This window comes from Falco peregrinus, chromosome 3, assembly GCF_023634155.1.
Source record: "Falco peregrinus isolate bFalPer1 chromosome 3, bFalPer1.pri, whole genome shotgun sequence".
NCBI classification, from domain to species: Eukaryota; Metazoa; Chordata; class Aves; order Falconiformes; family Falconidae; genus Falco; species Falco peregrinus.
Genome location: NC_073723.1, coordinates 74,510,372 through 74,654,550, shown reverse-complemented (window position 1 = coordinate 74,654,550; position 144,179 = coordinate 74,510,372).

Genomic DNA, 144,179 nt, shown 5'->3' with positions numbered 1-144,179 from the left:
AGTTAATACAGTTTGTTGTTGCACTACTCAGATTACATATGAATAGAAAACCACAGGACTTGAAGATAACTCCATTTTAAGGCTGTGTTCTAAGTTTTCTATATCAAATCAAGATGAGCTAATGGCCTGTTTGAGAAAATTCACCTTCACTACTGCTGGATATGGCGCTATCCTTGTTCGTGATCTGTGCTGTTCAACCAGACCCCAACACACTGAAAGAGAAAATCCTTTTCCACATGTCTGGGATGTGTTTCAGATGTTGCAGGTTTTTCACACCAGGGCACTGGGAAAAACAATGCCAAGGTAACATCCTTAACAAATGCTTCTAATATGTAAGTTTAGATTGTAGTATTTATGTCAAGATATAAGTAGTTCTAGATCATTCTATGCAAATAATAGTTATAAAAAAATCTTTTAAATTAAGCAGTATCTGAAAGAAGTGAATACATTTAGGTCAAGAGGTGGTATTTGTATATTGTTTTTCAAAATTGCATTTGTTTATTAATGTTACTTGTATTATATAATCTTTGACTGGAAAGACAAGATTGCATTGTGAAATACTTGCTTCTGAAAAGAGTATCAATATTCATAATGTTAAATGCCTTTACTACGTGCATGAGCAGCATTGCTTTATTATGTCTCAGCAGCTACTTAAACAAAATTAGTGCTTGCTACCTCTAAAGCAGGTATAGGTATGCTCTCCTCATTGCCCTGCATCTTTCAGTTCTCTCTTAACTTATTTTAATCCACCTGAATGTGTTTTTTAAATAATGATGAAGAGCAACAGCTACAATTTCAGCGTTTGCTCAGACATGGACCTTAAACAGGTTTTCAGGCGTTAGATTCTATGGGATGTTTAATAATTTTCTCTAGCTAATGTAAATATTTTCCTGTAATTTTAAACAGTTCAGTCTATCTTAGTAGGCTTTGTAAATGGAATATTTGTTTTCCTCCTTAGGTTAAGTTAGCTGGCTGCTTTCTGCTTAGTTTTGAACGCAATAGTACTAACTCATAAAATTAATTCCCATTTTGTGGGATTGTCAGAAATGAGGATTGCTCTGACCCCTGTTTGAACTCATCAGCTGAAATGAACTTGTTCAGTGAGCTGGAGAAGACAAAGCTGAGTTCCAAGAAATTAATCAACTCCATCAGCCTCCGCGATAGGCCTGAAAATGGCACACATCAGACTGACCCTGAGCAGCTCTGGATTCCCTCTGTAAATGAAAGTCATCATTCCTGGCAAGGAAGATACTAAATTATAGGCTTTTAAATTTAATTTTCAGTTTACTTGTGTTTTCGATTAGTGTGCCATGTTTCATAAAGATGGTAGTACCTTTAAGTAGTAAATGCCCTTCATCTACCAGCTCAATCCCTGTTGTAATAAAAAGGTAAATTTGAAGCAAAAACTGTTAGTAAATGAAATATGTGGTTGGTTTTTGTGTTTGTTTTTTTTTTTTCTTCTTTTTTTCCTTTCTCAGTGACACCTTAAGCAACAATACCAAATTATTTTCTTCATACCAAAATCAATAACAGGCTTGGAAATAAAAAGTAGCCCAGCAGCCTGAGGCCACAGATTTTCATGACAGGCTACTAAAACTATCTTTCAGTAGCCTGAAGGTCTGCCAGCTAATCATTCACTTTCCTTTCACTATTTAGTTGTCGGATATCTCTCCGGGCTAGTAAAACTTAAAGGCTATGTGACAAATTGTCTGTAAAGAAACATTGTCCATTTTTATCTTTGTGGAACTTCAGTCTTTAGCACGTAGGCTGAAAAGTTCACATTGCTTTGGAAGAAAGACAAAAATTGAAATTCTAACAAATCTTAATTCTTTAAATGCTTTCTTATTTTATTAAATGAAAAGCATTGAAGCCATTGTGTACCTTTCCAAATCAGTAATAAAAATCCCATTTTTTTTCAGAGGGGCAAAGGTGGATACAGAAGGGAAAACAAGTTTTGGATTCTTCAGTTAAGCTCTTAAAGATGAGGAAGCATGACAATTAAGGTTGAATGCCTTAGGTTTCCCCTGCCTTGTATGCATGTATGACAATATAACCTATAATTAGGTAACAATAGCAATTCCCAGCAACCATCACAAGTGACATATATCCTATGACAATACTGGGTGGAAATTGGAAGGGAATGAATGCTGTCAGCTCTCCTCAAAGTTATCTTTTCTATATGTTTTTGTTTAAATAAACTTGGTCAAAATGTACATATTTATCCCAGAAATTAAAATTTTATTTCTACCTTTTTAAAGAGTCAAACTACTCTAATGGTTCCCAAATAAATCTAGCAACTGCCTAATAATCTTAGCAGTAATTTCCCATGAACACACTTGGGAGATATTTAATAGACTAGGTTGACTAGCATCTTCTTAGTATTCCAGGCTAATCATGAGCTTCTAGACCTGTACTTGTATATTCTTTCAAGTGCATGGCTTGAGGCAAAATACACATCTTTGCTTCTTAACTATTCTTTGACATTCCTGATGTTCCCTTCATCCCTCTTTACTTCTATTTGCTCCAAACCGTGTCTCAGAAGGGTTTTCATAGATAAACCAAACAAAAGCTTTCAGATACATAAGTATCATAATCTATGATAAACCTTTACATAATCTTAAACAGATTACATCTATATAAGTCTTCAGATCATCTTAAGTACTTCAGACCTATTAATTTGTACTCTAATAGGTGCTTAATTACACAGGTGCACAGATAAGGGGTGACTAACATGGGGGCAAGTCAGTTAACCCTAGTTTGAAGTCCCTAAAGTGCTTTGCCACAGTGGCTGTGTGTTAAGTTTTAGTGATTAACCTTCTGTGCCCCCCAAATATCCTGTTATAGTGGATAGTATGCAACAGTTTAGCTTAGTTAAAAAGACAACAAGCCTCTTCAACCTTAGTTATTACTTATTAGCTTTTATATCCAAGAAACAATCTTTGAGGTGTTTCATTTCTCTGTCACTGTAACCGAGAAATGGCTGGAGTCAATTCTTTATAAAGTTTTTCAAAGCAGTGAACAGGCAAGTGCACTCATATATGTCATATGTGTGTATTGTACACACAAATAAACACTAACAGAGAAGAGGTGACTTGCACTGTTTCTCCATGTTCTTTTAACTCAAGCACAGCCAGAAGAATCAAACTCTCAGTCTCAGTTCCTTTCCATTTTTACACTACCATTCTCCTTAAAAAATGGTCTTGCTGCTGGTGAAAATTATCAGACTAATGGTGTGATGATTGGTTTGTTACAGAACCAGGAAAGAAGATTGTAGGTGGTCTGCACATCTAAGGGTAGCAAATAGGACCAAAACTTATAATGTCCCTTTAAAGGGCCTTTTTGCAGGCTTCAACCCTTATGAACTGAACAGAAAATAGCACAGGCATACATGTCAGGTGATAAGATCTAAACAGTATGGTAGTAATAGGCATGAAGTTCTTGGAAGAGCTAAAGAAACCCCTAAGTTTTCTTGTCACCAGGCAGCTTCATGCTTTTACTCACAAGCTGTGCCAGTTGGAAGGCTGATTGACAACTTGGATGTAAATATCCATGCTTGCCTAGCAGTCACTGTGGTGCTCAGACTGCTCCTGGGGCAGCCAGTCCATAAAGCTGCCTCAGCTTGGACTACAGCAACAACCCAAAAATGCACGTGTATGTATATGAGCACAAGTATTGCTTTCACAGGCAACTCAATCTGACTTTATCTATAAAACCCATCTAATCTTTTAATAGTGGCAGTACATACTCTCTAAAGACTAGATCATATGCCTGATAACCAGCCCTGATCATATGCCCAAAGATGAGCCCTGTGGGTAGCCAAAGGCATCTGGCCTTGCTTACTGCACCTTAGGCGGCGCATAAAGGACAGTCCTCGTGTAACTATTTCACCTTCACTGATTCTCTGTGGTGTTACAGTTTCTGGGGTATTTCTTATGCTTTTATATGGTAAAGTAGTCTCAGTGCTCTGCAGTTCTTCCCCAGGGACAAAGATAAAGGTTATTTCAGAGCATGGAGGACACTCAGAAGGTGCTGCAGCCCTCAGTGCTCAACTGTGTCAGCGGGCACCCTCCCTGCAAAGTAGATGAGCTTAAAATCCCAAAGTCAATTCAAATAAAGGTGGCTGGTGTAGACTGAATGAATCAGTAATGTCTAAGTAAAAGCATTTTGAGTGTTTGGGGGAAAGTAGCCCTGTAACAGTAGTTAAATAAACACTTAATAAACTTCTTACTTCAGCAGTTTTGGGACATAATTAATAAGACATGATGGAGAAAATTATTGCTGTTTGATCTTGCCATGTTTCTGATATTAAAGTTTACCTGGCAATAAATATAGCTGGGATACCTAAAAAATTACTGTCAGTTAGCTTCCCATCCTGTCCCTCTTCTAGAGTTTACTGCTGAAGAAAGAATGAATTAGTGGTAAAAAACGTTGAACTTTATACAGTTTTATAAAGAGCAGAGTATTTAGACAAACAGCTGGAGATTTCAGTTTATGTTAACACTTGCATGTTAACTCTTACAAACCTACTCAGAGATAAATTAAAAATGGAGGTGTAAGCAGGCAGATGTTTTACATGAACTGTGGATTAACCACAAAAGTGTCTGCATTGCATATATCCATCCACAGTTCCACAGTAAGGCCACAATACAAGTGCTCTAAAAAGCATCTTGATTTCTTTCCCTGGAGTATAGTCTGCAACACCTTGAAAATGAAGATATATCAGACACACATGTATGCAAATGTTCAGCTCCAGTCTCTCCTTTGTTTTGATAAATTACCTTTGTATGTTGTGCCCATCTCTCCCTATGAAAGCATCATTTGTTTTCTTCCCCTTGCTTGTGCTGGGCCTCAGTATAGGCATCCACAATGACACATGCTGGTGCAATCAAGGTGAGAATGCTAGTGCAGACTTCTTCTGCTGTATGTCAGTTATGTCGTTATTGGCACTTGATCTAGTGGTATGCATTTGTTTAATGAAGCATGGTTGCTTTAACCTTCTAGACTATGCCTCCCTGAGAAGCATCAGCTCTCTCCTAGAAATTGAGTCATGACACAGTAACATGCCAGTTATTGTTGTAATAATAACTGTCCCCCCACAGCAAAGAGTAATTTGATAATCTTCTATAACTAACTGTACATCTTAGTTACTCTTCACATGAAGTGTTAACCCATTAGTACAATACACTAAACATTAGTTTTTTGGAAAATGCTGAAGAAATCCAGTCCTGGACTTCTAAATTTTTTTCTTGCATTTATCCATTACATAACTGGATTCACTAGAGAAATGGAGTATCAAAGTCTAGTAATTATGTTAGTAATTTTCTTAATAAAGTGTGAACCTATAATAATAATATGAACAAGCTTCCTGGCTTGATGTTACTTTGCAAACACTAGCCTTAACAAATATGTGATTTACACTAGCTAGTCTGAAAAATTACATATATAACTAGAAGTTGGGACCTCAGTAGCTTGGCATTAAGTATGTATAGAGGAACAGCCCTATACAGTTAACTGCTACTGTGAAGGTAGCTTTATTTCTATGTTAATATCAGAGGCTTACTGCAAACATTAAAATCAATAAGGGATTTAATTTAACTGAAACACAGATGTGTTTGAGGTAAAGTATTATTATCTTTCAGGAGGTTTTTTTCCTTCCCTTTCTGGAAATTTTGCTAGTCAGAAGGTGGCTACCAATTTTATAGTTAAATTTTATTCTCAGTTCTTGATTTGAAATCAGCTGTTTGTCCCCCTGAAAGAGGAATTCAGCTAAGCTTTATTTAATACTTTTTTTTTGTATACTCTGGCAAATCACAAATATTCTACTTTGGCTATTGACATAAAAAAAGCTCGTGAAAACAATAGATTATCTAGGAATTGCTAGTGCTATAGGGAATACGGGCTTGGAAGTAATGCAAATGTTCAGATATTTGCCTACCTTTCATTGTAATCCAGATATCAAGGACAGAAAGATTACAAAATGTAAAAATGTAAAAAAATGGTTGTCTACTTCTTTGCCCACCTTTTTGAGTTGGATGCATTTTCTAATCAGGTTTTTAAACAAAGGCTTTGTGATACATGAATTCTACTGCTTGTGGTTGTGATGAAAGCTCAGAGTTACAAAAACTTCAAAGGCAATGATTCAGTTTGAATTCCTCAGATTTGAACATTGGTGATAACCTTTGTCTAAAACAGCAGACTGGAACACTTGTATTGTTAAACACTTGTGCTGCACTGACCTTTCTCAGGATTGTTTGCAGTTGGATATTTCAACACCATACCTGCAACTGTATTGACTAGAATATTTTGCCTGTCAGGATTAAGTTAATGTTGTTATCTTTGGCTGTAATGGGTTTTGAGCCTGCTGATGCCTGCCTGCAAATGCAACTGTAAATTACTTTACAGTAAGACATGATGATTTGCTAAGTCTCTTGATAGGTTCTTTAGTCAGATTTAGTGTAAAATATAAGGTGAAAAAGTTTTTGTGCACTGACATTCTGCATTGCAGTTGATGTTTTTAGAACCTTACCCCTAATATATATGAGAAATTGCACTAACTTCCTGGAAATTTTAGTACTCTTCAGAGGATGAATGAAGTAGGAAAAAAGTAAAGAAGAAATAAATGGTTATGTGACTTCAGTGTTTCCATCCTATTTTTCAAATTCTAGGAACTTCTAGTTTCATCTAAAAATATTTCTATTCTTGTAATTTACCCCAGTTACACAGATAATTGGAACTTTCTCATCAAGCACTTACTGCAATACCTACCTGTGATCTCACGCTTCCTCATGGTTCCTTTTCCAAATCATGGGCAAGACAAGAAAGCAGGTTGTTACAGGGAAGCTTACACCTTGGCTGTCCTAAGGATGATCTGTATGTACCAGATGTACTAACCGCCTTCTGGCCAACCATGAATGCAAACCTCTTGTACAAATTCCTGTAATTTGCATCTCACTTAGTGTAATACTCTTTTTCTGCTTTTGACAAATGCAGTCCTACCTTGTTTATGTTTGTTCAGGGTAATTCTGTAAAAATTACTTTATTAGGCAGATATTAACTTACAATTCTGGTGCCTTTCAGCAGTCACCCTTTGCTGGCCACACCAAGCATCAAGCTCCTTCCTAGTTTCCAACTGAGCAGCTATTGGAACTTATCTACATCTTATTATCATGCCAGTGGTAATGGGAGTTGAACCAAAATGGGCACTGGATACAGTGACCAGCAGCTTCCTAGAGGTCTGGGAGGACAGATTTGTCCTCAGCAGGGTGACACATTGGGAAACACTGGGAGAGGAAAAAGGAGCAATACTCTGTAACCTCCCTCCGAAAAATCACACCCTTGAACATCAGAATATATTCAAGCTGAAAGGCAAATTTGACCTTGTTGGGAAAAAAAATAATGCATTAAAATAAATGTCTAAGAAATAAAAAAAAATCTTAGCTTAGCATGAAAAGCTAAAACTTAGACATTTCATGAAATAAAAGTGCAAATTAATTCAAGATTACAGAAAAATTTCATTTCTACTTCTTTTGTTTAGACTTAAAACTTCAGTATGTTATCTCATATGTACAATTACATACTATACACAATTACACTGCAGTTTATATTAAGCTATTAATGCCAAGTTTCCTGAATGAAAACATTATTCTAAAGAAATTTTGGATTTTGTTTGGGGAAAATATAGTTGCTATCTTTTATGTAAAATTGTTAGTTTATGATCAATCTTTTTTACATGGAAGGCATTACACTAGAATGCTTTGGACTGGGTTCACAATTTCTTTGCCAATGATAACCATTTTAATCTTGGGCATAGGACAGGAAAGTGTGTTCCCATCAAAGCAGCTGTGGTACCAATCAGCTGAACAGAATTCAGTTTTTGTTCTGCTTCCAGTTCTATGGACCACAGCTATTGGATTCAGCTCATCTGCATCTCAACACCTGCATTATAGATATTAAATCTGGCTAGTTTTCCAGGCTTTCTGTATAACAGGTACCATTCAAGATGATTGGTGTTCTCTACTGAATGTGACTGGAGTCTAATAATTAGGAGTGATGTAGAAGTCTAAGGTGAAGGCTGCATGGTATAAGCAAATCATGTACCAATGACATTACCTTTTCTTTGATTCTGAAAATCATTGGTTCCAAAAGGCAGTAGAAGTTTAGGAGATTTCTACGTTTTGTAAAACCAAAGAAATACACTTTCATGGTAACAGACGACTATGGTGGAATCTGAATCAGAAATGGACATGGGCTTCAGGACAAATTCAGGGACTTCAACCCACAGCCTAGAGAATTTGCTATCTCTTTTCATATCCTGCCACAGCTAGGGAAGTATGAAGAGTGAAAACCACCAAAGATCTCATTTCTATCCAATGTGTAACTCACAAACGTATTCACAGATATTTTATTTTGTTTTAAGAAACAAGAAATTATATCTTCAGATGGTTTACAACAACAACAACAACAAAAAAAAACCCATGAAAAATACACCAGTACTTCTATATGCAAAAGTATTGTATAAAAAGCTGATACTGTATATATCTGTATAATAATTATCCTCCCAAGCTTTACACTCTATTTGGAAAAAAAAAGGATGAAAAACACAGAGAGGAAGAAGAAAGAACTGAAGCTCTAAATTCAGAAAGAAAGAAACAATAAGGCAACAGAAGAACTGTGTTTCAGCTGAGTGCACATTAGTTGTGACTTATAACACTTTGTCTTGTCAGGGTTTCATAAGCATCACGGAGGAGGTAAGGTAATTCACATATTGCCAGAAAAGGAGCAGCACATTCTTGAGTTTTAGGGTCATCTATTGAAGCCTAAATAGTCATAACTAGGTGTTTAAGGAAAGGTGCCTTGATCCATTCTTATAATCTACAAATATTGAAGTGCCTGAGCTGGAATACCATGGGACAGAGTTTGCATGTAATGAAAGCTGCGGCTGCTATTTCCCTAGTTCCACCTGATACTTACAAGAGAGTCCATCAGGTTTCAGTCGATGAAGCCTTTACAGTAGCTTTGCTTGGTGGAAGACTGCAGGATGTGCTAATAAAGACTTGCATGTTATGACCTACAAATTTCTTTCGCATTGACCAGAAACCCAAAGATTTCCAATGCAAAAAAAATTTAAGGACATTTTTGAAAACACCTTTGTCTGACTATAGTATATAGTAAAATAAATATGCATTAAAAATTAAAGGATTTTTCAGAAAACTTACTAAAGGATTTTGAAGACAGATTTAGCACAGTATTCAGCATACATGCAAGGTACTGTGTGTTACTGAATGAAAAAAACCAAAGCAAATGGAAACTGGGCAGAAAATGTATACAGACCTCCTTGTGATTACGAATTTTCATTCCAGCTGGCTGCACATCTTGCAACAAGAGTTGATTGTATTGTAATATTTTTAGAAACATTACAACCACAGTTCTTCCTCCCTACCTGTAGAGCTGGCTCTTAGTCTCCATCTACTGCTGAACTTGTTTCACTGTTACTCACACCATTGTTAAAGTGCATGCTAAAAATTGTAGATTATTTCTGTTCACTGCACAATACATTGTTTTACCATGGATAATGTTTTATTTATAACCAAAATAAATTGTCAGGGTTAAAAAACACAGTGCATTTTGTTCTAGGCAACACATTGCTTTTATCACACAAATAATTTATTGGTTCTGCTCCCAGACGAGTTCTGTGTGACCTTTCCAGGTATACTGAATATTGGTACATAATTCGTCTTGTTGGAAAAATATATTTATTTTAGCCATTAATATATGCTTTCATAACCTTTGTGTTGAGCAGCAAGTTTGTTGTTTTAATTCTGAGACATACTGTTATAGAGCAATGTATGGAAAACAAAACTTCCTATTTTAATCACTTTGTATTCTGAGGAAGAGAGACGGATTAGAATCTGAACCTATCATATAATCTCTGCTAATGGATTGGAGCCAAAACTAGAACAGCCCTATTTCCTGGTTACAGGGCAAGCACAACCTCATTCCAGTTCAAAAAAAACCTCTAAGAATTGTCAGCCCAAAATGGCAGACACGTCTTCAGAACAGGTCTCTGCATTTTAGTGACACTGAATGTATGTCCAGATAATTTTCAAACATAGCTTCAGAACATTATGGTTTTATGCAACCAGATTAGTCACCACATCAGCCAATCTTTAGGAGAATATTTGCTTTGCAAGTTCTATGAAAGAAGGGTCTGCAGGACTCTATGTAGTAATAAAGCTACACCAAGCTATTTTTATAATTTTAAAATAGAATGTATGTTTTAGCAACATAAAACCACTGGAAGTTCATCCCACAAGTTAAAACTCATGAGTTAGAGGTTACTAAAAAAACCTTTCGTTTAGTCTTAAATGCTAGGGGAAATTGGTCTTGTTTAAAAAAAAAAAAAAAAAAAAGCAGAAGGAATGCCAAAACTACGTTTTCCTTAGTCTCAGTTTACAATGAATGACACACTTTCCAAATTAAAATAGATGACCAAGGACTAAAACCAAGCTAGAGTAGAGAAACCATTTAGATCAATGAAATAGATTTTCACTATAATGCACATAAAGCTTCATGCAGATGTTCGGTTTGAAATGCTGACTTTAGACATTGTTAAATATATGTCAAATAACTCATTTTGAAGTAACGAGTTCAAATTTTGTCTTCAGAATATTCTGAAATTTGCATGATAAAAAGTGATTCATTATAATAACTGCAGAAAGACAGTGTGCCAGCCTGTGGCTTACACTTCTGCAAGAAATGAATCTCTGAAAATAATGTTGCATCTGGGTATTTTTTAACTAAACATCAATCATTTAGTATCTGGTGTTTAATTTTTGTAGTTTTCAAGTACTTCTATAGACTGCTCAAAATCTGTCCATTCAAGCAGTGTTGCTGAACATATTTTTTACTAGTTTGTTGATTTTTTTAAGGAGAGGGAGAAAAATATTCTGAAATCAAAAGAAAAATATTCTGAAAGCAGAAGAATGCTCAGAGTTGGAAGATTAGCAATGGTTTACAAACATTTCCCACTTCAACAGCTGCTCCAGGAGTTTAACATCACTGTGTTTTGGTGATTTCAGTACACCTTTTGTTTAGACAGCTGCCTGAATACATGTTCATATGCATACAGAAGAGAAAACCCTCCCATGAAACGCGGAACCTGTAATAAAACCAAACTATAAGTTGCAATAGGCCTGCCTCTGCAATTCTTACCTGTACTGTAATTGATTTGGATAGTTTCTGGCATTTACTGTGTGAGATTTGAAAAATGAGCAATGTTAACATCTATATGTACTCATGTTCAGTTTTATCAACTTATGATGTAGATAGTAGGAAAAATAATGTCATCAAATTTTTTTATAATTATGATTTTCTTGAAATGAAGAAAAAAATGAGGCATGTCCACCCCAAAAAACAACAAAAGATATGAAAGTATTATGAGAAAGATCTTAGTGCCAGTATTTCTTCTGCTCTCTCTCTGGCCCATTTATTTAATATTTATTATTTAACAGTAATATTAAATTATTTATGTGAAGTGGAATAGCATCAACAAGAGAAGCTGGGGAAAAAAAAAAAGACTGACTTTGTAGAGCCATGGTTATTATACTTACCCATGATGTGGAAGATGGAAGTGTGAGTTTATATTCCAAAACAGGGAAAGCAAGACTTGAAGCTGGTGTATTCCTATCATGTTACTATCAGAAGATTAAGATACTCCATGGCAGACTCTCTCGAATTATTTTCCTTTCTAATTTTTCAGGGGACAGTAGTACAATCCACTGCTGCAATTTTAAAAAATAAAAATATCATGTCAATGTAGATAATTAAGATAATTCCCTTTGGCCTGGAACATCAAATTAGGTGTCTCAATAAGCAGTTGTAGGCATCTCAGTGAGGTGCTACAGGGCGCTTTTGATATATACATTCCCTGTACAATCAATGGAGAATTTTAGCTGCTTTCAAAGGGCTGTAGGGAAAGCCTACGGAATGTACTAGGAGATGACTTGAGTTAATATGCAGAAAACACAGAGATGTCTTTGAATATCTGCTCTTTTGTAGAACAGGTACCTCAGTTCCAGATGGAAATTTCTGTTATTTTCAGCTTGCCAGTGCCTGGACTGTTAGAAAGAAAAATGTTAAAGGGGGGACAAAGCTTGGCACACACCTTCTGTCCAGTTCCTTCTCTGGACTATAAAGGTACAAAATCCATACCACAAACTTTCTGGTAGCATAGTCTGGCCTGGGAAAGTGGGACAAGGAGGGAGAACAAGAAGCTGCCACTCCCAATTAGTGCTGAGATACTCAGAGAAAGAACTCTGAAATCTGAACTCATTTCTAGGAAAGTTTGTGCCTTAGATTAAGGTCATTCAGCTTTGGCAGCTGTAGTGTCTGCAAACACACTGGCCAACCCCATCCCCATTCCCACCATAGGCTCCTTTTCAAGGAAACAACCATTTGCCTTTTCACATCACCAGCAGCAGAAACCTATCCCCTCCTGTACTTGCTGGCATGGATGGCTGGTGTGGAGAAGGGAGGGAGTAGGAGGAGACAGGTGAATAGCTGCATCCGTTCCATGCAGTCCAGCTGCTGGTCTATTTGGGAGGGTGGAACAGGGAAAAGAAGACAAGCAGAACTGGAAGAAACCCAGTGCTGATACTTCAGGATGCAAAGCTCAGTCCAGGCCCTTCTTCCTGCTGGGGTAGTTGCGGGAGGGTTCGAAGAGGGAAGACCAGTCTGCTGAAAGCCTATCAAGCTAAAGAAACTTGTCAGTCATTCTGGAAGTGCTGGCTGCTGGAATAACCATCCCTGTTTCCAGAAATATGCAGCAGAGTGGATAGGAGGTTCTTGTAGGCTAGACTGGGCCTCTGGTGAAGTGTGCTGTGTTAGGCAAGCAGGGACAAGAGCCCAAGCCCTGCCCTCTAGCAGAGGGCTGCGCAGCCTTCGCAATATCCATTCATCTCTAGAAATCAGGACGTTCAGTACTCTTCTGATCTCACATCAGCCTCTTAGTGCTTCATGGTCATGACATACCCTGACCTGAAATTATTCATGCTTTAAGTGTGGATATGCATGTGTGTCTTCAGTATTGTTTGTTCAGCGATAGGTTCTCTTTTTCCATCCAATACACAGTTAAGAAGACCCACTTTTTTCCAGCTGCATCCAACATGCCCTACATTTGTTTGAAAATTAGATTTACCTCATTCCTTTCTTTAATTTATGACTGTCATCCATGATTCTCTGTTCCCCATTGCCCCTTCTGATAACTGGAAAAGTCTTGTGTGTAATTTTTTCCTGAAGACTTTAAAACAAACTTATAAACTTAAATGATGTAAAATTTTTAATATTTCAAAGCTAAAACCTATAGAAATAGCTATCTATTACAAAAGAACTTTGATGATTTGTCTTATTTTATTCTGTGTGGTTAATAATATATATTTTTTCAAAATAAAATGTCACTGTTATTTTCCAATTTTTCTAAGTAGTTTGGATTTAACCTTCACCATGAATAATTCTCAGATTATTATCTCTCAGTGCCCCCCTTCAAAAATCAGTTTTATTGAGTCTTTTTCTTGCTTGGGGTTAGGTGGGCCTTGAAAAGAGTGTATCAAATCAGACCAGTTTTATCATACCATTGCATTTAAGAAATTCAGCGTGGCTGCTTTGAATCACCCCTAGAAGACACTTTCCTCTCTGCACTGACTACAGGTCATGTAGGTCCCTAAATTTCAGAAATCTGAATTGTAACCTTAGTTAAATGTCTAAAGTAAGCTAAAGTTGCTTAGCATACATATGCCTTAATTGACAAATGATTTGAAGTTGGCATTTCACTTGTAGGAACAGGCCCAGTCAAGATGAGGATATATATTTGTTTGAATCTGACCGCAGAATGAGGACATGCTCTAATTATAATGTTCATATAGCTTCTATTCTTCTAAACAATTCCAGGCCCCAATCTTGGAAAAAGATTTATTTGTTGTGAGGTACTCTTGGCCTTGAAGAGTTTTATTGACTTCACTGGGCCTACGAGTATATATTGGTGCCAAGCACTGCAGCTGCAATAATTAAGATTGAGATGTGTAAGAGTGGGGAAAGGTGTAGTCTTTCTAAATCTTTTAATCCAGACCTGCCTTGCTGTCATGTGAAGATCTAAAGCTTTATAATGTATGAACACCACGATCTTAATGACCATCATTTTGATGGTTAGCATATTATGCACCCTATGGTAAGTGTGCCTGAATGACATGATAATTCATTGTCAAAAAAGCTTACAGCTCCATTCCTTATTCCCAGTTTAAGTATGTATACTGTGATGGCTTGGATGTGAACATATGCACCTTGTGCAAAATTCTTTATTATTTCCATAGTCATTATTTGAAGAAGTGGGGATTCTTTTGGATCTCTAACATTCTTGGGCTAGGAAGGTGTTAGGACCTAAAATACTCTTAAGGAGAACCACCTCAAAACCTGTCTCTACCCTCCACTCACTGTTTTTCATTTTTTTTTCCTAAAGCTGTTCTTCTTTTATCTCATTTATTTCAACTTCTTCCATAGTCCATTGTCAACATCCTTTCATACCATTGTCCTACTCTTGGACCAGCAGTGCTGGAAATAGCGACTGTGTAATAAAATTTTGCTCCCCCTTGTGGGAAAAAGGGAATGGGAAGCAGCAACAAGCAGACATGACTGAGAAGCAGGTAGGGAGAAAATAATATTGGGTGTTTGCTGTTAGCAAGATGGAAAATAGCACAGATTTGCAACTGTTTTCCAACACTCTGGAACACATGTGTAGTTAAATTCCATGGCCAAGGAATCACTCAATCTTGCTGATACATCTGCCTTGTTAGTAATAAATCTCCAGGAGTCATTATCTAAATCTTCTCACAGCTACATTCCCTGTGGTTAAAGTTCCTTTACTTCTCACAGGCTTGGCCAGAACAAGCCTGATCAGGACATGGGCAAGAAAATTTTGAGAGAGATTCAGGATACTTAAAGATGTCTCCTCTTGTAAAACAGTACCGAAGCCATGTCAGCTGGAGTGGTAGAAAAGCATATACTGCTGCTGGAGAGGACAGTTTGTCAGGTTGCATGCCAAATTGGTTTGTTATTAAATCTTAGTCTTTATATGCTTGTAGCATGAGGAACATAAAATCTGTGTTCCCATCGTGCTAGGCAAGTGCAGAACAGTTTCACTGCTCTTACCCTGAATGGCTTGCAAACTGAGCTAAAGACAAACAATAACAGATTAATATAGCAACACATACAAGTAAGAGGAATGATAGGACAATAAAAGCAATGGCAATTTCAAAATTATTTCATAATTTCAGTGCATCATCTATTTAATCACCTTTTTTAAAAAAAAAATATTACCTTTTCTTGGCTCCGTTTGACTATGATGGACTGTACAAATGGTATTCAGACAGATTCTTCTGTGTAACATCTAAATCTTTTTGGCATTCCTTCTGAATGAAAGGCATTACAGAAGCACAATATTATTAAGAAGAATTTTTACCTTACTGCATACATTACTCCTATTACAGCATCCGGAAAGAGGAGATCTGCCAGGTAGTTTAACAAGTGTAAATTACAGTTGACAAGGGTAATTGATACTCCTGGGCTGTCTTTTCTCTGTGGTCAGCTGGGAGTTTTGGGGCTACACAAGTTTTTATACATTCTTCAGCTAAACTGAAAATCCAAATGTAGAATGCTGCACTAAGAACAGTCTGTGGTTTTGAGGAAATTCCTGAAAGAAAGAAAATCCCAAAGTCAGGAGATAGGTTATGCTGTCCTATAGCTGTATTGTATCTGTACCTCACGGCGTTTTTGTTTTAAATAAGGTATAATAAGCACTGTGCCTGAGAATTATAAACAGTATTGTATACATAAAGCATAGCAACATTTCAAGGCCCTCTTATCAGAGAAGAGGAAAGCAAGGTGAAATAGCATTTAAGAAGACCTGGTGTACTCTAAATCTTACCTCACTGAAAGAATTTTCCTGGAGTGCTTGTGAATGCATGATGATGTCATACATAGGAACTCCAGTGTTTTGTCTATAACAATGGTCTTGCAGACTTGTGCCTAGGGCTACTTTGCATATTTTATTACATGGTCATGGTAAATATGTTCTGAGGGCAGGACTCAGGCCTCCAGTCGTACATGAAAAAGGAAACTTGCAACCCTGAACAAGGTGCCCAGACTCTGCAAAACCATAGAGGTTAATAGGGACAACTGTGTTAAATGTTGTTTTTAACTAGGTTTTAAGGATCGTTTTTCTCAGGTACCTAACCTCCATTCACTGAGTGGGAAGCTTTGGTACTATGCTAATGGGTTTTGATTCTTATCGCAGAGACCTGTTTATAAATCCTCAGGTCTTTTATACTCTATGCCTGGTGTTCAGAACTCTAATCATTCCTTTTGGTATGTGAAAAATAAGGAAATTTTGAGTTTCTTGTTTATATATATATATATATATATAACTTATAATGTATTTTCTTATGTTTTGAAAGACAATACTGGAAAATAATTTCCTTTATAACTTATGCACCAGGGCATCAATTGAAGAGTTTGCAAGTCTTCTAAAAAGAATCAATGACATCTGCAAGTAAGGCAAAAATTAAGATGATTGCTTGAGTCTTGGGTTTGTGCAACATTTCTAATGCTCACAGAAAATCCTCTTAGCTGACTTTCAAAACTAGTACATTTTTTAAGACTCTTTGCACCTTCTCCTAATAATTTGAGCTAGAAGTATTTTAGCACTTATTTTAAGTTCTTGCTTGGTCATACATGAAGCAGTGATAACATTTCATTGAGAAACAGGTCCACTGAATATAAAGAAAGTTGCAAAATTAAAAAGGCATGTTCTGCTCTTCCTTCTCTTGGGAGAAATCTGCCAAGGCTTTGATCTTAGCCATGTTGCCCTGTTACTTGACATAACATCAGTATTTTCTATTGCATTTCTAAGCATTTATAGAAGAGCATAAATAATGATTTTTTAAGAGCATAAATAATGATTTTTTAAGAGTCTTTGTCAGTTTTAATATACATAGCACATTTAAAAAATCTAATCCAATTAGCTGATCCAGAAATTGCTTCTCTGATATCCAGAGTGTTTCTCTGGCTAAATCTGGATAAATCAACCAAAAAATATTCTCAATACCGTCTTTCAGTTAGTTTATTTTCATCCTATCCTGATGTCAGCTAGAGTACAGGAAATTTGTGAAGTTATATTAAACTTATCGTTGAAAAAATGTAAAATACAAGACACATTTGCTACTTCAGATGTCTTTTTACATTGTGAAATATGGCACAGTGATCTAGTTTCATTGCGGCAAAGACACAAAGCACAGCAGCAAGGTCTTTATTTGAAAGGAACCCCCACAATGTGAGGTTCAGGCAGATATTGGGGAAAAGTCAACATGACTGGTCATTGTTTTCCTGGACACTATTTCATGATCCTCTAGAACATGTGTTTAATGCACCTGAGATGTAGAAGTGTGTATCAGTTGACTTTATGCCTCTACTACACAAAACATTGTCCCTATGACCTTTTCTGAATATGGCAAATTACAAGTCAGAGCTCTTCTGGACCCTTCCTGAGCCAGCCTCTGGAACATCAGAAATACAACCACCTTGAAAACTGTTGACTAAACAATCTTCTCCTCATTTAAATTGCTGACTAAACAAAATCTCTGCTTTTCAAGCAGAGCACATAGAGCCCTGCTTTAATTAATTTCAAATCCCATATTTTGATAAATATCCTGAAACTCTTGGAGTATTTTATTTCAAACTTTTGGCGACCCAGCAGCCTGCTTTTCACATTCTGGAGGAACTGGGAAAATGGTTTCCTTTCTTCTCTGATTATTGCTAAGTCCCAGCTTTGTCTTCTGGGACAGCTTGAGAGGGGTAAAACAGTTCACAGAAAGATTTGCTATCCAGCTGGATGATCCTGGTTTCAGTTGTGTGTATGACACCTACTTGTAACAGCTTTATTAATACTTGATAATGAACCTCTGTGTCAGCCTATCACTACATACAAAGCTAGAGTGGAAGCACATCAGGAATCTGTTGCAGAAACATTTCCATTATTAATTTCTTAAAAGACTTCCCTCTCTTAGGAGTTACACCTGAATAAATCCTAAAAATGACAATGCCATCAATACAATGTCCTAAGCAAATATCTACCTCAAATCCCACCCTGTTCTTCTACAGAAGATTGACACCCACAGAAAGGGGCAAATTTTGGGCCTGAATAGTGAAGACAGAGGGGTGAGGTTGTTTTTGTTTTGATTTTTTTTTTCTTTTTCACTTTTTTAGAAGGCAGGCTAGAGCTATCCAAATCTAGCAAGATGGTCAGGAAACCTCATGAAAACTGCACACCAAGCATATACTTCTTCTTTTCAGCTGTAACACTGCTCCTGAACAGTCAGAGATGCTAGTCCAAATTAGTGTTGACAATTAATTTAGTTCTGGGATGTGATGTTTGGTGTGGTTTTACGTCTCATTGTCTCTTTCCTCTATCATGTGATAAATAATGTCTGTTTTCAGGGAAGGGAGAACCTGTGTGTGACATGAGCAGTGCAGATACAGAAGCTGACTAAAGGGTTGTGAACAATACATCCACTTGTTAAAACTAATTTGAGAATATTTGCCATATCGGGCATAGAAATCTCTTCCTACATTGTGCTTTTTGTATAGATGAAAATTAAAGTGGTAATTTTTTCCAATGAAGAGTAAAAGGAGCAGTGTCCCTGCATATAATGCATTTAAATGCCAATTCTCTGCTGCTTTTCACCAACATAACATTGCTAAGTTGTCTTTTAATCACTCTATTTGATATTTGATAAGTAGCAGTAAAATGTTTATATTGCGAATTGTACAGTAAACCTTCAGTTTAGGAGCAAATTAATAGTCTGGAACCGTGAGAATCTGACTATATCTGAATATTGATGATCTCACTTTCCGAGTCTCTCTGGGATTGAGGGTGCGAGGTGTTGATCATTGCTTCTCACTGATAAGCAAAATATTTCCAGAGCGTGAAGAATTCTGTGGTGTGTGAGAAGGATAAACCATAATCTGCATCAACACACTAACTTCTCCTCTGCCATTTGCATTGAAAATCAGGTAGAAGTTATGCTAAGCTCTCTATTATAGCCTCATGTATGTGAAAGGTCTTCCCCTTCATTTGAATAAGGCCTCTTCTGCATGTGAAAAAAAGCACATTTAAAAGGAATGTTCCTTTAATTAGGGTGGCATTTAGAAGCAGAATCCTTAAATGTTCAGTTTTTGTGATGCTAAATTGTGGAGTATTTTCAAATATGTTGTAGCAGTCATTTTCATTAACCATTTTTATTTTTATTTATTTCTAAAAGGAAATGACATGCTTTAGAATGTGAAGTGGAGTAGATTAATATGACTAGCTAGATTAAGGAAAATTTAAATCAGAGTGTTTGATGAAATGTAGGAAAACGTTTAAATATAGGATTAGACTTACAATATAGAAAGCAGTCAAGGAGATCAAAAGGACTCTGTTCAGAAAGTCCTATTAAAAAGAGAGGAAAAAAATCTATTGAGTGAATTCTTATAGCTAAATGATTAAAGTGTTTTTAATATATTACATTCATTCTGACTTTAAAATAAAAATAAACAGTACAGAGTGTGCATGAAGTAGAGATTGTATTCAGTTTTTTATAAAGATGAAGTGACTATGCCTATATGAAACTGTCATAAAACATATATATGAGACTATGGAATTTAACTTAAAAGGGGTTCCCTGGAGAATAATTTTAAATCTGGCATGCAGCTTTATGGAGACAGAAGTTAACTGATTGGCATCTGTATGAATATGGATTTCTTTAAATGCATATTTGATTTTCTACCCCTTAAAGAAATCAAATGTAACCTAACAGCTACATATTAATCAAACCTTTGGAAGAACATGCTTAATCCTCTAGGGAGTCAATAGAAATGCCTCTAACTTTGGTATCATACAACTAACCAAGATCATTGGAGTGACTTCCATAGCTGTCAGTGTCTTCTGTATCTCAGCAATCTAGGTTTCTGTTGTTTTGTGTTGTTTCTAATTAATGTTAGACTGGGTTCTTGAATCATGGTTAACTCAGTGTCGACAGGACCCTGCCTGCTTTTTATCCCCCATTGGAAAACTTTACAACAAATGCACTGAATCATTTGGATTAGAACATACTCTTCACATCAAATTGAAGGTCTTTCCCTATTTTTTAGCAATCTGAGACTTTAGTAGGTTTTTGTTATATAGAATAGAAAAATAGTGAACACATAAATATTGTACAGCTGAATGTGCAGTGTAAATAACCTGTAAAATACACTTCCCATTCTACTGATCTACTTTGGTTTTTTATGCTTTAAAAAGCAAAAATAAAAAGGCTTTAATGTAGTGTAAGCCCCTCAATGCTCGACTGAACCACAGAATTCTTTCTGAATTGATTTCCCCAGTCCTTCATTTATTCAAATAAATATCATTACAGCAGTGATGAATTTCAATCAACATGCATACAAATTTGTATTTCAAAGTCCTACTTTAATTTGGCATGATTATTTACTAGTAGATGTGGCCTTCTTACTTCTCCTAGTTTCCTCTATCTCCAGGAGTGCTTGCTACAATTAAACAAGAAAAAGGGGTCATTTTATTATGGTCCCCATTCCCATCAGTCCTTCCCAATGACATTGACAGACACCCTTTCCAGATACCATCTACAGCAAAACACAATAAAACTGTTGATAGATTGGATACTGGTGTATTCAATGACCAGCTTTTCCAGTTGCATATTAGAAGTAACTCTGCTGACAGGCCAAAGAGATGATAATTTGTTCCAATTAGTTAGCAGTAAATGGGATATATTAATCCCTTAGTTCAATAACTACAAAATATGGGATAGAATAATTTCCCAAATACATACATATTTTGAAAATATTCTTGATGTAAATGGGTGGTTCCAGGTTTCCATTTTTTTTTTTTTTGTAATTAATTTGAAGCAGGATTAATTTATTGTTTCTTTTTGCTATAGCATCACAAAGGAATGGTCAGTTTATTAGTTCATTAGTGCTACTGACAGTATTTTGGGCTGCATTCAGAATCTGGGATGTCTTATAATCAGAGCTGGAGAGCCTTGTGTCAGTAAAATTTCCAGTTCCTAAACCAGTTTTAGTTCCACAGATAGGAGTGAATGGTGAGAATATCTATATATAGAGCTGTCAGTACTTTAATTTCTGTGCCCTTTGGTACTGCTGTGAGCACAGCTTGGCAATGCAGCTACAATCTAACAGCTGGCAGTTGCTGCTATGCAGCAGAATGGAAGATGTGCTACCTGCAAGGTAAACAGAAGCAGCAGCATAAGAAGGTGGGAAGGAGGGAAAAGTCCTGGAGGCCCAGTGGTTAAAAGGAACATAATGAGGAGTTCAAGACTGGAAGAAATAAAGGTGGAAAAAATCTAGCATCAGCTTCTCAAAAACATAGTTTGAAATAATGGAAGACATTATAAATAATAATAGTGAGTTGGGGAGCAGGGGCAACCCCAGTAGAGAAGACTGTGCACTTAGTACACCTGAAACAATAGGTAGCCACAGAAATCTCTGAAGAAGCCACCAGGCTTTTGGTTTTCAGTAAGCAAACATGATCCATCTCTATCTTACCAGCTATCCCTTTCTGGTAGAAGCCCAAACGCTGGCTCACTATTTACTTCTCATGCTTTACTACTAACTTTGTCACTTTCTTTTGCATGTATACAGAACTTTTGCTTTACTATTTCCATCCTGGCAGTTGGGAATAGACCTATGCTTCAGGGTTTTGTTCATTCCCTCCTGCAATGAGACAAAGTGTAAAAATTAGCATTGATATTTAATGTATTCAGCATCTAATTACAGTCAGACAGATTTGATCTGAACATGGCATACGAACACTCTAATGACCTCAAGTAGTCTTGCTGGAAACTTCCTAGCTTTTCATATTGACAAGCATTCTTAAAAAAGCATGTTTAATCATTCTTTTTTTTTTTTTTCTTTGCTCTGAAACAGCATCGGGGAAAGGTGTTTGTATCATGATGTACAGTAAATATTTTAGTAAAAGTAAAGAAGATAGTAATTAATAAAACTAGAAATGGGAAAGAAGCTACTAGGTACCCAGGTATCAGGCCTGGGACAGAATGCTTTCATACAGGCATTAATAACTTAGCACAACAGATAGGGTACTGATGAAATTACAAGTTAATACAAAGCAAATATCATCTAAGAAGAATCAGATGACCTTAAAGACAGCAAACAGCAGAAATGATGTAACAATTGAAATTTGAACTATTGATTTTTTTCGTACAATTATTCAATATATCAGACAAGTTATTTCTGGACATGATATATGATTCCAATTATCTATTTTGCAGATGAATTCCACCAATGAAATGCAGAGGACTACTACAATAGTCAGGAAAATGGAAAGGACAATAGATAAAGAGTTAAAGGAACAGGGTTGCTTGTCTTAGCAAAATAAAGGTTTAGAGAATATAAAATGGATGGCTGCTGTCCATAGATGCACCAGGAGAAGGATGGAAGAGCAGAGGACAGACTGTAGAAAAGTTCATAGAATTACAGAAGGATGAATTACATAAGCTGAAACACAGTTTTGGTCAAAGAACTTGAGGGCCATGAACAAGATTAGGACATTGACAAGATTAGGAAATAAGAGGAAGTAATTTAATTACTATAGAGTAACCAATGGGAGACAACTGGGCTTGATGACCTAAAAGTCCTTTCATGCCTCCTTCCTTTCCTAAAAGGCGTTATTTTCCAGTGAAAATCAGCATGTGCTGAAGCTACTGTTATTATTGTTAATTAATTAAACATTCTGGCCCTTATCACACAACAGCGGGATTTTGCGAGCTTATGTACATAAACTTAGCAGTAGAATCCACAAGCAAGTACCTGTTGTCAGTATGTGAGATCTGTGTGCCATGAGAGCTCATTTGTACACAGTAAAAAAAGCATGTGCAGCTGAATCACACAATAGATGACTTCCACGTGGATCTTCACAGTCTGCAAGGTAACTTTGTCTACTTTCATCTCACAGTGTGTTAACATTGCTGACATGGCAAACTACTCCTCACTAGAAAAGATGCATTAAATTCACACCTGTTGTACATTACGAAAAAGTTTTCCATGTAAATGTGTCCTGAAGTTATGAGGAATCTCACTATAGACTGTGAAAATGAAGGGAGCTACATCCCAGGAAAGAGCTCTTATCACAAGCAAAAGGTCTCCACTAAGGAAATCATGCTGGCATACCCAGCACATTAAGACCTGACTTCCTAAACATTGCCTTCCCTTTACAGAGAAGTCCTAGGTATGAAACTTCAATGCTCGTGTTCAACAAGTAAAGCTTAAAAATTTATAGCCTGATTCACTTTTCTATTAGATCAGCATGAAACAGGGGTCACAACATGGTATAGCCCTTCTAATTCAAACTGTAGTTATGGTATGCAGTTTATGAGCTTTCAGAAAAATTGGATAAAATCTTACACTGAATCTTAAAACTATGAAGATGATTCATAAAAGTTGATCAAAACCTTTTACATTGTCCCACTGCAAAAGTCGCAGGGTCATTCTACAAAGCTATTGGTGAACAGACATAGAAAGAATGACACACTGAATTTAGCACAGCTCTGACTAAATTCAAGAGCCTTGTTTGAATTACAACACTTCTGAGTTGTAATAATAACACATGGAAAACTCTCTCCCCTATCCACCACACTTAGCCCAGCAGGGTGGAGCATGCAGGTAAGAAAGAAATTCTTCAAAGGAAACATTGGTTCTCAGGAGGTGTATATATTAGCTGAGTTCATGTACAAATCCTGAACTCTACCTGCCTATAAAGTAAACAAAAACATGTTAATTTTAAACAAAACTACATTTATCCATATCCCCCCAAGTGTAAATATGTGTTAAAACACCTCTAAAAATAGAGTTCAAAGACAAAAGCCTTTCCTATGGGAATCAACGAGAGAGAATTTCTTTTCATCTCAGTAAAACCTCAATTCAAAAGGAAGGCTTCAGCCTTTGGGGAAATACCTAAAAACAATGTTAAGATGTTTCAAAAACTATTTTCTACAGTTTCAAAACAAGCTCACCTGAGTCTAAATTTCTGAGGTATGACAGATCTTGTTAAGTAATTTTAAAAACAAAACCAGAAGCAGCAATACATACAACAAAAAATGTCTGGTTCCTTTCTATGCATAAAAGGAAATAGATGCCTTCAGCCTTGTTTCACTCCAAAAAATAAAGTTCTGTTTGAGAAGAAACCACACTTTTCAAGGCACTTCCCAAAGCTGGTATGAAAAGCTTCAGCATACCTCCTGCACTCTTGGAAAAGTTCCTCCATGAAGTCAAATCTCCTTCCCTGCCTCTAGATGAAGAACTGCAAGTAATACAATGAACACAGTCATTGTACTCTGAGATCGCTGACATCCTTGCTGCTAGGAACACTTTAAATTACATGTTTAGCTGGCATTAGAGTTAAATCTTTATGAGGCAGACATGCTCAGAGCTAGTACCAGGCCTATGTGTGTGTCCTATGTACAGACTGGCTGTTCAAGATTCTAGAAAACACATTAACTGAGGAAGAATTGTCATTGATAAGTATGAGCTACAGCAAATGTTGCCTATGTATCCTCTGTTCATTAGCTCCCAAGATCATAACTTCATGAGAGAATTTTTTGTCATAACTAAATAAGTTCGTTTCCATATATGAATACTTTCTAGACAGTCCCAAACAATTCTGCATCGTGCACACCTGTAGGTCACCATTGCAAGGTCCTTAGCACTTTGCCGAAACCTAAGGTTAGGTTCTTCAACCCATTTTATCACTGATTTTTAAAGTAAATAGGATGCTTCCTACTTCTACAGTAGACTTTGTCACCTGTAACTGCAGACTGGTTTTTTGTTTTACCAGGCACTGAGTAAACACGGAACAAATGCATGATCCCTGTTTTGAACAGCATCCAAGCTAAGTATCTATAAGAGCTGTACTTCAGTTTGAACATACAACCTCACAGGAAAAAAAAAAACCAAAAAAGAACCAATGCTATATTTTTGGACTTGCACAAGATCTGTGTCATCATTTTCCAGATCATTTCTGTTTATTTGTTTACCTCTAACAATATTTCTTTATCATCTTCTTTCAGATACTAAGTTTCTGAGAAACCAATTAATAAAGACTTGGGTTAATATGCTACAAGGGTTTATAGCGTGTGGCGCTGGTCCTTATGAGCAACATATTTGACTCATGAGAAATATTGTAATTGCAATTTAGACTCAAAACCTAGCTACTTCTGGCTTGATATTCTCGAGAAGAAGAAGATGAAAGACTTCTCTGTATGTGTGTGGGTTTACGGAAGAACGTCTGGTTTCCAGGTAGCTACTCCTTTTTCAGAGTAAGTGTAATCCATATAAAAAAAGCCTGGATGCCTTTGTCTCATACACAAATTTAATGCTTCTAGCTCTTTTCGATTAGATGGTGCACTTGCTTGCACTCTTGCTTCTAAAATCCATGAGTGAATGTCATAATATTCATATAGGCTTTTACTAAATTACTTTTTAAAGTGAAAAGGGGGGGGGGAGCAAAATTGCACACTGAAATTGTGGAAGGTGAAAAAGGAGAAAATATGTATTCTCCTTAAATGCCTTTGATTAAAATGTAGATTATTTTCTTTTGAAGAAGAGATGAATTTGATTCTGATTTTAAGCCTCCTGAAGTGTCCATATGTGTATCTCAACTGTAAGATATGAAAATGAATTACAGGACAGAAGATCTAAACCAGAAAAGAATCTTAGAGCAAGACAATAATATTTAAAGAAGGTATATATTGCAGTATTCTTAAAGAGAATATTTCATTTTCTATGAAAATAATTCATTGTATTTTTTTAAAACCTCAACCTTTAAAATGGCTGAAGTTTATTTAATAATTTAAACTCTTTGTGTTTGATATAGGTAGAGAGAATTTTTTTCTTGACAGAAATATGCTTAAAGTGTAAAGGAGAAAATTGTCAGGACCTATGAAGCACATAGTAGATTTTAACTATATATGGAAGGAATTAAATGTGTATGTATATGGAAAAGAAGTGGAAAGGAAAATAAATGGTCCTGTAAAGAGGATAACAGATGGTTCCATTTGATCAGAAAGCTGGCTAGGGTTTCTTTGCAATCACTTTTTGATAATTTCTAAGAATTATTTCCTTAGTTTATGTAGCTTGTGGATACTAATTGTCTGATTTTATACATCACTTACTGAACATTTGACTTAATGAAATGGTAAGACAAAACATCTGTTGACTACCTTTGATATTTATAAATAACTAGACATAACATAAATGAAGATGCTAAATTAGAAGAAAAGAAAAATGCAGTAAGAAGGCAATGCCACTTGTTAAATTTACTCTTTTCCACTTCCCTGGGTGATATATCACAGAAAGGTTGTCTGAGCTGTCATTGTGGCATCACTAAGAGGATGTACACAACATCTTCCATTCAAATTACCTTTCAAATCAATCACCCTCATCAGGCTGCTATCTTCATCTGATGGCTGTAGGACAAATGTTTTGGCTTATAGGTAGGAAATGTTAGCATTTGAAAGAGCTCCGAGAAAGAAGGTTCAATGGTTAACTTTGATAAATTGTGTTAAGAAAGACAGCAAATAATATACTTTTTAAAATACTTCATGTAATGGGCTTGCAATTTCTGAAATAAAAAGGCTGCTATACATTCCCCTCTCTGCCTCCATCCCTGCCCCCCGCCCCCCCCCCAAGTGCAGGATGTGTCCCTGAAAAACCTAGGATGAATACTCACTGGGTTTTCCCAAACATGTAATATCAAAAAATGCACTAACATGACACACCCATGTATTGCTAGTAGAACTGTCTTCTGAATCTTAAATTACTTGGTTTATCTGAAAGACTGAATTTTCCCACTAGTGTGTGTGTGTTTGTGTGTATAGAAAAGCATGAAGGAAATAGCTGGGACAGCATGAAGGTTTGTGTTATGTTCCAGCCAGATTAAACTATAAATCAGAAGCCTGGGTATTTTAATAACACATTAAATAGTCCCTATGTCCTTAGTACTGCATAATTGTGAGTTAAAGAACAGATTCAAGTATTTTCTGTGGTATTTTCAGTTTTTATACAGTAGCTTTTTAAATATGATAAATGATACTTAGCTTCAAATGCATTGTAAATACTGCATGCATGTTACCAATACACATTTTAGAATTTTCTAATCTTGCTTTAGCACATATGGTATTGTCAATTACTTACACTATTTTAATAAATGTAACATTTCTTTAAAATGACATACAATTTATACTGGATGCCACTAGCCCCTAGTCTACTTTGGCACATATTTATTTATTTCAGCTACAATTTATCACTTTGTGAAATACACTTTGTGTAATTGAAAATAATGACACAAAAATCATCTACTCTTATAAACTGGTAGTATGATATACTATCCTGATAGCTTAGTGTACTATATGAAGTCAGTCTGCAGAGCCATGCCTTTGAAATATGATTTAAAACAGAATTTATAATGTCACAGAATTACATAAAACTGTGTGAAATTGTGCAGATAATCATTTAAATCTCCCTACATGAAAAGATAATTGCTCCAGAAATTAACTGTACCTGGGGTTCATTCATTTGGTCATGGCTAGTTTCTTATATAGTGATGATTTGATATTACAGCTAATTAAGATCAGGTCAGAGTTGCTGAAGGTCAGACATTAATGCACAGGATCATTGAAATGATAATTATAAACAGATTAGGAAGCTACGGTCTTTTATAAGGGGTTATTAGATAATTACTGTGAGAGTGTACGGCTTACTGTAATAATGGATTATCGACTACTTACAGCGTTTTAAGGGTGAGAGTATATTACTTCCTCAAGGACTAAGAGGAATAATGTTGTTGGAACTCAGGGCTCTGTAAATAAAATAGCACCAATTGCTTTTCAATTTTCTTCTAGAGAATATGTTCCCTTATTGGAATAAACTATATCATTTTATCTCAATGAGACTTTAAATAAGGAAAGAACTTTACAGTTTTTTTCCCCTTTTTGAGAAAAAAGAAGAAAATGTACTTTAAAAATAAAGATTTTATCCTGTTTTAAACACATAAGTAAGGCTGCCAGAAGCTTTAACAAAGCAAAGGAATGGGAACAATAAACATTTTACAATGATTCAGGGAATAGGAAAAGATTAACCTGAAACTTATGAATGTAACAATTGCACACTTCCTTCCCTCATTGCTGTGACTTTTATTCAAACGTGCCCTTTCACAAATAAAAAAAAATTAATTAAATAATAAAATAATTATTGTGTAGCTGTAGCACACCTTGTTCTACTACTGGTTGAACTCCATTTCACTTGGAATTTTGTGCATCAGAGCATGACCTATAAATCAGTAAGGAGGAAGAGGGCTTGAAAGAGCTTCTGGAAAAATGGCATCATTTAAATACTGCAGAAGACACTCACAGATAGGTTCCAAATGTGGCAAGCGTAAAGGAAAAAGAAAGTAATTTGTGCCACCTATGGTGACAGTGACAGTATGATCAAAAAATCAAAACAAGCATGAGGGATACCTGGGTTGTCTTCTTTGAAAATAAGACTGTTTTTATTATGTAGTCCTTCTATGCAGAACAAAAGATAACCTTTGTAGAGAAAGTACTTTATTCTCTTGGGCAAAAATTGTCATATATAATAACAGTGTTGAGTTGTAGATGGAAAAGGATGTATTTAGCCCAATCTTTTCTACAAAGGAAAGAACAAGACACATGAATGTGTGACTTCCAAAATGTGTCCTACACCTGATTGTAGTGAAGACTGGAAAGGCTACAAGGAGGCTGAGTGGCACTGGCAGCAGGGGAAGCAGACCACTTATGCCTGAAGACTCCTGAAAAAATTTTGGCACCTACAGCGGAATAAAACCAGCACAAAACAGGAACAGAAAGGCTGTTTTCCTGGCCCACAACTATGAGGAGATATCTCCACCATCTGATTCTTCCCAGATCTTTTGATGGCAATGGTAATAGGATGACTGTTATTTCCCACTATGCCTTAGGATATGCTGCAATACTGGGCCAGTATTTCAGCATAGGAGACAGGAAAGTCCCCTCTCTGAATATTGGAAAGAAGTAAGCTGGGAGGGGCTTTGAGTCATCACTTTTTCACCTTTCCTAGGAGACAAAGACATTCTAAATCAGTCTTATGGAGACCAGAATCAAACACTCCTGGCTGTTCTAAAACCTTTAAAATATATCAGCCTTTCTTGCATGTGAACTGATCTCTGACATCCACTCCTCTTACAGCCTCAAGTTCAGGCATGAAGCTGAAATAAACCCATCATCTGCCCAGTTTTGCTACTAAGATAATGTAAATTTCATTCAGTACATAAGGGAAAGTGTTAGTACACGTTTAACATTTAGTGTAGCTTTGTTATACAGGCCTGATCTACCCTGCTAACACATACATATATCAAAAATACTCAAGATGCTTCAGTTTTCATTTGCATATGTCTGAGGTCAGCCTGTCCTCTACTTTTTCAATCCATAGATGTAAATCTTGCAGCACTGCCATATAAACCCAAGGGTTAGCCAAATCTATTGGGCCACATCCTCAATCTTCTACTGAGCATCTTGGGGCTGCTTGGAGCAACGGATGAAAGCAAAGTCTCAGGAATGTAATACAGGTATAGCAGCACCTCTCCTGGATCAGGGGGCACACATCACTTTGCCCCCCCCCACCCCCCCCACCCCCCCCACCCCCCCCAATCTCTTAATGTAAGGGAATATCTGGCACACCAGTTAAATTTTAACAGGGTAATTCTGAAAAGTGAAGAAGTTCTGCATTGCCTCTGTGCAGAAGTTTTGCATGTCTACATGTGAGAGAATGTGGCATATTAAGGCCCCAAGAATAACATCCCATGCTCTCTTTTTTGCACAAAAATCTTATGCTTCTGTTACTAGAACAATGAATACTGATGTCCCACTGCCTTTGAATGTTGCTGCACAATGTTTTACAGGTTTTCCTACTACATATTATGTCTGCTTCTCATCTGAAATTTATTTTAAGCTTACACTAAATTTGTTGAATTGTTGAAAGTGGCAACATGCTATTTTTTTTCCCCTAGTTACCACTGCTGAAATACTTTATAACTTACAGACTGTTATTTGCCTACTGCATATCAATTGATTATAGGTGTTGAATTATGATGGATAGCCATGTGATAGCAGCAAAATTCCATGCTATTTTAAATTATTTTTTTGGATGTAATTCTATAGCTAGATTTAAACAGCTCCAATGAAAAATTCTGACTTTTCTTTAAAGGAATGAATCAGAACAAAGGAGATATCTGATCTTTATCATGTTGTTTTTTTCAGGGATTATTCCAAACATGTTTTAAAACAAAAGCACTTTACCTTAAAGGAGGAATCTAATTATAGCAGATATGTTAGATGCAGCTTTCTGTGTGTTTGTGAGTCACAGAGGTTTAATTGAAGACATTTGTTTGTTGCTATTCAATCACTGAGACTACACTTTGTACAATGAAGGTGTTGAAAGAAGATTTACACAATCATAATGTTATACCATCTCTTTGTTCAGCTTTTGTAGAAGAAAATTACACACATCTCAACAGTTCTTGCAAGATTAAATCTACAGTTTAAATTTGCTATTTGAACCTTGTATTCAAAACAGCATTCCACAATTAGTGAGCCATGCTGTGTGGCCTGGGGTTAAACTAAATGAGAGACAGGAAAGACAGGGTGAGGGGTGCCTAGGACCAGTGTTTTCAGGTAGGGTGTGTAAATAATGGCGCTTTGATATCGGAGTTCTCAGCCTACACAGGGTTCATTCACATGTGTCCATTTTTGACAGTAGTGCAGGTCAGAAAAAATTCTTTTCCATGGGTGAAAAGTGGCAGCACTAGGAACAGCATTACTCCTGTCAAAGAAGAGAAAATCCTGGGTGTTTGGATATTTGCTGTATTTCTTGCCTTGCATGAATGATAGAAAGATGGCCATGGAGAGACAAAAAAACTCTCTTTGAAGCTAAAGAAAAAAAAGCTGAATATTCACCACAGCTTGCAGGCCCTGAAATACTATTGACGACACAAAATACATCTAAGCACACAGTCTAAGCATGCTTGAGTTTGTGATTATGTGTATGTGTGTATACACATATGTAAAAAAAAATATCTACATATACAATGTGTGTATATATATTTTTGTGTACATGCGTATGTATAAATACATATACACACATATATAATGTTTTCCTGAGTATTAGGCTCTGCCAGAGCAAGTGATAACAGGCAATTTCTCTATGCCCACAACATCACCAGGAAGTAATTTCAAAGCAATAAGTTTGCCCACTCCCTTTTTTGCTGGTTTAAAGCACAGGTTGAAAAGGTTTGCGTTTTCTCCTTTGGACCCAACAGGATACTTACACCCACTAGCTACAGTACTACAGCAAATACCGTTGACACTTCAAAGCATTCAAAACACATGAGTAAGACCCTCAAGAAATAAGATTTCAAATGAATCTCCTTTTGGAATTTTTCTTTGATTTCTGCTGGGGTTTTTTTGGGTGTTTTTTTGTTGATTTTTTTTTTTTTTTCAGCTACTTGCTTTGTGGCTTTTGCACAAATACTTCCACTGCCATGATGCTGTCAAGATTTTTTTATGTTCTTGAAAATGAAATTCATAATGTACTCTGTTGGAAATTTAAGTATGGATGAATGAGTAGAGACTGAGATCTAGGACAGGAATGGGAGGACAGAAGTAAAAGGGGACAAGAAACAAGATATAGGGAGAGGAAGAAGAGCTGAAATAGGCTGAGAATGTAAGATAGAAGAGAAAAAAAATTTGGAAGTACAGAACAACCTACTAAAGTTAGGCAAACATATAACTAAACTTGTAATTATTCTTTGGGGATCTACACTTTTATACAGTCACTAAGCATCACTGTTAAATCAAGCCAAATGTACCTCTCTACATACCACCACCTACTCATCTGTTCTTTCTCTGGCAAAAGAAGAACCAGCCCACTAGCATACTGTACCTTTGCTCAAGAGATCATTTGGATTTCTAATGACTTTTTAGTTTTTTCCTCCAATGGAAAAATGTTATCTTCTCAAAACTGCCACCATTTATTTGCAAGCATGAATTTAAATGGAATGAATTTTAGAACATATCAAAAATATTCACATTCAAAATGCAAATAAAAAAACAAGGGTTTTTTTCCCAAATTGTTACTGTTAGGAAATCTACATTAATTCACCATTAAAAATCATTAAGGATTTCTAAGTTGATGCAAAAATGAAACATTAAAAATGTTTTAGTTCATGCCATCTCAGTTATTTTTTGGCAGTTAGGGATTTCAGTTTTCACGATACATGTAGGATAGGAAACCTTTGTATCTCAGACATTCTCAGAGGACAGAGAAATTTCTTCTGGTTAACCCTCAAAGTATTAAGTCAGCAAAGTGTCCAGAGAAAAGCAAATCTGTAACCACAGTCCAAAAGGGAAGATATATTTTTGATTAAGTCCTGATTGTACCAGAGTATTATGAGATGAAGATACTAGTAGGACGTCTGTCGAAACTGTAGAGGAGGTAATGTGTGAAAGCTGTGATTCATGAAGATGCATATTCTACTTTAAGGGGAAAAAACACCAATATTCCCCTTCTATTATCCAACCTCTCTTTTCTATGGGAAGAAGGAAATGAAGTTCCTATTAGATTCCCTGCATCTTTATTTTTAGTAAATTAAATAAAAGAACCAAACAATGACCTTCAGATTTTTTACTTTACTATTTTGTCCTTATTAATCTTCTGGCCTATTCTTCAGCAGGAGTGAGAAATGCAAAAACATTGGTAAATTATTGTACGATTAACTCTGTGGCTAAAAAACAGATTTATTTGCATTCTCCACAAACTGTTGTAAGGATTTTCAGACTCCAGTTCATGCTTTGGTATCTCTCTGCTATAAAGCTGAGGCACAGGCAAGAGATTTACAAATATTCAAGCCTCAGTGCTGTTCAAGGTTTACATCTAAGAAGAGTGTACACCATCATTTTCTCCTGTCTCAGGAAACCGAGACATTGTAGAATTACCTTTTTAGAGTGATTTAATTTTCTTTTTTTTCCCTGTGCTGTAACTATTTCTGGCAGTTACTGATTATCATTGTGCTGGGATAGAGTTAATTTTCTTCATAGTAGCTGGTATGGGGCTATGTTTTGGGTTTGGGCTGGAAACAGTGTTGATAACAAAGGGATTTTTTCGTTATTGCTGAGCCATGCTTGCACAGTCAAGGCCTGTTCTGCTCCTTGCCCACCCACCAGCGAGCAGGCTGGGGGGGCACAAGAAGGTGGGAGGGGACACAGCCGAGACAGCTGACCCCAGCTGACCAAAGGGATATTCCATACCACATGGTGTCATGCTCAGCATATAAAGCTGGGGCAAAAAGAAGGAAGATGAGGAGGGACACGTTCAGAGTGATGGCGTTTGTCTTCCCTGTAACTGTTAAGTGTGATGGAGCCCTGCTTTCCTGGAGGTGACTGAACATCTGCCTGCCAGTGGGAAGTAGTGAATGAATTCCTTGTTTTGGTTTTGCTTCTCTTGTGCACGCGGCTTTTTCTTTACTTATTAAACTGTCTTTATCTCAACCCATGAGTTTTCTCACTTTTACTCGTCTAATACTCTCCCCCTTCCCACCAGGGTGGAGTGAGAAAGTGGCTGTGTGGTGATCAGTTGCTGACTGGGTTAAACCATGATAATCGTCCATTTAGGTCTAGCTACCCCTGATAATTCCTGCTTTGTTTTCCACAGCATAATGCACCCAACAGAACAGTAAGAGAAATCCTTTCACAATAAATATGTGCTGAGCAGGCATCTGTGACTGTCAGAAAAGTCTGACGCTGCCATGTGGAAGATTTCTTCCACCTGCTGATCAGCAAACAGGGATAAAATTTATTTTCTGATGGGTCAGAGCAAAAAATACTAGACGTAAAAGGATCTAAAGTGATAGATGCTCTTTCCTCTGTCACCTGAAATGTAATCCAGCTTGGCATCCCTTACAGTGCAGTAGGGTAACCCAGACACATGCACAAGTTGAGTAAAGAATCACCTTATGTTAGGCAGGAAAAGACATTTAGGACAGACGGGCTATGGAAACACTTGAGTTGCTTGACTCAAAAGTATTTATATGTGTGTATAGGAGGCTCTGTTAATATGGGACTGATGGCTTTGTATCCCATTGTGACAGTAGGCTTGTGCAGTGTATCTTTTCTTTAAAAATCAAGTAAGACAGTCTTGTCTTCTGAAAACAATCACAAGCTGGGAAACATAAATTCAGAGAAATCAGGTACAAAATGTTAGTTATTCAGGTGGCAAAAAAGGATAAAACCCATTTGTTTAGTGACTATGGTATGCTCATCAAGTAGATGGGATATGTAATTGAATTTCTGTCCTGAGCTGAGAGATGCTAACCTAGGATCCTAACCTAGGTGCCTAACTACTACAGATTTGTATTTGTAGAATTATTAACTGCTTGTGACTCCTTTGTAACTCCTGCAGAACAAAGGCTTGGTAAGACAGATATATAAGGAACTTCGGTGCTGATTTTTAATTTTATTAGAATCCTAAAAAACATTTATTCTTTCTTATATGCATACTAAGGAATTTTAAGAGTTCTACAGATGATTAGATCTTTTTTTACTTTTCTCCAAACTCCACTGACTTTCATGCAGAGAAAAACTTTATACATTGAATGAACTGTTTGAAGTAAATTTATGGTGAATGAAAAAATGGAGAGAAGCCCAGTTTGTCATTTGGCTATTTTTTTTAGTTATTAGACCTAGAATGACTTCCATAAAGTGGCTTACCTTAGTTTTTCAGATACATGATTTTTTTTTTTTAATAAGAATTTTCCAAAAAAAGAAAGACTATCCTGCTCTCATTTAAAGTAAATGTTCTCTTTGTTTGTTTCTGTCTAACCTCACAGTTCAGTAGCAAACTATAAAAACTGTAAAGTATTGTGATAAATTTCACATTTTTTAATTTTCAAAGGCCACAAAACTGTATTTGGGGACAGTCATCACACACAAATGTTCGGTTTCCCTGAAACAGAATTCATTCTTGGCAAGCTATTCACCAGTGTATATACATTTTTACTCCTTTCTTTAAACTGTTGTAAAAAGGTGTTATATTTCCACCCCTTGATTTTCGTTCATTACCAAACTGAATTCCAAATATGTTTATAAGTAAATTCTACACCTTTCCAGAAATGTGTTGATATTTTGATGGAAATAAGAGACTGATTCCGTCATTGTCTTGACTAAGTTGGTGCTCACTGCTCAGTGTAACAAATCTTAAGGTTAACTTCAACAGAAGTCAATCAATACATCTTTATTATTCTGTGTATGTGTGTAAAACATCAAAGACTAACTGACAAGAGACAGCTAACATTTCATTTCTAGGACAAGAACCTGTGAAACCTTACTGTATGGATAATAGTTGAATTTTAAATAATTTTAATCTCTTTTCATATTTCAGTGTCTGAAGAGTTCAAAAAGTTGAAGTACATATATGAAGCAAAACAGAAAATAGTGTGAATGCAGGAAAATGCACCAAAAATATCCAAGTAAATTTATAGAGCTATTATAACCATCTTTCACTGAGACTATCTTCACTGTATTAGCTGCCTTTTGTGAGCATGTGCTTCTAGGTAATTTTTACATTATTCAGGCTGGTTGTTTTTCTTATTTGATGAAATGTACATTTCAGAAACATGTCTAGTTGGTTCAGAGGAAGAAGTCAGTCTTAAATGCTTTCAATTCCTGTAGTATATTGTAAATATATGTACAGTTGAAAGAACAGCTTTCCAAATGCATGAAATGATGCTGACAAATTTTGGCACTTCAAATGGGAAGTAAATGAAAAATCTCATGTAGTAAAATATGCACCAAATGTCTATTTTAATTTGGTATGTTATTAGCATGATTTCATACGACAGTTACTCTATAAATAAGTTGATTTAATAGGAGCTTTATTACATGATTAAAATGTAAATTTTTTTTTCAATTATATTTAAATATTTACAGGGAATTGTTATCTTGTGTTTTCCTTAATTCTTTTTCAAACTGTACTTAAACATTCAAAATAACATTGTTCAACTGTTTACTATAAAAAACTAAAGTTAATGTGAAAATAATTGATACAAGAAATAAGATGCTCTTAAAGATTGAAGATGTTGCAGACACAGTGTCAGCTTTTTTGGTTACCTGTTTCTACAAAGATTTCTGACATCATTCTTTAATATTTATATTATATAACATCTATAGTCAAATTAATTTGAAACTTTAACAGGACGAAGCAACTGTCCTAGTGCTACATAGAACAGAACTGTTTAACTGAAGACCTCCACCCATTGCATTTGAAATCGGTGGGCACTTCTTCCATTTCAGAGTGACAAAAACTGCAAGGGAATGCATACTTGTATTCTGAGAACTAGAGCTGCTACTTTTTTATAGAATCATAAAGGTGGCAATGGCTATCTAATTTAGATTAAAAGTTACCAACATTTGCTGTGTCACTTAAGTCAGCAAGTCCCAAGATATTTAGCTATGAGATGCCTGAATCTCTTCATTTTAATAACCGGTTATTTAAAAATACTTTATACTCTGAAAAAACCCACCCTTTCAGAACTTGTGTGTAATTATTATCACTTGAAAATCAAAACTGGTTATTAGAAAGATCTTTCACAGAATTTTACCATTTTAGTGTCGCTCTCTGTTTTGTGTTAAAAAGATGCACCCTTCAGAAATCCAGTTGCAGTTATTTGAATGTGTTATTCATGTCTCTTCTCAGCCATCTTTGTAAAGCTTCTGGTCCTTCCCCTGAAGGAGCTTTCTGGTGTTGCACAGCTCCTTAAGAGCAATCTTCAGCTTTCCAGGCAGTTTACCCTTTCACCTGAATGCCACTCTTGTTGTATTCCTTAATTAATTAGTTACTCCCGAGTAGCTTCTCTACCCTTTCGGCACAATTCCTTAATGGCTGTCAGAGGGCCATGTATACAAACCCCACTTCTCTGAACAAATAGAACAGTTGCACTGGTGCTACTCTGCTTTTGCTACTACAGTACTTCTCACAGCTGCTAACTAGATGGAAGTGGCTGCCTAACCCCCAACAGTTTGGAGATCTGGTAGCTAATGTCTCAAACGAGCAACTCATAGCTTGGTGGGTTTGAATCAGCTCCTGCTGCACTGTGCCCATCCACTGAATGCATTGTTAGGAAAGGTCAGAAATTTGTAACGTTACCTGGCCATAGAAAATACCGATTTTTCTGTGGAGCTTTCTAATAGCAAGTCCACTGCAGGACTGAGACTGCAGAAAATATACTCAACAGTGAACAAACACAACATACCAGTAATATGCAGTCAAGTCTAGATCTCCATTTTGGTTTGCTTTGGTGAGCTTCAGTTGATCGGTAGCTTCTAACTAAGGTATAATCCTTCTGTTAGTCATAACGTATGCAAAGTTAGATGCCAAGGCAAAAACCAAACTGTTTTTGAAGGAAATTACAGTTAAACTATCTTGCTTCACTGTATGTAGTACTGCTGCCACCTTCTTTTGTATTCCAGTTGTCAAATATCTTAATTCTTGTGTTCCATCACATTTACATGGACGGTACCACCAGCCTACCAATGCTACACTTCCAAACTCAATACCCCTCAGTTAGGTCTCCTTGCTGTGATGTGTTCTTGTAGCAGATGGATGATGGTGGAAATCTGTTTCTTACAGTTACCTAAAATCTTCAGCCTCACTTTAAATGTATAGTACATAACATTAGAGAAAATTTTCTTCATTATCTTCCTACTAATTTTATACATATATATACCCCCCAATCCAGTGTTTGCACACCTCTCAAATTAGGTGCCATAAAATACATTGTGCTTGTCTTCCAAATGGTGCAAGAGATACACAAATTGATATATTCCAAAAAGTCTCAGACTCATGACTAGCATCTGTTTCAGACAAGGGAGGCTCACTAGCTACCCAGAACTAAGCATGACCCAAACTGCCCATGATCATCATCTCTGTCACTGGTGCTTGTGGAGAGAGGTGGGGGGGGAAGGGAAAAAATCACCAAAGATGAGGAAAGTAGGATTTCTTAAATGAATTTTCAGTCTGTATTTGGAAGCAGTAGCTGCCCATTAATTAAGGAAGCATTTTACTAAGTAGTTTTCTGTCTAAGCTAAGTAAAATCATAAGTTTAAGAGAAATTGTGGTGGATTAACTTTGGCTAATAACCAAATTCCCATCTAGATGCTCTCTCACTCCCACCCCAGTGGGATGGGACAGGGAGAAAATAAAAACATGAGTGAGAAAGCTCATGGGTCAAGGTAAAGATGAGGATATTGTTTATCAGTTACTCTAATGAGCAAACCAGACGTCTCAGGGAAAACGGATGTATTGACAAATAAAATAAATATTTTCTGGCAGTGGTAAACAAAAATACAAACATTAAACCAACATCTTTCCTTCCCCTTTTCTCAGTCTCAACTTCACACCTTTGTCCAGACTCTACCCTCCCCACCCCTGTCCCAAGCTGTGCAAGAGGGATAGAGGGTTGGGGTTATAGTCAGTTCATAATGGTTTCTTTCTCCACTCTTTCTTCATCACACTTTTCCTTGGCTCCAGCATGTGTTGTCCACAGACCACAGCTCCTGTCAAGGATATCCACCTGTTCCAGTGCAGGTCCTCCACAGCCTGAAATGAATAATTTAGTGCCATGGAGCATCTCCTCTTCCTCTTCCTCCTTCTCTGACCTCGATTTTCACTCTGCTGCTTCTCACGCTGTTTGTTCCCCCACCTCTGCCCATCAAGCACTTTTTGTCCTTTCTTAAATACACTTTTCCAGAGGTGTCATCAGTTTGGCGGATGGGCTCAGCTGTGTCCTGTGGTGGGCCTGTTGAAGCCAGCTAGAACTGTCTGGAACCAGCTGTGTCCATCATGGGGCAGCCCTGACCTCTCCTCACAGAAGCTGCCCCTGCAGCCCCCACTGCCAGAGCCTGGGCATTTACACCTGGTACAGAAAGACATTCCTAAAAATGTACACCATATGAGAAATACTGAAGAATGGGCATCTGGTCTGATGTGGAAGAATAGTCTTGCAGTGGTGTAGGTTCCAGAGATTAGATTGCGTTTGTGTAAATATGTCAAAAATAATTAGAAATGAAGCAATTATAGTTTGCCAATCACCAGAAGTCCACCTAGTTTAGTGTGAATCACTTGAAAACTTTACATTGCTCTGACATTGTGACATGACAGAGAAGAATGACCTATGGAAGAAAGGACACTGGGTACCAGCTGGCAAAGGACAGGGCACTGAGTCTGTTCTGTGGTAAACATCACAACCAGAGCAGATTCTCTCAATTGAAAAAAATGTAGTGCCAGCAAGGTATGCCCAGAGAGTAGCATCATTGGCAGTAAGGAATTTTTTTCAGAAGGCCTGCCAGCAGAAAATGAATGCATTAATTTTTGAGTAAATGGATCCTTAAACTCTGATCATTAGACGAGAAGAAGCTTTCACAAAATCTACCAGTGTCAGAGGAATGGAAATAATTGAGAAACAATTTTAAAAGAGCTGCAAAGAGTGTTCTAGGCAACTATAAGTTTAGAAGAAGGAGTAACAAAAGTGGCAAAGTTTCAGAACTTGTGATACTGAATGACAGTGGTAAAATGATGAAATAAATACTGATAAATGATTAGTAAATTACATGAGGAAATATAAGTCTAACTGTACAAGCAGTGAGGGAACTGAAATTATTAGTGCTGAAGAAAGACGTCTTAGAGTTATTGTAAATAGTGCTTAAAAACACCAGCTTAATGTTTGGTTCATCTGACAAATAGATGTGAAGGATTATTAGAAACAGAAGAGAAAACACAGGAAACCACAGTGTAAATCTAGCAATCTCACTTTTTGAAATCTTGCATCCAGATCTATTTCTAGTTCTAGGCACCATATCACACAGCAAAAGGAAACTGTCAATGCTTTATGGCAGGAAGGATGATTCTGTGAATGCTGGATACCACAGCTTTTGAAGGAATTTTGGGTGAGGTACACTGAGTCATCTACAAAAGAGCCTTGTACAATATAAGCTGGATTTTTTGGGGTGTTTTATTTACCTTTTGTTAACAAATCTGCATCTAAGCTTCTAAATAAATCTTGCTTAATGCATGTTTCTCCTCTTTTTCAGCATTAAGCCAATTCATTATTGTGAAAACAAGATTAATTGGGATAATTTGACAAATTGAGGCACATTATGCTTTTAGAGATCTTAAATCAAAATAAAATGGCTTGTGGAATCACTCTTGAAGGACCTCAAGACTTCTGCAACAATGAGAAACACATTAGGAAAAAAGGATGAAAGCCTTTGCTTACACACAGAGTGACAAGAGAAATATGTAGATAACATGGAAATGCTCATTTGCTTATACTAGCAACCAGAAAGCATTCAGAACTGATAGTGAATATTTTGCTGTATTACAGTTGTCAGCAAGTTTTCAACAGTGACTTTGAAGGAACCATGATAGGCAGTTTCCTTCTTCTAATCCTCAGGTAAGACACTGTTCCCACTACTGTAAGGATACAGATCTGAGATATTTCACTGGAAAATCTGAATGGTGTAGAAGGTATCGATAGTTTGGTCTTCAAGCTGGGGCAGAGGAAAATGTCTGTAACTGTGAGCACCTTTGCAGGGAGTAAAATAGGTAGTCTGAATGTAGACAACAAATCTTCACGTAACAACAAGAAAATACTTGTGGAAATTCATGGCAAGATGAGCAGAGAGACCACCATAAAGGCATTCGTACCCAACCAGGAAGATGATCGAAGCTTCAGTGGAGCACTAAACAATATAGAGAAACATGTGACTAATTAGTGCTAATTATTTGTCTAAACCAGCACCTGATCATGATGCTATGCTAGCTGTCCAGTGAAATGGGTACAAAAATATTAAGAATTACCTAGGTGAAGATTAAGTAGCCTTATTTGTGAGATGCTATGGTAATAAACATAACACTAAGTTGCTCACAAATATCTTTAATGAAGATGTTGACACAACTATTGTAAAATTAAGGAATGAAAGCTACAGACCATAAGTTCCCATGTCAAGTATATAACTAACACTGCAGAGCCATTCATTAAAGGAGAAAAGGAGACTTTGGCCTAAATACAGATGCAGAAAAAGCTTACAAGCTTATAGAAAAGGCATGGTCTTAGTTGACATCAACCATACACAGATTGACGTCGTCATTTGGAACCTGCCAACCCATCTCAAAAGCACAGATATTGGATATGCGTGCTGAACACAAACCTTGGGAAGCTGAGATGCTTGTATACATGCTCTCTTGGGCACTTGGTAAGTGAACTTTGGTATGAAGCTTAATCTAGAGCTGCTTTGTGTATGTCAGTCTAATCAATAATAAAAAAACATCATTTACCTATGGATTATGATTGTCAGAACTGCTGAGAATAGGAAGTCATAGAAAATAATTAAAGCTACTGGTACTAAGGTAGCTGAAAGCCATGTTCCTAGCTGCTTCTACTACACTAGCAAGAGGAAGATTTTTACACTAATCTGTATTTAGTGCAAAGAGATTAAGATAGTGATTCCTGTGTTTGGGATGATGTTATAGGTCATTAAAAATTGTTACCTTGTTTAGAAAAAAAAATATGCATGAAGCGCACTTAAAAGTTGGAAAACCTAAAAGGGCCAAATGTGTGTACTCCACATTAGACTCAAATGAGTCTCTGACATCAAAAATGTTAACGTTTTTGACATGTTATGGTAATATGGGTCAAACCTAGCAAAAGAACACCTTTGCTGATGCACAGGAAAATCTGACTCCCTTCAAAAAAGTAGGAAAAAAAGAAGGTCTATGCTCTCTCACTGGGTTATTTTCACTTCTGTAAACTAGTGCCAAGCGAGGTGTGTGCTGTAGTATTGGTGCTGGGCAGTAGAGGGCACTGCTTATTTGTTCTGAAGTGAAGGGGAAAAACAGACACTCCTGAACTCGTGTAGCTTGGTGGTGAGCCCTGCCCCTGGGGCCATGCTGGGCTGTTGCAATCCTTTCTCTGTGCAGTCCTTTAAATTACGAGAAGTTGATGCACACTTCCATTGGGCAGGACAAATTGGTGATAAAAAAGAAATCCTTCTATATCCCACATCACTACGTATTGTTTCTGCAGCTCCAAGGCATGCCTACAATCCCTTATAGTACTTGGATCAGTGTTGGAAAACAACGAACTTGTAATTTGCCACACAGCTTTTTGAGGAATGAGTGTGCTGCTTTTACATTGTCTCGGAGCAGAAACCAGCATGTAACCTCTACTCACTCTTGCAGGTGTTAAATAGTTTCATTCATGTTCATTTTTTCCCCCCTTGTCTAAAGTACTTGCCTTAGCTGAAAGCTTCAAGTTTTGTCAACACAGACCTTGTTCTGAGAAACTGTTGTAAAAAAGCTGATTCTCCCACACAACTTTGGAAGTAAAATGGTCATAGAACATGGCACAAGAGATGTTTAAAAATGCATAGATGTAGTGCTTAGGGATATTGTTTAGTGATGGACTCGGCAGTCCTGGGTTAATGGTTGGACTTGATCTCAAAGGTGTTTTCCAACTTAAATGATTCTATAATTCTATGATATAACATGATTACAGTAACACTATGCATTAGGGATCACTTATTGCTTGAATCAGACCTACTGTAACTGTTGTGACTTGGCTGGAATTAGAAAAGCTTGGGGTTTAGAGCAGTGGCCAAGGAAACTGGCAAGGATTCCTCTTTTGTAAAGCTATAAGGTTGAGAAGCTCTTAACATAAAAACTGTGCTGTAGATGAGAATCTACACAAACCCTGAAAATTATTATGATCCTACCAGAGAAATGCAATCTTTAGGGAAAAGATAGACATTATTTTCTGGCATTACAATAGATCCCAATCTAAAATATGTGATGTTTCCAGGACAGTGGGTTCTATTTTGAACATGAGCAGTCATAAATGCTCTATAAAATGCACTGTTAATGTTTTTGCTACACTGGTGAAAAAAACCCAAAACAGTATCTCCAAATCACACATGTGCTCACCAAATCAGGCTACTGAAGTAATATGTCATAGAGTCACTTTATTTGCTATATCTATCCTGTACAGCCATATCAAATGCATGCCTGCATTTAATTCTGTCTAAAGATTATAGATTTCTGTGTGGTTTTGTGTGAGAACAAAGACCATATAGAATAAGTAGTCTAATAAATGTAAAAAACGCTGTGTATATATATGTTTTGCAACCCGTATTTTTGAAGACTGATGTCCATGATTCTCTGCAGGCAGCCTGGACTCCAGAATTGCTTGGATGAGATTACTGTGCTTGGAAAGGTTGCTGGAGGTCATGAGAAGCATACAGATGCATCAGTTCAACTAAGCTGTAACAACAAAGTTGTCCAAATGCCTCTACAGAGAAACAGGCATACCTTTCTTGAAGGGGAAGGAGGAGCAGAGAACAGTGTTTCAAACAAAAGTGGAACCTGGTCCCAAATGATTTCTTTGCAATTTCATTAATTTAATGAATACTTGTGAGGATTCAAAAACAATTTAATTGTATTTAATGTCCTGACCGGAAATGATACTCCAGTTACACTGATCTGGAACTGCTACAAGCACCTCTTCATCGACCCACATGCCCATCCTGATCTGCTGTCAGCTGGTTCCTAAGAAGGAAAAAAAATATCTTTGAACATAGTCAGCCAAGTTCTTACATTATTTGGTTCTGTGTTAACTATACCTGTGATGACTGGATGCTCAGAGTGACTAGGAATATTTTACCAATCATCATAACCATTCTGAAAGGATCACTATGTTTGTTTTCCAGAGAAAGTATTTTTGAAAAAAAAGTATTGAAAGTAGAATAAGCACAAGAAAGTGCTTATTTGCATTTTGGCTACACAAAAATGGAGATCCTGCTGTGGAAGGCAGATTCAAAACTTCCATAGATAACTTGGTGACAGTGTGGAAAAAACAGCACTCAGAAGGGTGGGGATTTGAATTATCACAGAGCTGCTGATGTTCCTTCTGCTCTCATATGACAAGAGTTATATTCCAACAACAATGTCTATAAGACAGAAGATCAGTTTTGGTGCTTGTTCTTTATTAGGCACTTCACCAGAAGACTGAAATGCAAGGGCAATTATTGCAGTAGTAGAATTTTAAATTTAAAGGTGATCGCCTAACTTGCCTAAATTATCAGAAAACAGGTGAAACCCCGACAGTCATATACTTAAAAGTATTGGACAACTTTGTAGAAGGTTCACTCTTCCATATATCATATGACAGAACAGCTATGAACTAGATATGTGGTGTGATATACTCATTTGCTGTGCTGAAGAGAAGAGAAAATATCATGCAGCCTAAAGAAATCTTAGATCAAAATTCTGACTCAAAGGTAGGCATTGGTTGCCATAATAGAATATTTAGATTCAAGGAACTCTAATCTCTTGTGTTACTTGTAGCCATTTGAGATGCACAATACCATGAAGTGATATAACCTGCTCTTTCCCACATCACATCTCACAACTTGTAGCTGTGAGTAGTGTCAATCCATTTGACAGTGTAGCTAGCACTTGAGTGTCCTGAAGTAACCATTATAATAAATGATTTCAGAAGAGGCCAGAAGTAGCTTTTATATATATCTGTGCTGATTTACAGTTTTCAAAGAGAAGGTACACACCATATTATCTCTATACTATCTTCAAGATAACTGAAAAATGGAATATGTCAGTATACCTTTGAAATAGTTTACAGATGACTCATCTGAAACAAAAACCTTTACTATAGACTTTCCTTCATTTGGCATCTTCTGGGTTACTGTTTTGAGCAAAGATCTAGTAAAACTCTACTAGACCTTTGCTCAAAACAATTCAGAAGATGCCAAATGAATTTCTATATGGGAAGAGATGTGCTAAATGTTGTCAGGCTATGGATGCCTAAGGCTAGAACATGAGTCCAGATGGCTGAAGTTCAACAGATGCCACAGAACTACAGAACTTGCATAAATATGTGATATCAAGTGTGGGAAATCAGAGTGACGTTTGTCCGTGCAAGTATGAAAGCCTGAATATTTTATAAAAAGAGGAGAATCGAAGTTCCTGGACTTTTACAGTTGTGTTAAAACAAACAAACAAACAAAAAAAGGCCCATGTTCTATGTCTCTATCCCATCTGCCAGATAGCTATGGAATGTTTCTTGCAGGCACTTGCAAGATGTTTCAGAATATCTATTGTAAAATATTAAATACAGTCTTCATAATCTCTGATCTAGTGGGTTTCTAAAGATTGATGTCAGAATAAGAAACATACCAAAAAGGCTACATAACCATATTCAGCTCTCAAAATACAATACAGCACTGCTGAAACATACAGTTTCACGGTAATATTTTCTTCAGTAGATAATGAATGAAAATAAGCACTCTTGTACCGTGAGAAAAGCAATGCCAAAGATTTGGGACATCCAGTTCTATCAGGTGGCAGCATGTGAAATAAAAAGCTAAATATTATGTATGCCACTACCTCCCTGAAATAGATGCTGCATATTTGTAATGAGAAACAATGGTCACATGCAATGGTAGTATCCTGAGAGATTGGTCCTGTGGTCATATCAAGTGCTCAATGCACCCAGACACATTTGGCAGGGAAGCAGCCAGCACTTCATCCAAATTCCATGAGGGAAAACTTACAAGAGGCTCTGAGAGCCTGAGGCAGAAAGCCAGAGCAGGTGGAAATAGCTGAGCCATAGGATGCATCACAACCAGAGCTAACGGATGCCTGACAGCAGCAGCACTGGTGTCTGAAGGTGCCTTAGAGTAACTGAGTATCATGGTGTGGGTAATAGTTCGCTCCTTTTTAGCTAAGCAAAACACAATTTCAGATACTTTTAACCAAACAACCACCTCTATTAAAATAATAGTAAAATTATTTAGAAAGTTTATGTTTGAGAGGCTTTAGTGGGATGGCTAGCAGTGTGTAGTCAGATGCTGATTAACTTAAGCATCTGGCCCTGCTGGAAAATTCCTAGGCTCTGATTATTGCACCTTGCTCATCACAAAACTCTAATTTAGGACCATCACTAGAATATTTTTCAATGTACTAGGTCTATACCTTGATTAAAATGAGATCACTGACTCCTTTTTATCTTTGTGATATGCTCTTACTTTCTGTTCCTTGTGAAGTTTGTGGTTTCACATCTCAAAAATCCATCCATTTCCACTTCTGACAATCTTCTACAAGAACGTCTTCAGCTTCTCTAAAACTTCCTCTGACCCTTTGAGACCCTGCTTTTTTCTTCTTTTGTTTTTCAGCCACCAAAAGGAAGAAATTATTTGCCTTTATTGTCTATTGATAATTCTAAACTAAATATTCTAAATATTAAATGCATAATAGATGATGAAAAAATCTTGCTATCAAAGGCAATTTGATCAAAAAAATCTTGCTATACAGGCAGGATATCTGAAATAGAGTTTTCAAAGTCTTTATAAAACAGAGAGAAAATGCACATATATTGATGTAAACTATATTTAATCTTCTCTCTAGAAAACAAGTTTCATCAGTGATGTTGGATTTGTACTTTAGGCAGTAGCCACTACATTTGGAATCAATGACTACATATCCTGACTTTTGCCATTACTTATAATAAAACAAATATGTATGGATTTTTTTTTTTACAGTGAACATTTTACAGGACATGAGTTCAACATATGTGCGGCTCCAGACTGCATGAGTATAATCCAAGCGTAAAACAGCACATTATCTCTGAAGTCTCATGTGTCCTTACTTTAAACTTTCCAGTTGGCTCCTGAAAAGCCTTGCTAAAAAAGAACTTTTGTATACAAATAATTGGAAGAAAAATGAGGATTCTTTGTTCTTACCTTGCCATAATTTTAAAATAATTTAAAAAATACAGGAAATTATGAGGGCAGAACAAAACACAGTAGAAGCTCTGTTTTGATAAAAATGAAGACCCTTTGAAGTTAATAAAAAAAGAATCACAGTTGTGGAGAAGTAGGCCCTCTAGCTGACAAAAAATAATGTCCAACTAGAATTTTTTAGAATTCAATTATTTAAATGAAAAAAAAATGTCAGGCTGTCATTAGAAAGTTAGAAGAGATTATTCCTTCTTCGGTCCCCATCTTTCCCTTTTTTGTGTGTCAACCCCCCCGCCCCATGCCCCGCCCCCCCCCCCCCCCCCCCCCCCAGGTTTTCAGAAATTAGTTGGGTGTAGTAAAGTTATATATTTGTAAGTCATGAATGTTTACATTGTACATGGCTAACTGTTCTGCTTAGGTTCTGTAATGATTTTTTCCAAGGCTGATTCCTCCTCCTTACTTTTCTGCTGTGTTTTAATATTAATTGAAGCAAGTTATGAAAATATCATCTGAATATGTATGGCAAGTCAAAAAACAGCTAAGAGTGGGACAGTCAAGAAAGTTGCATAGAAAAGAGCCAACATCCTTTATTTTTCTTGATGGAACATTTTTGTGATTCTATGATGCTTTCACTACCTCTGAATATCTGAAGAATTTAGAATTTTGTCAGATGTCAAGTCTGCCCACTTCGTACTAAGGAAAGCAGACAACTGCTTGAAAAAAACATAAGCCATGAATAACAAGTGATCTTGTAGAGAATGAAAGTGTAATAATTTCTCCCTAAATGTGATAGTTTAAATAACTTCCATAAAACACTTCTGTGCAACTGTTTCTATCATTAAGCAGACATAAATATGTGTGTACTTAAAACTGAGCTATCTAAAGTGGCAGTTATTAAAAAGACAGAGGCAGACTTTTCTCAGGCATGCAGAGCAAAAGAGGCAACAGTCACAAGCTGAAGCAAGGAAAATACTGGCTACATATGAGGAAAAGAAAATTCACAGTAAAGGTAGTTAGGCAGTGGAAATGGAGATTTTTGAAACCTGACTTAAAAAAGCCAGGAGCAACATGATGTAACTGAAGTTAACCTTCCCAGACGATCTCCTGAGGTCTCTTCCAACCTTTTCTATGACATATATGCATATGCATGCATACATAAATATACATATATATATGTATTCTATAAAATATCTATTACAATATTTTTTCTGCTGAAAATCCCAATAAGGAAAAGAAAAGGTAGCATCATCTGCCCAAAGTCTTTCAAAATGCTAACTTGAGAACAGTCTAAGGAATATAGATATCCAGCCAAGAAATCAAATGCATGAAGAACCTATTGAGACATTTCAGATGCATATCTACATCAAGGAAGAAAAACATCCTTTTTATTGTTTTCTCTCAGTAAATGCTATTTATTAAGGAATCACATGGAAAAAAAATAAAAATCAGATTTTGTATTTATAGAAAAGATAAATGGATTTGGACAAGGTAGGGCCTAGAAAGGCAGTCTGTCTTACCTCGTAGCAAAACTGATATTAAGTGATCTATCTTCTCCTTTTTGATCACAGGCACTAAACCATATTTAGATGAATTATTCTAGAGTGTAAATGCATTTTGTCAATTCAGAAGACTTTTAATCTGCAGTTTATTACTAAAAAATTGATACCCTTTCCTATTTAATCCATCCCTCCCAAATAAAAAAAAAATTATCTTAGAAATATTTTTAGATTTCAACAAGTTAGAATCTTGAACTTTTGTCATAAAACCATCCTTTACAGTTCAGAAGATCAAAGTTCTGTAATTCACGCTGTGAACCTTTTTCTTATTTTTAATTGATCAAAAATTTTTGCATCAGTTTTTTGAGAAGTGCTCTTGCTGAATCTCACGTTTCTGCTACTGGGAGTGTAGCATTACTGCAATAAAGCGTTAAAGAAAGCTTTCTGACTGGATGAAAGAATGTCTTTCATTGAAGTTGCCTTATTGAAACTTACACTCCCACAATCTTACTCCTAGAAGGAATAAATATACCATAATTCAAAAATATAAAAAAGATTAATTTATAAGCACTTAAGACTGACGCTTAGACCAAAGTTCCTATGTAGTCTTACAAACATGCTGATAATATATAATTCTGTACCTCTTAGAAGAGTAATGCCTCATTACCTGAGTCATACCCTGGGTGAAGACCATGAATTATGCTAGATTCAGGCAACACAGAGGTGGAAAGAGGAAAATATTTAGTAATATAAATCACAACTGAGGCCATCTGTCCTGCAATTGTCAAGGCAGTAGACTGCCTCAGGCTCCTCCTGGGCTCTTCATCACTACCAGCTACCTGAATAGTAACAGCTGCTGCACTTTCTTTCATGTGTGGATAGTGAGGAGGCAGTATTCCAGCTTGTCAGATGCTAGTGTGCCCACAGTGAGCCATATATTTTTTATCTTTTGAGTCAGGGTATTACAGTAACACATTTCACACGGGAATACATTCCTATATATAGAAAAATTTCCAATGTTTTAACATTTAAATACAGTAGATGCACTTCAACAAGCCACTTTCTTTCTTTGATTAAATGCTGACTGTTCCTCAGTTATCAAATCAAATTTTGGGTCTTAGTTCTTGGTCTTCAAAGCTCTCAAGAGAGTGGATAAATTTAGCAATATAAATATTATATTCATAATAAAGCTGGAAGGTTACATGAAGAGATCATCTAATCTATCCTTCCTGCCAGAAGGCATAATCAACAAGGCCAGCATCACCTCAAGTATATATTGGTCCAAGCTATTTTTAAATATCTCCAAAGAAAGAGCTTCCCAGACTCCCCAGACAATCTGTTCCAATGCTTTACTAACTTTGATTACTATAAAAAAATTTTGGATTAGTAACCTAAATCTTCCCGTTGCAATTGAAACCCATTATTTCCTGTCCTATCCAACCTGAATGTGGAAAACAGATTTTTCCTTTTCTCCCTGCAGCAGCCTTTTGCATGGTTGGAGACTTTCATGCCTTTCTATCTTAAATCTCTTCTTTAGCTTAAATGACCCTCACTCATCAACTCTTTCCATATAAGCCTTCTCATCAGTTTCAGTGCTGTCTTTCTTTTCAGTTGGTTCGAAACTGAAGACAGTGGTGCAACTAAAGCTTTAGTTTAACTTCTGAATAGAGCAATTAAAAAGGATGAAATAATCAAAACCACAGACAAATGACTATGCGTATGATTTAGCCCTGCTGAGTTTCAGGTGATGTGTAGGTATCCATAGAAAATACTAGAGAGAGAATTGTTACAGAAACTGAGAACTGGGCTAAGAGATCAGAGACTCGATTCTGAAACCTACAAACATGGCCAACTTCATTCACCAAATATTTTTGCACATCCTGTCAATGGAGCTAGACAAAAGAGGCATTTAGCTATATTCCTAAGAACAACATGGCCTAATTCCCATGGAGACCTGTAAGAACTACATGGCTGTCTGTCCAGAGCACTGTGTGGACTCAGTGTTCCCTCCCTCCCTTAAAAATCATCCTGAGAAGTTAATGTTTACTGTGAGCTTCTTCAGGTTTCTGTTTTACTGGAGACCAAAGGTGACGGTGATAATTTAAAATATGGTAGTCTATCTTTCTGTAAGATCTGACAGGTCAGATCTATTTATTATTATTATTTCTTTGAAGGAAGACTAATCAATGACAAAAAAAAAAATCCTCCCCTTTAATAAGCTCTCTTTTTTTATAGAGAAAGCTGAATCTGTTAGCTGTATGTTAAATATACCATCCATTGGCTTTATTCCTCTACATACATCTGGATAATCTAGAAGATTTTCTGTAAGCAAGTAAATAAATCCAAATATGCACTTTAATTGTGAAGGTTATAGAGAAGTCTTCCAGATGTGAATGGAGCTGTAGCTGAAACAGCAGTGACCATTCAGATCTTAAGCCCACTTCTAACAGTGACTCAGGTGTATGAACTTTCTTATCCCCTATTAATAATGACACTTCATTGCCACCATTATCTATTTAATCAATTTACCTAAAAGCAAAGGCAATGGAGAAAACACGAAGAAGCAGGAACTGGGAACTGTTTCAGAGAAGAAGGGAAAGGGAGGAAACAGAGCAAGAGGAAGGTAATATGGAAGAAGAGGAAGTAAGTGGTAGAAATAACAGTTTCTATAAAAAGTCTTTGAAAATTTAATTGTAGTAAGTGTATCAAACACCTGTTTATATAGACTCAAAAATTAGGGACCTAAACCAGAAGGAAATCTGTTTGTATTACAATAAATTACACAGTAGTCACTGACATTTTGAAGAAATCTTGTTTAAAAATGCAGTGTCATATTGTAATGCTGAGCATTTCAGAGAAGCAATATTAAAGAAAAATAATTATTTTCTAGAATAAGCAATCATATGAGGGGTAAATCTAGTTCATTGATTAATTCTTAGAGTTTTGGCAATGTTACTGAAAATGCTTGGGAATGATCTCTGTCTTTTAACAACTTCCCCAATTCTATATCCTCACAAAGATTTCCATCTGAGAAGGTAAGACCAGGCCAAGCAGTGTATTTCTACCTAGACAGCTGTAAATCTTCCAGGATGTTCTCCATTCCTCCACCTCCATTCCTGCATGAAGTTGCATAAACCATCTCCCTGCACGGCCCCCCTCGTGCCCCACCCCTACCCCCCCCCCGGTTTGTGGAATTTGTAGTAGCATAACAGTTGTCCACAGATCAATTGAATAATATATGAAAAAAATAATGTTTATTTTGTTTGACTTGTATTTGTAATTGGTAATCTTATTTGATGCCTCTTCACTTGTCTAAGCAGCAACTTCTTTACCCACCCTCCTTGTTTCTCTCATTATTTCATAGGCCATGATCCTGTACTTCATCAGTTAACTCCGTGGATTCTTTACATGTAATTTCTTCATTTGGATTAAAGAATCCAAATCTTTTGAGTCACTCCTCATATAAAGCTTTCTGTATGTCTTTATTATCCTCCCCTGTAGCTTTGCAATATTACTGCATATTTCTGAGGTGAGTGGGCTAGAAACATAAACTATGTTCAAGTTCTTGAGTAGTCTACATAATAAAAATATTTTCTGTTTTGTCTTCCATTCCTTTCATTATAACTCTTAACATTTTTTTGGTTTTCTATGTACCTCTGTATTGGCCTGAGGTTTTCAGAAAACTACTTACAGGAGGAAATCCAGTATTTTCTGAGTGGTAACATATTGTTTAGATCCCATTGGTGTATATGAATATTTAGTATTATTTTCCCATGTACATGACATTTACCAACATTGATATTGTCTGCTATTTTATCCAAGTCACTCAGTATCGTGACATTGTCCAGCAATGTTGTGACCTAATTATTTTCTTCTTTAGACAATTTATGCATGTTATAAAATGGAGATCCCAGGACATTAGGGGTAACCTTGTCCAGTGCTATTATCCACCACTTTTTAACTCCTTGATTTGTATCTTTTAATTATTAGTCTGTGAGAACATAGTTTCATTATAAATCTTTACTGAGGAATCATGTCAAAAACTTCCTGGCAAGCAATGTCAGATGACTATTTTTACTTGGTTAGTGATTCTTTGTATAAACTCCAAAAATGTATTTACAAGTGGCAAATTATATTTCCACTTCATGTTCACGGCTACTCATAGACTTATCAAGTCCATTTTTTATTATAATTTCTACCATTTTCTCCAGTAAGGAGATATGGCTTTCTAGTCTGAAGTTCCACAGTTCAGTCTATGAACTGAAATGTTATTTGCCACTACCCATGCTACCAAGGACATTTAATGTTTTAACTGAATCACTGCAGTGTATCCTTTTCATATTTTAGTCCCTTTGAAACTCCTAGGTGAGTACCATCTGGTCCCTGCAATTTGCCACAACTCATGTTATTGATTTGTTCTTCATAAAAATGTAAGAATGAGTGCACTGCATCAGACCAAAGGTCTATCTACCTCAGTATCATTCTTGGCCAACACCAGATGTCTAGGGAAGATTATAAGAAGGAAAGATGTTATGATAGTTCCTCTAAATTTTTTCCTGGCCTTCAACTATTTGTGGTTCAGAGACTGCTGTAGATCAAATTTTCTGTTTATTTTGAAACTCAACAAATTTTTCTTCTGCTATATTCTTTTCAGCTATACTAGTTGAAGAGAAGGCTGGACTTACTTTTCACATCTGCAAGACGCCATGGCGAAGAGTACCATGCAATAACAGTATACTGTGCACAAAGAACAAGATACTTTTTTTTTATTATTATTTCATGCTTTTTCTTCTTGCAAGGAAACTTATTTCCTTTTCAGCATCTTCATTAAGTTTATAGTCACTCATTAAGTTCACAGACTTCCATCTTATCCTTCCTTGATTATCACTTTTCCAAGCTGAAGCATTGGTAGCTTTTTAGTTGTTCCTTGCATGGAATTCTTTCCATATACTTATGTACTCTTACTGACTGTCTGTCTCTGAACTTTGTGCTGGGTTGTTTTTGTGGTCTGCAAGCAACCTCCAAACTACTTGTGAGTACTCTACCTTTTCAAATGCTCCTTCTAGTTTTTTTTAATATACTGTCACTTCAGATAATTTCCCAGTTTGAAATTAAGTCCCACCTCCCCTTACCTCTGCTCCCACCTGTGGGTAAATGTGTCATGACAGTCTACCAGCTATAGCAGACTAGTGTTTTGGTAGTAAAAATTTGAATGTTACCCTAGTCACTGCTGGGAGTAAGGCAAGCACAAGCTGTCTTCTCTTGGATTTGCTAACTAGCTGCTCCAAAGAGGTGCTTTCAGTACCTCTGGTTGAGATACTGGAGTATTATCTCTGTCATGTCATAACCTGATATTTAGCCAGACTGTCTATGACTAAAGTCTGCTATCATTCTTGAGTTTTATTTGGCTGCAGCCTTTCTGGTTTACCTTTCTGTGTCCCTAGTCACTGCAACTATCATGATTTGGAGAGGAATGGGGAAATCATTAACATAACCCTAGTATTACCCACTTTCTTTTTATTTAGTCATAGGTCTGAACACTACTGATTGATAGTTACCTTATGCCCTTTCTCATTTGACCCTGCTTATACTACAATGTCTTCAGTATGTCCAAATGCTTGAATAACTTGTACCTTGTAATTATAGCCTTATTACTTATTTTCCTTGCATCATGTTTCTAATGTGGTTCTTAAGGCAATATCTTCATTTAAAAACAGGCATTCTAGTAGAATGGTTTTACTTTTGGGAATCATCTATGCCTTTGGCCCCAGTGAAGTGACTTTGCAAAGCTCTGTTGAACTAGATTGAAAACTAGATTCACTACAGCCTGGGTAAGTATCATATAAGGTGGTATTATGCTTCTGGGAATACATTTTTCATCTGTCCTCCCCTACCTTTTAGATGCTTTTTCTTGCTCTCTTTGATTTGCCGACTGTGAGAGGAGCAAATAACACTGATCAGGAACTGACTCCCTGAGAAATAGATTGTGTTGAATTACTTATTCAGTCAGTGCCTCTTCTACTTTACTTACTGGAATTTCTGGGAAAACACCTCAAATAAGAAAGAAAGCTTTTCTGCTTATATCCAGAAGATACTGAGTTTCTCCAGTTGCTCTCTACATTCAGTCTCTGTGTCCTCTTTTCCTCCAGCAGAGTTCAAGATTTTGTTGACCATTCATTTGGTCAAGCTGAGAAAGAAGGGGAAGAGAAAGTTTAGTCATCAGTCCAAACCAAGGTTGGGGATAGTCCATAGTAATCCATAAGAGCTGTCATGGAAAATTATACAGACTCCAACATAGATAAAAAAAGACTAACTGAATAAGTGAAGTTCTTACTTGATAACTGTATGAAAACAAGACATTCATATTGGATCCCTTCACTTTGAAAGATCAAAAAATGAATGAGAAAAAAATTTTCAGGATAGAGAAACTAACAGGACAGGCAGTGCCTGAAAACTGGTGTGAAAAAGCTAACTTAAATGATTTGGAAAAAGAAAGAATGAAGATGTATACTGACTAGTGAATTTGGTAATGAAGATGGATTGTTTGGTGCTCTTAATTTAGTCTCATAATATGAGAACAAGAAGACACTCAATTACTCTGAGTGTTAGCGAATTTAAAAGTGATAAAGGGAAATAATTCTTTATGCTGTGAATAGTAAGTCTTTGGAACCCAAATGCTCTAACATTCAGTTACCTGAGCAATTTAGATTGATTTGAACTGGGCCTTACTGAATGAGAATAAGCATAGCTTTAGTGGCTGTTTTGAAATTGAGGAGCATAGTGAAATAGCTTCACTATTATCTAGCATGTCTTTTGGAACATTAGACTGCATTTGTAATTTGATTTCAAGATCATGTTATGTCTAGGAAAGCATTCTATAATGGACTGAAGTGTTGGACTTTTACAAAAAGTTCTGACAGCTTTTGGTGTTATATAGTCTCTCAAAGGGCAGCTATGACATGCTGCTTAAGTCCTCACCTACAGTGACATGCTCTTGTGCTAGCCAGAGAACCACTCTTCTTGTGGGGGCTGTAGTAAAATCCCTTGGGCAATTGAATTGATTGCTACACCAAGTCTTAGATAAACACTATCACTTGTTTAAGGCAAAGAGAATTAATCTCTTTTTGTCTTGTTGGCATTATGCTTGATGACGTCACTCCTCATATCGAGGAATTATAACTGAATTCTTGTTCACTGGTTAGTTTATCTGCATGGTGTAAGCATCTATGAGGAGTGTGCTTGGCAGAACAAGGTACAAGCAGATTAATGTGAAGAAACTGAGGTGAATATCTATAGCTGCTGAGGGCAAACTTCAGACATTAAGGCTTTCAGGTAAGTTTACACTGTTGGAGTGAAGATCAGGTATTCTCAGGATTAGCTTCAACAGTCTGTTTTGGCCATTGACATAGTACAACAGACATTACAGTGTTACAGTCCTGCTGTTAATGAGAAATGCCCTTGCTAGGGCAGGCCAGCAGTCCATCTAGCACAGTGTTATGTCAAGGGCAGGTCAGAGGGTGCTATTTAAGCAGAGTGTATAAGCCTGGCCTGCTTGCAAGCCATTGCACACATACTCCCCCAACTTCTACAGCTACAGTATCAGGAACACTCCAAGTTAGATCTTAATGTGTTTTTATTATCCACCTGTAAGCCTGTTCATGAATTTTTCTGGTCCTTTTTTCTTCATGTTTATCTGCTACTACAGTCTCCTGAGGTAGCAAGTTCCAGATATTCTCCAACCACTGGTAAAACATGTGTTTTGTTTTAAATCCATCTTGGACTAGCTTGGTGTCACCTTATTTGCTGCCACAGCATTCCTGTACAGCTGAGTATAGTGAAACAACAGCTCTGCATTTGTGCTTATCTGCTCCTTTGAATTCATAACCCCTGGTCATATCCATTCCCTAGCCTTCTCTCCAGAAAGAACACTAACCTGTATTTATGAAGTAGCTACTCCATCTCCTTGATCATTTTGGTTTTTCTTATCTATATTCACTACAGTCTTCTGAGCTGCAGAGAGAAGGGAGGCACATATAGAGGAATGAAGCTGGGTTAATTATCATTGATAAGATACAGCTGTGCACTGGCTTAAGGGGCAGTGGTTTGGCTGATGTAGATAAGGTGCAGGTGTGGCTGGTTAAGTTAAGACATTGGACAGCCAAGGAAGAGAGAGGAAGAAGCAGAGAGAAGAGAGAGAACGCACGCCTGGAATGAGGAGAAGGCAACAGAGGGACTGTATGAAGAGTATGCTGGTATGAGATGGTAAAAGACCTTGTTGCAGCTTGATAGTTTGGAGAGTGTTGTGACAGGCACAGGCTGCTAACATGTGGCCATTGCCACAGAAATAGACTTAATCCTATGACTTCTGCAGCTGTAACTGCCAGTTTGGAGCACATCCTAGTTCACCACTCACAAGAGGTCAGCAGCCTCAGAGCACAAGCCCATCAATTATCCTCCTACTCAGACTCTAAAATGCCTTACACAGGGCTTGTCCTTTGCTGCCAGTCACACCTCCACTTTAAAGACCCCTGTGACTTTTTTTAGTTTCCACCACTGACCATTTGGTTCTGCTACAATGAAGGTGCATCCAAGTCTTGCTAATATAGCCTCTTTGCTATACATGGAGATTATGCGTCTCTGCCTGCCCTTCACACCACATAGCGTTTCAGAGAATGCTACCATGCAGGTTAGGGACTTTAGTCCTCTTTGTAGTAGTCTGAATTTAGCTTTCAGTTTCCCTCCTACACTGTCCTGCTGTGATTGGACCAACAAGAACCAAACTTCTCCCCTGTGTTCTTAAGCAGCTTAAGTATTTTAATCAATTTAATTTAAAATGTAGTAAAATGGCCTCAGAGTTGGAAGATTTCCTTTGTTTTTGGGAAAGCTGGTGACAGACACTGTTACAGTCATGCACTTCTACATGAATGTGGTGGGAGGGGTTCTGAGGTGGGTGGTAGAGGATTTTGATGTTAAGGAATATGTCGGCTGAGATTGCCTGCAGAATGTGGTTAGCTGAAGGGGAACTATGAATATAAATACTTAATAAACATTTCATATGCACTGTGTTCTTCCTTACTTTCTGAGGAAATATTGTTCAAATGGCCTGCGATATGAATGACAGAAGTGGTGGGAACAGATCTTCAGCTCATCTGTTGAGACGGGCTCAAAGGCCCTGTAGCATTCCCACTGTAGCATAGGATGTTTTAATGTTCATCTCCTTTGCAGTTATGCTTCATAGCATTTATCCAACTCTGATTCCACGGTCACCGTTTCATGGCAGTTGGCTAAGGAATTTCTTTAGCACCTCTCTTACTTGCAGAGTCACAGATCTCTCCATTAGCATCACTGGACAAGTTTTTGCTCTGCTTGGCCCTTCTGCTACCTACTGCTTTGCACTACTGGGGCCAGCACTCAGGTTGTTATTACAAATTAATAGTTTTTTTTTCCCAAGCTGCACACTTTTGCATGCATTGACATAATTAACATACACAAATCATAATTAGCATGTTGGGATGACCTCTTGGGCGGATATCTTCTCAGCTTTGAACAAGCAGGAAATATGCATAGCCAGTGTTACAGATCCTGCCATGCATCGGATCCTGACACTCCTGTGTGCACCCTGAGGTGCCCAGAACTGTCAGTGCCCTTTGCTCAGGGTATTAATTGGCCAGCCAATAGCATAACAGCCAATCAAACAGATTAAGTAACAAAGGCAGCATTGTATATTTACTCTGATTATCTTACTTTTGCCTAATGAAGCTGCTTTAAGGTTTCTCTCCTGGCAAGCATCCAAAATGCTTTTATCTGCCTGCATGCAGTGGGCTGTCAAGCTGAGAGAAAAAGCCTCCTTTGTGTGCACAGTCTGCCTTTCTTTTAGAGGAGTTGCTGCAGAGAAAAGGGTGGATATCTTTGTGGGTGCCTTGACTTTCATATGTTGAAGGAGGCCTGTAAGGGGGTCTTTTTCATAAATGTTCTAATTTTTTTAAACTTTGATCCTAATGAATGGAATGTGTGTTGAGAGTGCATCAGGCATACAGTTTCATCACCATGTGGCTCCTCTATTTGGGTTAATTTCTGTGTCACTAGTGATATTACTGGGCCCATTCGTTATTTGCTTATGTATCCTAGATCTGCATCTGCTGGATATCTTTCCCTGTCCCCATTCCTCTCAAAAAGAATAGAGGGATTTTAATGCAATTGTTACAGAAAAAAATCTGTGAAGAGGAAAGAAAAAAAAATCAAGAAATTAACCTGAAGTGGACTTCGAATTCTACATTGCCTTAATTTCCAGTGCAATATCCAACACAGGAACACAACTCTGTAAGGAAAATGGGGAGAAGAATTGGGGAGAAGGAGAAGAGCAACCACACGTCTATGTTCTCAGGGTAAAAAGTTTGGCTAGTTTGTGTGCTTATTTTTCAACTTTTAATCCCACTTAAAGCCAGCTCTTGATTAAAAGAATTTTTTTTCCTTAAAGAGTAATTTAAAACACTTTAAACAAAACTCTCCTTGCATAGGTCTCTATATTACAAATGAGAAGATTATATATTGGGGATTTTTTTTCCCCAATTATAACTGAAAAGATATCTTTACACTCTTGTTTGCACATGATCCTAGTTTTCTTTTAAGAAATTCATTGCATAGTCAAGTGATACCAACTGTAGTAATTATAGGCCATGTAAATAAAATTGTGCTGGAATGAGTCCATTCTGGCTTCAGCCAGGTATGCCATTTTCAGTGCTGTATGTTAGAGCACTTCAGTAGAGTCCAGATTGGATTTTGAAAAATACTGAATTTTCCATTGTTTTTTTCACTTGTGTTTACAAAAAATTTATAAAACAGGGCTTCCTGGCTTCCTGGTTTCCATAGAAATACAGCCTTTTAGGAGAAAAGGTAAACCGGTGGTAGATATTTATTAAGTGAAACTTGTGTCATAAAGTCATCCTGATAATCTAGTAGCTGGGGTTTGACTCAGTCATCGTTGCTTCTATCAAATAAACCAGAACCTTTTCTCCCGGGTGTTAAGCACATCTCTGACTTGCATAAAACTGTTCAAGATTTCAGCAGTTTTCTTCTTGTTTGGAAGCTAACTTCCCCACCAAACTGAAACTCATCAGATTTATTTAAGACTGTTTCCTAAACAGATGTCAGGGTGCTGCCCAGGTACCTCTGCTCATTGCCAGCAAGGATGGGGCTGCCTGCAGCTATGCTGGCGCTGAGCTGTCCCTGAGCCACAGCAGCCAGATCCTAGGAGGGATGTGCTAGGGGCCCCAGCAGGAAATCCTTTAAAAGAAATGCACTAACTTGGAGAAAATGCAGGGTGTTAAAAGAACAGAGATCAAATTGGTGGGAGGTGGTAGTGACTTGTTCTCTGCTTTTCCATATTCAAGATCATTCTGTGTTTTTTACAGTCAGGACGCCTGAATTTACAGATTTTTTGTGAGTGATTTGGGAAGAGCCCAGTATGAGGCATACTTCAGGGAAGCTGACATGGGGAGCAGCATGGAGCTAGGTTAATCTCTGTCAGCCACCTCATAAAAGCAACTACTTGTTTTTCCAGCAGCAGAGCAGAGTGAGATGCATCTGGGAACCTGAATGAGGAGATTGAGGAGAAAGAGAGCACAGTGATTACAACTGTTCCTGTGCTGAAGTCACCATTTACCTCTTAATCCAGCTAGGATATGAGGGTGACTAAGTTGAAGAAGAAGGAAGTGAGGTGATAGTGGGTACACTGGAAAGTTTACCTTTCCCTTTGGAGAGCCCTAATCAATGCCAAATATAATCTGCTTAATTTACAAACTCACATTTTTTCCCTATCTAGTCCTTTTGATTTAATTTCTCTTGTGCTGCCATGTATTTTTATTCTAAGCAAGAACTTCTTATGTGTCTGTCTTACTGCTTACTGCTACTACTAATAGTTAATATAATATTATTATTCATTTATTATTATAGGTACAATGTTTTCTCTTATTATATAACTTGACACTAACCATTCAAAACCAGAAGAATACAGAATCTGCTTTATCTAACAACAATAAAAGGTAATTTTTCATTAATATGCTGAACAGTTTTCATTTTTACTACAATAATTACTTACCTAGCCTTCCAAAGTTATAATTTTTAGGAACCATAGTGTCACACAGTGTTAGATTACTGTTCTGGTTGTTTTTTATAAAACAGGTAATGAGTACTCTTCCTTTGAGTATTCACTGTAAAGTAATTGTAATTATCTTGTGGTTTTAAGAAATGTTCAGTCACCATAAACAACATATTTCAGTTTATGAAAGACATACCATATATGTCAATTTGTGTTCAGTGTGTGCCTATTCCAAGATACCAAAGAAGCTGAAGTAGGTTTGTAATGGATGTCATTGTTTGCTTTAGGTAAAACAAATACATTTTTTTGATCCTGTGTGTATGAACAGAAAATACTGTGTGACCAATCCATAGATAAAAGATATATGCAGCTGTTCCTCAGTATCTCAAGCATGGTGCAGTGCAAATAACTAATCAATTTTCTTTTAGGTCAGTAACAAGTCATGTATTAATGAGTAAAACCTGTTTCACAGTTACGTGCCATATGAAAATTTATCCTTTGAAAACATAACGTGGTTGCTGGACAACATGCAAACCTTCTGTAGCAGTGTTCTATTTCTAGTATCATGTTAAGCTATTGATAACCAGCCCAAACACTTAAATATCTTAGGTCATTAAATCAACAAAACCTTTCACAGAAACTGTTACTTTTTCAATTATAATCCAGAATTCAGAAGATTTCCTTGCACATCTTATGCAATAATAAAAAGAGAAAAAGAACAACAGAAAAACAAACCGTGTTCCCCTAAATTATGAGTATAATTTACTTCTTATTTCAGCATACCTGTTACCGGGAGATAACTGTTAAGGGCTGCATCAGAACGGAACATTCCCCACATTGAAGCTGAGGTATATTACTACTCAATATATTCAATCTAGTTAGAAAAGATTGACATTTTTCATATTTTGACTCACTTTCAATATTACAGTATCTTTACCTGGTTATGTGTTAAGCATGAATTTTCATTTTAGGAGGGCTTATTTCACAATTAAATTGTTTTAGGAGTTTGTACCTGTCCTGCATGGATCTTTCAAAAGTAAGAAAGTTTTTTTTATTGTCTACATAAAAATGATAATACATCTTTTCTCCTGTGTAGAGTCAACATAACTATTTTTAATCACAATAAATCATCATCTCTGTATATGTATGGGTATGTGGGTGTGATTTGCTAGAGATTTGCTAGAGAAAAATGTGAAGGGTATTTGAGACTGTCTATGTTATGTCTACAATAGCAAGTAGTACAGAGGAGTAGAAGCAAGATCTGTAGTATGAAACACTTGGTGTTGATACTTACACAACACACACTTTAATGGAGGGATAAGCTCTAAGCTGCCGACTGCAGCCCATTTGCAGCTGGTATGCATTGGCTATACTTGTTTATTTTCACCTAAAAGGATTTCAGTCCATGTGCTCCATGGCAGCTCCATGATGCAAATCAAAGTACAGTAAATAGGGAAAATTGGCAATTCAAAATTGCTCTCTTGATACAGATTAAAACACAAATGCAGGCATATGTTCTGTGTCTCAAAAGCCATAACCAAAAAGAAAGGAATAGGCTTTGAAAAGGCAACAATATGACCTAAGAAATGACAGGTCTGAAGGAAAAGTTACAGATATCTGTGTACAGAACCAATGGAAGAAAATAAATGCTGAAACTGGATCAGAAGCTACAAGTGATAGAAAAAAAGCAGTGAATAGACATCTGTTGATACTAGAGCTAACGGAAATTATATCTTCTTCAGAATATTAAAGGAAAAATGGTATTAAAAAGCAACATTCACTGGTTTCTAGGTGAAGAAGGTCTGTCAATCAAAATACTGAAAAAGCACAAATATTCACCAAAGAAATCTGTGTAGGGGCAAAGGCAACATGGATGTAACACACTTCATTCCAAAAACATCTAAGGAAAATATTAAAAATCAGGCTATATACAAGCTTGTACAAGTAGAAGGACCAGAGGATTTGAGAAAAGACACAGTGTACAGAACCATCTGCTGCTGAAACAGTGGATTTACAAACTGAAATTCTCACAAGTTGCATAAGACAAGAGCCCCTTTTCTTCCTCTCACATATTTTTCATTGCAGTTACATGTGTAGCAGCATGATATATGAGGGCAAGAATAATAAAAAAAGCAGAAAGCAAAGCAGCTCTGCACAGATGTCTTCTTACTGCCCCTCCCCCTGATTACTCCTACAAGTTCTGCTTAGATATTACAGTATCTATGAATTCATTGGTGAGAGTCTGTGCCATCTAATGAAGAAAACTGACTCACTAAGGAAGACCTTTTTTCTTGCTATTTGAATGGGAAATTCCCTCATAGCACAACATTTGTTGCCATGTAAACATAATGCAATAAATAATACAGCTAATGTAGTCCACTTTGTGTTTCTTGGGTAATATGTTTACTGTAATTCACTTGAATACATATACATCTGTACTAATAGTTTTTTACTAGGTGCTATGCTTGACTCGGTAGGTGTTTGATTTAGTAGATTAAATATCTGATTCAGCAGGTAACTCACATGTTTCAACAAGTTGTATAGCTGACTCAATCAGTGAAGTATCTGGCAGTGTTTATTTTTTCCAAAGGTTAGTCTATCCATTTTAGGATGAACTGTTCAGTTCTCCATATGGCACATTAATTTAAGTGCAAGTTAAACATTTTACTGGGAATGTATACTAAAAAGTGTTCATTTAAATGTATTTTTATAGCCCTTCTGAATTTTTAAGCAGAACATCCCATTGTGAAGAGTTTTGTTTCTCAACATTATCCTTCTATTAGTATTAGTTTTGGTTCAGTTATCATCCCGAAACCTCGGAAACAAAAAAAATGTGGGTTTTTTTTTGAAATATTTTGTATCAAAAGGATGACAAAAAAATACAAGGAAAATAAGGGACAGATTTAGGTTTCAGAACATGATGGTTCAAATTTCACAAATGAATATCTAATTTTTTCCTTGTTTGTTTTTAATTCTTTTATGTCTTACAGGATACACGGTAGAAATTTATTTGAAAGAAACCTTAAAAATAAAGCAGACACAGGAGATTTATCATGGAAAAATATCTAGAAGGAAGAGTAAAAGGAGAAATGAAAGGGTAATGTGGTTAACGTTTGAATAGCTGGGGCAAGTAGTGAAAGAACGCATTACAACATATTTATAAATATGGTTTGGTAATAGGTAACTAAGTTCACAGCAACTGTATCAATGAATGGGAAATACAGAGAAGAACCATAGCATTTCATATTGACTTGTGTTACAGCTAACAGCAGATCTATTAGGAAGTACCCACAAACATCCAAGGAAGAGAGGTCATTGCGCTGTCCATCATACTACCATCTAGTGGTTCCTATTAAGATTACCGCTATGGACAAAAGTAAATGGAAACTTGGCTAGTGGAATGGATGGCTAGTTGTGAATCTTTTCTGAACTTTTAACAATAAATTTATCTGGATTTTATTTGTTAAAATCATGAACTTGGGCAAGAAGTATTTGATGAGTAGGACCCTAAATATGCAGACCAAACTCCACCATAGTTAGATACATATCTCTAACACTCATCAGGTGCTCAGGCTTCTGTATTTGTTTTTGCTTTTGTACATTAGACTGCTGATGGCAAGACATAAACCTGTAATGAAAATCATAGGGTTTTATTTTGTTTGACTTAGAGATTTCACTGAAACTTGCTATTTCATGCAACTTTGGTATCCCATGGTGGCAAATATTTATTTGCAATCCTTCATTGCAGGTGGATAAACTTGCTTTATTTTGTTATTTTTGCTTTATTTTGATTTTTTTAAATGTATGTAATGTTTTATAGGCACAAATGAAAGATGGGAAGTTCTGGAAAATGCCAGGCACAGCATAGGAAGTTACAATGTAATAACTAGATAAGACAAGGGAAGAATCTATGTTGAACTATTGCAAATGCGTTACAAATTTATAGCTCTCCAAGCTTATCTTAGCTTATTCTAACTTTGCATTTTGTAGTCATTGTACTGAGTACTGGCTGTACTGACTATGTTTGTATTTACATCTGTACAAATTGATAGAATAACTATGTGATTTTTGCATCTCCACCCTTAATTTTTGTAAAATTTAAAAATTAGAACGTACTAGATGTGATTTCGTTATTGAAATTGATTTTGGGTGTTTCTTGCAGTATACTTCAGAAATAAGTGTTAAATAACTGTAAATATGATGTCGATGTGCTACGCTTTTGAACTATACTGGAATGGGCTAAATTTTACCCATGCCTTCTTAATGTATGACTAAAGGTATTAGAGGTAAAGAAAGCATGAATATCAATCTGTTTCTGTACTCAAAATGACCCCTAGTTTTATTAGTAATGGAATCTAAGTGACATCATCTCTTGACAGTCATGATCTTTAACCCAGTTTGATCTAAACCAGACTCCTTTGGAATGATATCATTAAGGTAAATCCCTGAAAGGAGAGCAAACCATTTTACTATAAACCATTTAAGGGTATTAAGTTACTGGGAATGATTTCACTAATTTTTTTTTCTTATAAAGGACAAACAATTTCAAATTTGAATGTTAATATCAAGACACAACTGAACTTCCACATTTTTTGCAGTTGAATTAAGCTTAAGCTTCTGAAATACATTATAAGTCCTCATGTCTTTAAAACACAGTTCAGAAGTCATAACTGATTTTTTTAAGTAAACATTGCAGTACAAAATATATATTTATACCTTATTCTATTAAATAACATTGCACTGAAATAATAAAAATATTGTAATTCTTTTATGCAAGGAATCTTATCCTTTCCACTCTATACACTCCCAGCCCACCCCATCTGTCCCATGAATTCATGGTTCTTTTCAAGAACTGACCATGCTGGGATTGCTTTCATTTTCTGTCAGCTATTGACTGAGAGTTTTAATGAATTAACCAAGCTGTCTAGTGTAGGATATGTCATGCAGGATTTTTTAAAAAATAAAATATTGATACTAAATGAAGAATAATAAAGTTTTGATGCAAAGGTAAGTGTATATCGTCCAAGTTATCCACTTAGGGAAGGAAAGTTGTAAGCAAAAGATGTGTGATTTGACTCTGTGCCTGATGCAAATTTTTATAGTTCAGTTTTTCCATTTTAGTAAGCCTCTAAATCACTAAATGGGAATAAAAATTGCAACTAAAACTCTCCCAATAACAAAAATATACAAATATAGGTTGAAGAGCTTTGCTGTTATCAAGAGGAACGTTATCTTTTAGTCAATTGATTAATTTTGTTAATGTTTTTCCCTAAAAGCAAATTGTGTACAGACAGTGTTATAGTGGTATTATCTTGACCGTAATCCTAATATTTTTGGTAGCATTACTTTTGTTTTATCTACCAGCCAGGTGTTTCCAATAGTTTTGACTGTAAGATAACACAATAGCTGATGATTAATGTAGCCATCGTAAAGAATATAAACAATCCCGGAAACAGAACTCAAAGTTCAAATATGGATGCTAACTGTAATTGCTTTTAACAAGTGCAAGGAAGAAGTGAGAGGAAATCTGGTATTGAATTTTGTGTTGCCAAAGAGAGACTGGCCAGCGATAACAGAAGCATCAGAAACACAGAGTGCAGAGAGGTAGCACTTTGCACAGGAAGTATCATGAAACAGCCCATGTCAGCCCAGTAGTAATTGGGCCTTTGAAGTTTCAAATGTGAGAAGAGATGAACATTCATCTTTAAAGTGTGCTGAGTCTCAGGGATTACTTTTGGTTAAAGTAGGAATGTGCAGTTATTTGAAACCTGACCCTGAGGTCTCTAAAAAGTTTGGCTTAGGTTGTGCTAGAACTGACCTTGTAAATTTAGACAGCTGCTAGACTACTGCTAGGAGCAAATTATTACAGCAATTGTGATTTTCATGACTAGCATAAAAGCAAAGGGCACCTATTTAAGACCTGTGAGGTCAACTTTCACATTTACTACATTGCAGTGAAGTAAAAGTGGTGAAATCTCGCGAGAATAAGGTACCATGAAGAACTCAGAGATTCTGTGTAAAGCTAGAGGAAAAAGAAAAAAAAAACCCCACATAAGTATAGGAGGGCAGATCTTTCAAGACATGACTTATTCTGGTGTAAAAAATATTACTTAAGATGTTTTATTTAAAAAAAATTCTCATTTACAAACAGGTATTTAGAGAGGATGTGCCAAGTATTTAAAAACATAACAAACCTTGACATTTTACAGATCTTTTATTTGCTTGTTTTTCTTGTTACTACAATAAGAAATAGTTCAGTTACACAGTGAATCTTTTAGAAAAGCAAAATGGGTTTATCAAAATTCAGTTGCTTTTCTTTGAGTTTATTATAGCTGAAGACTGGATATAAGCCTAAGGTCCAACTCTAGATAAAATTTTTTGGCCACTTTCTATGCTGTGTCTTGTCTGTTGGCTGTCATCTGGATCGCCTGCCAGGGATTGAAACCACATATGCAAATTCATTATTTGAACTTTGGAACAGTTGCGATTTGATCTATTTTAAAAGTTGTTTGGATGATCTGAATTCAGTGCTTTTATTCACATGAAGATATAAATTAGTTTTTATGAGAGATTTTAGAATTTCCCATGTAAGCAAGTTTAATTTTTTTCTCTTGACATTTGATAACAAAAACAAAAGTAATAATAATTATTGTTATGATTTTTACTCTGTTCACATCTCTACTTAACATCTGAATGTGTGCTCTCCTCAGCACGCTTAATCTCTGATGGACCCAGAATTTAAACACTGATGTACACTCACCTTTCTTTATTCAGCTTACTGGCACATGACAATTCACCTGCCTATCTGGCTTATTTTCATTTTTGTGACTCAGATGTTCCTCAGCAAAGAACCTGACTCCTAGAGTTCCCTCTAAAGAAAAATACAAAAATTGGTTTTGTATGTCTGTATACTGAGATGCGATGGTTTCACTGAAACATGGGGAATCCAAAAAAAGGTACTTCTTTCCAGAATGCTGAAAGCTAATTTTGATATGAATAGCATTGTAATTTGGAGGTCTAACTCATGAGCTTCATTATGCTGGATACTATACTTATAAAGTGCAGAGCTTAAAAACCAGGTACAAAAACAATGAGCAAATGAGATTTTAAAGAAACAGTGAAAGATGTTGATTATGGAATTCAGATGTCAAATTATTGGGATGTTTTTTGTGAATATCACATTTAAGAAATGCTTTTAAGAGGGACATACTGACAGAGGAATTGTAGAGATTAAAAAAAAAATTTGAAAAAAGTCATGGAGGATAGCTATAAGAGGACAGGAGTTTTCTAAAAAGTTTGGAGTTGACGGGTAGCTGAGAGAACAAGGAGGAGGGTGGATACTAGTTCTAAGGTCTGTCTAGGAAGATGCCACTAGGCATTTAAATGACAGTGGCTTTGATTTATTGCAATGTACAGGAACTTGTTTGAGAGGATCTAGGATGGAGATGCATTTTAATTTGAGTACAGTATAGAACATTATTTAGTTCAAAGGTGCAAGACAGATGACTAGGTAGACAAACAGATCAAAAGCATTTTTTTGTGAGATGGAAGACAGTAAGCTATCCATGTATTACAAGGAGAATGAGCCACAGGAGAGTTAGAAGTGTAGAAAAAATAACTCAAGAAGGATCAACAAATGGACTGGATTCATTGGTGAGAATGTAGGATGGGTTTGGTCTTGGGTTTTGCCAGTCATTATTTAAAATAAATTGGTGAGTTCCTTTTGTGCTGAAACAGTTTTGAAGAATAAGCCAAATGTCAGAAATGATGACATGGACAAGGAACACAAGTTTCACTAGGAAGAGAAGCAGATCTTTTTAGCCTGGACATAGATCTGCTCACAAGATAAATGCCAGAACTGAAGAAGAACATTAATTTAGATATTTCTTAAGAGATATTCACTAATGGTAAGAGTACCATCAGAGTAAGAGTGCAAGAATGACCCATGGCTGGCAGCTGTAGAGCAGACATTGCAATACAAGAAATGGGCAGGCAAATAAAGGACAGAAGTGAGGAACTTTAAAGATCACTATTTAATGATGACTATAGGTTCTTCTTTGCCTATGCACATGCTTAGCAGTCATCTCTTCACCATTTAGGTCCATTAATACAGACAGAAATGGTTTTGTATGTTTTATATGTGACTGTTAGCCCCTGTAGCTAAGTAGAGCTAAGTAACTCCTTTGGTTATGTTTTCTAGAACTGAAAGTGTTACTGTATGTCTATTCTTAATCCTTTTAGGGTTTTCAACAATCTTTTAAAGTGTGGGTACAGAAATAAGGTCTTCGAGAAGGTGTTTCTTTAGTCTGTATTTGGTCTAAGTTCACATCACTACATATTAACATTTTCTTGGTGCATCAAGGAGCTAAATTAAGTCTGGATAGTCTAGTATCTTCTAAAATTTGAAAACCCTATTTTGCTATCTTTACTGTTGGTAAGGTAGAGTTCTAATTTTTGTGGGTTTCACATGTTTTAGGGAATATACTGAAGAAAGTTTATTGAATTCAGAAAACTTTGGATGAATTAGTTCACTGACTGTGTTACCAAAAGATTTTGGATGAGTACAGATATCCATTTAGAAATCTCACTTTTCAAGAGAAGATAGTAGGTCCAAGAAGCATGTATTCAGGATGCTATGGTATAATTTTGCTATTGATTTCTGTGCTGTTTGCTGACTTTTTTTCTGTTTAAACATTATTAAATTTCTTTGTGAGGCTTATCCCTCCCTTCTACTGATGAAGTTATCATTCTAGTATTTCCTAAGTGTTTTATATTTATAAGTGACATTAAGTAATGTGTATTCTACTGTTCCTGACTGGCACTTCACATGTAGCCCTTTCACTCTCATCTCAGAAGTGTAACACATTGTTCACTATATTTTGGTTGTCAGTGCAGATGAAAGTCATTCCTAGCAAAATCTGCCATGGAGCTGGCAGTCGGAGAACAGCTGACATCAAGCACAAGTCCTTATCTGTTAAGGCATGGTACTGATTTAAAAACTTTAAGGTATTGCATGCCATCCACCTCTGGTGGATACACAATAGACATGCCAGTTGGATTTCTACTTGACATTGAACACTAGTGTTGATGAATATAGTGGAATATTCCTGAAAGTGAATGTGTTTTATTTGTGTTATTTGCTCTTCTGTTTATAGAAGTCCATGCATATTGCATATGTTTCTTTACAAAACTTTATAAAATGTTGGGCCACTTATTAGCTAAAATACTGAATGTAGAAGATATAAAGACTTAAAAAAATATTAAGTTCATCTCAACATCGTGAACATCAAGTTCTTATGGTTTTGTAAAAGGTACAGATTGAACTCTGTTGTTGTATTTCACTTGGATAGCGTAGAACAGAATCCAAGCTCACTTTGGATATTCTGCAGTTTAGGACCCACAGATGGTTTCATTCATGTGGATCTAGTTTCATTGTTTTTGTCAAATGTGCTAATCCTGATGATCAGGCCAAAAATCCAAGGCTGGTTTAGACAGACACTATCAATAATACTTTATGGTATAGAACGTTACTTTAAATTGCATCCAGTGTTAGATCAGATGTGCTTAGTAGGGTGAAAGTTCTTAAGAATGAAGTGGTTTATTTTTGATTGTGGCTTGCACTGATCTAAAGTGGACATACTGATCAAACTAGGGATGTAAGTGGAAGATTGTAGAAGAATTTGTAATATGAAAGTTAAAAAAAAAAGTCACTTAGCATTGTTCTCAAATTCAGGAATAATAGACATAATCTTTTAGATTTGCAGAACATTAAGGAATTTTTATGTTTACTAGCAACTTGTTTTTCAAAAAACTTGAAGACTAATGCCTAAACAGAACCTTCATTAACTATGGAAGATGCTCTCTATACCTGCACTCAGTGAATTATACTATTTTTGTACTACTTCCATGTATAGCCTTAGTGTTAGTGGCAGTGAAAAGACAGGAAGAGTCAGGTGTAGAAATAAAGATTCTGAGGAGATGATGTAGAAAGCTTGTCACCTCTGGATTGAAATAGCGTTCGGACAGATAGCAAGAGCTGTCACTTCTTGTCTATTCAAGTGTTTGGTGGGATGTGTCTTGTAAGGTGGAAAGTAATTTTCTCCTGTTGAATGGATGCTAGAGGCTGGGTCAGAAAAGCAATGAGAAAATACTGCTAAAGCTTGGATAAACCCATGCAAATTAGTCACTTTGTCTTGAAGAGTAGGGTGAGGCTAGCAGGGAGAGGAATTTCTGTGCCTTCTCACTTCTGACAACTAGCTCCAGAATAAGATCCCAAATACTTTTGAACTGTCCCAGTGTGACTTTTCCATCTGAGTAATCACTATGCTGTCAAATAACACTCACATTATTTTTTTACTCTTAATTTTAGTAAAGTCAGGGTCTAGTTACAATTTATGCATCTTCTCAACATTGAATAATGTGTGTGTGTAAGTATATTGACTAAACTGCCTTCAGTAGACAGTAGCTGATGTTTCCTACAGAGAATACAGAAATGAAAACATCATGACTAAACTGTAACTATACAGCAAGACCACAGTGTCACTTGTCTATTGTTTCTTTCATCACTCATTGCTTACTAATGTATTTTTCCAACTTTTACCCTTGATTGACTGAACTGATCTTGATTCACTTTAGGAAGAGGATGGAAATTGCAAATGCTCAGGAACAGGCAGGCAGAACACCCATATGAAAATACTTGCAGTGAGTGCATGAAGCATATGAGATCTCTCAGAATGGTTCAGTATAACACTATAAGATGGTTTTTGTAATGATAATATGGCTGGTAAGGTAAAAATTCACTTTGGGAAAACTAATGTGCATTAATGTATCACTGAAGCATTTTGCAAGTCTTCAGATATCCAGGGACAGTTTGAAATAATCTTGATTATCATATATTTTGCACAGTTGTAACTTGTGTTATGTGTTTTCCTACATGTTGAGAAATACCTTTGTTGTTTTGCCAGATAACCTATATATGACCCCCTCCCCCATCAATTATTAACACTGTGCTAATTTAAAGAAATATTATGCGTTACAGTTTTGCTATTTATACAACACCTGAAAGTGTGTTTACATTGCTCCATTTCAAAAGAAACTCACTGCTCTATGAAATACTTGAGGCTGACTCAAGTCCACTCAGAGCTCACATCATTAAATAAATATCAAAGCAAACAACTGAGTTTTGTGTTTGATTGGGGAACTTCAAGGAATGAATATGCCAGGATACTGTAGTCCTGCCATAGCTTTACCATGATTGCTTACATGCTTATGAAATAAAAAGTCTATTAGTACAAAGTAAATGTTAAAAATGCAAACCAATATTTATCTCAATCATTAGCCAAGCTGTTTCTTTCCCAAACTAAACATGTTTACAATTGTATCTGCCTGCTGTCACTGATAAAGCTCATAGTACATTTGCTAAAAGTGCCTCAAAAGTTTTCTATGGATATTGATTTTACAACCTCATGCATACAGACCAGCCATAATATAAGCTACCTGTAAAAAAATGTGTCAGTAATTGCATTCTAGGAATCTGAATACTACTAATCTTTTTAAAAGGCAAGTTTGCATGTATTTATTGAAAGAAAAAATTGTGTTGAATTTCCATCACAAACAATAAATGGCTACCCCAATGGCCTAATTTTTAAGCTGCAAACAGCTTCCTACCTAATCTTATTTGATTTTGCTGCCATATAGAATGTTAGTACAGATCTGGGGGTATTAAACTGGTATTGCTGTACTACTGACCCACAAATATGTACAGAAGTTTGGGACAAATCTACTGTGTTATGTTCCATGGCTAAGGATATCTCCTGAAATTTGGAATGCATAAATTTGTTCCAAAATAACTTTTTTTTTCCCCTTTGAATAGTGTTGTTGCCCTTTAATGCCTAGTTTTGCTTTGCTAATTAGAAATGCTCCTGATTGCACCCCTTTTGGTGTTTTACAATGTCTATTGAGAAGCTGAGGAAAATACTCTTATGGTCCATTTAAATTGTTAAGAAGAATGTGAAAGTTACCATAGAAAGGATGGAAAATATACTGTTTCATAAAGCAAAGAGATCTGAAACAGGAAAACTGAGTAAAAGGGGAGAACTGGAAGCCTCAGGAGTGTCAGGGTTTTTTTTCCTGACTTTGCTGGAAGCTGCTTTGACAAGTTCAGATGTTGATTACAACCTTGGTCAGAACTGTCAAGCCACCTTTATTTTTTTTACTTTATAAGCATGTACTTAACTCAAAGTCCTAAAAAAAAAAAAAAAAAGTGTTTCGTATAGTATGAATAAAAATCACTTACCTTCTCAAAATTCTGTTTACATACTGTTCCTGTTACTATAAACTTTCTAGTTCAGTTTATTGCTATAAGCACTACCTTTAGCAGTCCTGTAGAATGGTTGAATATATTAGTCTGATTGTTCTGAATCTGGTTTTTTTGCTAACAAGAAAGTACTCTGAAAGTGTAGGAAATAGGGAAAACTGCTATGATTTAGACAGCTTTATAAGTCAATTGCAACTATTCTAACAGCAGCTGCTGAGAAACTTCTTTGAATTCTTTTGATATGATATCCTGACATTAGAAAATCTGTCATTGTGATATATCTTGAAGTGTGGAGTAAAATATAGTACAGGCTGCTTGCATGGTATGAAAAGTTTCAGTTTTATGACTATACTGTTATTTGGCCTTTCATCTGCAGTGCAGATCAACATTTCTGAATTTATTACATACATCTGTCTGAACTCTTGCTGCTCAGTGGGGAAAAACAACAGTTGAACATAGGAAACTGGAACTCCAGTTCTAGCAGGTTTTATTCTAAGTAATCAGAAAATATTGTAATCTTATTTAAGACAGATGAGCTAAAATAAAATGAAGCCAAATGAACAAACAAACAAACAAACCAACCACACATGTCTTCTTTTCCATAATATTCAGCAAAGGCCTTTTTTCTTCTCCCCTGGAAACATTTTGGTTCTTGGCTCCATGATCTTATTTTTAATGGTTTCCCATCGCTATCTTTTCTTTTTTAACTGTTCTTGAAAAGGTACCAGGATTAAGAAAAGCATAAATTAGGTACAGTCAAAAGTAGAATTTTCTGTTTTGATTTATGATCCAAACCTCTTTGTGTTTTTGTGAGGTTGGTTAAAATACCCTAGATAGCTTATCATCTACATAGACAAAACAGGCAGCGGTGTAAAGGATAAGGATGCCACATAGAAACAAAAACAAAAAGTTGTTAATTCGTCAACTTAATAAAAATATCGGATGAGAATAAGATGGCAGAGGTGCAGCAGGAGGACAAATGGGTAGATAAACCAAAGTCAATGAACTACAAGGAGTGAAAATGTGCATCTTCTAGAGCAGAGCCTACTGAAACACTTGTATTAAGAGATACCTTTGCACCTAGATCTTTTCCTTCTGCCATTCTACTGGCTTCTACTCTTAATGGAAAGCAGAGTGTTTGTGTTCTTGGTAAAATACCACCACTCAGAAATGACTGTCTTCCATAGTCTGTGTAAATGGGGAAGAGCACAAGAGACACAGCATAACATAAATCTCTAAGAAGGCAGGCAGTTTGGACGACAGGGACATTTGCTTCAGGTTGCCTCTGTTTAGTCCATCATGAACAATATTTCTCAAAGCTAGATTTTTTCCTATTGAAGAAAATTGTCCACCTATCTCTCCCTCCACACAGATATGATGCCAATCATCCAATATGAGAGGCTTCATATAACACATTTCTTCAAAGGTTCCTTTGTAGTCCTCTTTTTGAGGGTTTTCCTTTTCATTCCTTACATCTGGTCTCTAACAACCCACTTCTTTATTAATCTTTGTATCACTTGCTGTGTATTCAGTCACATAACTGAAATGGTTCTTATATCTCTCCTTCTTCTTTTATTGAATGTTCTGGTTTTGACAACAGTATAGCAAATTAATGTTTTCTCTTTTCTTCCAGATCATCCTTGTCTTCTTTATCCATCGTGATAGATGTCTAGGTCCAGATTTCTCTTCCCTCTCCTTGTATGATCTCTCTCTTCCTCACATACAACATACAGATTATATCCAGATAATGAATCTTACTTATTTCTGAACAGTAACGCTGCTGCTGCTTCCTGAGCTTTCCTGGAGAGTGCTTTCTTGCCTAAATTCTGATCTGTTTTTTTCAGGTCTAAATGATCATTCCTGTCTGAAATGTTATTTCCATACTTATGTCCCTCTTCTGGTACTCACGATTTGCAAAGCCCACCTGTCATGTCTTTCCACATCAAATTCAGACGTCACCATGGTCAAGACTCTGTAATTTAATTCTATCTTCTCTTTCCAGTGTTCATCTAAGCACCAACATAAGATCACTCACTCATTCTTTACTATCCATTTCAAACAATGAAAAACCATTTCCACCTTTAAGTTTCCCATTATCTCCACCTCTTTCACATTCTGTAACAAAATATACGAAAAATTATAAAAATGACATTTAGTGTATTAGATGGGGATTTCTACAACGTAAAACATGGAATAGTTATATATTCATTACATGCAGAAATACTGTCACTTAAATATTTGCAAACATAAGATATTAGGCTGTATGTGAAATCCCACTGGTGGTATGTCTAAGTACATTTTACCTTTTTTATGTACATATTTTCTATGAATCCTAGCTGACTATTTTATAAACGTGCTTTGATTTCCCTCTAAAATAGATCAAAATCAAGGTTTTTCTTTCTTCAGAAATATAAAGCTAGTCTAAAATTTTCAGAAACTGCTACCTGCATCTTCATTTTGAATGTGAATACTTCTTCGTTTTTGTATGCATCATCTTTTCCATTACTTTCTCTGGGATTAGCTAATAATCTAATGCAGAAGTTGTCCAGCTTTGTTTAAGTAACGTTTTTGCAGTCAGTTTACAAGCCACAGTGCCCTCAGCCTGTGAACAGGACTCAAGAATACTAAGTGCTGAACACACATGAATATAATCCCAGGAGCCCAAATATGTCCCCACTAGGAAAGGGTGATCCGCTTTTGCAGTTTGAATAATGATTCCTGAATTTGTGTCGTGCTTAACTTCCTGCAGTTATTTTTAAAAGAACAGATAAAATATACCCTTGTCTTATCACTTTATTGCACTTTTCTATTTGTTGATGGAAGGAGATCCAGATGAATTTATATGGACATCATTAGACTTGAACAGGGTTAATCTACTTAGGCTCAGGTGAGTTCATTTTAGTCTTGATTCACTTCATTGCACATCTATAACGGTTATTAACAAGCTTAAGGACCTTTGGGAGCTTATGGATAACAATGCAGCGCCATGGAAGGTGGGAAATCATTATCCTCATAAGGCTGGTGTAATAATTTGCAGTCACACACAGTTTCTGTACTAATCCTTGGGGTTGGGATAGGTCACTAGGTCTGTAAACCTTTCATCAACTTTATACATTTTTTGCTCTTGCTCTTTAATTAATGAATATATAGTTACATAAATGTAGATGTAAAGAGTTTAACGTATAAGTTTTTTTCATGCATCACTGGCAAATTTTACTGCCTGTATATGTATATTAATTTTAAATTACAAGGCTTATGATGATTTTTTTTTTTAATGTTATCATCTTTATTCACTGTCTATCTCATGATAACTAATGCATAATATTTAAGAATGGGAAAAAGCTCCACTGCCAATCTTAAAAATAATTACAATTTTGGATCATATTTTTTACCATATTTTTTTAGTTCAAATTTTTTAATGTATTTAGGTAACAACAGGTGTCAGAATAATTCTATATAACAGATGCTCACTTTGTAAAAATTATTTTAAAATGTAACTTCTAATGCTGAAAATAAATCTCTGTATTAATTTTATAAAAAAAAAGTATTATTTAATATTCAAAACATATGTATTTAGTACCATGTTTTTCCAGTTTTTTCAAACAGTGGGTCATGGTAAGAGGATATTCTATACTTCCTAAGAGAGCAAAGTTTCTGTAAGGTTGGAATTCTAAGAGTGAATTTTAATCTCTGTATCTGTCATGCAAAGAGAAAAAATCCTCAGCTTTGTGCACTTTCATGATCTTACATTTTGTAATGATAAGCACTTATTTTTTTTCCATATTTATATTCTCCTCCTCTAAATAAGCATGTGCAATTCCTTTTAGTCTGAGCAGGAGTTGCATGAAACGTGAATTAGTAAAATAATCAGCTCGGTGTTTTATAGTCACCGACTTCTGGAACACAGAGAAGTTGTAAGAGCCACACATTTCTACTATTTTTGTCCTTTTGGAAAATTTTAACACATTGAACCCATTACTCAAGCTGGAATGACATGCTATAGGGGAGATAGCATTAAGACTATATTCAAAGCAGCCAAAATGTTGAGAACGGAACTATTCAGAGCTACTTAGGAAGCTCAGGCGCACAGCCCACTCAATTTCAGAAGAAATTAACATGGTCCACTCATTTCTTCTGCACTCAGAGAGTGAAGAGGTCAGAATAGTTGCACTTCCCATCTTTTATCATGTAGTCTAGTAGTTAGAAATTTGTCAGGGAAGACCTGAATCAATGTTCTACTCTGCCTAGATGGTCCAAAACCACTGTTTCATATTGTGCATCTCTGGAAAGTGTCTTTGAGCTTTTTTTAGGATACGTGTTAATTAGGGAAGATGGAGACAGATGTGTTACTCTGCCTTTGAGTTTGTGTCTTAAAGTAACAAAGAAATCAAGGGTCAGAAAGAATATGCAAGAGGGGAGAATCACTCAGCAGTAATTAGAAGATGCAGGAAGAAGTAGTGAAACAGCGGGGTTCCCAAATTTTGGTGCTGGCTCTCAAAACTGAATTTTATGATAAATGCTGCTATAACAAAGAGAATACAGACATTTATCAGAAGGTTTCCAGAACCTTATAAACTGCTATTAGCAGGCAACAAAAATTTTGGCTAGAGAAAGCCACACAGATTTTCATGGAGATAATCAGGGATTACAGCCTCTGCCTTCTCATATGATGGGACCTGTGCCAGGATGCTGTCCAAAATGAAGATATTCCCTATCATTTTAATGAATGCATGTTTGATTAGTCAAAGGGACGGGCCAACATCCTCCAGTGGTATGTCCTGATGCATATGCAGTCTTCTATTACCTAATCAGACACAATTTTGTCATATGAACGGAGATGCCTGAACTTTGGATGATCAGATACGCAGTCAGGAAAGAAGGTACAAGACTGAAGACTGCTATTGAGCAGGAGTGTTTGGGTATCATTTCCAACTCCATCTTTCATTGAGTATAACCCTTTATAATTATTCATATGCTAGTACATTTTTTAGACTGCTTGGCAGCTACTAGACAATCTGAACTTAAGGCAAAATTTTTCATCTTATTTTCAAAAAGGAAGCCAACAATTTCTGGTGAAGAAACAGTAACATACTGCCTTTGGAGGCTGGTGTGTGTAGCATAATCTATTGTTCCACTGAAAATTAGAAAGCGTGGGTATCTCTCCTGGCTACACTCCAGTGGAATGTGTTAGTTTGGACAAATCACTTAGCTTCCGTGTGCTTCACTTACTCCATCTGTAAAATGGAGATAATTATGGTATATTCCTCTCAAGGATGTTACAGTACTTAATTAGTGAATTTTTAATTCCTTGGAGGTCTTCAGAGGAAAGATATTATATGTTAAATATGGTTAAAGCATATTCAAACAATTTAAAAATTATTATAATAATTCCCTATTTAAAACTTTTTTTTTCTTTGAAGTTATTGAGCTTTGGGACAAATAATGAGAGCTTCTTAAGAATGTATGAAAATGTGTTTTTACCTGTTTCTTGAATGTTGGTCAGCTGAGTACTTGAAAAGTATTCACTGTAGCAAAATGAAGGCTAAGTAAGGTTATAATTGCTTATACCTTCCAATATGTTGCAGAAAAATATTAGAATGGAGGGAAAACAAATAACGCCAAAGAACAAAGCTTGTACAATAACCAAAGGCTATGAACTGGCCATGAATTAATATAGACCAGAAGTTCAAAGTGGATTTCTCAGCATAATCAAGTTCTAGAACCAACAGAAAAATCTTAACAAAAAAATTTTAGATCATGATCAGGCAGGAAACGGAAAGTTTTATGCATTGCACTGGCTGGAGTAATAAAAGGCCATACTCAAGCCCTTAGAAACTACAGGTTACTACAAGCTAAGTAAGCCTTGCAGTACATAGCAAATATAAATGCTGTATTATGTCATGGTCACAGAGGCAGAGCAGCAGCACCTAGACAGACTAGTCATATCTCTGTTATGTGTGTGGGACCTGTACCAAACCATTGTCTGATATACAGCAAGGAAATAGTGCCACATGAAGAAAGTTGTTCATACTTTTCTGTGATATTCAGAAAAAAGATGATCATATGTTCCAGCTATAAGTTCCTCATGACATTCACATTCTGCCCAACACATATGTAGCATCCCATTTTTTTAATTTTAATACTAGGGATTTGAAGGAATCAACTGCCATTTTCAACTATTGAAGTGATAATTAATCTGTGCAACATTGAATGTAGTTAGAATAATTACCTGTACAGCATCCACTGATCTAAATGCTTGACATGGTTAGAATTAAATTTCCCTCAGCACCATCTTCTCAGTAGGTCATTTGTGGCATCTGTTTTAGATTCAACCTGGTTTTATGTTAAGTAAATGTAACAAATAGCTAATAATGTTTGCTAGAATGTGAGAAATTAAATTTCTTTTTTACTTTTCTTCAATAAATTAATAATAGAGATAGATACATGGTAGATCTAATTCTCATCTTTGACACAGCATCATATCAGTGAAAAAAGTTTCTAAAATGTCAATTAAAATACAAGAAACAAACTGAAACTTTCTGTAACAAGTGCTTTCAATACAACAAAATACTGTTAATGGTGGTGTGCATATTTGCATTTTAGTTGAGAACAACACTGCAGCTTGGAAGCAACTTCCCTGGCCGAAGCATTTGCTGCAGATTGATTTGGACTGTAGAGCAGTTACACTACATGCAACAGGATTTTTTTCAGAGGAAAAAAGTTCTGCTCTTGTTGCACACCAAATGCAACTCCAAGCCCCAGTAAGGGCATAACTTCCATACCTATGACTTGTCCTTTAGAGAGCTAAGAACCACACACGGTAAGGACACTCAGTGCAGGGGACCAAACTAAACAGCACAGAGCAAGAACCTGACTGAAATACCATTTAGATGTAGGAGCCACAGCAAGCAACTGCTTTGTTCGGCTGGTTTGTCCTATTACACTAAATAACTTTTTTAGCATAGGCATGGCCAACATTGTCCTCACCACAAATAATTTTTTCATACAATTCACTTACTTATTTTAACTTGATATGTGATTTTACATATATATATATAAATAGACACACATATACAAGCATGTATATATGAAAACGTCCTGCATGCTTTAAGGTAGAACCACCTAGACGTTTTTCAAATAAAAATATATAGGGAAAAAGTTTTGAAGTTTTGTTCTCACTTCAGTGATAACACTGTTAAAGTTCTTATTCATAAATCACAACTTAGGCAAAAAGTGCAGTCACACAAAGTTGCCCAAGATTCTCATCAGCTGGAAACTTCTGTAAAATGGATTACAGAAGTAAATTACTGGTGAGTGGTAAACTAGCACGTATTCAACTGGTGGTACCAGGATGTTGATTTGCAATAACCCTATGAACACTAAGGACATTCCAGAGGACTGGAAGAAAGATAATACCATGCTAGTGCTTAAAAAGACTAAATGAGCCAACCCACATAATTATAGGGCTGTCAGCATGACATCAATCCCAAGCAAAATAACAGAGTGACTGATATGGGACTCTGTTACCAAAGAATTAAAGAAGGAAAATGGGATAGATGCCAATCAACATAAGCATATGGAAAGTAGATCCTGTCAAAATAACTTTCTTTTGTGTGAGATTACTGCTTTGTTTGCAAAATGGAATTGTGTTGATACAAGGTACCTAGGTTTCTGTAAGGCATGACATGTCTTACAGACATGTATATATGACATGTTATTTAACATGTAGTTATTTACATATTATTTTGGTTCAAAAGATAGTGATTGAGAATCAATATGGTGTATACTGAAAGAGTTTGTCTTATAGGTCCTGAAATGTAATCACAGAGTTATCACTGAATGTGTGAGGTTTGAGCTGAGTCTTACAGGGATTTTTTTCATTGTTCTAATCTACTTAATACTTTATACCAGTGACCAGAAACAAAAGTATTGAGGACTGCTGTATTTCTACTATTTTGATAATGGAAACGTTTGGAGACATAGCTATGAACAAGGTAAGTTACTGCAGCAGCATAATCTGTTTATCTTGGTTATGTTAGTGCAAGAAAATAGTGGGATTTATTGTGGTCAGTTAAAGAGTCAAACACGAAGGACCAATGCTGTATGACAGGATTATACATTTGGTTGCTCTCATTGCATCCAAACCACAAGGAACAATGGGGTTGGTTTTTATTTTGCAGACATTTATAAGGAATGGGATGAGGAGAGACGCAGTGAAGCTACACTCACTGACTACCAGAAGCAAGCCCAGGAGACATTGTTACAGTCTGCATACTTTTCTCCTGCCAGAACCTGCTGGCAACCTCACACATTCTCATCCTCTATGATAGGGCTTTTCAAAGTGATACTTTATCCCTCACAGCCTTCCATCTTCATGTCCCTGCTTTGGATCCCAGAATTCCTAGGATGTTTGTGTTCCTTCTCCCCTTAGAGTGGCCCACAACTGGCATTCCGTAGTTTTCTGTGACCAAAATGAGCAGAAATTAGTTGCTGAGGAGCTACCTGTGTATTGCATTCTCTTAACACTAAAGACAGTATCTACATTCAAAACCTTGAAGATAAGGGGGGAGAGCTTGAGTTCTGTAGGGCTCTACAGACAAAAAACAAAAGATTGCACAGTGCTGACACATTAAGTGTGTAACCTGGGTCTTGGAGTATGACTCTGAGTTAGCCAAGTAAGCTCCTCACGCAGTCTCCAGGGAGAGCTAGTTCCCTTGCAGTCTGATCTGGAAGAAACAGAGCACGAAATTATCAGCATGTGAAACACAGAAACTGCTGAAAAACAGTACTGCACAAATAATTGACTGTGGGGCGGTATCCTTTACTTTCCTTGTTAACCCCTATTTGAACATTTAAATTATCTGTGGCAGCAGGCAACAGAAGAGTGTCTCACAGGCTGCACACAGCCACTGAGTTAGAGGAAAAGCATCTTCAATTTTTTCTATTAAGTAAGCTATTAGAGGTAAGTTCAGCCTTACCTCATAACTTCTTGGCCTATTCCACAAAGCACACAGACATTTGATAAAGGAAAGGAAAAGTTAGTAGTTTTTAGAGGAAGTCGGTCCTGCTGCTGTTTTCAATTAGTGAGATAAAACATAAAATTTGAAAATATAAAATTTAGGTTCAGATTTGCTTTGGCATGTGGACCATATTCTCAACTGATGTAAAGCAACACAATTTTCTATAGTTACAGTTGAACTACTTTCTTTCATACCAGCTGAGAATCTGGCAGCTATTATTTATTTTAACTTTCAGTATGACATGAAACTGCCCTGAGATACTTCTCTCTTTTCCCATTCAACCATAAGCCAATATCCAGAGTACAAATGTTTGGTGATAAATTTTTCTTACCACTGGAATTTAGACTAGATACAAATGTAATTTAGCTGGTACTTCATTTTGCAGCTCGGGGGATTTGTTGGATTCTTACTATGGGCAAAAACATTTAGTTTAGATATTGACACCAGCAGTACTGTCATCTGGCAAACACTGTAGCACATATAGTACTTAGGAGAATTACATTTGGTAAATAAAAAAGAAGTATAAGTGTAAAATATGTTGATTGCAGTATTGGCTGTTATTTTAAACAATCACAGATGCGGATGTACTAGCTGGTTATTGACAGCAATATCAGCTTTAGAAAGAGTTTTGACAGGTCTCATCGTACAATGATTAATTACTGTGAGGCACTCCAATTTCCTCCCTTGTTCAGCTCATGGCTCAGGGTAAAGTCTGTTGCCCTTATTACACTCTACAACACAGGAAATATCTTCTCACTGCTGTATCCAAGGACCAATCAAAAGTGCAAAAGTCAGTCAAATAAGACCCACAGTCAATGCTGGAAAGGCTTTTCCTCAAGGGATCAAGGAAGGAAGTAAGTTAATGTGGCTTTGCTCTCCATGTTTTAATTTGTTTTAAATGGCCAATGGGTAGGACAGATGAATAGGTTTTCTGAGGAGAGCAGGTGGGTACTAGTCAGGTCAGTTCTAAAATTATGTATAAAGAAATATAGGTGAAAAATTAATAACAGTGAGAGGAAGCAAAAGATATTAGTGCTCATGATTAAATTATACATGCTTTCCACTAAAAAAGAACAAGAAGGACAATAGTGGAAACAAACAGGATCTACCTGTTTTCCTGAGACTGTTCTTAAAGAAACATTGCCTATTTGAAGGATTGCTCCTATGTTCCTGGTGTTGAATCCACAGCGATATTGGATGTAAACTGGTCATTGAGATTTCCTAGAAATGGACAGGGTTCAGTCCTTCCTGATCAGCATTATGGAAAATATTCAGCTAGTAGCTGATGTCAAGGGATACAGCGGTTTTTAATAATGCAAAAGAGATGCTATGTTGCCAGATACTGAATGTGTTTAATGTCTAAACGTTCCTCCTTGCGTGTCCTGAAACAATAGGAAGCATGTATGAGGGGTGAGCTGCCTTACAGTGCAGAATTCTGTTTAAGATTTTCAGGCTAGCTCCAGATGAGGTGGTAGATCTACACATCTGTACAATGGTGAACAGAAATTATACTCTGGGTCCTGGAAACAATGCAGACACATCATCACTGCACTGCATTATGCTTTGGCTAGTGCAGTCAAGCTGACGTGGCTACGCTGCTTCCAGTCTTAGCCTTATCCTGAGCTAGCTTAGATCTGTCTGCCTATAGTGCAAACTTATCCACAGTCTTCATCTTTACTGGAATCTAGAAATGTTGCTGCTTCTGTTGTATCTGCAAAACAGGATGGGAACTCTCAGGGATATGTCCAGCTGTAATTAGCAAGCTGTACTCTGAGGTGGGCATCTTCATATTTTTCCTGCCCTTCCTTATATTAGACTGACCATACCTAGACACAGGACGACAGGTCACCCAGAACTATACTGCAAGTTAGCAAAGACAAACTGCTTTCTTTGGTTTCTGGTGGCTGTGGTTTGCTTCACAGTTGAGTAGTGGGCTGACTGTCTGATGAGAGTCAAACCTGATTTAGATTGACAGGGATCTAGATGCTGGCTTGTGTGTGTGTATGTGCGCTGTGTGGAAAGGTGTTTTCAACTTCCTCTGCAACATAGGATGTGGTTCAGCTTTTGGGAATCATCAGGGCAGCTCTCACTTTGTCAGTTTTCTAACATCAAAGGATCCTTTGGCATTACTAATGCCTTGATCTCCTCTTTTCTGTCTGTAGCACAGAGTTTATGCTGAAACTCTGGTCTAATTAAAACCTTAGGGTTTGTATGAAACTGAATGATAGACAAGGTTTATGATATAAGAAAGGGAGGAAACCACATCAGGTTTGGTGATTTGGTGATCTTTTCTGTCATTATGTTCTACAGCTCTTTGTCTTCTCCATGGGGAACAAAATGAGGTATATATACTGTATATGTGCTGTAGATATCCAAGAACTTTAAAACTATAAGAAAGCCTGACTTGAATTTACTTGAGAAACTTGATAGCTCTGAGGAGTTTTTAACTTTACCTCAGTGTAGGTGGCTTATTCAGTATACTTCTTGAGCATACTTTCTGCTTGAGTCAGTATGCTTTCTGCTTTTTACCCTTGCATCTCAGTTTAATAAAGCAATTTGTGAGAAATCTCCTGATTACTTTGTCAGGTTTCTTTAGTGTGAAAGTGGTTGAGTGAATGGTTGTGGGGATACATGTGAGGCCTAATCTTCTCTCACCCAAATTCTATTCACTGATCAAAGGAGAAGCAGCTTTAGTTTAGTGTTGACTTTTAGAACTGTTACCATTGGTGAGCCATGAGTGTGATCAGATTGTGGCAATAAAACTGGTAGATGGTAGTCTGATGTGTCTTAATTGCCACGAGCATGGGAGCACCCCACAATATTGCTTCACCCAAATGCACAGTTGATGTAGTTGTGAAGAGAGGCCTGCAGAGATGGAAAAGCAAGGAGGCAGGTGCCATCATCAATACAGTCTTTTGCTTGCCATTATTTATTTCTGATCCATAAAAACAAGTACACAGCCAGGTACTACTAAAAAGAAAACCTGTCCTTAGAAATAAATGGATAATTTCCCACTATTGAAGAGAAATTACTAAATCAGGAAAAAAGTCAGATTAACAGAAATAGTGTAAAAAGGGAATGCTTTTTGAAGGGAAAGAACAACAAAGAATCAATTAGATCCTGTAAAAGAGAGATACCTGAACTCTGGATATTTGCCATTTTTCTAGAATGGAGTGCTTTGGGTGACAAAAGTCTTGTGCTTTTTTTAACACTTTGGAACACCATAATTTTAACAGAGTCCTTCTTACTCAGGTCCTGACTTCTTAGCCCCCCTAGAAATCCTATAGTGGCTGAGACACTTTCTTTGAACAAGACTACAGGAACATTTTACCCCCTGTCTTCCATATATCGTCCATAAAACAACAGCTCATACTGAGCATGTCAGAAAGCACTTAAACGTACCAAAGGAAACCCAATCCTGTGATTCCCAGAGGAATGTTATAAATCTGTCTCTATAGATTCTTTGGGAAGAAAGCTGAATCCAGTACTATTCCAGGGCAACCTTATCCATGCCATTGGAAAAAAAATCAATATTCCTTGGGTAGGGGTACAAAGAGGAGTACAGGGTGACTTACTGCATTCCTAAGGAAGGGGTATTTGAATTTTTTTTTTTTTCCTCAGGTCAAAGGGTGGCAATATTTCTCTCTCTTTAAATAAGCTCTGACTGTGCCAGACCATGGGACAAGTACACTTATTAGGTAATATGGACTTCAAACACAAGGACCCTATTGGTAGGCTGTGACATACAGCCATTGGTTAAGAACTTAATAGAGAGGAACGGTAAAAGAAGGAACTGGGAAGTGTAGTTAAACTGTGATCAGGAAATGCTGGTTAATTTTATTTGTGTCTATACGCATTTCTGCTGAAACCATCCAGTGCATCTCAGAAGTGTATATCAAATGAAGGCCCAATTCACTACACAAGCACAAACGAGTAGCTGTCCACACTGTGTGCCTCTGTGTCCACTCTGACTGCAATGAGTTTCAGAGCAGACTAAGGGGAAATCTAAGCCAATGTACTTCCATGCATTCTGTTACCTACACACATGGGCCAGAAATAAACTTGTGTCCTGACATGCCTGACCCAGTCACCTATCCGGTCACAAAGGCCCAATGTGACTAAAGCCAGTCTAAGAAGATATCACCTCATTTGATGATAAGTGGGATTTGTAGGCTCAGACTCCACCTGTGTTGTGCAGTTGCAGGAAGTGTGAATCCCAGGTAAAACACACAGTGCTGGGGTCTCATGGAGTTCGGCTTGGCAGCGTGCAGGGCACAGGACTGCTTTTTGTCATGGTCATCTAAAGGCATTGTAGATATTAGCTACAAATCCTTTCATTGCCTGGACAGATTTGTTCACTTGAATAGATACTGCACACGGCTAATACACTAGACATCGAAACTGACATCTACATTTGTTTGCAAGTACATTGAAAAGGTGCATTGTGAATGAGAGTGTAGAAACATACTTGAAAGTTGTTGGTATGGGTTATTCACAATAAAAAACAAAGAGGAAAAATTCCTATGTTGTTGTAACTGATTCCAGAAAATTATTAAGGAAAATTAATGCCCATGACTTGAGAAGAACTGTATGAGGGACGAGAAATCATTTTGTGGATATGAAAGGCATGCGGGACTTAAAAGATTCTAACAGGCAGTTAAGTGATATAGAAATGATAGAAAAAGCATGGATATTTTTAATGCTAAAATATTTGCTCTTCAATGTCTTTCAAGGTCAAGCACATGCTATAAGTTTATAGCCAAACTATTGATTTTCTCTTTTAGAAGCCTTACTTTAGGTTACTGGTGCTGAAAGCTGATGCATAATTTTGTCTAATGGCTGCATGAATGCATGCAGTAGGACTTTTAACATCCTGTAATGTGATGTGGCATCCTTGCTTAGTGTAAATAAAACTCCTTACTATGAGAATAGTTTTGCTTTCTCAATAACTTTGCAAATTGTTGCAAACCATTATCAAAACTGTTTGCAAATTCAGTCCAGTAGCACCCTCCTCCCAAACTTCACCTGATAATTCTTTAAAAGTTCCCTTGCTTTTATTGAGCATTTAAGATGATTTTTCTGTTTAACGTTACTGTTAACGATCCAGCTAACACAGATCTACTAGATCAGGTTAGATCATTGATCTAAAACCTTAACATAAATAAGCAATAGCATATCTGGTAGTTTCATCTGCAGAGTCTTGAGATGTTCTGGATGTTTCTTTAGTGTGGATGTTCTAGAATTACAACAAACTTTCTTTTTTCATTTAGAAATATCTATGGCATCTTATTCCCTTGTCCTTCAGCCCTCATGTAGCAGTGCTTTTTTATCTGCCTTTATTGGTTATATAACTATGATTAAATAAGAAAAATGATTGACCAAAAATAATGTACTCATGGAGTCGATAAAAATGTCACCATTGTATTTGCAAGGTAGCAAATACATATATATATAAAATAGCCATATACTATAGTTACCAGGTACCTAGCTAGATATCCATTATATCAACTTTTATAACTGAATATTAGAATTTTTATGGACTTTTAAAATTATTATTTTACAGTTCTAGTAGTCTTAATACCTCTGTTCTCCAACTGAAAATTGTTTATACTAATGTATTTTTCTTAAAGTTGAGATGATACAAAACCAGACCTAGACCATGTTAAATAATGAAAGCAAATCAATATAGTTTCGAAGACTGGGAATCACATACTGTTTAACTTATCTATAAGCTGTTCGTTAATCCCTTGCTGTCTAGAGGTTTATCGTCTCCTTTCTCTTTATAGGCAATGGGCAAAAAAATCTAGGTTGCTGTTTTTCAAAACTTAAAACACAGTGGGCATTGTATAAAAAAAAGAATCATTCTGGTAGTGGGATTCTTAGGAACCATTCAACCATATTTTTAAGAAAAACATGCAGAGTTGACTTCACGTGCTGCTTAGCAGCTGGAAGTAGGTGTTGAGAAGCTCCCCCAAGGCGTTATTATATATTGATAGATAACAGGAAGAAAGATCTGGTTGAAAGCTTTATGGTACCCAGGACATGGAGGCATTCAGGAAGGATATATAGCACTTTTGCTTCAATATCCAACTCATTATTTACATTATGGAGGCTACTGAATGACAACTGAAGTCAATGCCATGCTCTCTGTTGAATAGGAGTTCTCGCTTGTGTAGCAAAGGAAATACTTATGCTTATAATCACTTAAAGAGCTAACATTTTGTCCTATTACATCTGGAAGTTCAGAATAGGCAACTACTGCAGTTTTAAAACAGTGGCTGATGGGATTATCACTTGCTTCTCTGGACTCTCTGCCTTTGCCTTAGCTTCAACCATATCATGAGGTGTGATCAGAAAGGGATCCCATCTCCAATAAAAGGGAAAATTAGTCATGAGAAGGGAAGAGTAAGTTGCATTGCTTGGTAGCAATAGATTGTTCTTATACATGGACACAGTCCTCAGAACAGAGGATCTCAAAAAGTAGGAAAAACTGAAGTGTTTTTTATTGTACCTCTGCAAGTATTTACATTAGTCTTTCCATAGATACCATCATGGAGCCACTGCGACAGTTTCTTGAACGCATGGCTATTGAACAGCTTTCGTGAACAGCACTGAAGCAACATTAAGGCTACAAGTCTGCATGAGAACTACAAGATTTGAAAGGAAAACTACATTTACTTTCTTGTTTGCAGGGACTATTAGGGTTGGGTAGAAATTGGAAAGCTGGGGATGATGGAAGAAGAAAACATCTAATACAAAGAATGACTCACAGGGCTGTTGGAAAGAGAAGGGAAGGAAAACAGAAAATAATAAAAAAAGAAGCCTAAAAAGTGAAAGATGTTAACCACATGGCAGCTCACCAGATAATTAGTAACAAAAGACAGTAGACCTTGGTATGTCTTCTCTTTGCTACCCTAAATAATGCCTATCCTACTTGGCAAGAGGCTGTCTACTAAAGAAAAAAAACACAAAAAACCAAACAAATCCCTTCTTCCTTTTTAACAAATATTTCATAGCAAACACTTCAAATCCAGGAAATACATTTTGAGGGGTGCTATCTGTTCTTCTGTTTTTAAAGATCTTTTCCTTATTATTATTTCCCGATACACTAAAACTAAAAATTTCAGTGCCTGTTGGTCATCAAATGTAAATCATTGAGATTTTTCTCTACAGCTCAGAAGATAGTGGCACAGAACAAAACACAGCCAAAGCCATTCTCACAACAACATATGAACAAAAAAGTAGGTAAAAAAGACATAATGTTCAGCTTGTGGCCTGGTAAAAGCATTAAAACAGAGCTCAGTAATAGAAAGATAGTTCCTTTATACAGTATAATACCCTTTGCTTAGGGCAGGCAGAGCTGGTGGATACCCTGTTTCTGCCAGCAGTGATGCAAGATCAAGGTCATGCCAAATCCTAGTCTCCACAAGGGAGGTCCAAATATGAAATATCAGAATTTCTTCTTCTTTGATTCAATTTTTAGTATTTTTAAGGCTTCCTTGCTCCCTGCTGCAACTTCCTTCAACTGTCCATGTTACCTATGATGTTATTTAATGCCTTCCATACCAGGACATGATTGAATATGGTTTTATCTCTTGCCTGATTAACAGTGGAAGTAACATGCATTGATTTTTGGTAATATGACTAAGAATGGGTTTTAGCAAAGTAAAAAATCATAAAGTTTTACATGAAAGCACAGACATGTTACTACATTTGTCCACACTACTATTTTTTTGTTCTTTTTGCTGTTTTGCCTGTTATGTAATAAACGTGACTGGATAAGTTGCACAAATTTTGGTGCTAACTAGGTAATATCTCTAACATGTTTCCTTCCCAGTTTTATATTTATTGGTGCAAAACCAGAAAGAATATTAAGATTTTGTTAAAACATTGATAAAAAGATACTGACTTTTCAGAAATAGACTAGACCATGCATACATACATTTGATTAAAAGGAGATATAAAAAGTTGTTAGCTGAAATGTTTTCTTGCTTGAAGCCTCTTTTAGACTAGGAAGAGATGGGTAGAATGACATATTTTGAAGAACAAGCCAAAATATTTTTATTAATAATAGTAGAGTGAATCCAGTAGAGCTTTCATATGTATGTTTATTCCTGACACATATATTTTTTCCCCCCCAGTGTAAATTCCATGTGGGGAGATTTGTGGTAATAGCTGGAATAGCTGTCATGGGGAGACCTAGTGAGTGAGGAGATGATGCTGTATGCAAGGTTTAGCAGCCAGTGGGAAATCAGCAGCAAATATGAATAAAAGGTAGTGTTTAAGGAGAACAGGACTGTTGAGCAAAAGGTGTCAGCTGGGGCTTTGAGCTGTAGAGGTCTGAGCCAAACAAATGGGGAATTTGGGTAACAGAACTTAGAACTTATGTGTAAAGGCAGTGAGGCTTTGAAACAAGAGGTTTTGTAAGACAGAGCTCTATAGAAGAAAGATATCTTTGGCTAGGAAGAATGGGGATAGTTGAGTTGGGAGGTCTTTCAAGTATGAAGGGATTTTTGGCATGAAATTTTGGGGGGTCACCATTAGCCATTCTTATCCCTTAATCTCCCTTTGTAAGGGTGGTGGCCAGCACTCAGGCCCTTGTAAGTGTTATAGGCTTAACTGTGCTCTCTGAACCCTTAAGTTTGAGTAGATTAGCATAACTTCCCCAGTCATGTAAGGGAAAACAGGTGCCTGTACTACATATAGGGGTAAAGTATGTGGTACTTCTGTATCTCTTTCATACTGGACAGTGAGGAATATATGGAGTGTTTGGAAGAGTATACCACTGTGCGTAAGCAGTGACAGACCCCAATTATTGTCACAGCTAGAAAAAAAGAGGACCAGAAATCCCCAACTTCTTCCTCCAAATGATAGGTTGCTTTCCTATCTGTTCAAAGGAAAATAGCAAAGCTACAGTCATGCCTTGAAATAATATGATGTCTACACATCCTTCCATACACTATTCCTGAACAGTTAAAGACCTGCTACTGGAAATACTTGTTATCATCTTTTATGGTCAAGGAGATTTCACTCCTTAGTACTGAATATGTATGCAGCCCCACTACATTGTCCAACTCACAGCATTTCTGGCACTGAAAATGATTTAGGGAAATTCTGTGTGGTGCCATGGGTAGCATCTTTTCATTTAACCAACAAAAGAAGTAAAAAGGACATCAGAGTTTCATGCATTGCACAAAAGCACAGCTAGACCTTCTCTTGGTAAAACGATGGGAAGCAGGCTGATTACCATCTAGGATGTGGCTAATTGGTGTGTTCTTTGAGATGTGATAGGACATCAAAGTATCAGGCATAATATGACTGCCTTATAAAGCTACTGCATAATGCAACCAGTAGAGTGTGCCATAAAGATTATATATATAGCATGATTTTAAAGTCAGTCTGATGCTCTATGATGAACCAAGGATGTTTCTACATGAATAGGTTAAAGCAAAATCTGGTTCTAGTATGCATGCTTACTGTAACACGCATTTAATGCACATGCAGGACTACATGAGTTCCTGTGTAAAGATGTAAGAAAGATGTGATGAGACAACTGGAGACATTCTGGTCTGAAGTGACAAAGACAGGCATTTTACACCTTCTATGAAAAGGAAGCTGCAAAGGTATCATACTAGTAAATACATTCAAATGATGATAAGAAAGCTTGATGAAACAATTGTTGTCTTTAAGAGAAAGCTTTAAATAAAGGATTTCAAAAAGCTAGGCACATACCTTGACAATCAAAAGGAATTTTCATTGAAAACAATAGAAAAGGGAAGAACTGACAAGAGAAATTAATCATATTTTGGCTGGTGTGTTGGGTTTTTTAAAAATTTTAATTTCAATGGCAGATCAGAAAATCATTTTTACAGAGAACTTAGGCTGGATTGAATAATGAAAAATGTACAAATGATACACTCCCATGTGCATATGATGTCATTTACATTGTATGTAGACCAGATCCCCACTTACACTAATTTAGGCTCATACTATATCAAGTTATTACAGCTTCATCCCCTCCCCCCTTCCAAGTTTATGCCAAGTGAAAATCGTTATAAAACAGACATGAATCTAACCCAAGACAGACACACACACACACACACACACACACACACACAACCTCAGGCTGCAATTTGGAAATAATATATGCAAGACAATACCTGACTGTAATTCTTCATTCATATCATTTGTTGAGAGATGTTTCTGAAGCTGAATGGTAAACACACCCTTACTGACCTTTAACAAGTAAGGTGTCAGGATATGAGGTGAAAAATAACGAGGCTTTTATTAGAGGTGCTAGAGTTCTTACAGGTTAAGTGGACTGCTACTTATTTAGGTAAACTAGGAGAGTACACTGATCAGCAATACTGGTGATAATAGAGCTTACAGCACTCAGTCTTTAAGGAAGCAGAGTTTTTCTGGCAAAATGTCAGGTGAAAAGTTAATATTCAGTAGCTCAAGGATGTCACCCTCAATCTGTGCAATAGTTAATAAAAAGCCAGGTGTCTTTGGTAAAAGAGTAATAGGAAGGAAGGAGGGGGTGGAGGGAAGGGTGACTAATGGAACATAATTGTGTATGGATATTGGATATGGATTTTGTTCACTCTACACAGCAACTAGAGATTTTTTCACAAGTGTTTAAAAAATTGTCCTAGGGGACAAATGTCTGCTCCTCAGGATTTAAAAGAAAATACGGTATACAAAACCAAATTTGCACAACTGGTGAAACCAATGAAAATACTATTTCTGTGGAGAAGCAAACCCCTCTATCACCTAGTTTCTTATCTTACCTACTTTGCTGTAAGAGAAAGATACATAGTTACATGGCTGCTTGTCCATATAGTTGTGGTAAATTATATGCCTTTACTTTAGCCTGTATAAGAGAGTGCTGCTTGTCAGTCATTACAGGCAGAATTGTAGCATCACATCGTTATTAAAATCAATATTATCTACAATTTTCATTATCAGTCCCCATTATAAGTCCCTGTTATTCAGTTGCTTATAACTTGGCACAACTTCAGTCCTTTGGGTGGAAATTTCTCCATGTTTTGTGTCAGCCTCAGGCTAAGATTTTTTATTTTTACATTTTATTTTAATTTTAAACAAAGTGGTTCAGCAATACATTATTTTTGTCATATTTCTTTGAACAGCAGCCCCCTCCTTTCCAACAGAGACTTGAAATATGGGTCAGGGATGTGTTTTTTTGCTGGTCCCTTCAAAATCCGTTGAAATTTGGCCAAATAATAAACATTTGAAATATATGCTCAGCCAACTTCCTTTATAATAAAAAGCTAAAATTTCAAAAGACTCTTCCTCCCCTAGCATATGCTATCCTTTCGTAGAGTCTACTGTTAGCTGAACCGTATGTGGCCTTTTTCACAGAAGGTGAGTCAATATCCTGGATCCTATCACTGGTCAGAGACTCTTCCCTTTTACTTGCTGCCTTGTGCAGGGCAAGGGGAAAGTCAGGAACCAGTGCCAGAACAGACATCGAGTTGTCCTGTGTTTTCTGTGTTGTAAGTGGCCTCCAGCTACCACTCAAGAAACCTGGAGAAAAGAAGGTTTCAAAAGACAGGTCTGGAGAAAGATAAGGAGGGCAATTCAGTCAACAAGTCTTTTGAGAGGGAATATAGAGCATGAATTGGAGCCTCTGTCGAGGTATAACAAGGAAAGATTTGTAATGAGGTGGGGTATGGAAACATGATGAAGACACCATGAGAGGAAAGGACTGGTATGAGGGGAAGGAAATTATGATTGAGTAGAAGGTGACTGGTTATTAACAAAACTAAAACCAGGATCAGAACAGGTTAGGAAAAGTTTGGGTTAGAAATATTACTGAACAGAATCTGGGATGTAAAGGCAATCATACAGTTAAATAGGACTGAAGATAGAAACAGGACAGAAAGAAAGTGGTGACAGATTGGAGCAAGTACATTTGAGTGGACTCTGAAGAAAAGAGAAAACACAATTCTGTCTTCACACCCATCCCTTGCTTTACCTAGTGGCAGATACTAATAAGTCAAATCTAATATAACTCAGCTGTGGACAAAATTCTTGGTTGTAAATATATACAATTTTTGCTTGCTTTCAAAAATAAATACTTATAGGGCTGCATGTAACTGAAAAAAGAAAGTTAAAAGAATGCAATGAAAGATGCAATGATAAATATTTATGTCATAGGAAATTATAGGTAACATTTTCAATATGACATTAGCCTGAGTGATTAAGTTCATGATTTCCAGCTTAGCCTTTAATGAATTGATGGGTTTCTTTTCCTTTTTCTTTTTCTTTTTTTTTTCCCTTGCTTCTTGGTTGGTTTTGTGTGTGTGTGTGTGAGATTAGCCTGACCTGAGTATGAGTTATAGCTTTTTGGTTGTAGACAATTACAAGTTATTGAAATTAAAATTTCAATGCAAGTTTTCTGCTGTGGGTGGTTTCAGTTGCAGGTATTTGCTTTGCAAGAGGTTGCTTAGATTGCTTGTATTATTATACTAGTCTTTAGGCAGCATCAGGTGGAAGGTTCTGTGGTATTATGAAGATATATTTAAGCTTCAGCATCCTTTCATTTTTCATTTACAGCAAGTTCTTCTTGAGGTGTTCTTTTAGTCAGTAACTCCACCACAAAGGTAGTTGTCTGATTTATGATACAAATGCATTTATCATATGTGTTATATTCTTGTTTGAAGAACACTGATTAACTGACCTGGGCTTTCTAACCTATTCTGCACAGGTTATCATGACACTGTAAGAACAGGGCAAAATCTAAATCCTACCATGATTATTTCTTGTCTGCAGTCATTTCTGCTCTCTCACTCAATCAAGTATTAATTGCTATATTGTATGTTATGGGTTTTATGCTCAAATTTTTATCAGATTGTCATAAGAACACTATGAAATTGTACTTGTTTCAGCTGGGATAGAGTTAATTTTCTTCTTAGTAGCTGTTGCAGTGCTGTGTTTTGGATTTGGTGGAGAGTAATATTCCAGATCACAGAACATCATTCTAAATATACAATCTGGGGGGGAGCTGGCTGGGGTCTGCTGATCACTTCTTGGGGACTGGCTGGGCATCAGTCAGTATGTGGTGAGCAATTGTATTGTGCATCACTTGTTTTGGTTTTTTTCCCTCCTTCCCTCTAGATTTTATGCCTCTGCCCTTCTCTGTCCTTTTCATTACATTATTATTATTAACAATAATATTAATATTATTAATATTATATTTTGTTGGGGGGTTAGATTGTATTTTATTTCTGTTATTAAGTTGTTTTTACCTCAACCCTCAAGCTTTATCTTTTTCCTGATTCTCCTCCCCATCCCTCTTGTGGGAGGGGCTAAGGAGCAAGAGAGTGGCTGCTTGATACTTAGTTGCCAGCTGGGGTTAAACCATGACAGAAGTCTATGGAAGTCTAAGTATATCACATTGTTTACCTTTATTAATTATATTTGTCATTCTGTCAACAAATCATATTGAGTTAATTTGTACATGAACTGTTTTGGATGAAAGCACGGACTATTACTATCCTCCCATAATTCCCTGGCTTTTATTTATTCATCCTTTTTGCCCTTTTGAAAGATTGGCACACTAGATTTTCCCCATTCTTCTGAAATTTCCACAGTACTTACTTGAGGTCAGCATTAAAGATTCAAAAGAGTCTTTTCATTGCTGTAACTGGAAGACCTCGCTCCTAAATGGTAAAGGCTGGCTTAGAGTCTGTGCGAATATATCTAAAATAAGGGTTATCACTTTTCCATATGCATCTTTACCTATATATTTACCTTCAATGAATTTCATCTACCGTTTTATTGCCCAGTCCCTGGAGGTATGGTACCGTTTGAGGTTAGGACTACGAAGTGCCTGCAGTATCTGAATTCCAGTAGCACCACCTGCACTTCTTCACAGTCAGCCCTTTTTTCTGCTGCCTAAAATAGCTTAGTACTGTAAGGAAATGTTGACACTTTTATATTCACCATCTCTTCCTTACAGTTATTTAGAGATATGTTGAGCAGTACAAGACCCAAAAACATGACTGTAGAGCTCCACAGGGATCCTCTTTCTACATTGAGAATGGACTCCTAATCTCTGTTTCCAATCTTTTTACCAATTATTTATACATGCAAGAATATTCTTTTTAATCTTCTGGCTTCTCAGTTTCTTTAAGAGCCCTTGGTAAGGGATCTTGTCAAATGCCTTCTGGAAATCCAAATAATCTGTACCATCAGGGTGAATCTTACTCATTCACTTGTGTTTCATTTGAAGAACTTGTATTGATTTGTGAGGCATTATTTCTCTTTATAGAAGTAGTTGTAACTCCTTCTTACTATATGTTATTTTTTAACATGTCCATTTATTCTATTCTTTATAATAGTTCCTGCTTAATTTCACAGTACAGATGGTGGAGTTCCTGGTCTGTAGTACATTAAATATCCATAAGCAGCCTTTAAAAAAAAATAATCTGTTTTCACCATTACTTAGTTAATAAATTATTTCAAACTAAGATTGTGCATCATGGTTCAGAATGTTCATTCTTTTATTAGCTCAGGATTCTTGGGTAGGTGCTATCTCATGCTGATGACTTAACACTGTTCATTTTATCTTTTTGTCTAATTAACTTTTAGAAACATTTCATGTTGAGGTGGACTTTCTGATGACCCCTTATTTAGAGTTGTGGCTTAGGAATTTCCGGAGTTTTGGTGGTTTGTTTGTTAGGTTTTTTTTAACAAACACTAATAAAATATTTTTTTATTATTTTACTTTTTGATATTTACAATTTCTTCCCTAAATTCTTTTTTCACATCCTGGTCACCCACCTTCTCTACTGATTCCTTGGCACATTTCTCAACATATTTGAAAAAAACTTGATGAAAGTGTTTCATACTTTTTTGAAAGTTATTCCTCAAACTTTTGTTTGGACCATCATGTTGTTTTTACATTTACTCTGCCAAAATTTATTATCTGTTGCCTTTTCCCTCTTTACACTCTATCACAGGTCTTATGAGAAAGGGAAAGTAAAAGAATCCTTGCCCTCACCTGCTTTTCCACCTTGGGATTTTTGGGTGTTTTTCTTCACCCATTTTTCCCCTGTGGGAGGAAGCAACGAAATGAACTTTCCTTCACTACAAAGTTCTACACTTAAGTTGGAAACTTACCTGTTCTGTTAGTTTCTCTGGAAGATATCAAGTTCTCCAAGACCAAAAGTTAAATTGCCCAGAAACAAGCAAACCTATCACAACAGGGAGTCGCAGCAAAATGTTTTTCAAAATAGCTCCTGCATAAAGGGGATATTCAGATGGCTCAGCATCTTCTGACTCTTCCAGAGCAGCATTCATTTGATGACAAGCAACATACGCCTGCCGCAGAATATATAGGGGTTTTGTGTGCTGAGCGCGATTTGATATACAGAAATGCCTCTAAAGTGATTGATACTTCTGTAGTAGTTTTCTTGTCATTAAAAAACAAAACAAACAAGAGCCAGAGAGAGATGGAGAGCGATTTAGTCAAATTTTAGCAACCTTTCTGTGTCTGTATGCATATATCTGTATCTGTGCATCTTATTGAAACAGCACTCTCTCTTTAAATCATACATTTTATCTTTTTCTTTTTACATTTTTAATAAAGTATTCACCAATTTTGGAGTTGTTTTTAGGATAAGGCTCATAAAATACAGCTATGAACAGCTTTAGACTAAAGATATAATATTGTACCATTGTCACAAGCTGACAATGTTGCTTTCAACAAAGGTAACACTAATTGCTCAAGATTGGAACTTGAGAATTTCTGAACTGAAAAAGATGAAGACCAACAAAGTTTAGGTTCACAAAACTCCCTGAGGCTTTGCAAGACCTCTCTGTGTTAGAAGTAAAACGCAGCAAACTGATGATTCCATAGTCTTAGATTTATTAAAGGCCAGGTGTGAGAGGCCTATATGTATTCAGTCTTGTGAAGAAATATATTTTGCTATATATAAAAGGTCTTATTTTTCCAGGTAGCTGTAAGTACCAGCTCTTTTCTACCCACTTGTGATGCATTTAAGTCATCAATGTCATATCTTTATATGCTCATCAAAAGCACTTAGCAATACTTCTAACAATTTTTAAACCAAAACTTATCAAGAAATCTTCATTATGCATTTCTTAACCATTTTAGGCAGGCAGACAATATTTGACAGTGTTACCTCTTCTTATATCCCATGCTATTGGTTGTTAGCATAAAATATTTTTTATTCATTTTTATCCATCATTTCTGTTTTCTAGATGCTTCCTTTAATTCCTTCTGCTGCTGTTCTGTTTATCTCCTCCTACTCTTGCTGCTGCTGTTGCTATTCTTCTGCCCTTCCTTTTTCTACACTTCTGGTGCTCTAAATCTGTCAACCAGATGTAACTTTCAGGAGTCCTGATTACAAGCAGATTTTCAAGCTCTTGTATGTTACTTTCTATTTTAAAAAGTTGACTTGGGATTTGGAAAAAGCCTCCATTTAGTTCTTTAAATAGAAAGAAAATACTGTAACTCAATCTTGGCTGCTGGTAAGCACTACTGAAACCAACTTATGGCGGGAAACAGTTTTGTGACATTGTTTGGCTTTATATATGATGATTTATTTTAATGCTATTAGAAAGTGTGTGTAGAAGAGGGTTTGTTTTAATTTTGAGCATTTCTAAAGGTGTGAGGCCTTGTGGTGCCAGGGAAGGAGACAAGCGAAGACTGTCTGTGCTTCTGGAAGAAATATCCCAGCCAGTCTCAAAGACATGTATGGTAGCTATTTTTCAGCTGTAGGGCTGTTCTGAATTGTTGCATTACCCTAGGAAGTGCAGTTTGCTATTCCCTCTCTAACATTCACAGAACAAACTACACTGGCTAGCATGGCAAAAATGCTGCCTCTTCCCAGTCTCTTGACTCAGTAAATATCTCATATTATGTCTGCCGTGGCAATGGGAGCCTGTTCAGCTGAACAGTCTTCTGATAGATTCTGTCATGCCAATGCAATGAGTTATGATAAGCAGCATGCAAAACACATCTTCCTCCTCTTCATCCACACAAACCTGCCCAAGGGTGGGCAGCTTAGAGACACTGGATGTACTTCTACTGCACAGCAAGACACTCTCATCTGGATACGAGGTGTCCAAATACAGAGAAGAAATGAGATTTAGTCATGAGAAAAGAGACACTGAGACAAAGTGAGGCATGCCCCTGAACAGCAGTTGCCACAGCATGATGGCATTTCTTTAGAGATCGTCAAATAATGACATTATTTGAACTGTAGCTTGTCAACAAAGAAGTTGAGATCAAAAGTAGTCTATGGTTCAGGGGGCTTTTGAGACATGGTGTGTGCATAAGGTGTGTCCACTGTGGTTGGTACCACAGAGATATTCCAGGAAAATGTGGTACTCTCATTCTCTTTGACTTCACAAGAGTGCCATGAGGTAATTCTCATTGGACCTGATGTAAAACCCACTGAAGTCAGGTAGTGGCTAGCCTGGTTAGTCACAGCCCTGGAATCAAGTCCAGATTTTGCTGATGAAAGCAAATAATTTTACTCTAGGAGATAACCAGTAACAGTCATTTCTCCATTGCAGTGTAATCCAGTTTATTCAATAAAATTGTTCCTAAAAGGCAGTATTTCTTTGCCTCTGAAAGACACTATGGAACAATTTTACATTAAGAGAAAAATGGGATTTTCCATCTGTGGTAAAGATAGAGGAAACAGCATTGAAAGAGGATTAAAATTAGCTTTAAATTGACAGCTATAATCTTACTTTACCCATCATTTAATTTCTTATGAACCACGAAACAGATGACCCTCATGTCATTCCTCCCACAGGAAATATTGCATATACTTTGAACATATTTGGAAAAAAAAAAAATATAAAAAACAGTCTTCAGTATTTCTGGGGTTGATTATGTATTTTTGGCCAATCTGCACATGTGAAGTGTTTAGGACAATGTGTCCCTCTGCCCAAAGTGATGATCATTACCTTAAAGATGTAGCGAAAATGACTGAGCATGGCCTTAGCTTTGCTCTCTTGCTGTTGCCTCAGGAGAAATGAGTAATTTTAGTGGCAAAACAAATCCAGAATTATCTTGAGATCAAAGACTGCAGTTGTAAGGGGCTCTTCCACTGATTGCTCAAGTTTGGGAGGACACTTATTACAATATCCTGTATATCAAGCAAAAACAATTTTGCAATTCATATTACCATAGTTCATGTTTTGCAAAGTGTAATCATACAGACTCTGCAGCCTTTCCCACACCTTGAGTGTAACACAATAATCTACTGCTTCTCATTAGATTATCCTGTCTGAGGAAATGTATGTGACTCTCTAAAATGATAGCATTCCCATTCCTGTGTATTTGTATATTATTTCTATTTGTATTTATCCACTGAATAGTCCAATCCTTCATATATTCGACAAATAGACGCATCATGTTTGCTATGGTGTTGTCATGAAGTGGACATCTGCAATAAAATCATTATAACAGTCACAAAATGCTTGCAGGATGGGTTATAATGAACTGCAATCTAAAAAAATTGAATAATGTATTGGTATATAATCAATACCAGTTTTGAAAACAAAATTAAAGAAGGTATTTCCACTGCCAACTTAGAATCCAGTAAGTACTTCATTGACAGGAGGGCTATTTGTGCTGCACGTGAGAATGCCTATAGAGTGTTTGCAGCAACAAATATTAATCATGATTATTCTAGATGTTAATGGGAAAAGTATATTTTCTCTCCATGCAATTTTATTTTGCTGGTTTTTCTTCATGTCATATGACTGTACCTTGCAGTCTTTCATTAATTGCTCTTGGATATCACTGGTTATTAGCCAATATTTGGTTATTAATACTCAGGGATTTAAAGGCATTATATAGATTTATACTCAGTATTGAAAACATCAGCAACGAAACTCTGAAGTATGTATAACTGAACACAAAATTTGTAGACCAGTCTTGTGTTTACAATTAACATAAACCCCAAGATAAATACTTTACATGAGTTTAATTTAGAACCTAAAGTGATTGGTTTTCTTTTCTCTTGCTTTCTCCAAACCAGGTAACCTCATTGATATTTTATGCATGAAGCAGTTTATATTTCCCCAGCCTGTAACGGCACGATTTTGTTCTTGAAAATAACTCTGACTGCATTCTAACCAGGTTTAGTCCTGTAGGTACTTTGTTCTTCCACATGCAAAAAGAACTGCTGAACTGGTAAGTTAACTGTATTTGGAAATTTTTGCGACATTAGAGTTTTTTACAGAGAGTAATTATACATTTCTTACTGGCACATTGATTTAACCCATATAATATCTGGTGCCTAGGTAAAGCTCTGTGTGTGATTTTAAAATGTGACTTTATTGGTAGCAAAAAAAGTAAAACTTTTTAAAAAATAAAATTAATTTTACAGTCCATTTTGTCATATTTGAATGGTGCCAGACAGGCCTCACATGACTGGTTCATAATAAGCATATTTTAAAATATAATGCAACATTGATTCTTTCTATTTGCTTTTTTGGTTTCAGAGTCTTTTGAGACCCTCAAGATTTATTTTAAAGATATTCTCTGCCAGGAGGGTTAAAATGTACTTTCAAAAATATTACAACAGAGGTTCACAGCTCCACAAAATATCACTAACCTGCACAATAATCAGTTTCACTTCTTTATGTCACAGGAGCATATGGTCTCCCAACCAGTAATTACTGTGGAGTTAATGGGGAACATGCATTACACAAATTGTAAAGTTGGAAAATTACAAACTCTATTAGAAAATCACTTCTTTTGAAATTTTCAAACTGTTAGCAGTAACATAAGCAAGTGGAGACATGAATCATTCAATAGTATAATTTTCAAATGTATCCTATTTTATGTTTTATGTTTATGTTTTATTTTAGCTGAAACACTTTATTTTAAAATTATATCTAAAACTGAAATACAGAAGCAAGGGTAGATGTCATAGTTAAGAGACTTATGAACAAACTCATATTTCATTGCACGTGGGACCTCTAAGTATTAGGAAAGGAAGTGGAACTGTAGGAAGAGGGAGAAAAACGTGTAGGAAAACAGGGGGAAAGCTGGAAATGCAACTGACAGCAGAGAAACTAAGACAGCCTTTTACGGTTTTGGAGGCAGTTTGCCTTTGGTATGAGTTTATGTTTACACATAAGTAATGTGATATTGGCTGCCATTTTATCAGAGTCATGAGAGTTCCCAGCTCTCATCTTTTGCCCCTTATTTCCCTCCTGTAGTCTATTCTGATTGCCTTTGCCATTCCCACCCTTTATCTTCTCCCATCCTTTTCACTCCTGTACAATTTTCTTGGAAAAATATGTGCCCCAGTATTTCCAATCAAGCCTCTTCAGTAGTAATTTCTAACACATTGACTCTCTTCTCTTTGCTCCCAGCACCTTGGAAGTATGCTTGTTTTGGGAAGGTTAGTTCTGTGGCTTCTCTGTCATCTGCAGCGGACTGGTGGCTATTACCCCAGTGTCTCATGATGGGAGCAGATATGCATTAGGCAAACTCAAGTGTGTCTCCAGTCAAATAAGAAAAGCAAATGAGTGCTTGGGGGGACATAGTTCTTGCAGATCACTTTTCTGTTGGCAAAACAAAAGAATTGCTGCATAGTTAGGACTTTCTGTGTTTATTTATAAAATGAACTTCCAATGCATTTATTTGAGAAATGATAACAAACTATCAAAAATTTCCCAAAGGAAACATGTGATCTCAAAGACAAACAAATTTCTTAGAATTTAAAAATGCTCATAAAATTTTGCCTGGAAATGCTGAGTCTAATAGAAAAAAATATAAAACAAGATTCAAGACTTTTACGGAAAAGAGGGAAGAAAGGAACTGAGCATTACAAAAAGTTCAAAATAGGGTGAATGTGGGGCATTTTTATTTTGCACCAACAATTTGCATACTAAAGGATAAACTGACAAAAGTAGTGACTTAAAACAAAAAGGGTTATCTGAATAATTAAAAAGCATATTATAACAACCAAATTTAAATGTTGCAAGATAAATAGCTCTTACATAATATGGTGAGGTGGTAAATAAAATCCTCAGATGCAAGCAAATTGAATATGAAAATAAACTGCAAAAAAGAAGTCAAGTTTCAAGGTTTTCTTCAGTAAGACAGAATCATGTACCTGCATGTATACATTTTTATGTATATATATATATATATATATTTATATTTTACAAAGTACTTTATATTTCTATCTGTCTACCCTAAGGGTGTAACAAATTCAAGTGGGAAAATATAATTAATATAGAATTATAAAAGCAACTGTGAAATGTATTTTATTTCCTCATGATAATTGGGGAGAAAGAAAAGCAAAGGGTACGACTGACATTCCTTGTTTAATGCAGCTTACTTAGTGACTGGCATAATGATAAGTGATGGTAATTTACCTTAAAAACCTTAATGAGTGGATCATTACTATAGAGAAATGGGAAGAAAACTTTAATCCCACAGAGGCAGAGCTCCATGGTTGGCTGTGCAATAACCAGACAGAACTCTGAATGAGATTCCCAAGCTTCTGTTCCCTAGATAAAATTTTCTCTCACTCCACTTTTGCAAAGGTAATGAGGAGGTAATGAGGCTTGACTTGAATTTTTTCAGCACTTGATTCCCTTCATTCCCCAGCAGGTTCCCATAGGATAGAGTAAGATGTTGGATTTATATAAAAGCTGTGCTGATAGATAGGTGGAGGAGGTGAGCCATGCTATTTGGTTTTGGATTCTGTCTGTATGAGAAGGGGTTCAGATAAATTTCAAGTTCTTTCAGCACTGTCAATTCACTCTGATAGTTTCCACAGAATAAGACAATTTGACGACATGCAGACCTTGCAAGGGCTGTTGACTGTTTATTTTGTCACTTTGCTGATACTAAACACTGACCTTTCTGTGCCACCTTTTCTTCCTTTTCAACCCTCCCCCCGCCCCCTTTTTTCACAAGCTTAGTACATACATCTGAGTAAATAATAAAACCCAAAAAGGTAGGCAGAATTGTTGTATTAGATCATTAGCTTAATTTGAGCTGAAAGGTCTTTGTTGTAAGTTGGGGGTGGGAAGGGACCTGGGGACCTTTGCAAAGTATTTTGCTGGCAAGCTTGTTGAGATTTGATTGCCTTTGTTGTGATAATCTGAAATTAATTTGCACTTGAACCCATCTTTCTTCTGGGCTCAATTTAAACACGGTTATAATTATGCGCCCTGCATGAAATTGAGAACAGACACTGATATGACAAGTCTGAATTTTTTAATTCCCCAGGTACTAAAGGCTTTTTTCCCCACTTATCTCACAAGGTAATAAAACAAAATGTTCCAGTGAAGCACATGCTTAAGAGAGAGGTATTTGCCTGAGGGGAAACAGTAATAATCAGTGTATTGCTACACATTTACTCATGTACTTTCTCAGTAGGTCAATCTCTTTCTTTTAAAGTGATGTTAAACTTCTGCTAATATTGGTTGATTTTTACCTGGTACAATATAAAAAAGTAGAAATTAAATGTTTTATTCTATTTTAGCAGCTCCTCACCTAAAAGGCTTTTTCTCAAACATCCATTTTGATAGATATTTTTTAAAAACCCCACTATTGAAGACTACCTCCTAACATCCACAATTGATCTTAGCAGTGCACCTTTCTTGTTCTCAGTATGAGCTGTAATATCCTTATCAGCATTCTTTTAGTTTTAACCCAGATTAGTGTTTTTGGTGAGGAATCTCATTAACTACAGTAAGCCCATCTTCTTTTGTGATTTCCTTTGGAATTGTAATGTACGAAGAGGCCACCAAGGTCAATGCCCTGGGCACAAATTCCTCTTTAAATCATCATTCAGCTCAGAGTAACAACATTCTCCTTAGAAATAGACATTTTTAAAGATCTGGAACAAACTGCTCAGTTTCTTGGAAGTGAAAATCATCCAGGAGAGAAATAGAAATTAAAAGCATAGGAAAGTAAGTGTAGGGAACCACAGAGTAACTATTTGTTAGATCAATCCATTTTCTTTTAACCAGTAATAATTCTTCTTCTCCTTGCCTCCTAAATTTGTATACTGTGTCTTTTTGAATTAAATAGAGAGCATTTTTTAGTTAAACTGCCCTATATTTTAACACAGGCTTTGAAGGTATTAATGATATTACTCAGGTAACATCTTTTAAGCTTAGCAATAGCAGCTGTGATCTCCCCAAAGCTGTAGAATGTATTCAGCTGAGTTGCCTGAGAAAATAAACTAAAAAAACCCCAATCCGCTGGTTTTGCCTAGTAAAACAAGGGTGCTATTTCTGTCATACTATTTTCTTAGTAGCAATGTAAAAAACAAGTGCAGAACACATGCTGAATATTTCACCATTCTCATTCAAATCACTATTGCTATTGCATCAAAACAAATCAAATGAAATAACTGAATAGCACCTCATCATGGGCTGAAAAAGAGCTTGGCCTCTGCCTTTTTAAAGGACTCAGTATTCACTTGAATGGAAAATATTCTATGAATTTTTTTTGAAGGCTACCTTATTTTTAACTAATGATTGTTTTCATACTGGCTGTAATGGAAATAAAAATGAAAACAGGTGGTGCAAAGTGAATACTTATCCTACTCTGCCTTATGAAAAGAATGCTGGCACAACATTAAGATAAAAGAGCAAAGCCAGGTAAAGTAATATACAGAGTAATTTTTCTGCATTGACATTGATGTTGGTTACAGTTAGGTTTGTCAGAAATTTATATTTTAAAACTTGTGTATTCTTAGTTTTTTCAAATACCGGTTTGCTGACATGAAGGGGGTGTCAAAGTGATGTCAGGTAATACCAATGAGAGCGTACATGAATTGCAAAATATGATAGGAAAGTAGACTCTGAGACTACATAATTGTTTTGTACTGAAATATCAACATCGCAAATCCATGGAGCAGATCTCTTAGAGTGGGGCCTATATACATAAAATCTTGTTTAAAAGTTTTAAATCTTTATTTTAGTGTGTTACCTGCCTCTCTACCACTTTGTTCAGAAAAAAGTTTAGAAACAACGGAAACAACAAGCTGATGATTGAACAAACTTATAGTCCGCAACATACCTATTGAAGAACGTAGTAGTTCAAAGCAATAAAAGTCACTAGTATGGAGAAGTACATAGTTCTTTATATCTTGAAACCTAGGAATCCCATAGTATCTTCAAACTGTAAGATAAAAATGTGCTTAGTGTATGACCCGCTATGAGACATCTAAAATGCAGTAATAATAACATGGGATGACATGCTGGGAGAGTACATACGATAAGAACTGTGTGGCCACACATGGTGTGGTACATTTTCACCCCTTAGTTTATGTGTTTTGCTTTCCACTGCCACATTTTATGGTGACTTTATCTAGTCTCGTTCAATCATGCTGTGCACATCACAGTCACTTACTGACAAGCAGCCCTAGCTGAAGCATTCAGAGAAACAACCTTCCACAAACAAAGCAGGCAAGTCCTGTTTCTCTTAAGATAAAATCTGCTGATCTCATTATTGATTGTCTGCTTTCAGAGGTTTTGTTTCCTGAAAGTTTGATATGGGGCAACAGAGGTGACAAAAGATTGGCACTGCGACCTGGAAATTAAATGGTCGACTATTAGATCAACGTCAAATAGGGTGAGGCTGAAGTGTTTGGCAAAAGCATTAGATGCTGTCTTGACTTAATCTCTCTCTCCCTCTTTCTCTCCTCTCCTTTATCTTGAATCTGTTTTGAACCCTCCCAGGCAATTTACTATCCTTGTCATTGATTTTTATCACCTAATGTGCCCCTATGAAGAATTACTTTTTGAATGATAAATCAGCTTCCTCATTTAAACAATTGTATGTCTCACCTTAATGTGAAAATAGCCACTGAAAGAAAAAAGAAAAAAGTGTTAACATTAATCACTGACCAGTGGAACCCTTGTGATTTTGAAAGGAGCACCAGATTTTCTTTCATTATGAAGGGGATAGCTGTACTAGAAATAAATGATGAAACCTTTCTTTTATTAAACTGTAACTGTTAAAAAATAAATTACAGTGGCAAATTACATTCAGTGAGGTGGGTGGAGAAAAAAAAAGGAGAGAAAGAACTGCTCTGTAAAGCAAATTTGCAATCGTTATCCAGTGTTTCCTGCAAATAGATAGCCTGCCATATGCTCAGACACATTCCTCATTTCACAGGTGTTGTGGTCTGGGTATTTAAGAGGTGTTTTGAGGAAGACCTCAGTGCTAACGAGTAATAGACTAACCTTTTCTAATAATTCTTCTTCATCCTCTGCCTTTCTGTATCACTTTTCCCCCACATGGTCTTCTGTAATTATCTGAAAAATCCTCTTTTTTTCCTGTGGTAGTCCCTGAAGAGAAGTATACGCTATCAGGTATTGCATGAAAGTCTGTGTTGTTATTTGCCTTTTTTAAAAATTATTTTTATTTTTTAATTATGATGTCCAAAGAAAGGTATATCTTTTCACAGAAGAAAAGTTAGCAGTATTATTTAGTATTGATTTTTTTCCTTGCTTAAGTGACTAAGTATATTAGAGAAGGTTTTCTGGTTTAGGTAGTATTTAAGTACACAAATCAGCTCTGGCCTTCTCGTGGTTGAAATGTTCAGGGCAAGCCCAAGTGGTCGTTTAGCATGGGGTCTCGCTTGGAGAACATTTTAGAACCAAAACTTGTTAAAGAAAAAACTTATTTCTTGGCTCAGAAGAAAAATATAACATGGGAAAAGTTCTTCATTCATTGGTCTTCGATTCATTTTAACCTGTGATTTATGGATTTTGGAAAAAAAGTGTTCTGGACTATTTATGATACAGGCATCCACAATCCCCTGTGAAATAAAAGGAGGAGGGGATTCATGAACTGAAAAATACACTATTTTAGCTGAGCTCTGACAAGCATAATCTACCACTGCTAATTCTCATAATTTGGTCATGCCTCTGAAAATGCTTGATATTTTTCTTAAAGCTTCCTTTCCTGGAGTCTCATGAATACAAGGCAATATAAGATTGAATACATTCAACTGGCCTTTGCGTCATTTATATTATAAAATAAAAGATCTATCATGTTGGTCTTCTAAAAATTGATAGGTATTCCATATAGCATTCAAAAAATTGCTGGTTTATGATGCAGTCTCAGTCTTTTGGTGGCTTGAATGTATGATCTCTGATAGCCGGGGGGTTGGTCACACACCAAGGGTTAACATTTAGTCAGTTCTGTGGATAATGTATTTGCAGGAGTCAGCTTTGCTGAGAGACAGCTGTAGAGGAAAACAGTGCTCTAGTTCTTTTTCTCCTGTCTGAAGGATAGAAGATGGAAGGAAATGGACGAAGGCCTTAGAAACCCTTACCACAGGAATAAAAAATTGCTGTAGTGAAGAGTTTGGAAGAGAAATTTTGCAGTCTGTAAAAATCACATAAAACTGGATGTCTTCGTCACCACAAAGGAAAAATATTTCTGAAGCTTTCCATACTGACTTGTCTCTAGAAGATATGTTAGTTCTTCAAATACATTGCCACTGAACTTTTTTTTTAAGTTGTATTACTCAAAATTTACTTTAGAAGTGTATCTCAGTAGCTCCTTCAGACAACCTGGTTGTATTAGATGGTAGAATATCTATGTATGTTGGTCCTAAGGTCAGCACTACCAGTGGAAATAGTTGTTTGGGGTGTTAAGTGGTGATGCTGTAACAGTGACAACTTCAGAGCTCCCTAATGTGAAACTAAGTCTTTTAACTGCTAATCTCTTGAATCAATACGTGTTGCATTGATTCACTCTGTTCTAGAGTAACTCAGGAGTGTGTACATCATGCACATCAATCCCTCGTAGTCACCTCTGCTCTCACTGTCCATACGCTGTATAGGGAATGAAGTACATTTAAAATGTTTCATTCCTGGTTCATTTCTGTCTCCTCTCAACAGCTCTGGTTTTCTTGTTCTGAGGCAGTGCATTCTTTGTTTTTCTTGTTTCCTTGACAAGAAAAGTAATACAATGCTTTTCCAAAATGAACAGTTAGAACCATACTTGAGTCCTTTGAACTAGTGTATAAAGGTTTGTGGCTAAATGGCCTATATGTTCCTCCTGTCTGCAAGTATTTACAGGGCCTTCTTGGCATTCTGAAGTTTGAAGCTTTATATTATATTGCATGCATCATCCTGCAGAAGAGACTTTTAATCATATATGGCTTTTTATGTATCCAAATCCAAGATCATCCAGAATTTCTATTGTTTTTCTTTAAGAACAGTGCAATTCCATATAAAAAACTGCAGGAAAACCTTATCATAATCGTATTTAAAATTATCTCATAAACAATTGAAAGCCATTCATTTACAACAAAATATTAAAAACTAAACCAAAACTGCAAATTAAATCCTCAAATCTTTACTTATGATTATGTGGTTTAACTAAACTCTGCTCTTCATCTGCATTGTCTCGTATGGGGCAAAAAGTAAAAGCTACTTGCTAAGTAAAAGAAAAATATGTCAGCCACTCTAAAAGTAAGACTAACTCAGTTTCTTAGTCAAATATGATGCCTTTTCTTTACTATATTAAATCTTAGAGAACTCGGGTTTTGAGTTTGAGAATATGTAGGAAGTTTATTTCTGTTCTGCCTTTACCAGATAAAAAACCTGTAGGACATTTTGAGTGGTCCATAGCACCAAATAAACTGAATTAATAGTGATAATACATGTGATATTATATAGAAGTCTGTCCCTTCTATGTACAGGCAAAGGTGCAAAATATTTCACCTCTGAATCCTATTCTTCACTTTTAGCTAAGCCTGATTGCAATTTTACTGATTTTTTTGCTTGTGTTTTCTAATAAAGTGTCCTGTCAACTAGTGCAATGGCACAGAACAGATAAAACACAAAATATTGAAGCTGCAATCGGGCAGTCTAAATGTTATCATCCAGGTAACAAGTTAGGGAGTAACTACAAGTGCTCTTACGCCTGCAAATCTGAGAGGGCAGTACTCCTAAAATGGGGAGCAATGACAAGCAGCTGGGGACAGACTGAGGACAGAAACTTCTTGGCTCTGCTTAGCTGAAACTAGAACAGCTATTGCACTTCACCTGTTCTGAAATGTTTTTTGTGTTGTGGTCTTCAGCTGACAACTTTGCAGGACTGCTGTGGTGGCTGTGTCACCCCCCAGCATGGCTTCTGGAACCATGAAATTTCCTTCTAGGAGGAGGGGGGCTTGTTGAATCTTTAAATTGACACACTGGTAAATTCCCTGTTTGTTAAGGATACATTTTTTAGTCTATATTGTTTATGGAACTTAGTGAAACCAATAAATACAAGTAATTTCCTTACTTTTAGGTATTATTTGTGAAGCTTAAATTCTGTCTTTTATCCAGTATCCAAGACTAGGCTGATAGGACCCCCAAGAGCACCCAAATGAGGGTAATTTGAAAAATTTTAGCATAGCTGTAAATATGCAGGAAATATTTCCTTCTACGCTTGCACAGGTTGTTAATGTGCTTTGGAGCAATCTTGAAGCTTCTGTTTTTTTCCTGGCTGGGAGCAGATCTCAGGAGATTGCCAGATCTCATCTTAGTCTGAGATGCAATTGAAGTTGCATCTCAAACTGCTCACCTATCGAGTTTCTTGTAGGTTAGGAATTACCTATGCCATCTCAATGATCCTGGGAAAGTTGTGGGTTGATTTTCTCAGTCTTGCAATACTGATGTTTTCTGGTGAACTCAATATTAATAAGTAAGTATGCTTGCTAAGCCATTCTGATGCTGAGAAACAGAAAAATTAGCATGTAGGGACCTATCTTCAGGATCTTGTTTTTAAGCATGTGGGCTTTATATCCTTTTGAGAATTTAAAAATATAAGTTTCTAAACGCTGTAGTTCACATGGATAAAACATGTTTGTGTTCACACATAGCTCACACGTTACAGATGACAGCCTCAATTACCTTAAGAAACATTGGACCCCAAGCAGACCCAATGATTTTAATGGTAATTTTTATTCTGTATTGTACTGTTCAATATTTATCATTATATTTTGTTTTCATTTTTAGGTTTTCCACAACAGTGCTGCTATTGGTGTATACAAGGCGTTGGTGCAAAGTTGGATATTCAGTTTTAAGGAGAAAGGGTTGTATTTTTTGTTTGTTTGTTTGTTTTAAATATAGCATGCTGTGGCCCTGTGGGAACATTTCTGGTCAGAGACACCTCATCTTGTTGACAAAGTAAAGTTGAATGTTTTGCTTGGCATTAATAAAGGTTTGTCTAGACAGATCCATCAGCTCTGCTCACTACAATTAGCCTTTTCAGAAAGATTTTTTGGCTCTGCCACCCTTGTCCCCATGGATGTGCCTGATCCCCAGGTCTAGGGCTGTCTTCGCTGCCCCTTGACTCCCTGGCCTGTGCTGCGTGCTGACACAGGGAACAAGGAACTGACTATTGTGCAAAAATTGCTGAATTAGGTAGTAATTTGTGATTTATGGAGTATAAATTCCTTTGTACAGCAAGTCATGCCTATGTCACACAAATTCACGTGTTGGACCAGTACATAGTAAATTTATTGTGCCCCATTGTGAATGGCAATACCATAATGGCAAAAAAAATACATTTAGAAAGTTTTCTTCTGAGGATGACATGCCTACATAAAGTGACATCCACAGGAAGACAGAAAAATATTTTTTGAAAGAGTAGTACATTTCCATATTTTTACTAGGGATAAAGAAACAAATATATCATTTTTGGCCCACAGCTGAGAGATCAATGGACAACAAACTTAGAGCTGTATTTCAATTGTGTTTTTGTAAATAATGAATATATGTTGAAACTGAACACTCTATACTGTTTTTAGTGGTGTCACTTACATTTTATCTATCTTGGCTCTCACTAGAAGAAAGTAATATATAAAGATGTTTAAAAAGTTAAGAAAACTCTGAGTTTTGGCAAGGAACATGTTTTAAAATGGCTAGTATTTTCCTACCAAGGACATCCCATTTGAATGAGACTTTATTGCTTTGCTCAAGACTCTTGTGTTTTTATAAACAGTGAATTAATATATTGTCACGTTGTTTGGAAGAGTATAGAAGATTTTCTTTTCCTTTCTGATCTTATTTTGCTCTTGGACTAATTCCTTTTGGATCATGTGTTAGATACATTGTTGTAGAAGAAAATACTGATGGAGAAAGGCAATACTGGACCAGCTTCTGCTTCTACAGGCGTAAAAGTCAAGAGCTTTTGACCCCTCAGCCAAAGGTAAGTATCGCATTAACTTGATACCTACTGAAATCAGTCAACAGATTTTGGGTGGATGTGAAGCATCCTGCCATCAGGTCCCCAGTGGTCTCAACACCTAGCAAAATAAGAAGATAAAGGAATGGTAGTCTGAAGAAGAAAGTAATCAAACAACAAAAAAAGTGTGTGATCCATTCAGGGAAGAAGGGTAAATATAGACAAACTTTGGCTTTGAATGTTGTGTCTGACCTCAACAGAACTGGAGTAAACCATGGACACAATAAGCAGATGAATTAAAAAGCACAAACAGTGTGGAAATTCCACAGTATCAGGCATAGCAATTGTTTAGATGTGCACACTGACATCTGCCACTATGCATATTTGTTTTGCACTGGCCCCTGTTGTGCTGCTTCATGCATACATTGTATGGGGCCAGGAGGGAACAGAGTAGACAAACCACTCCTGATGTCTGTTGTCCTTCTCCTGGCAACTTCTTGGAATTACTGAAAGATGCAATGGTTCTTCGTCTTGCATTGCACACTGCCATTGCCTTGTGTATATTTGTACTGTGCTTTCCCCAGTGACAAAACGCTGAATAGCTCCAAACACACATTTCCTTGTATTTTTTGACTGTGGATTTTTGGCTTCCAACAGTACACAGTAATTTCAGCCAAGAAGGAAAATAATATCCTTTAGATGTGATGTTCCACTAGTAGAGCATCAATTTTCTTTATCCAGCTGCAAATTATTTTGGACTGCAAATTATGCAGATTGTGCAATAAAAGCATATAACACTCATGTCACATGTCCCTAGAAAATAGATCTGTTTTATAGGGATATAACTCAGTTTGAATGTGGTCCTTGGTATTCTTTGCTGGTCTTTACCAATTCATTAGTATTTAAATTTATGTTAATTTCATCAAGGTGTGAAAAGATCTTTTTTTGCATATACATGAACTAACGATATTACTATTCAGCCAGCTATTTTCCTTTTTTTACCCAGGAGAAGCTTGTTGTATGTTAACAGAAAGAGAAAAGGAGAGATTATAAAAGTCCATTTTTGAAAACTCAGGAAATGTACCCATTGAACCTGGTTTTAAAGGAGCTATCCAGTATTATCTTTCCTGGTGTGAATGAAAATTTTGAATGGTAGCTCCATGGCATGTTACACTTCCAGAACATATATACATGATGGAGAACTATCAGTTAGCACATGTGTATGACTCTATAATGTTACTATCCTGGGACATTTCAGTATCAGACTGTAACTACGGAGATTGTAGAGGAAGGCAAAGGTGCTGCTGGAATGTATAAATGTTTATTACACTTCAAAACTGAATAAACAGTGAATCTCAAAATTTTAAATGTCTGTATTTTATTCAGAAGTGACAATGCAAATTAAATTTTTTAGAAAAAGCAGCTCATACCTTTGATCAGGAAACAACTTTAATTTTCTGTTAAGATCACTGTCAATTCAAAACCACCTTAGGAAACATTTTTAAGAGGCCAGATTTAACTTTTGTTACTCCCTTTGAATGCTGTCTTCTATTTAATTCCATTTCTGGAATAAGGTACTATTTTTGTATTTATGAACTATACGCTTTTATTGACTGAATGAAAACACAAGGTATATTCAGTGCATTTCCAAAGACCTTTTAAGTGGCTCAACAAAGCACATAATACAGGCCTTGTCTTACATGTCTGTGATGATACAGTTTAATAGTGTTATAAGGCTATGGTGGTGTGTATTTGTCATGATGGTAGATTGTGCTGGTCTGTATAGATTTACTGTCATTCTTTAGGCTTTTCATACATGACAGAGGTTGTCTGAAGCTCAGCAGGAACATGAAGCTTGCAGGGGTTAAGTGTTACTTGCCTCCTGGCTTGCTACATAGTCCTCTCTGCACACATACAGAGATGAGGTGCAGGGTACATCCGTCACTGGGCCGATGACATGATGGATTACTCATGTCATTGTCAGTACAGTCAAAATCACTCTGCTGCCGATAAGGTGGTCCCTCTTCTTTACTCTGGTTGAGTGAAGCTATTTTTCCCTCTGGTTTTAAACCGTAGCTCTCACAAATATCCCTTAAATCAAAGATGGAAAAGACTATTTTTAATTTTACATAGTAACTTTGGGCCATAGGAGACATGTTCTTTTGAAAATTACTTTCAAAACAGACAGATGCATATTAAATATTTTGCATCACTTGATTTTTTCCATTCCTGAAAATAAAATCCTTTAAGAGGGACACAATGTTTTTCTGAGCTCATTCTTCCCCATGATTTATCAGAGAGACAGGCTGAGTTTGAATTGCTAGCATCACTTCCTGATTCTTCTCTGTAGGGTACAAGAGGAAAAAGACAGCTACCTTTGTAGTAACACTGGAAAAGAATAAAGCACTGGAAAATGGCAGGGCATTAGGAACGTTTGGAGGGTAACTTTGCGAGAGCTGGGCGGTGCCAATAAAAATTCAGCAGGGGCCCTAATGCTGCTTGGCTCTGAGCTATTCACAAACTCTTCTGTGTGTAGTGCTTGATGCTGCAGCCAGCTGGTTCTGTAAAACTTAAAGGGGATGAGCTGGGGAAGAGACAGTATAAACAGCTCGGACAGGGGTACTGAACTCTCAGCTGCAGAAAAGGAGTGCTGAGCACAGCATCTCTTTTCCTGAAAAACTGCTGTCAGTGAGAATTCAATGACAGTTACTGCCACAACCTTCCCTGACACAAAGTTTTTCTTCATAATGCCTTTCCCACCCTATCCCTGCAAGCCTGAAGGTGGGATTAAGACTTGAGCTTGCTCTTTACTAAAGTTGTGTAAGAGATACAGATGATCCACAAACAGGCAAACACGTCTGGCAGACAAGTGTGAAAGAGCCTGGCTGGGCCTCTGATACTGCGTGTGAGTACTGCGTCCTTCCCGTAATGGATATTATAAGGCTTTTGTGGCCCACAGGGGTGCTGCTCTGTGCACAATGGCATGGTGACAGCTCAGCCCAATTTTTTCTTAAATTCTGATCCTGAAATCAAAAAATTCACTGGAAAATCACGCTTGGAGAAGGAAATTATATATTTGTGTGCATATATATATATGTGTGTGTGTATATGCAGGCATATATATATAACTGCAATAAGTTTTTTATTATTCAAGCCTTTTTACAGCCTGTGCTCTTAACCTGCAATGTATAGTACAATTTCCACCCCACTGTAGATTTAATTTTACTTATACTTTCATTCCTATATGTGTGCATCTACATGCACACACAGAACACAAACATAGTGTGTTGTCTGTATATATTGTCTTTGCGAATAATCATAGAAAGTACAAAAATTTATTAAATTAAGTTGTCTTAAAACTAGAAATTCATTCAAAAACACCATGATAACGTTCATCTACAAACAGGAAAATCTTTCTACAGATACTACATGACAGCTGCCTGACTTCAAGAAAAACAAAACAACAAAAAGCTTGTGTATGCATATCAAAAGCACAAAAGATACATACTCTCCCATACTTACACACCCACGTATGCTGATACATCTAAATAGCTTTGTTTTGAAGTTTTAATCAGATTTAAATGTAAAGTTATTGAAGAGAACTGTGTGGTCTGAATTTTAATCCCTGAACCCACCGGCTTCTTTTTTTGCATGTGGTGTGGCCTTGAATTGCAGAATGTTTTAAACATACATAATGAGCTCAATGTCAAACTGTTGAGCCTTTTGTCTTTAACAATAAGCACTTAGCTCAACTAAATGAATAGAAATTGCTTTAGTGAATTACAAAAGCCAAGGTTTTACAGTGCACTAATACTGACATTAATTAATGTAGACATTGTCATATTTTACATATATATGGGATTAAAATCAAACGTTAAAAAAAAGTAACATACATCAGTAAACCTCACAAATTTCAACAGTCATAGATGCTGGATAAAAGTACTTCTTCCACCAGGAGTAATATATTTTTCCTGATTTGTTCGTGTTTGCACAGGCTACATTTAGAACATATACGGTACTGGTTGAATGGCAAGAATGGGAAAGAAATAATGCAAACAGTATGTGTAATTTCTCTAACTTGGAAAGAGATTAGATCTCCAATTCATAACAGACACTTTCTCCTATCGTATTTCCTAAAGGGTGTTTGTAATAGGATAACTTTTCTAGAGTTAGAAAAGAAAGAACTTATTTCCTTCCACCAAAACCAGGAGCAGTATTTAGAAATTTACAGTAAATGGCAATTCATCCTTCAGAAATCCCTTCAACGTAGTACTGGAGTTGCTGCCAGAGATCTGAATGCTTTTGCCTAAATCTCTGTAATCCAATAAGCTTTTGTGTTTAGCAGCTTGTTTTGAAACTTGTATAGCACCCCAGCCTGTGTCTCTGTATGTTCGTTTGCAGGCAGGTGAGTGCCCGAGGGCCTGATTATTATTCAAGCCAGGAGGCCTTCACAGCCCCAACCAGAATGTAATTTGTAATTAACTGTCATTTACTTCTGTCTGCACTGACTTGTTGTTCAAAAGACAATGTATCTGAGCTGGTCACTAGCTCTTCTTTGTTGTGGATATGATGTCTCTCAGATCTAGTTGTATTCATAATGTTTAGAAAACCGAGTACTTGCACTCTTGAAACCAAAGTGGGAAGGGGATTTCACTGATTTTTCCTAAATAAATCAGGTATATGCATTTGTGAATACTTAGCTGTGTAAAATGAAGTATTTGATGTTCTGGGATGAGCTTCTGAGCAGAATAGTTGCCTTAATGTGAGAACTCAGGGATAGAGCCTTCATGATTTGAACTTATTATAGTTGAGATTCGTAAAATGAAAGCACATATTTAAATTGTGGTAATTCTTCTTAACCTATTTTAAACATTGCAACTGTATTTTCTCATTGAAGCAGGGCCACTAATGTATTCTGTGAATGTACCCATATCATGAATTTGTAATTATCCCCATGGTAATCTTTTGTTAGCCGAAATAAACAAAAGAATAACATAATATCTACATCTATTTCTTTAAGAATTGTGATTCAAATTATTATTGACATAATTTTAATTAACAAACAGTAAAGAAAAAAACCCAACTTTTTCTGTTTAAACTCCATTTCATGAACTTGCCTGTGCAAAAACAGGCATGACATCGTTCAACAATAAGTATCCACACACAAAGCCACTTTAAAAATGGGTTCAACTTATCTAATTCCGACCTTTAGCTCAGCCTAAAACCACTTTGCTGTTATTTTGCCAGAGCAGAACTTTCAGCCCCTTTCATCTCCTTTGTCACTGCTGCTGCTGCTGTTGCTGCTGTTGCTGTTTTCGTCTTCCACCTTCACAGGTGCCATTGCTGTGCCTCTGGTGTGGCAGCCTGGGTGGGTGGGTGACTCCCCGGGCAGTGGCACCAGGAGGCCACCGCAGCCCACCCGAAGCCCCTGCCCATGCACAGCTGTGTGCAAAAGGAGCCCCTCACTCTGGTTCAGCACACCCCTTGGCCTGCCCTGCATTTCCCAGCACTATCATGTCAGATTGCATATTCTGGGCACTATATACTGGTCAAGGGTATGCACAAAAAGGCTCAATGGCATTCTTTTGTCATACTTAAAAGGGGTGTGGGTGTGTGTGTGTGCGTGGAGGGAAAAGAAAGAGAAGAAAGAGCAATGTCTATAGGAACAGCTTTCCCCCCACAATGATTTGCATAAAGTTGGATTAAACAGCTCTTCAAGCCCCAAAAGGCTGATTACTTACACTGGGCCTTATTAATTATTTCCTTCTTTATTTGAAACAATTAAGGGGAGAAAACAAACACTCTGTCACTATCTCTTTAAGATCGGGATCAATAAAAGCGTAAGACCCCAAAGAAAGCCTGCTTTTTGTGGAGTGTTTTCTGTTCTCGTCAGCCACGTCGGGGCTAGCAATTCCCATGTGTTATCAAAAGAGACAAGAAGCAGCAGGCTTTAGCACCTAGCTGAGCGGGATTGCTACATGCCACTCTAAGTGCGATTAAGCTTCCTTTAGTGCACCAGTGACATCACTGATGGCTCAAAGCTGCAGCTACTCAAGAGTATTAGAATGCATTTCATGCTTGGCTTACTCAAAACTGCAGAGCTAAAATTTACACCTTATTTGATGTTCTTCTCCCTGCTGTTAATTGGTAAAGGGATCTCTGACCCTTTTGATCTCTGCTACAATCCTCTAAATGCCCAGGTCTGCTAAACTGTTCAGCAGGAGATGCTCAGCAGTTGCCCAGTAATGTGAAGTCTTTTTTTGGCTTTCTTGCCTTTGGTTTACATCCAAGTTGCACAGAAATAAGAGATGACAGTTGTTATAGATATGCTGGTTTAATTACTTGTCAGCTTATAGCTGATATCTCGGCTAGCCAACGTGGAAGCTTAACTTTCTTCTAGTAGCTTAAAGCATGACCAACTGCTAGTGCTTTTGTATTTAGCCATAAAACTCTGGATACATTTAAGATAAAAAATAAAATAGAGGAGCAGCCTTTTTGATTTACTTGCAAAAGTGATCAGCTTTTGGTGCTCTTGATTTCATGTAGATCTTCGGTAACATACAATTTAGTTGTATTGACATCTAAGTGGATATCGGGTTTGTTTTAATTCCAATTTATAATGGCATGGGGAATACCAAATACATTTTCCCCCTGCTATCTTTGAAATGAGAGACTTAGAATCTTTATAAGAATAAAGGAGAGGTATGTTGTGTTGACTCAGTTACAAATATTACTAAAGTTTTGCTAGCTTTCCTTGAAGGGGCATCCCTCCAAAAGGAGCCTAGTACATATAATCTTAATGTATATGCGATTAAAAGCGATTAGCATGCACACACCTCTGCATATGGCTGAATTAATTGCACAGGATACTGTGAATTTTAATGGACATGACAGTATCCATTAAGTACCTTTGAAGAATTTGCTTAGTGAAGAACAAATGAGGAATGCTGTAATAATTGTTGCCTATAGGTGAAGGCTGGCTAAAACGTGACCCCGTGCTTGAGACACCATAGTCTCCCCCTCCAAACCCTGTCAGAGGTTTTTAGTGTTTATCCCAGGCTTTGTTATCCACTAAGATACATAGTTTCCATTGAAGTGAAACAGATTATTGGTTACTATAGTTTCCCTATTGCTCAATTCAGCGCTGTGAAAAGCCAGCCACAATAGGTTTAAAAGTCCAGTTAGAACAAATAAATCCATGTTGTGAAGAATGGGAGAGAAGATACCTGTTCTTCTGTCTTTGATGTATTCTTTATTTTGTAGGATAGAAGGGGAATTAGTGGAGGGTTAATTGTTTGGTGCTTAGAGCTCTGTCTTTGCAGTTTACTGCAGAGTGAAATATAGCGCTATAAAGACAAAGTGAATATTGTTTGACTTCTTCCTCTCCCCCCTCCTTTCCAGTTCTCAAAAGGTGCAAGATACTGTAGCTGTGCGGTGGAGACAGGAATACAGATTTGTGAGTTTAATCTCCAGCATTATATTCTCCCCGCACCAAGTCGCATCCGTATAGTGTTTGCCTCCTTTCCGTGCCAAAATGGTAAATGGCATTTTATTGTATCCTGAGAAAATTACTCCACCCAGAATTTTGAGGTTAAGCTACAGAAAATTTACATTAAGGAAAGTGAAAATGTCAGCTTTCACCAGGATACATCAAGAACCAATCAACTGAGCACACTGGCAAAATTAATGTATTCTAGAAGGCCAACACACAAATGTTAAGAGGGACTTGATGATACAGTGCAGATTAAAGCAGTGGGTTTTGTGCCTCTGGAAGCAGTGTTTGCATTCAGCCCAGTATGACTGGGAAAAAAGTTAATTTGATTTGATAGCTGAAAAGGTCACACATTTTGTTCAGCGCCTTGCATGCTTTTTTTCTTAACTAGATTTCCCCATTTCAGCCAGAGCTCACTTCTAAGGATTTCTGCTTTGCTATAGCCCTTGTTGAATCCTGCCAAGAAACAAGTTGTGGACAGCATTCTACATGCGTAATACAATAGCTAAATGGAAAACCACTGAAGTCAAACTGTGTTCCAGGCTTATTTGGCTTCATTTATCCTATATTTCTTATTCTTCTGTGCAAGTTCATGGGGAGTAGGAAAAACGATGGAGGGGAACAGAGTTAATCAAGCTCAGCCTGCAAAATATAGCACAGGTGAACTACAGAAAAGCTTAAATATTGGCAATCTATAGCAAAAGTGCAGCCGCCTTCTCTGAAGGTGTTATTTGACATTGCTGAAGGTTTCATCTTGATTACTTTCCATAAAATCCAAAGTAAGGATGACTGTCTTGGCTCACTAAGCAACAAGGTTTTATCACTAATTACAATCCTTTATTACCAGTAGTTTAATAGGTTTATGATAGGTCATAAAACAATTCAGCATGGGAGTACATAAAAGGAATAGGTTATACAGCTGTGACATCTTAATATCTATTCATTGTAATCATTTTATGATCTTTAATGGTAGTATTTTTTAAATAAGTTTGTATGCTTTTACATGGAATAGATGGCCACCAAAAATGGGAGGTGGAGGAAAACCACATAAATATAGAGCAAAATACTTAATGAGGCATTTTGAAAACTTCTAATGTCAAAAGCATGTAGATTGTATCATGCATGTGGAGTCTCATTATGGGTAATTATAATAAAATTATAAGTGCTATAATAATTCTAACCTTGAAGGCACAATAAAGGATAGTTATATTTGCCTTCCTAGCCCACACATCTGAGACATTTTCCTCATTAATTATATTTCATGTAAGTATAATTATGTAGTGTAAGACTAAAATTCGAAAGCATTTGCTAAACCACTGTTAATGGCAGCCTTATTCTTCAGAGCTTTAATATAACTAATTATATCTAAAGTTATAGGCTAAAATAAGAAATGGAAACAAAGTAAAATAATACACTGTATGGGATTTTTTTCCCTACTGATTGTTTTAATCTGTAATGTAATTAATGAATGGAAAGTAAGGTAGTAGAGAAAATGAACTATTGTTTGAAACTATAGTAAAAGTTAATCCTGCTTCCTCCAGTATAAGTTATTTTGACTTTAGCTTCACTGGAATCATACTAGTCTAAACTTTTTCTGTGAGACAGAACATCATGTTATGTGCTATAGACATTTTTGGAGATGGTATGCCTACACAAAGCATGCTGATGGTTTCTGTAGTGTATAAAATATTTGTCTGTGGTTAAAATATCAAGTCACATTATACCAGGAAAACAGTGTTTTGAAATGTGATAGTATTTAATTTACTAAGGTCTGGCCTTTAGTATTTGTTCACAAGTCTGTACCATGTATCCATATGGCTACATTAGTAGATTTGTTGGTAATATAATTATTTCAACTTTATGATAAAAATTAATGTAAACACAATACCTCAATATGGAATAATTAAATACAAAGATAAAGGTTTTGTTTTGTTTTGGTTTGGGTTTTTTTTTCATTATGAGTATTATTTAAACGACTATGAACAACACTAGATATTTCAGGATAGCAAAGCAAGTATGTTTTCACAGAAGTAAAGGAGAAGAAAAATAATACAGAATGTAATGGAAGTTTTAAAGTAACTTAGGGTAGCTGTTGGCTTTAAAAAATAGTGCTTAACATTCAAGGATTTTTTTTTTATTTTAAGTTCAACCATGGAATAGTTGGAGGAGGGCATCTGAAGTACTTTCCGATGAAGAAAAGTTGATTTACAAGTTATTGTGAGATAGTTTTGAAGAGGAAAAATATGAACAGGGATTAAACAGACCTCCCCAAAATTAAAGCTATACATCTAGTTTCTTTCCTTACCATAGTTTATTATGTATTACTACAAAACTGTATGTATGTATTACTACAAAACAGCTGCAGAGTGTATTTCAGAATTTAATATACCTAATGTGACATAAACATGTTTATTTTACATGTGCACACAAAAACATATACTTTTTTTTGAAATATGTATTCCTACATTGACTTTATAATGATTTCAGACTTTATCAGTATCAGTGATGCTCATGTTGAGGCATTCCATAAGAATACAGGAAATAATCTTTTAATTATCACTTGATGGTAAGTGTTTCATCTACCTGCAGATCTATTCCAAAGTTGATATTTAGATACCCATCACAGGTTTTTACACTTGTGACATTCCAGACAATAGGACATTTTCAAAAAGCAGTGTTTTGAAGCACTTTATAATGGAAAAGGAATACCTCAAGTCTGACAAATTTCTTCTATCCACAGGGAGGAGAGTGGGATGTATATAAAAAAAGAGCAAAATCCAGAGAATGGACTACATTTGTTCTGTATCCATGCAGATGCTACACTCATCCATAACTCTGTTGCATTAAAGCACCAAGTTTTAGTTGAGGTTATAACCTATGTAAGAGTGGAAGCAAGACTAACAGGGAGAAGATAGCTTCCTAAGTATAGTTTTGAATCAAGGTACCCTAAATGCTTGTCCACTTGTTTGCAAGGAGTGCTTCATCTTTTCTAGATGGAAATTATAGCTGGTTCTTTAAATGGGTAAGGAAAAGGATATTTTTCCATCAGAAATCCTTTTTTTTTCTATGCTATCTTGGTCAAGTGACAATTCATAGAGCTGTTAGAAAACTGAGGTCATCTGAATGTAAAATAGGAAGGGCTGTAGTAAAACAGAGGGAATCTCTGCTATTGCAGAGCATTCTCCTGTTGTGGTCCTTAGCCCATTTTCCTTCCAGAGACACACTGCTGCAGGGCTAGCCTATTTATTTAGGTGGGGTTTGTGAGAGGGGATTTGAGCAGTTGTACCGAGGTACAGAGCTGGTGCAGTAGTGTTTGGATTTATGCTGAGGCTTTCTCATGGGATTAGTTAATAGTTTCAGCTGATAACAGCGTTTGTAATTTAACTACACAGTATTTGGAATGCCAGGCACCTATCTCTTTGTATATGTTTTATAAAGTAAAAGAATAATGATGTCAGTTATGCACACATGCCCCTATTATTCATTTAAATAGGATGATATTATTGTGTCTATGAGTCTCTCTTTGCACAGAATGCAATTATTAAATTGTGGTTATTCTGTTTCTGATAAAATGAATAATTTTCCTAAGCAAATAGTCAGTAATAAGTGAAATGGTTTTAATTACTTTGATGTCATAGTGACAATTTCTTTTCTTTTTCAATGTTCTCATTACAGAGGGTCTTTCCACAAAGACAAGTTAGGGATTGTTGCTAATACAGCATGTTGCTAATAAAATCTTTTCCACTCTTACCTCTCATTTCACATCCTACTTTGGGCAATGTTTTGACAGAGGTTTTGTGGAAACAGAGTATCACATTGCTTTTTGGGTCCCATTTTTATTTGCTTTTGGCTGCTTTGCACATCCTATACTAAAGGGTAAATCCACAGGAGGATTCAGGAATGATAATTGTTAAGTGTTGCCATAAATTAGATCCAGTGAATAATGTTAAGCACCTACAAATTAATCAAAGCAGCACCTAACTCTTAGTGACTGTCCCTCAGACAACAATTAAAACCCAATATACCTAATATCACTCTAAAGGGCATGGGCTGATCAGCAAGTAATCCTGAACACCCACATGTAGAGTGAGGAGCCAGCTGAAGCAGCTGATAAGAAACATAATGTGATACTTGAGCCTGATACCTCAAGCTGTTCCTCTGTAGAGGTTATCTGAGGGAAGACAGCAGAACGGCACTGTACTTAGGATATCTGTGTTTTGGAAGCCCCTCTTGAGCATTGCTGAACTCATATAGTCTTCCACTGGGATGGACAAGGCTACCTCTTTTAAAAATGTCATCATCCAGATAATAGGACTGCTATTAATATATTTATTACATTCATTGCTGATTAAAAGCAAGTGTGCTGAGCTTAAATTTGCTGGGAGGGTATCACTTTTTAATGTAACGGGAATGAATTTCCACCTGTGAGAGAGAGCTCTTGTCACAAACTTGTTCTCTTTTGAGAGAAATGAAGGAATATTCTTTCAGTCTAAGAAGAACTAATGTAACAAGAATATTCAAGTCCAGTCACTTAATGGTTTGATTTAAAAATTACTTTAGAGTTTTACATGTATTCTCTCTTTGCCCACAATTCCTCTTTTTCTGGAGCTCCTTTGGCTTTCCTGAGAACTTTTTTCTACATGCATTAGTGTAAATACTCTTCCTGGTTGCTAGCAGGTTTTTTTCTGCTGTTTTCTTTTTCTTTTCTTTTCTTTTCTTTTCTTTCTTTCTTTCTTTTTTTTTTTTAATCACAAAGGTCTAGACTGTATTGTCCCTTAATGCTGTATTACCACTTTCTTAAAGACTAAGGGCTTAGAAAAGTTGCCTAGCTAGTGGTATTCAACAAATGTTTCCATCAAATCTTCCTCTAACATGCACTGAGGTAAGTAGAATCAGGTGTGAGGTCCATTTCTTTCAAAGAAATATTACACCTTGAAGGCAATGCTAATAGTGTAAAATTATAGAAGTGCAAGTCTTAGCATAAAAAGTGCAGCAGGGCATAGTTTCTATCTTCCAGTATTAGGATTAATACAAAGAAGGCATTTTACTTACCTCAAAGTAATTCTTCATTATGCTGTTCATTATCTAGTGTAAATCTACTAATGTCTCTGCTTTCTTACCTTTGATTAACTTAAATAATTTCATGTATGCTTTTATATGTCTTTCTAATTTGATGCCTAACTTATTTTCAACATATGTACCTACTTTTTAGTAGAGACAACACCCAGAATTTTAGCAGTTTAACCAAATTGCCTCATACAATCAAATTGTTGTTTCATGTAATTTCCTCTTAAGTATAGAAAATGCCCACCTGAAACATTATTTTCATGTCCTTGTCACGAGTAACAAAATTTCCCCATCTGTAGTTGTGTCAAAATGATTGCTGGAATACAAAAAACATTCCCTATTTTCTAGATGTAGTTCACTTCAAATTTTCACTAAAACTTCCTTTAAATAAAGGTAAAGTATCAGTGGGACTTGTGCGCTGATCAAGTTTGGATTCCATTTAAGACTCAAACTGGTTTCCTATGCAGCTGTTGTCTGACTCTGTATTCAGAGTTGAAAGGAATTTTATTTTTGAAAGAAAAGTTGTAATCATCAACCTGCTTGATTATGACTCTACAGAATGAACTATTTGTATCTGATTTAGGATATCAAGCTGATACAGATAGTGCTGTTTTAATTATTACTAACAAATTTCAAAATCTCTCTTTAATGGATTTTTGAAGCTTACCAGGATCAGGTTTTAAATGCATATCAACTATTTGTACTTATTTACTATTACCCTATAAAACAATTTTTAAAACTCTATTATCTTGTGTTGGATTATGAGTAACCACAAAATCATTTAATTTTAAAAAAGTGTAATTGAACATTTTTTAGGTTTTACCGTATATTAGAATGTTGTCTGCTAGTTACTTTAAATAATGATCTTACCTCAAATGTAATGTATATTTTGATTACAGAATTTTCTTTTATATACCTGAAATGTTAATTCTATACAGAAGCGAGAGAAAAAGAAAAAGAAAAAAAAAAAATAAGGAAGGAAAGCAAGCAAGCAAGCACAAAGTATATTCATGGCATCCATTTAAAAACTCTTGATTCTGTTCCTAACGATGATTGTGTTCGCCCCAGATACATGGTATAGTGTATTTCATAGCTAGAGGTGTTCATCATTTAAATAAAATTCTGAACTATCTTTTGAGCTGAAATTATTCTACACAAAATAAGAATTCAGGAAGGTCCTACACTATGTGCATGAGTGCTGCCATCTCAGAGAAAGAAGAGGATGAAACCAGTTAAGAGTAGAACTCCCCTGACCTTGGTAAAGCATTCCAGCTATCTTCTTTCTGAAAACTCTGGATTCAATATTGGACAAAAAAGACATACGGAAAGTTTTACTTGTTTCTTTGTCTCACACACTGTTTCCATTGGTGGCATCTTGTTTTCATTAACCACTCGCCTTGCACCAGCTTGCAGTCACCTCTTTTCTTGTCTACTGTCTACCAGACCTGATTACCAGTGCCGTCATCTCCCTTCACACAAGTTAGTGCCCATGTACCATTGAGGTTAAATGTCACATGAAAGAGTGAAAGAGGAACTCAGCCCGAGCACTCCAATTTAATCCCGTCTTATGTGTACACCAATACATTAGAAATCCATCACTTGCATTCATAAGTAATTTCCCTTGTTAGTAGTCCTGGCAACCACTATGAGCAAAGGACATTTCAATCTGGCTCATAATTATTTATTATTCCTGTTGAATCCTCTGTGTTTGATTTGATATATTACCAGAATCTTCCTAAGGAGACCAAGTAGAGGAGAGACTTGGGAGACTGTTAGTTGTCTGTGGGATGGGAGCACGGAGGGAAGGGTGGAAAGGTTGGCAAACTTGAAATCATCTCCGCTCCACAGAGCTCCAGACCTTCTAGACATTAAATACCATTACTCTGCCCTTCTTAATGCAATCTCACAGGTTAGACAACATGCTTTATTAGAGCTGAGAGACTTTAAATTTCACATCAGATGTAACTAGCACAACTGCATCAGTTACCAGACTCATTTGATTCATACTCAAATTAATACCTCTTGGGCAGGATCTGAGCCAAAAGCCTCAGCATGCCATTCAACTGGGTCTCGAGGGTTTCATACATGCTCAGATTATGCATGCCTTTAATCCTATTGCACATTAAACAGCATGAATAGGACAACATCTTGGTCAGCTGAAATCCTAAAACAATATTTAGATCAGACTAACTGGTACTAAGCATCTTGTACTTAGCTGCTCCCCCAAACACAGTGTTTTTCCTGACAAGTCTTTCCTTGCCCACTGGGTCAGGGATCAAAAAGACTAAAACTTATAAATGATCCCCTGCTGGCTTCCAAATCCCAACCACAGAATCTGTGCTCAAAATCCTTTGGAAGAGTAGTAGTAGTCACTGAGGTGCAGCTGTCAATCAAAATTTTCTCACTATTATCTTTTATTCACCTCATCTGTTTGGATTTACACACTACTGTCGCTCAAACCGTATTTGACTGAAAGCTGAAACAGCATTTTATCGTAGTAGTACACTTCATGCACAAGTGTTGTGTACTCATTAGTGCTTTTAGAAACTACAGTACAAATAAAATATCCACTGCATGCTGCAAGGCTCACCTATCTTTCCTGCTCACAGAGGGCTATTATGATTTTGGGGGGCAACTATGATTTTTTAGAACAGTATAAGTTATTGATAGCTTAGTTGATCAGTGATGGAAATAGGATGGAAGTTATTATCATAGAACAAAATGTGGTGTGCCTGGGTCCAGACAACGAGAAGTTTGGGGACTGGATTCTTATTAATTGGAATTAATGAAATGGAGGAAAACCTGGGTGTATGTAGGGATGCAACTAGTGAGATGCAGTTGTGAAAAAGAATGGCAAGCTCCCAGGATACACTAGACCAGGTTATTTCATCATGGGCCAGGATTACTAGTACCAACAGGGAAGACATTCATAAAACTTCATTAGGAATATTATATGCAGGACTAATTTTCTGTATTCAGGAAATACAGAACTAAATGAAGAAAAGATTTATTAGGAACGTGCAGTAGCTGTTATATGAAGACAGATTAAAAAGATCTAGCTTCTTTAATATTATTAAAAGGTTTAGAGGGAATATAATAATTCAGAAATGCAGTCAGGGTTAAATACTCAAGAGGAAGAAGAGTTTTTGAGTAAAAGTATTAAATCAGCATAAAGGAAATTATAATAAATTGGTCATAAATACATTTAGCTTGCTAACTAGATGGTCTTTAACCATCCAAGAAGTGAACTTCTAGTTTCCAAATAGGGCAGTGGAGCAGGAACTTAAGTGTAAGATGGTGATAAGAAGGAAAGATTTTTAAAATCACAATGGGAGTTCTAGAAAAAAAGAGATCAGGCTTGCAATATGAATTATTAGGTATCCAATATACCAAGGGGGTTGAAATGAGACTGAATGCTGTCTATTTACACTGCATATAGACTGCATTAATCATGTGCTTTGCACCCCTGATCATCACCTCTGGAAACACGGAAGGAATATTTTCATATCTTGATAAACAAGGGTTTTTTTTTAGGAAGGAAGGATCTCTTTTCCATGAAGTGTTGGAAATTTGCCATAATTAGAGAAAAGACATGGGAAGGATAGTCAGATGCTTCCACTGTTATTCTACTGCAATTAATGTTCAGTGCCGTACTAGTGTCGTTTTCTTGTTTACATGGTTTGGTTTTAGAAGGAAAGATTTCCCTTACTTGAAATTTGATACATTTTTGCATTGTGGAGCATGGTACTTGCTTTCTAGGCTCACATGAGAGTTTTATTTAATTGCTTCCCAGATAATGCAGGGATTTAGCTATTGGAGGTGACCATAACCTCTTCTGTGTCCTTTCTGTGGCATACTGTACTTGTGACTTTTACTGAAGATCTTAATTTTCCGTGGGTCCTGGGAAATGTGGTAGGTGGCAGAAAGCAGAATAGATGTTTTGTGGATAAATCTAAAATAAACATCTATCACATAGTTAGCTGAGATTGTGAACGAATGGACTCAATGACCCAAGTGGTGCCTCCCAATCCAATCTTTCTGAATCTCCCAGGTCCCAACCCCATGACTACATGCGTTTAATACTTCCCTTGTGCCACCAATTCCCCATTAATCTCACAGATTCAACACTTGCTCAAATCTCACATAATTCTCATGAATACACTGAAGTATTTAACATTCCCCATCACCATCCTTCTCTGAAGTAAAGATGTGCCTTGTAACTCTCAGGAAATTAATCATTTTTCCATCAAAACAGCATTACTCCCAACAAATGCAGCATATTTTCATACCCCAAATACAAAATCTCCCATGCTACTAATCTTCCTTTCAGAGTCATAAATTTTCCCTCACCCTTTATTAGAATCATCACCCACCCAAAGCAATCTCTTTCTAAAAGTGAGCAAAATATATCCCATTGCCATCAGAGAGAAAGACCTCCTGTGTTTGGTCCAAGTAGTTCTTCTAAATAAATCACTGCAACAGAGTTTTGACTTCATGTTCTTTTTCCACGTAAAATATTTTGCATTTCTTTTAACATATTGCCAGTACTTCTTGGGGATATGTCTTTCTCATCTCAGTGCTGGGAAACAAGTCCCTTTATGATCACATGAGGAAAGTTCATTCAAAATACAGAAATACTGAATACTGAATGATGAATACTGAAATAATACTTGGCTTCAGCTGCATGACGAAAAGCAGTGAACCTAATCTGAAACTGTAAAAAATATCTTTCCAAACTGTATTTCCATTGTTACTGGCAAAGAGACAGTGGGAAAATTCTGTGACTAACTTTTCAGTGAGCTCTTAGTTACCTGAACAGATTTTTAGTGAGAATTAGTGCTCAAGGAGCATTTCCTAACCATGTGTTTAATAAAAGTTGAATGTTTATCACAACTGTGCCTGTCAACAATCGGTTGTTTAAGATGGACTGACAGTATGCTTTCAGTTATTAAAGAAGAAATGTTTTTAATGAACACTGGGAAAAAAACTGGTCTTAAATCCCACCTTTGCAGTTCCCTGTGTTACCTAGGCAACACTTAAATTCTCTTGATATCTGTTTCCTCCTGTGAATGTTTGTTATAATAATACTTAACTAATTCACAAAGGTGTCATGATGTGAGCACTAATTAATTCATGCCTTCATAGCATATTTGGATAAAAGATGCTATGTAAGTATTCACACCATTTTTTTTAACAATATTTGTTTATGTTATGTTACAATCTTTCAGGCAGTAACCTCTGATTTTACATTTTTCTTCAAATTTCTCAAACTAACTTATCTAAACAGTAAGGAAGAAAATGCTTATGCAGAAGACCAAGAATAAGGGTGTCTACTTCTAAAAAACAGACGTTTTAAAAGAAATGTGTAAAATTCAGCAAAGCTACTGGATAGGGGTTTCTGTCAGGTTAAGATGATAAATGAAAGGGCTCTAGTGGCCCTTCTGTTTATTTAGACCTCTTGTTCCTGCTACAACTTTGCACAAAACTAGCATTGAAGTGCCTACTGTTAAAACATAACATAACCTGACAATGATCAGCCCAGAGGGCTTTTCTAAGAGAAGGCCATATTGTTCTACTTGGGGAAGTGCTCTACCACGAGATGTCCTGAGACATGAAGGAAAGCACTGAGTGCGGAAGACTTTCCAGTACATTAGTAGTATATGAAAGGAGCTGACCACTCGTACATTAATATTGCCTTGTCCTAGAGACTGACATATGGGAAAGCACTGCATAAGATTCTCTATAGACAGCTTGTTTTCTCCTTGTTTTATAACAACAGGCACAAAGTGCAAGAGATACCAGATTTAACATTACAGGGCCCGAATGCATTTTGTACATGGTTAAGATACTTAACTTTTATATTGTGCAGATGACTGAACAATTACAGATCCCATTATTTTTTTACTATGCACTATTTGTAAAGCCACTACAGAATGTTTACCTTGGGAACAGCTTTAACATTAAGCATTTTATATACCAACCAGGCCATTTGTAGTTAAGCAGTTTTCTGCTAATGGCTCTAAAGTACTCTGTTTTCGACTCCAGAGGATTTTTAAATGTCATGAAAGAGACTGGGTTTTGTGATATACTTAAGATTAAGATATATTCACATCTTACATTTCAAAGAAAGTGAAATAGTCTGATACATACTTGAAAACAAAATAAGAATGAAAGAAAATTATCATAAAAACTAATGCAAAAATATAATAAAACCCTATATTTTCAAATTCTGTACATACAAATTTAAGCAAAGTTGCTCTAAATTTTTATATTTCTTTTTATTTCTTTTTTCTTTCCTGTTGTTTGTTTCTGTGTAGAATATTGACATATCAAGATGTTTCTACTTATGCAATGTAAAGAGACAGTAAACATTGTATTAGTCAATATGTCTGTGGAAATGCATCATGTTCAAACCTCTACAGTTTGTACAGGTGGTTTCCACATACGCCTGAATTTCACCAAAGTTCACACATCTCAAGGAAGATTGTGCTGCAGCCAGCAGGTTTCCTACACCTTGATTATTTGGCTGATTCATTGACTCACTGCAGCTTTTTTTTATGCCAGGTCTGCTAACAGGAAAGAGATGGAATGGGTCCACACAGGTAACGTCTGGCAGATAGCTGGTGTAGCTCTAATACTTCCCCACACAAAACAAGACTTTCTTCTGCCTCTTAGATAAATATACCTTCACCAAGCTGCCTCTGACTTGTAATAGCTCAGGGTATTGTTATTTTTGAGGAACAAATGAAGTTATTGGTGAGGAACAAATGAAGTTATGGGTGAGGAACAAATGAAGTTAAGGGTGAGGAACAAAAAGTGAGCTGCCATGAGAGCCACGTGCCCCTGTCCCACCCAGCATAAGGCAGAAACAAATAAGTCTTAAAACTGACTGACCTTTACATGCTCCCCAGGTCTTACAGCATAGATGACTTGACTGATATATTGCGCTTTGCAAAATGATGTGGGAAAAAAGTAAAGCTAGTCTTTAGAAGAATGCTGGCAGACTTTTTAGAGGTTCCACACTTTTTTTAAAAAAAATATTGAGAAGATTGAGTTCAAGTTGAAATACTCTCAGTTTTATTTTAGGGTCAGTTTTCAACTGATTTACAGTAGTGCCAAACTAAGTGCCACTGTTGGCTAATATGTCATTGGTGGAAACTGAACCTTTTTCCAGATCTATACACAATGGTTGAATGCGATCAGTTCTCGAGAAAAATTTTGTGAGTATTATCTAATATTTCTCTGAGAAATCAAACTAGGAGGACAAAATACCATCTATCTGAAGAACTATGAAGACATTTTCTTTTATGCCAACAGCCCTCAAAAAGAATTTAAATTTTAAAAGAATCCTCACAAACAACATAATTTTCTCACATATAATGAATATTCCTTCTGTTATTCACTAGATCAATCCATGCAGTCAGACATACAGTGAAAGGATCCAAGGTGCAGAGAAATTAGCGACAGAAAGAAATCAGCAAATCACCCTTAATGCATTTAATAGACTGCTGCACATTCCCCTCCAGTTTCAAGCTCTGCATGAGCATATGTTTCCTCTTTTTTTTGTGTTCTAGAAAGCACTCAAGGGGCCTCTCTGAACGTATCAGGGGATGACACACAAGTTGAATTTGCCAACACTTCCCCATGCAGGTGCTTTGCTCAGTTCTTGGACACTACACTACATGAGTGATTCTTTCTGTTTACAACTATCCTATAACAGCACAAACTCAGGAAAAGTATCTGTGCCACTGCTGGTTTTCCCCAATGTCTTAGAAATGATTAAATGTTCCCATTGAAGCAGATAATGAGGAACTCTGTGGGGAAAGAGGCTTTTTCTTCGTTTTTCCCCCTGCATTTACATGCAGCTTGACATGCCAAGAATATGATTATTAATGTTGATGTAAATATTCTTGATTCACACAACATATTTCAGGCATCAACTCTAGCTCAGATGTTGAAATCATGACCAGTTATAAGCAGGTGGTGACTAAGTGATTATGTGCTAACCATAGTTCTATATGTCATTTTATTAATTGTAGTTTGATACAAGGTAGAAGGTGTTTAGCAAAAATGTCTCAGTGCTGAAATTATAATTGAGGAACAAATCTAATTCTTAGCTTTTAGGGTCTAGATTTTAAGGGTTGACATAACAGAGAACCTATTGTGTGCCTCGCCTAGGGGTCCCCCTGCAATTTGTGGTAGATTTTCACTTGCTGTCAGGAAAGTCTGTGCAGTTTCTTTTTGTTCTGCTTCCCAAAAGCCACATTAAGAGTACACAGAAAATAAGAGTCTTACTGGGTCAAAGACCTGGCCAATGGCCCTTTGGAAATACTGCATGTAAACATAGGATACTTGCCTCAACTCTTAGGGTTAACAGTCAGTCAATTCTTTACTTTCCCCTGTTTCAGCTGATTGTCAGGATCCAGCAGGCGATGGTGAGGATTGGCTAAAAGTGTTTTCGTGATAGTTACATTTTATGTAAGTAATTAAATATGTATTGCAATGTAGCTAAAAACATAGGTTAGTGCTTGTAGGGATACTAAACTATTGGATGTTGAGTTTCCTGCACCAGTGGATATTTAGTGATGTTGAGCATAGTGGAACACAGGCAATAGGAGGATATGACAAACACACAGACTCCCTGGAATACGCTATTTGGTGTTGATGAGGCACTTCACAGAAGCATAGGAAATGTGAACTGAGGCCTGCTGAAGCAAAGTAGGAATTTGAGCTTTGGCCTCCCACATAGTGAGTCTGTATTTTAACAACCAGGGTACTGTAAAGAACAGGAATGCTTCCCTCTGGGGTCCCTTGTGAGACAGAGCTCATCAGACCCAATGCTTCCCTCTGGGGTCCCTTGTGAGACAGAGCTCATCAGACCCAGGCACAGAAACACAGGAAAAGATGATTGCATATTCCAGATGGTCATAATATTCTGAATCGGATGAAAAGGGTGGTTTGAACATCAGGCATGCTGAACCTTCTTTTGCTTCATTTTAAAATAGTTTACCTTAAAGGTTCTAGGATTTGGCTCCAGGACACCAGGATTTAACGTTCTGGAAGTTCAATGTGAACCCTGGAAGCAGACTTTTGTTCGAATTGCTTTGCAAAAGCATATTTATTCCTGAAGATAGTTTCTGCATCTTGTTTAGGAACCAATCCTGCTAACTTCCTCACCACAACTAGACTTTTCTTTGTATATATCTGTTCTCCTTTATTATATTTCTGTTTTAGCTAGATGTGAGACTGAAAAGGCAATATTCAAACACCTGTCTACAAGAGTCATTCTTACATTTACTGGAGAATAATCTACCAGCTTTAATCACAAAATTCAAATTTCATCTGCCCCTAACTTGTCCTTGCAGATCCATTACAACTGAAAGAGTAATCTAGAGGAGTCTAGTACATCATGAGCATCATTTAAAAGCAAATAAGCACACACTTCAGGGAGTTATGTTATACTGTAGACATGGAGCCACGCTGAAAGGAAGACAACAGATTTTTTATTACCGAGGGCAGAATTAGAGTGAAGAGCCATGACGCAGAAGTGCCAGAAAACCTAGTTTGGCCCATATGTATAACTGGATGGAAGAAATCTCATCCAGTTGTCAGAAAGTGTTGTGTGTCTTTGTAAACTGAGTAATTCTGAAAACACAATAGCTCAGACACAAGAAACGTTACACTTCTCTGTTCTTTTGTGTTGTGGAGGAGTCACAGGTAGTAAAGGGCAGAACCTGAAAATGTATGAAGTCGTGTTTTCCTGTGATACTCTGATGCTCAATGAGTTACATTCAAATATGAGAATGTTGTAGTGTATTTTTTGTATGCTGAAAATTGTATGCTGAAGGGTTTAAACTTATTGCAGTCAGGATTTTTATCAGGAAATGGGAAGAAAGCAGGATTATAAAATAGATGATGTGGTATTAAACCTCTCACTTTAAAGTTCAGGCCATAACAGGAATAGAATACTTACAACAGGATCCTACTGGCCTAGGACTTGTATTCTCCAGTAAAGGACTAGTGTCTGGAAAGCACGTGGGTACTAAAGTATTAGAATGACAATGTTGGTTCAACATAAGTTGCCCTAAGAAAATGGGAAATAGGATTTTTGCCTTCCACTTCTGAACCCAATATTTTCTTCACCTTCATTGAACATATTTAACAACAATGCAGAGAATCAGATTGTTGAGCAAAGCTATTCAGTGGTCAAATGTATGTTGTCAGAGAGTTCATGAAAAAGTCATTAGCTCTCCTCCCCTCCTCTTTCACTGTCAGGCAGAATCATGTCATAAATATAGCCACTTGTCTAGCAGGATATCAATCTATCCAGGTATCACCCACTTCCTGTCTCTGGCCATATGTTTCTGTTATTTATGTCAAGAAAATAGCATTTACACAACCGCTGCTAGTTGTTTACAGAAGTTTAACTCTTGTGATATAGTCCCACTTGTGTTGCATGCTTTTAGCCCATAGATAATACATGAGATTGTACATTTTAAAATATGCTACCACATGCATGATAGAATAAACATAGACCTGAACTGACAGCACCATCTGCCAAACACAGTTGATGTCAGGGGAATGGTCTCTGCACAATATTCTGCTGCTCCCCCATGAGATAAGGCTATTTTTTCTCATGGTATAACTACACTAAATTCAACTTGTTCTTCTAGTACTCAAATTGTTAAAAATCTCAGAAGCAGAAGGGACTCAGGCCTCCTAAGAAGCACAGCAGAGGAATGGTGGAAATTGAACAATTCTCACATACGTTTTCCTTGTTCTTACCACTAGTCACGTTCTTGTTTACATACTTAAACCAGAAATAAACCTGTGAGCACTGTATACACAACACCTAGATACTCAGTGCTCTGAAGTCACGGAAAATTCATAACATTAATCTTTAAATGGCTCATCTGAAAATTATATAGGGCAATCTGCCTTCAGATTCAGCCTAGCCATTTGCAGTGAGACATTAAGAATAGATGCATTTTTTTCCCTGTTAGAAAACCACATTATTCATAGTCCCTAATGAAACATAAAGGTAAAGGAGATACTTTTTTTCCTTTTCATATTTTAAAATCCATAAATACTATCCTGCTCATTTGGACTCATGTATTTATTCTCAAGAACTGGCTTTATTACCAGATTGTCTCCTGGAGACAACTTCTAGGATTAGGAGGGAAAAGACCCCTTTTGCATGTCCTGCAACAGCAGCAAACTCAAAGCTGCAAGGTCCTTGAATATATGTCAATCATCATCTGCAAGGAAATTAAACTGTCTTCACCAAATGTCCCAAGAAGCATATTTCTGCCTTCCAACCACCAAACCCTACAGTGTTAATGGGCACAAATGGCTCATGTTGTTACCCAGTCAGGCTGGCTGGAAGCTGGAAGGCCATTTCCTGGAGCTTATTGACAATGACAGTTGTCCACATCCCATGCTGTGATAATCTTAAAACCTTAGGTAGTTAGAATAACTCATAGTTAGATCTATCATAGTCCTGGATTTCCCTGTGCATCCTCCTTATGCTGTGTGTGGGGCCTGAGTAGACGTCCCGAAGAAACTGGCGCTGTCAATCTCCCAGTGAATACTTCCATGCACATGCAAAACGCCTAACGGCTTCTGGCGGCATCCAGCTCGTTTTGCATGCACAAATCATGGGTGCCAGGCATGTCTGGCACACTTCAGGAATGCCTGGGCAAAAATATGAGAGTCGTCTTGGCAGCTGGAAATTTTGGGCTATCCACAGAGGACCTTGGAGTCCCATTTTCAAATCCTAAATTTGCTTGATGGGAGCTACCTCTCTCACATTGACAGTGCTGGATTCCCTGTAGTCACAGGACTTCAGGCTTTGTTTCTACCTGAAGAAACACTTCTAAATGAAAATGTTTTCAGAATCGTTCTAGAGGAAATTTTTAGTTTGGATAAATCAGCTTTTCCCCGCAATTAAATTTTAATGAAGAATACTTGACCATCCCTACTTGCTGGTGTTCAAATTTCCATTTTGCACAGCGAAATAGTATTGATTCTGCTATTGTTAAGGCCTTCCCTCACTGCAGATAGCTTTGGAACAAGGTTTGTGCTGTTCTATATTGCTATTTGATACAACATAAATAGATTTGAATGTAATATTTTGTTTAATATTGGGAATTCCTTGCTATTTATTGCAAGTATATTATTACATCAACACTACATGGGTTTGTAAGGAGATAACAAATGGAAGACAGAAGCAGTTATATTGTGATTCATTCTTATAATTTTGCTGTACTATTTGTAAAACAAGGTATCTTTGAAACATCCTCCTCTAAGAAAACCCAAGAAACCAAGGTTTTCTCGTTTTCTTATAAACATAATTTCTCTGGAAAGAAAAAAAATTAAATCAGCATGTTCTCACACCAAAAGTTGTAAAACAGATGCATATTTTCCATTTACAAATATATTACATATTTTGAACATTTTGAACATTACTATATTTAAGAATGTTAGACCTGAAAGATTAGTTTTGCCATAATTCATACCACATTTGGTAACATCTGGATCATTTTGCAATATATGTATAGAGACTACTATGGATTAGGCTAAAACAGAATATAGATTACATTGTGACTTGTCACTGTGACAGATCAGTCTGATTACATGGATTTATTTGGTGTATGAATTTTTAAGCTAAGTAGTGTCCTGATCTATTGAAAAACATCAAAAAAGAACTGTTGGAGTGGGCATTCACTTTGGAAATATTAAACCATTATGCTTTAGATTAACTAGTAATACTTCCCTTAATATTAACCCATACCTTTGAAGAATATTTCTCGTTTTGTTCACTTGAGTATATTTATAATATAAAACATTATTAACAAGCTGGAAAAGGTGTATTTCATATCTTTCTGAATTTTTGATCTTTGTAGAATTTTTTGCTATCAATGTAAGTTTTTTAATCCCTAATTTTCATACTAGTCATGTTCTTTGTTCTACTTTCTATCAAGAAATTCAAACTAACAAGACTTATAGTAATATCTGCTGCTTATTTGAGACCCACAATTTTATAATTTCCAGATTTCAGTATTTTCTTGCCTTTGTAGTGGCAAATAACTTTATTTTTTTTCCTCTGTTCTCTACATCATAGCAAGGGTTGCACAGGTCTGAAAGCAAAACCAGAGTTATTTGGCACAGTACAGGAAAACAGAGCATATAAACAGCAAACATGCCACATGTCTTCACTTGGACTTTTGGGGACAATATTACTTTTGTACAGGTACTCATGCACTAAATTTACATATATATATATATATATATGTATATGTCTCTGTGTGTGTGTGTGCATTTGCATGTGGATGCACTTGCAAATCCACTAAATGATACACCGTGACATTAATGGGTTGATTATGGAGCCATATAGTTTGGTTTTAAACTTCAAAGATGGCTACAGTTAAAATAGATCTTTTTATAGGTAGCTTCATCTGAAAGTTAAAGGATATTTTCTGAACAGTCCAAGAGGTGCAATTAAGTCAAAGTCAGTTGTGTATAGTCTGAATTTAGTGGATATCACCATGTTCCAAAAATAAATTATAGGTATATTCACTGATACCTGATATTCCTCATGCAGGAGACATTATACATTTAAACATCAAAGTGATGTTAAATAGCTGTTACTAAGAAAGCAATCTTCCTCCTGATCCTGTCACTCCTATAGATTTAAATCACCTGTTAAAATTATTTGGAGTTCTATAAAAGCAAGGAATAAAAATCTTGAGTTTTTATAAAACAACAAACCAAATAAAATTATCTTCCTGGGTTTTTTTCAGCTTTATTGGTGTTCATGAGTTGGGTACCAAACAGGTAAATCAGTGAACCTATGTCTCAGTAGAAACAGATTTCTCAGTAGATCACAGATTCAATACATTTTTAAAATATAGCTAAAACCCAAAATTACTATCTACTTAAACTCAGATGTAAATATTTTATAATGTATATGTATATCTATGAATATAGAATGTAAAGTGCAGTCACTGTGGAAAGGGAAAGAACACTATACTAGGACAACAGATCAGTGAAACAGCTGACACATTCTCATAAATTAGGATTTTGAGCAATTTCAGGAAATACTATATACCATATAATATCTGATAGGTCTCAGGTTTTTTCTTCTTTATTTTTTTTTTTCTGTTGAGTGGGGTTTTTTTCCCTTGGTTTAGGATTTTGGGTGGGGGGGGGTTGGGGGGGTGGGAAAGAGGGTAGGGGAATAGGATAACAGAAATTCAACAGTTCAGGGGTTTTTTTGAAGAACCACTTTTGTGAAAGTTAAAGCATTTTGTAGAGCACAGATTTCTGGGTTTTTACTCTTTTAGCATGCAGTCAGAGAACTTGTAGAATTTTAGAAAAATGCAGATTAGAGGAAACCTCCCTTCCAGCCCTCTGCTTCAAGTATGGCCTGTTTCAAATTTGGATAAGGTTGCTCAGGGTCTTGTTGAGCCCTGGGCAAGAAAGATGGCGTTCCACATCACCTCTCAGAAGCTTCTTCCAGTAGTAAACTACCTTTGCTGTGAACCTTTTTCTTGCTTGCATCTTATTGGAATTTCATATATTGAACACTTTGTTTGTTGCCTTTTTTCCTTTTGCTGTATATCTCAGAGAAGTCTGTCTCTGTCTTCCCCATAAGTTTTGTACTTCCTGCTTAAGGAAATGGAAGACATCAGTTGCATCTCACCTTATGAACATTCTCTTTTAGGCTAACCAAATACAGCACCTTATATTTCTCCCTGTACATCATGGGGTGCAGTCCCAGGCACCTGAATGAAGAGTTTCAAAAAATTTACATGTGCGCACCCCCCACTCCTACTACTTCATCCTGTTTTTCTTAACACTGATCCAGGTTGGGAAAGATAAACGGAGTAGTGAAATTGTTTTGAGGTTATTTTTGCTGTACTACCTTGTCAGTTTTCCAAAGCTGAAAGTGGAAGTCACAGAGAAAAGCAAGAAAGAGAGAGAGTGAGAGGCAAAGAAAGGGGGGCTTTGCCTTGCTTATTTTGTAAGGCCCGATTCTAAAAAAGGGCAAAAGAAATTAATGAGGAGAGAAACATAAAATTCCACCTGATTTTGGATTTCCCATTTAAAAAAATGTAATTTATGTTGGATTTAAAATAACACTGAATTCTGGTGACCTGGGATTTCTAGGGATGTTTTGACTTTATAGCTTGCATACATATACATAGATGTTTCTGGAGTATGTCTTTTCTCAGGAAATGGGCTTCCCATGTCAGCTGGCTTCCCTTTACACTTAAGACTACCTCATTATACAAGAAGAATAAGGGCAAAAATTGAATTGTTCAAGAAATCATAATTACTGTATGGTTATCAGAAGGGTAGGCCATATAGGACAGCTGCTGTTGCTTCAGTGTGGTCCAGTGCACTCCCAAATCCCAACTGAGTTTGACCATTCAGAATTGACAAAGAGGAAAGTCATACAAAGGGCTAGTGAAGTGGAACAGTATTTGTATTTCAGACGGTATATGAGTCTTTCCATTTTTGCAGGTTTTTTTTGGTTGGTTGGTTAGTTGGTTTTTGGTGGTAGTTTGTTTGAGTTCTTTTTTGTGGTAACACTTTGGACTTCCTCAGCTGTTGTAGTGAAACGGAACAGAAACCTTAAACTGTACATAGAAAAATAACCTTATACTTACCTTAGAGCCATAGCACTAGAAGCAGACCTGTAAGTGAACTATTTCAACTGCAACAATTGTGTGTGAAAATGTCGGTTGCTGTGGGAACCCTACTGAGAGATCAGTGGGTGGGACCTGATCATGAAGCACTTGACCATTTTGTTGGTTCCGTTTACTTAGATAAAACGTTAACTGTCACTTCTGAACACATTATTCAACTTCATTATCTGTCTACATTCTTTCAGGGACAGAACTGTGCATGTAAGCAGTTCTGGGCTGGCTTGTTTATTATTTTAAATGAAATATATTTTAATAATGTAATGATATATCACACCAAGTTGCTGCTGCAGAGAAAATACAGGATCATGAGCTCAGGTCAGAAATATCTCCTTGCTTGTCCATTTTTGTGTGCTAAGAAATGCTAGGGTACTGGGGATGTAGTTTCATTTTATTTACAGCATTGATTTTGACCAAGATTTTCAGAAGCAGAAGCCAAAGCTGAACTCTATAAACTCTACTTCAACTGCTAAGTTAGCACAGTGAGGTCTTGAGCCACAAGTTTGAAGTAAAAACTGTCCTGTACATCTGGTTGGGACATTACTGTAGAAACCTTGCAACAGCAATGTTAGCAACTATTTTATTAATCTTTAAAACATATAAAAAAGTGACAGTCACAGGCCTGTGCAATGTCTATATATGTTCTGTGGAGAAAGAGCAGACACCTGGGTCTCAGAGAGCAAGCCATTTCCCTTCTACATTTTCCTTTAACTCAAGCATTAACAATTATACATACCTTTTTCCCCTGTACTTTTGCCCTTAAAGTTGTAATTAAAACTCAGTGTTTAATTTACTTTCTAAACACCATGTTCAACAGCTAGATGAACGCTATTGAAAGTTGCATTAATGCCTTTATTTTCTCCAGGAACTTGACCAGTAATGCCTAGAGGGGTCTTAATGAATATTGACTACAATAAAATAAAACAGTGTTATCTTTTTTTTTCACTACCAATCCTAAAAGTAAAAAAAAAAAAATAAATCTTGTCAATAAAAAAGAATAATCAAGAACAATCCCAAGAATTTATTTTCCCCTTTGTGGTAAACAGGTATTTTGGACTTTCCAGCTTTTACTGCCCAGTCAATTTGCTATGCTGTTACTGAGTTTTATGTATTCATGGATCAGGGTGATTTCTGGCACTCCTTCATTAAGAGGTTTCACTGACGTTATGCTGTTTCCAGATTCTCTAATTCTCAGAATTTCACTAGTAGTTTCTGCCAGTCACAATCAATTGGTCAACTCTGAAGCAGTATCCCACTGGCCTCTAACTGCTTCTCCTGCAGTTCCAGTTGTTCAGCACTCCCCTTCTCAGCCTTATGGAGCACCATGCATTTCACAGCAGGACCACACTGAAGCAGGTGAGAAAGTAAGGTAGGCAGCCAGGAAAGGCTGAGATTTAGCAACACAGAATATGTTGCCCTGGGCCTTATTTACTTAACTCCATTTACCCTTTTCTGAATACTCAATTATTAATTTCCTTTTGGGCTTTCCTTTTATGATTTTGGTCCCTCGATGTCAGGGTGAATAATTACAGTGAAAGCTGTTCAAAGCCTCAGTCTCTTTATGATGCAACATGATAAGAACAAATAACCTGAGAAACTCATAACACTGAAAACTTGCAAAAAGGTGTTCAGAAAAATGTTTCTTATCTAAAGTATATTTTCACAGAGATCACAAAAAGTATATTTTTGTGGTAGACTACCAGTCTGGCAAATTTCACCTTCAAATATTTCTAGATTAAAGATTATCTGGAAAAAAATTAATGTCTTGCAGATTGACAGCACAGAAAAATGTCACCCCATCAATTAGAAGAAAGCAATATGCCAATTAACTGAACGCAAAATTTTAAATTTTAAAAGTAGAAATGTTCAGTGACCTGAATAAAATGTCACTTATTGATGACATCTGGAAATATCCTTGTCTTCCCTCCCTTCATCACCTGCCAAAAAAAATAACCCACATTGTCCATAAACATAGTTTCAGAATTACTTTTCTCTCTCTCTCTTTTTTTTTTTTTTTTTTTTTTTTTGGTGGGGAGGGAGGGGAGCAGAGTGTAGAAACTTTAAACAGCACATTTAAATCCTACCTACATTTAAAGATCTTTATTGGCTGCAAAGATGGCAGCAAAAAAGACTACTAGGGAGATCTGTTGGGTTTTGCTGATTTTGTTAAAGCACATGCAAGAAAATGCTGCCAAAAGCAGATAAGATTTCACTCTTTGTGGATGACAAGTATCCTTACACATTATTTGTCTATAACACCATATCTGACCAGCATATTGCCTATTTGACCAGAAAATTTGTCCCTTATCCTCTAAACTCTTTCTTGTCTATTCCATGTTCAGAATAACGAGCAAAAATGGCAGGATGCTTGGATGAACAAGGATCTCCTGAAAAAAACCCTCAAACAGAAAAGGAATCATACAAAAAGGGAAGCAGGATCGGGTCACCCAACAGAAGTATAGAGGGGAGTCCAAGAATGCAGGGATGGGGTTGGAAAAGCCAAAGCCTGTCTGGTATTGAATTTGGAGAGACTGAAAAAGAACTTCCACAGGTCCATCAGTAACAAGAAGACTGAGGAAAGTACAGTTCTGGTGCTGTCTGGGGCAGGGGACCTCTTGACAAGGGATGTGGGAAAGACTGATGCACTCCCTGAATTCTTTGCCTCATTTTTCTTTGTTAACACTTGCCTTCAGGAATCTCAGGTCCCTGAGATCAGTGGGAAAGTCTGGAGCAATGCAGATTTACACCTCGGTAAAGGAAGATGTAGTTAGGCAAAATGTAAACCAGTGGACAAACACAAGTAAATGAGACCTAATGGGATGTACCCACGAGGGTTGAGGAGCTGGCCAATGCCATTTCAAATCCAGCTCAATTATCTTTGGAAGGTCATGGCAATTGGAGAAGGACAGAAGAAAGCAAATGTCAATAAGTGCAAGAAAGACCAGGAAATTACAGGCCTGGAAAGGTGATGGAACAAATCCTTCTGGGAAAAAATTTCAAAGATATTAAGGACAAAAAGCTGATTTGGAATAGTCAGCTAGAGCTGTCAAAAGGGAAATCATATCTAACCAACCCAACAGCCTTCTGAAATTGAATTATTTGCTCAGTGGATGACAGGTGGTCAGTGGATGGTTTTATCTTGGGTTTAGCAAGGCTTTCAACACTGTCTCCCATAACATGATTGTTGACAAACTGATGAAATAGGAACTAGATAAATGGATAATGAAGTGGATTGAAAAGGACAGTCACTAGTGTTTTACCCATGGGATCAATACTGTGGCCAGTACTATTTAACATCTTCATTAGTGACCTCAATGATGGGACAGAGTGCAAGTTTGCAGATGATAAAAAGTTGGAAGCAATGGATGACACATCAGATGATTGCACTGCAATTCAGAAGAACTGGGCTGACAGGACTTTTCTGAAGTTTGGCAAAGGGAAATGCCAAATCCCATTTCCCGCGGAAAAAACCCAAGCACCCACAAGTACAGGCTGAGGACTGATGGTCTGGAAAGCAGCTTTATAGAAAAGCCTCTGGGGGTTTAAGTAGACACCTAGTGGAACATGAACCTGCAATGTGTCTTTGTGGCAAAGATGGCCAGCAGCACCTGGCCTGCACTAGGAAGAGCATGGCCAACAGGTTGAGGGAGGTGATTCCACCCCTCTACTCAGCACTGATAAGAGCTCATCTGTTTCCAGGATCCTAGTTAAGACAAAGGCCTTATTGGAGTTTGCATTGGTCATCTGTGTAAAAT